The sequence below is a fragment of the Castanea sativa genome, chromosome 12 (assembly GCF_040712315.1).
Source record: "Castanea sativa cultivar Marrone di Chiusa Pesio chromosome 12, ASM4071231v1".
NCBI lineage: Eukaryota > Viridiplantae > Streptophyta > Magnoliopsida > Fagales > Fagaceae > Castanea > Castanea sativa.
Genome location: NC_134024.1, coordinates 7,425,487 through 7,529,350, shown reverse-complemented (window position 1 = coordinate 7,529,350; position 103,864 = coordinate 7,425,487). Strand labels below are relative to the sequence as shown.

At 35.0% G+C, this 103,864-nt stretch overlaps 8 protein-coding genes, 1 long non-coding RNA gene and 1 other non-coding gene across 16 annotated transcripts; 2 read left to right on the top strand and 8 right to left on the bottom strand.

The window, feature by feature from the left end:
• Positions 1-6,833: 6,833 nt before the first annotated feature.
• On the bottom strand, positions 6,834-8,257 carry LOC142621303 (GDSL esterase/lipase At4g10955-like). Its single transcript, XM_075794621.1, has 2 exons — positions 8,131-8,257; positions 6,834-8,027 (listed from the first exon to the last, which is right to left on the bottom strand). Exons 1-2 carry the CDS (start codon positions 8,190-8,192, stop codon positions 7,052-7,054), a joined length of 1,038 nt encoding a protein of 345 aa, XP_075650736.1. The 5' UTR covers positions 8,193-8,257; the 3' UTR covers positions 6,834-7,051.
• Positions 8,258-18,474: 10,217 nt separating this feature from the next.
• LOC142618689 (GDSL esterase/lipase At4g10955-like) lies at positions 18,475-24,622 on the bottom strand. 6 transcript variants are annotated; one of them, XM_075791681.1, is made up of 5 exons: positions 24,470-24,605; positions 23,687-23,741; positions 20,734-20,837; positions 18,891-19,711; positions 18,475-18,711 (listed from the first exon to the last, which is right to left on the bottom strand). In XM_075791681.1, exons 3-5 carry the CDS (start codon positions 20,817-20,819, stop codon positions 18,662-18,664), a joined length of 957 nt encoding a protein of 318 aa, XP_075647796.1. In that variant the 5' UTR covers positions 20,820-20,837; positions 23,687-23,741; positions 24,470-24,605; the 3' UTR covers positions 18,475-18,661. The 6 variants fall into 6 exon arrangements, with proteins under 6 accessions (XP_075647796.1, XP_075647791.1, XP_075647790.1 ...); XM_075791676.1 differs by having other exon boundaries at positions 18,475-19,711; positions 24,479-24,622; XM_075791675.1 differs by having other exon boundaries at positions 18,475-19,711.
• A 5,189-nt stretch (positions 24,623-29,811) lies between these two features.
• On the top strand, positions 29,812-32,547 carry LOC142619943 (pentatricopeptide repeat-containing protein At3g49240, mitochondrial). The gene is made up of 2 exons (XM_075793336.1): positions 29,812-31,850; positions 32,252-32,547. The coding sequence occupies exon 1, from the start codon at positions 29,880-29,882 to the stop codon at positions 31,845-31,847; it is 1,968 nt and encodes a 655-aa protein (XP_075649451.1). The 5' UTR covers positions 29,812-29,879; the 3' UTR covers positions 31,848-31,850; positions 32,252-32,547.
• Positions 32,548-33,890: 1,343 nt separating this feature from the next.
• Positions 33,891-40,266, bottom strand: LOC142619709 (E3 ubiquitin-protein ligase SINAT5-like). Its single transcript, XM_075792945.1, has 3 exons — positions 39,628-40,266; positions 34,703-35,089; positions 33,891-34,414 (listed from the first exon to the last, which is right to left on the bottom strand). Exons 1-3 carry the CDS (start codon positions 39,934-39,936, stop codon positions 34,052-34,054), a joined length of 1,059 nt encoding a protein of 352 aa, XP_075649060.1. The 5' UTR covers positions 39,937-40,266; the 3' UTR covers positions 33,891-34,051.
• A 3,317-nt stretch (positions 40,267-43,583) lies between these two features.
• LOC142619735 (CLP protease regulatory subunit CLPX1, mitochondrial) lies at positions 43,584-52,110 on the bottom strand. The gene is made up of 15 exons (XM_075792988.1): positions 51,277-52,110; positions 50,693-50,754; positions 49,598-49,698; positions 49,339-49,418; positions 47,676-47,726; positions 46,665-46,739; positions 46,483-46,560; positions 46,029-46,085; positions 45,829-45,899; positions 45,605-45,704; positions 45,192-45,296; positions 44,737-44,799; positions 44,408-44,530; positions 43,934-44,089; positions 43,584-43,842 (listed from the first exon to the last, which is right to left on the bottom strand). Exons 1-15 carry the CDS (start codon positions 51,868-51,870, stop codon positions 43,771-43,773), a joined length of 1,788 nt encoding a protein of 595 aa, XP_075649103.1. The 5' UTR covers positions 51,871-52,110; the 3' UTR covers positions 43,584-43,770.
• Positions 52,111-55,392: 3,282 nt separating this feature from the next.
• LOC142618554 (uncharacterized) lies at positions 55,393-68,411 on the bottom strand. The gene is made up of 13 exons (XM_075791501.1): positions 65,115-68,411; positions 64,280-64,407; positions 63,958-64,057; positions 63,732-63,870; positions 63,578-63,641; positions 61,610-62,375; positions 60,274-60,600; positions 57,765-59,291; positions 57,606-57,678; positions 57,437-57,522; positions 56,644-56,763; positions 56,127-56,197; positions 55,393-55,701 (listed from the first exon to the last, which is right to left on the bottom strand). The coding sequence occupies exons 1-13, from the start codon at positions 67,953-67,955 to the stop codon at positions 55,674-55,676; spliced, it is 6,270 nt and encodes a 2,089-aa protein (XP_075647616.1). The 5' UTR covers positions 67,956-68,411; the 3' UTR covers positions 55,393-55,673.
• A 2,807-nt stretch (positions 68,412-71,218) lies between these two features.
• Positions 71,219-71,290, top strand: TRNAQ-CUG (transfer RNA glutamine (anticodon CUG)). The gene has a single exon. It is a non-coding gene; the product is annotated as a tRNA-Gln (tRNA).
• Positions 71,291-72,680: 1,390 nt separating this feature from the next.
• Positions 72,681-76,606, bottom strand: LOC142619248 (uncharacterized). The gene is made up of 4 exons (XR_012841469.1): positions 76,485-76,606; positions 75,830-75,881; positions 75,046-75,248; positions 72,681-73,369 (listed from the first exon to the last, which is right to left on the bottom strand). It is a non-coding gene; the product is annotated as an uncharacterized LOC142619248 (long non-coding RNA).
• Positions 76,607-81,559: 4,953 nt separating this feature from the next.
• Positions 81,560-85,379, bottom strand: LOC142621263 (uncharacterized). Of its 2 annotated transcripts, none has more exons than XM_075794579.1 (2): positions 85,211-85,379; positions 81,560-82,241 (listed from the first exon to the last, which is right to left on the bottom strand). In XM_075794579.1, the coding sequence occupies exon 2, from the start codon at positions 82,221-82,223 to the stop codon at positions 81,840-81,842; it is 384 nt and encodes a 127-aa protein (XP_075650694.1). In that variant the 5' UTR covers positions 82,224-82,241; positions 85,211-85,379; the 3' UTR covers positions 81,560-81,839. The 2 variants fall into 2 exon arrangements, with proteins under 2 accessions (XP_075650694.1, XP_075650696.1); XM_075794581.1 differs by having other exon boundaries at positions 81,560-82,244; positions 85,211-85,338.
• Positions 85,380-87,158: 1,779 nt separating this feature from the next.
• On the bottom strand, positions 87,159-92,315 carry LOC142619751 (protein DEFECTIVE IN MERISTEM SILENCING 3). Its single transcript, XM_075793009.1, has 8 exons — positions 92,184-92,315; positions 91,387-91,518; positions 90,826-90,940; positions 90,119-90,356; positions 89,552-89,743; positions 89,144-89,464; positions 88,167-88,392; positions 87,159-87,591 (listed from the first exon to the last, which is right to left on the bottom strand). The coding sequence occupies exons 1-8, from the start codon at positions 92,202-92,204 to the stop codon at positions 87,568-87,570; spliced, it is 1,269 nt and encodes a 422-aa protein (XP_075649124.1). The 5' UTR covers positions 92,205-92,315; the 3' UTR covers positions 87,159-87,567.
• Between the last annotated feature and the right edge of the window lie 11,549 nt (positions 92,316-103,864).

Below are 103,864 nucleotides of genomic sequence, written 5' to 3'. Positions count from 1 at the left end.
GCATATGAATACAATTGACAATAATATAATTGTGTAAGGATGTAAATTTGACCATATTAAAACATTGAAAATGATAGTGAAAATAAAAAAAATGAATTGAAAATGATATTAAATCTAGAATGTAGTTATAACTAAAATTCTATTGTTCATATATCCTGTCTTGGCAACCAATAAGTATCAGCATTCAAGGGAATGTCAAATATATTTTGGAGAATGGTTTGTTATAACCAGAATTTGTGAACTTTGATTGCTAAACTTTTAAGCTGTTTGAATAGTTCACAAGTCCATTACAAATAGTCAAATACTATTTGAAAAACTGCTACAATCAAATTAGACACGAAGGAAAAGAAAGTGGCAAGTAAAATCAAATTACACATGAAGGAAAAGAAAGTGGCAAGTAAAACCATAAAGGCTGTAGTGAAAGAAATATGCATTCTCACATATATGATAAGTGTATAGTGAGCAACTATAAGTTGGAATAGTTTCATAGTCAACTACAAATATTATCCAAAAAGTTATTACAAATTGTGCATAATGCTATCTAAATAAAGCGGCTAGAAGCTGTGCATAAAGCTATCCAAAAAGAGGCTACAAGTTGTGCATAAAGCTATCCAAAAAGTGGTCACAAGCTGTGCATAAAGCCATTCAAAAGGCGGCTACAAGCTGTGCATAAAGTCATCCAAAAAGTTGTGTCTTGAAAAAAAACTATCCAACATGCTTCACAAAAAACAGTCCAAAAAGTTGTCATAAAAGCTATCCAAGATTCTTCAAAGTCTTGTGTCATCCTTTAATGTGTTAGAGCTCTACATAAAAAATATCATAATTAAAAATAAGAAAAATAAAAGAATATGATGAACTTTAGTTAAAGAAAGTACCTGATTCAATTGTGGCAAAAAGAAACATTCTTGTAGAGCTAACCATAGGGTAATCACAACAATGACATTCTCATTTTTTTCTCCATCATTGTTCTCTGCCACATCAATAACATTTCTTTGAAACTCCATTGCATTAGTCTAATGCAAACAAAAAAAATAAAAATAAAAATCATTGCATAGAAACAATTAGAAAAGACAAAGGGGAGCTTTTAAAAAAATTAAAAGAAAAAAAAAACATACAAGACCACAAAATCCAAATAAGGGAAGGGGGCAATGCTCCCTGTATCTCAGCCATAAACACACAACACACTCAACTAGGCATCATACCCATAATCAAAATATTATAATTTCCACCTAACTCAAATACTAACAAAGTATTTATTGTATTTCCTCAAATACTTTTTTTATATATAATATTTCATCAAAACTTATATTACAAATGAGAATGAATTGTTAAGAATTAGTCTTCATACCAGTTGATCAACAATCAAATCCTCCAATTAAAAACAAAGGTCCTGCATAGCAACAATATAGACATTAAAAACAACCAATGCAATTATTCAAAATGATTAAAATATGGAATAGCAACTTAACAAACTTACTATTGGTTCAATAAGGCCCTAATTAGCAGGGGTGTGCAGAAAACCCACCAACCCGCCAAACCCGACACGACCCGACCCAACCCAACCCAACCGCCAGGTTGGGTCAGTTTTTAGGGCTTGGTGGGTTGGGTTAGGTTATAAATTTTTTTTTTGTAGCGGGTTGGGTTGAGTTTGGGTCATAAAATTACAAACCCGTCAAACCCGACCCGACTCACCCATATTTTAATATATTTTTAAAATATATTGTATATTTAATAAATATTTTTTTAAGTTAAAACCCAACTGTAGAGCACTTCATCAATTCCTACAAACATATATAATATAAAATCCGATTACTTTCTTTAATATATATTTAAATATATTATATAATTAATAAAAAAAATAAGGATTCAATTTAATAATAATAATAAAAATGTCCAACCTATGGGTTCAACCTGACCCAACCCGATCCATGTGGATTGGGTTGGGTTGGGTTGGGTTGGATCAAATTTTTTTTGACCCACTGTGGTGGGTTGGGTAAAAAAATTCCCTAAACTCGACCCAACCCGACCCATGCACACCTCTACTAATTAGAAATGAAGGAACTGGGTTCCTTTTAGAAGATCATTTGACGAACTGAAATATATATATATATATATATATATATATATATATATATATTAGTGCTACAAATAAATAAAAGAAATGGATGAACTTTGGCAAAGAAATGATACAATACAATAACAAAAAAACAAAAAATGTGACTTCAAAATATCTGCACCATATCTAATCACATATTTTTTGGGTGGATTTTGAAACAGAGGTGAGGTGGGTGGTGGAAACAGTCAATCCACCACCGTTCAATCGCAAAATCCTCTGCTCCGGTGTTTCGCGATGTTGCCGTCAAGCTGGAGCAGTTGTCGGAACTTTTTTGGGCAGAGTGAGATTGCCGGCAATGGCAAAGGTGATTTTCCGTCGGCGGCTAGAAGTGATAGGGAGTGTATTTCTTTTTTTTTGAGTGTGTTGTGTTTCTGAATATTGGAAATAACAAAAACGTTTGGTGTAATGGTGTTTCAGTGGCAAAAACAATGGGAAAAATGGGCGGGCTATTGAAAACTTTAAGGGTATTATGGATTTTTTTTTTTTGCTACACATGTCCAATTTTTAGTGAGTAGTCTCACCAAACAAGTTGATGACATGGAGAGAGTGTCCCATAGTATACTTTCTCTAAAAATGGAAGCCAAAGGAGCAACAATATCAATGAAAATTATTGTCTTTGTTTTATCTTAAACTTATAAATGTCACTCAAATGACTAATCACTATCTATTGAATTGCAAAGATTTATAATGAAAATTTCTTGAGCTGTTGATTACTTTTTTTTTTTTTTTTTTAATCTTTATGTTAGCAAAGAATTCACGAGAAATTCCTTAGACAATGCTGTTGAATTCCTTAACTTCTTTTCTTTTACTTAGTCCAGAGAGAGAGAGAGAGAGAGAGAGAGAGAGAGAGAGAGAGAGAGAGAGAGAGAGAGAGAGAGAGAGAGAGAGAGAGAGAGACATCTCACAATGATGTTTCTTGATCAGGTGGCACGACAAGAGAACTGCAATTGTCAATTAACAAACACAAGTTGCCAAATTAAAGTTAAAAAAATTTAATAAAAAAAAGAGAGAAAAGGTCAGAGTTTAATAAGTTTAAACTCAAGTTGTTAATCAGACTTATTATGAATAAACCTTGTTAAAACAAATAAACATCAATATCATGTCAACGTCATGCACAATGGTATAGTAAAAAAGACAAATATGATGAACCAAGAAAACTAATAAAACAAACTAGTTTCACAATAAAAAATTGGGGGGAAACCTTCTCGAAAAGCAATTCACTATAGTAAAGAGAAGTTTCAGATCTAGTACAAAACCTTTGCCCTAGACTCTACAATTCCCGCAGATGAATTTATAACGAAAACCTTCTACCGTTTTAAAACCTCTGAACTCTTTAATATATGAACGCCACCATTTTGCATGAATCCCAGTACTTGACTAATTCCTTTGCACGAATCCCAGTACGTGACTAACACCAGTAACTTGAAGAAAGTGTTGGCTGTAAAGTTCTTCACTTCATCAATAATGAAGATCAAGAAACACTTGGTTACAAAACCCTAAAGCGCAAAGACGCAGTAACTTCTTTAAGATAGAATAAGACTCTAGGTCACTTTTCTGCATGTGTTCTCTATCTATTCACTTCTGACAACCTTTAAAATAAGTCTTCTATATGTCTAGAGTTGTGAAAAAAGAAACCCTATACAAATACACAAGCATGGGCCTAAAATTAGATCTGAAAATTCTGATTTCGTAAGTCTCTATATATTCAGCTTCTGTCGAGTTTCGTTCTTAAATCTCGATAGATACTGTTTTTGTCGAACTTTGATGAATAGTTTTTTTCACTTGTTTCTTGGTCAGATTTTCATGGTTTTAATACTTAACTTAAACTCTTATTTCTTGAAGTACTAAACCCATCATAGAGTTACTCAATTACAAGTAAAGTCCATTTTATCAAAGGATTAGCCAATTATAAAAAATATATTCCTAACAGTTTAGACCCCTTAAAAATAGATTAGTTTAACCTAATGAAGTAGCCAAGTATTTACTTAGGTTAATTATGAGATCTAGGTTAAACACATGCAAACATATTATTTGGTGCGGAAAAGTAAGGAATATAGTAATATGATGACTCAAAAAAACTAATAAAACCAACTGTTTCAAGGAAAAAACTTTGGGAGGATTTAACCTACCTATCCTCAAAGTAAACAAATTCACTATTATTGAATGGAAGATTACAATAAAATTAAACCTTAAATCTAAAGCTATCTCATGTAGAACTTACTAACACAACCACGTGCAACTTTGACTCCACAAACTCTTCTATCTTGAATTTGTTGAACACAAACTCCTCATTTGTGACTTTGAGATCCCACTCAAAGGTTTTAGATCACCATTAGTAGTAGATCTTTATGCAGCAACTTGTTTCCACTAGTTCTTGATTGTAGATCTCTTTCCGATAGATGCTTGTACAATTAGAAGGTTACGAAAACCTCACAAATCTCACACAAGTAACTCACAAGACTTCCAAGAGCTTCTAAAATGTAATTAGGTTTTTCCTTTTATACCTTGTAGTCTTGAACTGAAATCGTAAACATTATCGCAAGCTTGGGCTTTATTTAAAATTTGCAAAACATGATTTTCGATCAGTCGAACCTATCTCTCGATCGGTCGAGCTTTACAGAAACTAAACTCTTTTTTCTGCAGCTTACATGCTCTTGAATCTTGACTTGAACTATCATGAGTAATGTCTAACACCTAATCTAGATATGTTTTGATCTCTGTTTGGCAACATACATAAATTTAAAACTCTAAATGTTTAATCCTAAATATTTAAAACCTAACATTATGTATTTTATTCCCAAGTATATGTTATGTATCTCGTGTGCATGAAAGAATAGAAAACACTACGTACCTACCTTTAAAATTATATTAATAGAGGGCTTGACTATATTAGGGAATCACTCACGTTAAGAATGATAGGGCTTCACCCATTTTCGTATGCATTTATATATGAGATTATTAGTGAATCAAACCCTTTTTTTTTACATAAGTGAATTAAACCCATTTAAATAATTCTATAATTAGTAAAAATAGACACATTAATTCTAAATATCTATATATTTTTTATATATAAGCAAGAGTTGTTAAAATTGTCTAAATTTGTGCCATATATTATGTAATATCTTTTGAAAGGAAAATGAACAAAAAAACTTCATTTAATTTTCCACATTAGAAAAATTGTGCATTCTTGTCAAAGTATTACTTAATTATCATATGCTAAATGCATTTTATTTCTATATATTAATTATTTATAAGTGGTGCACTAATTATTTATTTAAAATGAACTTATATTGTTATTTTTATAAAATTTAAATGAAAGACAATTAATTTTTAATAATTATTATCGAAGAAAACAAAATTATTTGAAAATGTAGTATTCTTGCTCATGTTTAATTGATTTTGTCTGCAATAGAAAAAAATTAACAAAAATTTAAAAGAAAAGTTAATAATACATACTATTAAGAAGATTAAACGAAATTGTGCACTTAAGTTAGTTGAAATAATTAAATATTTGTGACTTTAATTATTTGAACAATACAATAATATTCTTAATATTATTATATTGATGTTAACAATTTACATTTTCTAACTACTTTTAGTGACACACATTTCTATTTTTAAACTACATATGTTCTAGTTTTACAGTACTTAATAAATTTCTAGTGAATAAGATTCTTATTAACAAACTCACTGTTAATACATAGTCTCATTATACTCTCAAACTTACAAAATGTTAAGTTGATAAGGGGTCCATAATTATCTATCTATAAAACGTTTCAAGTGTTTTAACACTTTTTTTTTATGAATGTGTTTTAACACTTTAAAATTATATACAAATATGGGATAATGGTCGGATAGTAAATTATAAATATGCATTATATCTTATGAACTCAAAAATTTGTGTAAGAGAAAAAAAAATGTACTTCAATGGTAGATTTGTCAAAATTTACATCCAATAAAAAAAAAATTGTGTGAACTTGTAACTTTAGTCCACAATATATATAATGAAAATTCAGAGCTCAGAATTTCATTAATAAATTTTTTTAAGAGGTTTCTTTTTTTATGGATTCCAAGTAATTATGCCTATTAAATGGGATTTCATCATAGATCTGTTCATGACTATTGGGTGCCTTACAAAATCTGTTGCTTGAAGAAAAACTTGCATTGCTACCCCCTAAGTACACTATTGCTCTTAATGGTGGCTTATTGGACAATTTTGAGGGCAAAAAAGGTTTAAGAGATGGGATCCACATTGACTCAAATCTTGTGGATAGTAAAGAACTTTATCTTAATTGCTTCAACTTTTAGCTTTTGTTAAAGGGTTAAATAGTTTGTGTGTAACAAACACACTACTCTTTAGTGTACCAAGCAAGTACTACATATGTATCCATACTCCATATTCTAGAGTCACATGTCCATAGATTCTCTCAATTATTTTATTTGTTGGTAATTATATTACTTTATAAACTCACACAAAGCTTTATAAATTCTCAATGAGGGATAAACCTTAAAACAAAAACCCACTTCATTTTCTTACGTATCACCATTTGATCAATTTTCCTACCCATTCCCACCTCTAAACAAAACCCTTTCCAGAACTCTATCCCCATTTCCTGTCATCAAGTTTGCATTGCGTTTGTTATCAATAGAAATGGTTCTTATTTTCGTCTTTAATATACATTGGTAACTCATTAAAACACACACTTTTGCTCTCCATTTTTGACATCTAGAGAAAATAAGAAATGAGAAAACAGAGTCTATTTTCCTTTCTCTTACTACATACACAATAAAACTCTAGATCATCTAAGTGAAAGAAAGACTCATCATCAGGTGTGACATTTTTTTAGTTTAATGTAATTATTTAGATGGTCTGCTTAAGAGAACTAAAAATTATTTGCAAATAATTTTGCATGACCGCTGCCTAGCTCATTCAATTCAAGTTGTAGTGTTGTACTTATAAAACATAGCTTCACATGGAAAATAAGGATTCCACCACTGTTGAAGTCCATGAGCTCCATAAAAATCTGATAACCGACCCCTATTAACAGTCAGATATGCTGAAGGAAGGAGATGCAGTGCTTCTGCACGTGAATTTATTCCCAACACACTTGAGAATAGGTTCCTCATGGAATTCTTTGTTGCAAGCCTCTCAATTTTTCCGACTCCAATCTCCTCCATCTTCTTCCTGTGTTCAAAGTACCCAATATATTCTGAACAAATTGGATCATCCGGGTTCACAAAAAGGTATGGTACCCATGGAGATAATACTACAAAAGGATCATATGCTTGAGCCTTATGATGTTTGCAACCTTTTACAGCAACCATGAGGCCTGCCTTGACAACACTGTTTGCAAAGCGGATCCCAAGCTTCAATGTTTCATTCTTGAACCCCCCTTCTATGGGGAGAGATAAGAATGGCGGATTAAACAGATAAGTTTCAAGGAAATAGCCTATCTTGGCCATGTTCTTTCCTACAAGCAATGCCATAGCTGACCCCAGAGAATGTCCAGTTAACCACACACTTGCACCTCGAGACAAAGCAACTGTGTTGTGAACACAATGCATTGCAAGTTGAAACCGGGAACTCCGGTGAAGCTTGTTAAGGATGCTCTGGAGGTTTAACTTGAAGTCTCGTGACACTGTGTCTGATTCCATGATTGTTCCTCGAAAGGCAATAACATATTGTGGGATGTTTAGAGCAGGAGATGGGTATTTGTACTCATAAATGGCACCGCATATGGATAAGTCAACATCATCTATGAGCATATGATCCAATTTGAAATGGAAGAAGTCCCACCATGGTAGAGCAAGAGCTTGAGGTCCATGGCGGTTCTGCCTGCGATCATTTTCAAGCATGTACACTCCTTTAACCAAGCTGGCAGCAACAGATCTTCGGTGATATATGTTGTTCCTGCGAGCAGATTGTAAAATACATTACTAGGATTTCAAGAAGCCACAAACACAGATTATAACACCCTGTTGATGAAATATTGGTTAATGGTCTTACCACTTACCAGTCAATAGCAGTGAGATGTATTGGTCCTGAAAGGTGGAAAATTTCCTCCGCAGAGGCCATTTCACCTTATGTTCCTCTCTTCTTGATATCCTTTGAAATCAACTGTCATTGGAGAAGCAAAAGACCATGATTGAAATGTTTATGGAGCCAAAATTGACGTTCAACATAATTTAATATGTATGAGTCAGATACTAAATGAATATGACATCTTTAGTAAGCAACAAGTTAAACATTACCAATGTCCTATTTTTGTTTTCCTCCTATATTTTGGATTCTGATTCTCAATGTAGGGAAGAGTTTATTCGAATACTAACACATTATATATGGTGTATAAGCAAAAAAGAACCACCTTTTTTCACTTTATATATTTTAGATTTTTTTTTTTTACTTTAATTGAAATATGTGATGAATTGAAATCTAGTGCAGTAGCTATTAATTGTTGAGATTGAGGATAAAAAAAACAACTTTCAATCTCAACTATTGAATAAAATAAAATAAATTAAAGTTAAAAAGTAAAAGAGTAAAGAATTATGTGAGAGAATTAAGTAATATATTGCACCTGTGACCTGACGGTCCTGACGTTAATCGGTATGTGATACGCATTGTTAAAAAAACAGGGCTTCATTACTGCATCAAACTTGACAAGCTCAGGTTAAAACATGAATTCGCATAGGGTATTGCCATATTGGTCAATTCTCAAGTCATTTATTAAGCACAAATCCCATACACGGTGAATGGAAATTTCCATCTTCCTGCGTTTGTCATTGTCAATACCAGCAAACAAGCAAAGGCATGAACTTTATGTCAGACTCAACTATGTTCTGTACTTTTATATAGCAGATATCAGAAAATACATGTTTCTCTGATTTAACGCATTGAAAGCTACAAGATTAGACCCCCCCCAACGGCTTAACTACCAAAATTTTACTTAATTGAAGGAAAACTTTCTGTATGAACATCGTTTTAGCTCCATTGATCTTTGGATTTCACTTGAGTGAAGTTTTTATTCTTGCACAAAACAGAAGCTCTAGTCCTCATTCCGAATCATACCCTTAGAAATTACAATGTACACAATCCAAAATTACAACATATGTATTTTTATCATGGAATTAGCCTAACACTGAAAATCCTATGAGGCTGTAATGAAATCTTTGCATTCCACTTGAAGAATCTTACTTTATAATCAAACAAACCTACTAGTCTACGTTAAGCCTGCAATTGCCAATTGCCATTATACATTCAATTATGTACATAGCAAATATTTAATATCAGCCGACTCAGATGGTATTTTCCCAGATCATGTTGCCACTATCAATCCTATGTCTACAGTGTAGGGAGACTTCAATTAAATAGTCATATTAATTACTTAATCTTTTTATTATTATTATGATTCAATGTGAATCTTCACTCATATGCGTATGTCCAATGAATAGTAATTCTCACATCATCACTTGAAAATGAGAGATTAAATAACTAATGACTTGTAATGATGATATAGACCAGGCCAGACCTCTCTATACTGTAATACTGCAGCCTCAATGAAATCTCAGGAGACACAGCCTCTGTGAGGTCAAAACGCAAAGTTTTTAAGAATTTAAACTAAAAAATTTCTAATCCCCTACCATATCTTATGTGCCAAAAGGATATCGACTTTACAAGCACAAAATGAGCTAATGAGCAGTGGACTATTCTCTCAAAACTTAACTGAGCTATGCATAATGTTAAAAATGATACGCATAGAAGCAAAAACCAAAACAAGTATAAGTTAAAACTATGATGTAAATCAATTCGTGATTAGTAGTCCAGATCAGAAGCATAGCAATAGTACTTCAAATGCAGCAAGGAAACTCTCATTTTAATCTGAAATCGAAACTTTTTGCACTTTAATTAAGTGTAAAATTAATAAGATAAAAAGAAACCAACCTCACATCAAAAAAAGAAAAAGAAAAAGAAAAAGAAACCAACCAGTACAAAATGTCTATCAATGTCATTGAAGCCCTTCACCCCCATATGAGGCTCATCCTGTACTTTGAGAGAGACAGAGACAGAGACAGAGCGATTTTCAAATATAAGGTTTCATCAACCAAAATTATATTGTAAATATTGTCCACTAGCACTTCAGTAATTTGACCTACTTCACAATTTTCAAAAAAATAAATCTGTCCTATAGTTGATTCTTAAAATATATTAATATATATAGTACTGGGTTTAACCTCCCTCAGTCCCATCCATTTCCACCCAAGTCTTGCTTACCAATAAGTATCTTTTTAAGGCTTGCACAGCTAAATTAAGATGAAGCTATACAGTGTTTTCTTGTTTTTATGAAACTGGTATTCACATAATATTCTCTTCATATATATACTTCACAATTTTGACACATTAATACGTGCGCGCGCACACAGATATATATATGTATCAATATCAGAGGAGAAAAAGAGAAAGCAAAGAATAAAAAATGGATGCTAAAGGAGCAACAATATCAATGAAAAGTATTGCCTTTGTTACATGGGTGTGTTTATCTGAAACTTATAAATATCACTCAAATGACTTATCATTATCAATTGAATCGCAAAGATTTATCATTATCTTGCAGTGTATTTCAGTAATGAAAATTTCTTGAGCTGTTGAATTCCTCAACTTCTTTTCTTTCACGTAGTCCACACGGAGAGAGACATCTAACAATAAGGTATCTTGATCAGGTGGGCACTACAAGAGAACTGTAATTGTCAGCTAACAAACACAAGTTGCCATTTCTTTTTTCTGTTTATTTATATACCAAAAAAAAAAAAAAAAACACCGAGAAAAGGTCAGAGTTTAACACCAACAAATTATGTATTCTATTCCCAAGTGCTTGTATACCTAGCGTGCATGAAAGAAGAGAAGGCACTACTTACCTACCTTTAAAATCAATCAATCAACATATATATATATATATATATATATATATATATATATATATATATATAAAAGTAGAGATCTCATTCAAAAGTGCATGAGATTTTGCCATGTGTCGCTTTGTATAAGTAATTTTTCGTTTAGCCTTTCACCTCCCATCTTCTTATCAATGGTTAGTTTAAGCCATAAATGTAGAAAATTAAAATATTTGGTTCTACTCCTTTTTCCATCTTCTTGAACTCTTCCACTTTTAATTTTATAAATGAAAGGTTTTTTCCATTCAATGTTAGTTTTCATGTTCTTTTATATATTCCAATTTCACAAAAACATCAAGAGGCCAAAAGAAAAATAGGACTGGAGGGATAGAGAGACAAAGAGTGAGAAATTAGTGTAAAAAAGAGTATGAAATTGCCTTTGGTTTCAGGTGCATATGTTCTAAACCCCTTAACAACACTGTCAAAGCTTAATACAATGTTTTCACAACATATATATGGGGTTTCTAAAAGATATGTGTTTTTTGTTTTTATTTATATTTTTGGAAAGTGTTTAATCTTTGTAAGTAATTAAGGTACTCAAATGTAAGTAAACTCACTAATCTCTTGGCACATATATTTAGTTTTAAGAATTACAAATTCTAAACCCTAAATCTTAGATGATTAGCCTTCAAAAGTTCACGTGTTTTCTTTTTAAAAAAATAAATACTTCTAAAAAAAGAAAAGGGAAATAATAAAAAAATTTATATTGGAAATAGTCAAATGTAAAAACTAAATATACATGTACACGTGATCAAACAAAAAAGGGCATATAGTGACATTTTTATAGTCTTACTAATTATTGTTACTTATGGATATATTGTATTACAATTTTTTTTCATTCATTATTTTAGTGATGTCTAATACATAATTGAAATTAATTTTTTAAACATTATAACACATATGAGTATCATAAAATAACTAATAACAAACATGCGCATCGCGCGGGACATCTACTAGTTATATTAATAGAGGGCTTAGCTATATTAGGGAAGCACTCACGTTAAGAATATATGATAAGGCTTCACTTGTAACACTCCATAATTTTAATACTTATTTCTTTCTTATATGTAAATTAAAAAGGAGGCTCACAATTAAATAGATTTAATTGATTTTGGCCTAAGATATTTAAATCTGGTAATTATTATGGTATAAGAGGCCCAAATGAGATGACATAAGTGTGTGTGTGTGTGTGTGTGTGTGTGGGGGCCTTGATAAGTTAAAAAATAAATGAAAAAACCCTAACCTTTTACCTCTTAAGTTACACTTGCATATACAGAAGGTTCCTTTTGTTTCAGCCGCAACACACGATTAAGGTTTTCTTTTCTTCCATGCGGCTATGCTTGGAAACTGCATGTATGATTTTCTCATGCTCTAAATTTAGGAAGTTTGAATATTCAATAGTTAGCAATTGTCATGAACCTAATCTATCATTATATTAATAGAAAAATGGCTCTTCTAATTGTTGTTATATTAGATTAGGAATGGTGCGTATGGCTGTATGTCAGGAAAGGGATACTCCACAGGCTTTGAGAATTGTACCTAATAGAGTAATAGGCTTGGACCTTATCAATTCAAGTTTGTCACCACGTGAAAGGGAAAATGTTGCTTTATGGTTGATATTTATCTTCTTTATCATCCTTCTAGTGACATGTATTCATCTCTAATTTATTGTAAAAGGAAGCAATGCTTTTCAAGCCTAAAATATCTTGTTAGCCATATAACGTAGGAATAAGAAATTATATATTATATAAGTTAACCAATTTGCCATCCACACACTGCCATTGTTGAAATTTGACTAGCAATATCTTTAAGTTTTGCGGCATCAAGGGAATAATGGGTTAGCTATGGGATTGATAAATTAAGAGATAATATTAGATTCGATTGTATACTGGATTGATCAAATATCTATCATTCAGCTATATTGAAGTTTCATGAATATTTATGATTACATTAATGGAAAATCTGATTAAGTAAAGCCAAAAATCTTATCAAAGCTGAAAGTGAATTGGATAGTTAAGTGAATAAATGAAGAATTTTGGATATATCAGTATTGTCTAGGATAAACTTGTTTAAGTGTAAAAATTGATTTTAAGTGGGAAATTGTGCATTGATGGACCTATCTTTGGTGTTGCTAGGTTCTAATTCTACCGATTTGTTGTGATTCAAGGGAGGTTGGTTTCATATTTTTGCATATAAGAGGTAAGTGGTGTTTACTAATTTTGGAGGTTTTCCCAAAACAGTGTTAATTATTAAACTATTTTATATCAAAGAAATATTTTGATATTCTATATATAAATTGATATTTTATTTATGTTTGATGTGCACATTGACTATTCGTTTTATGAAAAACTTGTGGGAGAACCTAAATTTATTTAAATTTGTATGTGTGAATATATCTTTATATTTTTGAGAAGTATGAATGGATTATTTTTGTGAGCATATTGAATATGTTTTGAAAACCTATGGTAAATCATGATTAAAATCTCAATATTGTGTTTAGTCCTTAGTAAGAGACAATCATATTACAGCTAGTCCTTAGCAAGAGACGGTCCCAAAAAAGGGAACAGTGCACATTCGATAGCTCCTTAGCAGGAGAGTATACTATTTAGGATCCAAAAAGGAAGCTCCTTAGCAAGGAAGTGCACCTTTAAGTTCCAAAGGAAATACCCTTAAGAAAGGAGATGAAAATGAGGTTTCAGTCCCAAAAAGGAGACAACATAACCCTGTCAACAGGGCGTAAACGTTGACCACGAAAAAAGCCTAGAAAACTGTTTATATGATGGTATTGATATGTATATTATGATGGCTCACAATACAAAGATATTTTTTTTATATAAAATATTTAATGATAAAATATTGATGAGTTACAAGTTATGAATTTGTGATAAGAATTATTTATTTAAAAGGTTTGTTCCCACACCCCAATGTTAGTGAATTCCACTTATTGAGTTATCTCACCCCTCCCCCCCTATATTTCCCTTATAGATACATTAGAGGGATCATTGGAGTAGAGATTCTTAGAAGACAACAGTTTTGAATTATTATGTAGAACTGAGGATTTTATTATTATTTTTATGGTATAAAACCTTGTACTAGAGAATTTTTTTTGAGGTTGTTTTTATCTTTGATGGATTAAAGCTTAGACATTCGTGATGAGATTTTAGGTTGCTGATTGCTTTTATTTAATATTTTTATGGATTGTTTAGATTGGGTAGACTTTTATTGCTTATGATTTTGAGGGGTTACATAACCCATTTTCGTATACATTTATATATGAGAATATTAGTGAATCAAACCCTTTTTTATTTTATTTTTTTGCATATATATGCATTAATTATATCATGCTGTGAACTTGAAAATTGGCACAACTTTTGTGAATATTACACCATATAGCAACTTTCGAAATAAATGATAATAGATTTAAACCTTTCAAAAAATGGCATAACATGATATATGTAGGGACTCGAGGATTGAAGATGAGAAGCACCATCGTAGCTTTTAGCTGTTTCTCTGGAAGGAGCATCCACGGCCCGAGGAGTGAGATGGTTCGAGGATAGAATGGAAAGTGACAGAGTGCTCGTGGGGATATAATGGGTGCAGAGGGGTGCCTCAAGGGTTGAATGGGATCTTTGTAGTACGTTTCTTGTAAAGTACCACCTATTCCTCCGCATTGAATGGTTGGCAATAGCTTTATCAACTGCATTAATAAGGAAATGACATGAACAATGAACCCACAGTTCAGCAGTTCCTTCCACCACCTTCACCAGGAGCTTAGTGGGACAAGTGTCCTAAGGAGATTTGGGAAAATTAAAGATGGAGGGTTAGGATACAGGATGCCATAGAGTATATAAAGGAATAAGATTCTCAGATAAAGGAGATCTAGCAAGAATTGAGAGAAGGGGAGGTAACAAAAAGAATAGTAGCTAAGAGAGAGTGAACAGTATTTGTTACCACCAAAAACTTTGTCCTCGGGCAAACTTGTAAAGCTCCATTCATATACTAAAACCTTAAGCTTTTGGTCTTTCTTTCCTATCTCTGTGTCCTCAGGCGAAGCCCACACTTGTTCATCCCACTCTCTATACAAATATCTATTGTTTTGGGCTCAGTTTAGGCAATCCAACATCACTGTTTTTGGTGGGCTTGGGCTACTTAATTTCGTGTTCTTACAACATATATACTAATACTATCATGAATTGCCATCCCTAAATTATCTTTAGGTAATGCATTGATTATTTATGAAAAAAAAATATTTATGTTGTTATTTTTCTAAAAATTATATCATAATAATTGATTTGAAATATGATTTTATTTACCTTGGTAACAATTAAAAAAAAAATAGCAAAATACAAAAGAAAATTTAAATAAACACGCAATCAATAACATAAAATGTAATTGTGAACTTAAATTAGTTGGAATAATTGAATATTTGTGAGAGTTCACTCATAAAATATGTTCATATTCTTAATTATATTAGTCTTAACTATTTATATTTATTTTCTCTCTTTTAATCGCATGTTATACAATTTAAGCTTCTTTTTTTTTTCAAGAAAATTATACAATTTAAACTACCTTCCTAAACATTTCTTATTAAATATTTAAAATAAATCTATAGCATATATGCATGGATTAGCTTAGTTTGAATTAGTATAATCAAATGGTTTAATTTTTTTCCCAGTTGAATTTGAATGGTTAATAACAATATATACATGATTATTGATGATTTATTTAACAGTACATACGTTTCTTTTTTTTCTTTTTTCTTTTGGATACAAGATAAAATTTCTACTTTAGCTTAATCTAAGTGTATATTTGTGTGAAACTCCCTCCTGGAGACTTGAACCTCAGCCCTTACCCCCCACACCCTACAAGCATTTATACTTGTGGAGTAACCACCGCACCAAAGGTGCGCGGTGGTCATACATTTCTTATATATATAGAAACATTACATACATGATTACTAGGCAGAAACAGCTTGGAAGGAAGCATTCCGAAGAGCTTGGAATTTTTCCACTCACCATTTTTTTCCACACGGTTAGATTATTTCTCCTCTAATTTCCTTTTAAACACTTTGTGTTGTTTTCACAACTTTGGCTAATCTTGTGACATTTCAAACTTATTGATGACAAAACTATTATTCAAATTAAAAAATAAATAAATAAATTGCAAATCACACCCTTAAAGTTTGGAGGTGTTTAGATTTTACTCCTTAAAGTTTAATTTGGAAGTGTTTGGATTTTACACTCTAGTGTTTCAGAATTTAGTTTTTATTCCCTAAAAATTTTAGAAGTGTTTTGATTTTACCCCTTAAAGTTTGGGAGTATTTAGATTTTATACCCTAAAGTTTCTGAATTTAGGGGTATAAAATCCAAACACTCCCAAATTTTAAGAGGTAAAATTTAAATTCTGAAATGTTATAGTGTAAAATTCAAACACCCTCAAATTTCAAGAGATAAATTTTAAATTCTAAAATTTCAGGATGTAAAATTCAAACACCCCCAAACTTTCTGGTAATTTGCGGTTTACCCCAAAAAAATTCCCTTGGATGACAAAATTTGCCATCTTTAGCAAACTAGCAAAATAAAATATCGGCTTTTTAGTTGGCCCTCACTGAGATAATAACAAATTAATCATTGGACAGAAATGAACTTAAATGTGAAAGCTCCAACGGGACTTACGGCCCACTTTCCAAATATATAATAAGTAACTTGAAGAAGGGAAACATTCGTATCTTTTCCAAATATATAATACCAATACGAAAAGGACTATGCTATTTTTTAATGGCGATTGACACAGTGAACCAGAAAATTTCCCCCCCGGATCGAAGTATCAATAACTATTTATATAATTTCTTTTAGTCTTTTTTTTATTCATTTCTATTGTAAAAATTTTTGAAGACACATTTTGAAAAGTCTTTTTTTTTTTTTTTACAAGATATGTTATGTAACAAAGTCAATAGACTCAATACTATAATTTGATAAATCTAAATAGTAATTGAAGAAGTACACAAAAATTTTTCCTCACAGCGTTTATTTTATTTTATTAATTCCTCTTGTTTCTGAATTTTTTTTTTGTTGATAAACCTCTTGTTTCTGAAAAAATATGCAAATGTTAGCACATACGAATTATGGAAAGACAATTTAAGAAAGATATGATGCATTATGCATACGTGCGCAATTCAATCTTACAAAAGTAATAAAAACCACATGCTCTAAGATCTCCATCAACTTTCTGATTAGGGAGGACTTGAGAAAGTGATGCACAAGGAATTTGACAACAAATTTACAAATTTTACACTTGTTGAGGCATGAGATCAGAGCAGTTATATTGTATAGGCAAATGAGATGGTTGTTTAAGTCCCAAAGTAATAAAAAGGCCTCAAAATTTTAACCTAGTTTTTTGTTCATTGTAATAGTATTAATTAAGCCCGTATATTAGCCAATTAATAATTTTTTTTTTCAAAAAAAAGAAAATAAAAATGATATGTTCATAATATTTTTCACAACAAATTCTAAATGTCAGATTGTTACTAGCTGATATTGGTAAGGCAAAAAATAATTTCAATAGTGAATTCAAATTAGAACCAGTGACAACTTAACACTTAAGCTTTGTTGTGAAAATATTATGAATGTAATACATCTCAAAAAAAAAATGGACAAAATTCCACAACATTTTTCAACAATAGTTGAGTTAATAAACTTTTACTAGTCCTCATCTATGTTCATCACTGACATCAATTTTTTAATTACCACTATCAATCTGCCATATTAGCATGTGTGAAAGTTTTGTCAATTTTTTGTTTATAAACTTTCTCCAAAAAATATATATATATATATGTGGTTCATGTTAATTATTAATTTTGCATCTAAAACAAGATAATAGAGTTTAAGTAATTTTTTTTAAAGTCATATTTAAATATATAGGACTCAAATTCAGTTTTCGCCGTAGCCTTTCAAATGGTGACCGTCTATATGGTGTGTGGGTGACCGTCTATAATTGGGGTGCCATAAAGTGATGATACTGGTGGTCGATGAAAATGATATTATCAACAATTTCAAAGGAATCTTCGTAGCAGAAAGAGTGGATGTTGTCAGGGAGGTTGCAAGCTCACTTTGATGGCTTCTTGACAGCTCTACACTTATGCCAACAAAAAGGAATTATGGATGTGTAACTTGTGAACCATATGAGTGTGGCAATCACAGCTTTCAATTCAAATTCTGTCCAACTTGAATCCTGCAATATTCTATTTCAGGATGTGAAGATGGGCTACTGCTAATTTGGAAGCTGTGAATTTTCTCTTGTAGACAAAGGTTGTAACCTGGCTGCTTTAGCCTTAGCAGATTATGTCTGTAATTCTTGTGCTATTGAGGCCTGGTGGGGGAGCCTCTCCATCTTTTGTTCACAAAGTGTACAGATACTTATAAAGTTTAAGCATCACATAAATACTCAGCCGCTTTTATTCACAGACACACAACAAAAAAAAAACTGTGACAATCTTATTTTGGAAAGCTCCACACATGTTAAAAAGCAAATAAACAACATATCAAGCATAAGAAGCATCCCTAAAGCCACTTCTGGGTCAGACTGAAGCGTTGCCAAGACTCATTCTGCCTCTACAGATTTGGGGGGCTGTATTGGGTAGTCTTTTGGGCCTGTTCACAAAAAACACTGCTTCATTCAATTCAAGCTGTGTTGTACTTATAAAGCATAGATTGACAGGGAAAATAAGGATTCCACCACTGGTGAATTCCATGAGCACATTTAAAATCTGGGAATTGACCCCTATTAATGGTCAGATATGCTGAAGGAAGGAGATGCAGTGCTTCTAAACCTGAATCCATTCTCAATGCACTGGAGAGTAGATTCCTCATGGAATTTCTTGTTGCAACCTTCTCAAGTTTTCCTGCTCCAATCTCCTCCATCTTCTTCCTGTGTTCAAAGTATCCAATATATTCTGAACAAATAGGATCAGCTGGGTTCACAAAAAGGTAAGGGACCCAGGCAGATAACATTACAAAAGGATCGTGTGATTGAGCTTTATGATGTTGGCGATCATTTACAGTAAGGCTGAGGCCTGCTTTCACAACACTGCTTGCAAAGCGGATTCCAAGCTTCACTCTTTCATCCTTGAACCCCCCCTCTATGGGGATGGATAAGAATGGTGGATTTAAAAGATATGTTTCAAGGAAATAACCTATCTTGGCCATGTTCTTTCCTGCAAGCAATGCCATAGCTGACCCCAGAGAATGTCCAGCCAACCACACACTTGCACCTTTAGATGAAGCAACTATGTTGTGAATATAATGCATTGCAAGTTGAAACCGGGAACTCTGGTGAAGATTGTTACGGACGCACTGGAGGTCTAACTTGAGGTCCTGTAACCTTGTGTCTGATTTGGTGATTGTGCCACGGAAGGCAATGACATATTGTGGAATGTTTGGAGCAGATGGGTATTTGTATTCATAAATGGCACCAAATATGGATAAGTCGTCATCATCTATGAGCATATGATTTAATTGGAAATGGAAGTAGTCCCACCAAGGTAGAGCAAGAGCTTGAGATCCATGGCGATTCTGTTGGCGATCACGTTCAAGAATGTACACTCCTTGAACCAAGCTAGCTGCAATAGATCTTCGCTGATGTATGTTGTTCCTGCAAGGAGATTGTAAGAACAGAAAAATATCTACTGAAGTTTACTTGTTAATAAGTACAATTTCAAGGACAGAAGCCACAAATCAACTAGTTTGGAAAGAATAAATTACATTAGACAATAACAACTGCCTATGAGATGCATCTGGTATAACCAGTCTATTTAATGGGAGTTGTACTCCCATCATTTTTCATTGGCCAAAATGTGAAAATCCCAGTGAGTTAAAACAATGCACCAGAATTTAACATCAACCCAGCAAAACATGTCCAACTTTTTACTCAGAAATGAATTTCAGGGGACAACTAAAGGGGGGAAGGAATCAAAAGAAGAAGAGAAAGATTAGACTCTTGTGCTGCTTAAGCCAAAGAATAAGTCTAGTTACACAACTTGCTGAGGCAGCAAACCGTTAGTGGTTGGCAGTGAAAGTGGCCTATGGTGGACTTAACAAGAGTAATCTGTTTTTATCACACCAAACACAAACAATCAACATTAAAATGATCAAGAAACTCTATGTTATAAGTTTAAAAAAATAAAAATATTTCTGCATGCTGGTTCTATCCTAATTATTAATTGTGAGTCACTAAGAGTCTAAGAGCAAAACCAATAATCTATTCTCTTTGGGGAGTTGCCAATAATATCGAACCACTAGGTTGTGTGTGTGGCAATACAGATTTTTAGTCCGTTTAGTGCTTTAAAATAAAACACTGGCCTTGCACTGCATGTTCAAATTCTTCTAAAAATTGAAACCATGAACAATGTATGCCATTTTGGCCACGTTAATGAACTATTGTGAACAAGACAGCAACAGAAAAGTATGTAATCCAATTTTGATAATTCTTGACCTAACATTGTAGACTCAAAAGCACTGCGTTCATTTAAGAGAGTTTTTACCAGTGGTCAAAGTGAACATGTTATACTTTGGATGCATTGGAATTCCCTTGCAATTTTTTCTTTCTTTTTGCTGAATGGAATTCCATAGCAATTGATTACACCCTGTTAGTGAAGTATTAGTTAATGGTCTTACCAGTCAACAGCTGTGAGATGTACTGGCCCTGAAAGGCTGAAAACTTCCCTCTCTGAGGGCATTACTCCTTCTGTTCCTTTCTTCATGACTTCCTTTAAAATAAGCTGCCATGGAAGAAGCAAAAGCCCATGATTAAATTGTTCATGGAGCCAATTGATGTGCAACATAATTGAATATGTATGAGTCAGATATTAAATGAATATAACACGTTTAATAAGCACCAAGTCAAACATTACCAATGTCCCTTTTATGTTTTTTCCTTATATTTTGAATTTAGAATGAAGGGCAGAATTTATTTGAATATTAAAGCATTATGTTGTACAAGCAAGAAAGCACAACCTTTTTTTCACTTCATTTGAAGTATGTGATACGCATTGTAAAACAACAGTACTTCCGTACTGTGTCACACTTGACAGGATCATGTTAAAACATGACTACACATTGAAGATTTGGTCATTTCTCAAGTCATTTATGCACAAATCTCATGCATAGTGAATCAAAATTTCCATCTTCCTGTCTATGGCATTGCATACACCAATCAATATATATATAAAAGCAGAGACCTCATGCAGAAATGCATGAGGTTCTGCCATGTGGCGCTTTGTATGAGTACTTTTTCCTTTAATTTTTCACCTCCCACCTTCTTATCAATGATTAGTTTAAGCCATAAATGCAGAAAATTAAAAGATTTGGTTCTACTCCCTTTTCCAACTTCTTGAATTCTTCCACTTTTAATTTCATTAATTTAAAAAATAAAAAGTTTTCTCCATTCAATGTTAGTTTTCATGTTCTTTTATATATACCAGTTTCACAAAATATCAAAAGGCCAAAAGAAAAATAAGACTAGAGAGATAGAGAGACAAAAGCTATGTTTGGATACGCTGCGTTTGCGTTTTGCTGAGAATTTTCTGCGTTTTTTTTTTTTTTAACGTGCATGAACAGTAACCGGTACTGTTCATGCACGGTATTTTACTGTGCGGGAGACCAATTTTACTGTTCACGCACTGTTTACGCACTGTTCATGGGACCCACAAGCACTTTATTTAGAAAAAAATATTAAAAATGGGTCCCACAATACTATTCACACATTTAAAAATTATTTTCTTTACGGTGTTTTCGGTTTTAAAGAATAAGCTCTATCCAAACGGACCCAAAGAGTAAGAAATTAGTGTCAACAAGAGCATGAAATTGGCTTTGGCTTCAAGTGCATATGATCTAAACTTCTTAACAACACTATCAAAGCTTGATACAATGCTTTAACAACATATGGGGTTTCTAAAAGGTATGTGTTTTTTGTCTTTATTTATATTTTGGAAAGTGTTTAATCTTTGTAATTGATTAAGGTACTTAGATGTAAGTAAAATTAAACTCTTGGCATAGTATAAGTTTATGAAATAGTATAAGTTTATATTTTCATGTTCAATTATTATTTTATTTTTAATCTCTTGGCATGTATATTTAGTTTTGCGAATTAGAAATTATAAACCTTAAAAATACTTCTAAGAAAAAGAAAAGGAAATAATAGAAAATTTTATATTGGAAACGGTCAAATGTAAGAACTAAATATACAAGTACACCTGATCAAACAAAAAAGGGCATATAGTGTCATTTTTAGAGTCTAATCAATTATGGTTACTTATGGATTTATTGTGTTACAATTTTTTTCATTCATTATTTTAGTGACGTATAATACATAATCGAAATTAATTTCACAAACATTAAACACATATTAGTGTTATAAAATAACTAATAACGAACACGCGCATCGCGCGGGACATCCACTAGTAATACACAAAGGCATGGACTTCATGTCAGCTGAATCTCAACTATGTTCTGTACTTTATTAAGCAGATATCAGGAAAACATGTGTTTCTCTGATTCAATTTGGTTGTAAGGAAACCGTGGCATTCCACTGAAAAATCTTGCTTTGCCATTAAACTGTTGAAGAGCTTACTGTCTTTTCTTACTATCAACTCCATTTTAGCTTCTACCCAATCCATGTCATAATAAAAGAAACCTACTAGTCTGGTTTATGTGTTAAGCTTCTAGGTGGGAATTAATGGTGGAATAGGGAATTATGAGTGGTTGCTTCAAGGGAACCAGTCCTCCTTAAGATAGAGAAGAGATATAGAGAAGAATTAGAGAATCAAGAACAATGAAACTTCTGTTATTTCTGTTATGAATCTGATGTACAAGATACAAGTCCTTTAATAGCTAATTCTATAGCTTCTGGCAGTTACTTTCAGTTAGTTGTTATAACTAACCAACCTAACTAACTTCCCTCAACCGAATCCTAACTGTACCAGCTTATCTATACAACAGATCCTAATCAGTTGCAATCAATCCAATAGCTTGTTATTAATCCAATTACAACATCTATACAGAGTCTTAACATTATGGCTGTGCATGCCATTTACATTCAACCCTGTCCATTCAAGCAGATTCCAAAATATCAAACATACAAAAACAGGCATGGTATATCACCCAACTCAGAACCTCAAACTTGAAAATGAGAAATTAAATAGCTAACAACTTATAGAGCAGATCCAGGCCAGGCTAGAGTTCTCTGTACTGCAGCCTTAATGAAATCATTTACTCATATAGGGTGAGGTGACATAGCCTCCGTGAGGTCCAAAAGGTTTGAAGAATTTAAACCATAAATTCTTCTCTCCTCCCACCCTATCTTGTCTATCAAATGGATGTTGACTTTACAAGCATAAATGAGAAATTCAATATTCTCTCAAAAACAACTGAGCGATGCATATTGTTAAAAATAAGACACAAAAGCATCAATTGTTAGCAAAGCAAATATAACTATCATGTAAATCAATTTTTTATTAGTCCATATCAAAAGCATGACAATAGTACCTTAAAACAGTTAGCAAGGAAACTCTCATTTCATCTGAAATTGAAACATTTTTGCACTTCAATAATAAGAAAAAAAGGAACCAACCTGTAAAATATGTCAAACATTGTCATTGAAGCCCTTCACCCATCTGTGGCTCATCCTGTACTTGCAGAGAGAGAGAGATTTCAACGATAAGGTTTCATTAAAAAAATTTATATTGTAACAATCGTTCAGCACTTCAGTAACTTTGCTCAATTGATACTTAAAATATAGTAGTTTGACTTTACCTCCCTCAGTCCCACTCCATTTCCACCCAAGTTACTGCCTACCCCCAGTATCTTTTTAAGGCATGCACGGCCAAATTAATATAAGGCTACTCTTAGCGTTCTCTCAATTTTATTGGAAATGGTTTTCACAATATTCCCTCTCTATATACTTAACTTCATAAATACAACTTGAAGAACCTCAAAACGTATTTAAAAGATAAGGATAAAATGGAAAAAAGAAAGCAAAAACAAGATTTGAGTTCATGCCTCCCTCAGTGCCAAATACTTCTATTAAATTTAAAACTAGTTAGAGATAAAAGCAATAAAATCTTGACCATTTAAAAGGTTAACTCCTGCATTACCTCATGACCAAAAGAACACAAGAACATATAAGGCAATCAAAATTTTAGTAGAGCTGATACAAAGAACCAAAACCCAAATCACAGCAATCAAATAACTCTCATGAGAGCCAAGAGCCTTGTAACTTAGTGACAGTTGCTCGATTCACCTTATGGGGAGGACTTGGGATTCGAATACCCATCTCCCATTTATTGTTAAAAAAAATAATACACCCAAAAAATAAAAATAAAAATCAATAACACCAATAATAAAAGAACTGTACCATACGTACAGAAGAAACGGCCTCAAACAATACTGTTAAACTTCTTCAACTTTTTGAGCAGCCTTCTTAAGCCTTAAACAATAAGGATTCGTGAGTGGCACTACCAGAGGAAGTTGCAAACTTGCAATTGTCAATTGATAAACACAGGTTGTCATTTATTTTATTTTTCCCAGTATTTCTTTGTAAACGTAAAGTTCAAAAGTCAACAACCAGTTTAGAAAAGTCAGAGTGTCACCGCGTATTCTGTGCCATGATCAACACGACAAGAAGTCAACAACACATGCTGCATAACCTCGGCCTAAACCTCATCAGGTCAGCACGAGTGGCCTGCAAATCATTACAAAGAACTCAAATTAATGTAGAATGATTTGTATTATTATATCACCAATATTCAAAATTTTCAAAAATTAAGACCTCATTTGGCTGTATCGAACTCGAAAATTAAGAGAGTTCATTAGGAATTTTCGACAAAGCTTATTTTGTTGATTTCTCGTACAATTTTGTAAAGCCTCTTTTTTTTTTTTTTTTACCCCAAAGATGACATTACTTTTACACAATACAAACAACAACAACAACAAACAAAGCCTTATTCAGTCCACTTCGGTTCTATTCAGTCCACCTTGGTTCCAAACTATCCACTTCGGTTCTATTTGGTCCACTTTGGTCTTATTCGGTCCTATTCAATCCACTTTAGTCTAATTCGGTCTACTTCGATCTTATTCGGTCCATTATTCGTACTTTGGTCTTATTCGGTCCTATTGAATCCACTTCGGTCCTATTCAGTCCACTTTGATCTTATTCAATATACTTCGGTCTTGTTCTTCTTTGGTCTTATTCAGTGCTATTCAATCTACTTCGATTCCATTCGGTCTACTTTGGTCCACTTCGCTCTTATACTTTGGTCTTACTCAGTCCATTATGTCTTATTCAGTCCAATTTGATCCTATATGGCCCAATTCAATCCATTTTGGTTCTATTCGGTCTACGTTGGTCTTATTTGGTCCACTTCAATCTTATTTGTTCCACTTCAATCATTCGGTTCAATTTGGTCTTATTCAATTCTATTCGGTCAACTTCAATCCTATATAGGGCCAGCCCTAGGCCTAAGCCACTTAGACCATCATCTAAGACCCCCTACTAGAGAAAAGTCCCCAAATTTTGGGGCAAAATTAATATATTTTTTTGGAGATCTAGGAAAAAAAAGTTTTACATTTTTTTCTACTTTTAAGAAGTCCTAAAGAATTGAGTAATGTTAGAAATAATACAATTTTAAATACATGGGTCTTACAAATATATATATGTCAATAATTACAAGAGATGATTCAATGGGAAAATGCTATAAGTACTGTGGGGGGTAAAAGTGTTTGAATATACGTTTGGGCTTTGGGTTTGATTAGTTGACACAAATCTGTTCAATCAAGGTCTCTAAGCCCATAGGTTAGTCCACACTATAAATGGTCTGAGGAGTTGTCCGAGGAGGAGTATCTCCTCGGACAGGCCTAGCAAAGGTCCTGGGACTTACTAAACGGTAAAGAGGTAGAATTCTAGAGGATCTGTGGGGGTAAAGGTGTGATCCAAGCACCTTTTAGAAGTAAGAACGTGTGAGAAATATCTGATGAAAAAGCTGCTACCACTGCATTGAAGGCCCTGCATCTACCTTCCTAGCTGCATTAATGGAGATATGACCTCTGAACAGTAGAATTCAGCCTTCCAACTATTGTTTGAAGACTTTAAGAAGGTGGTGGATGGGACAAGTATCTTGGAGGAAGATTTGTGTTACACGTGAATGAAACAGGGAAGAAGAAGAAAGATATAAGAAGACGAGAGAGGAAAGAAAGAGGAGAAGCTTCTTTTTTGGAAACTAAAAATTGTAATATTTTGCTTAGAGAAAGAAAGACTATACAAATTGTCCTCGGCTTATGTCCAAGGAGGGTTTTCTTGTCATATTCATCTATCACTTGCATAGATTGCGGCATTCTAGCCTGTTTATCAACTTCCAACATCCCAAACCTAGGTTTCAAACCCATACTCTACAAATTTCATTGTTTAAGGCTCTTTGGGCCTGCACCCATCACTTGTTTTTGGGTCCAGGTACAAATTGTGCACTTACAAATGCTATAAGGTTTACTTCAAATCATTTACAAATTGATGTGACAATTAATATGATTTGTGTATGTCAACAACCTATTAAATACATTTTTGAATTACTTTTTGTGATTGATGATACATATTTGTAAGTATCATGTTATAAAATTTATCATATCATTAACATCATTCACTCAAATACTTGTTTATTATCTTCTTGAAGTGTCACTAATCACATCATTGCTATATCATTTGTAAGTATTTTTGTAGTAAAATTTGTTATAGTTTTAGCATTTTTCCACACAAAAAAAAGCATATTACAAAATAAAAGGAATATATTTTTGTTATAAACAAATTATGATATTAAACACTAGTTATTTTTTTTTTTTTAGAAAGAAAAAAAGGGCGGCTCACGTGTGTTATCATAACCGACCACATCGAATTTGTTGGGCCGCCCTTGGTCCCATTCTGTCCACTTTGGTCATTCGATCCATTTTAGTTCACTTCTATCCATTCGGTGCATTTAGTCCGTTTTTGTGCACTTACATAATGGGAGAAGACAGGTTTGGGTTGAGAGCACCTATTCTAAATCTAAATTCATTAAAGAAAATATAGATCTCAAACTCAGAATATCTATAAATTCTTAAGCATAGTATTTATTGTACACTAGTTATTATTATTTTTTAGAAAAAAAAAAAAGGGTGGCTCGCGTGTGTCATCGCAACCAACCACATCAAATTTGTTGGGCCGCCCTTGGTCCCATTCTTTCCACTTTGGTCATGTGATCCATTTTAGTTCACTTCTATCCATTCGGTGCATTTAGTCCATTTTTGCGCACTTACATAATGGGAGAAGATAGGTTTGAGTTGAAAGCATCTATTCTAAATCTAAATTCATTAAAGAAAATATAGATCTCAAACTCGGAATATCTATAAATTCTTAAGCATAGTATTTATTGTTGTTACGCTTATATTGAGCCATGTTAACATTGCATTTCGATTCACTTCAGTTCAGCAAATTTAAATAAATTTTTCCTAAACATGAAGACTATGCATATACAAATGTAATCTTTAGGGCAATTACTCATTAATTTTAAATGAATTGTATGAGATTGATTATACCTATATATAATTTTTATATAACTATTCATAACGCGAAGGATAGTGACTAGTAAATAAAATAAATTGATGATTTTTAGCTCATCCAATAATATCAAACACATGAGTTCTAGATAGCTCAACTAGTGAAATCTCTTATCATCGAATGAGATATCTTAATTTGAAACCTATTTACACCAAAAAATACTAATTAGTTTCTTGGTCCTCGATGACAAAGAGCAATCCTTATGAAGCAAATAGTGGATACAAAGGACAAAGTTTAGCTACAAAATTGATTTTAGTCTAAGACTACAAACTTACTTAATAAAATAAATATTACTATATATTTTGAAAATCTAATCGTTCAATTGCATGTTCTTTACACTTTTAATACACATGTCAAAATTTGTATCAATCGGATATTATTTACTATATGATCTATAAGTTTATATTTTATGTATAATTTTAAACTATAAAAACTTGTAATTTAATTAATTTATTAATAATATAGCTATTAATCTTTAATTTTTTATAAATTTTGAAAGTATGGAGGATGTAAGAAGATTTAATGGTGGATTTATCAAAATTTACTTCCAATAAAATGATACTGAGTATCATTTGTAGCTTTAGACTATAACTAATTTTGTAACTAAATTTTGTCTGAATATAAATCTATAATAAATTAGTAATCCCACATTCCGCGACAACAACCAAAAAATAATAAATAAAATCAATTGCTATCCTGGCCTTTAATAAATTTTTAAAAAATAAAATAAAAAAGCAATCATTGTCTATGGAAAAATGGATTAGAATACATAGTTTTAAAGCTTAGAGCCTGTTGGAATACGCACACAAATCTATAGTTTTATAGCTTAGGATCTGTTTGGAATAGCACATTTTTGTTCATATATTTTGTTTAAAAAAATAACATATACATTTTTTTAATAAAAATCTTATGTCCTACCTTTTATTTTCCTTTAGGATTCATATGTGTTTGATTTTTTTTTTAAACTTTAATTATTTTATAAAGAAAGTCAGATAAAATAAAAAATTGTGATTAATAAAACATGTAAGTGCACAATTGCACTTGGACCCAAAGACAATCACGGGCTCAGGCCCAATGAGCCTTAAACAATAAATTTTGTAGAGCGTGGGCTTAAAACCTAGATTAGAAGTACTGGGAGTTTAATAACAAACTTTTATGTGCAAACACTTGTAAACAATGAATGATAGTTGCAAATGGGTCTCCTCGGACGTGAGCCGAGGACTACTTCTTTATTATTTCTCTTTCTTCCTTAAAGATTACAATTTCTTAATTCCTTTCTTTGTTCCCGATCCCCCCTTTTTCTTTGGCCTTTATCCCCCTTTTATACTTCCTTCCTTGATACTTTTCGAACAGTGACTAGAAGTTTTCCTCTCACTGTTCAGGGGTCACCTCCCTATTAATGCGGCCAGGGAGGTAGGTGCAGAGCCTTTAATGCGGAGGTGGCAACATTTACTCTTGATATTTTCCTTAATACTGATGCATCTAGAAGATTCTGGATGTCCCCTTTTATCCCTTTTATCCAGAGTTGTGCCTTGACCTTTATAATAACATCTTGAGTTCTCTTGAATCTGTCTGAGGTGAAACTCACCCTCGGCTGCATCCTCAAACCCTCGGCGTATGGGTTAACTCATAGAATTTGACCCTGGAGCAGGTCGGCCCTCCATGTTACAGCCCAAAGGCCCATAAGCCCACTTGGGTCCTTTTACTCCCCACAAAACATAAATTGAAAATTTGAAACCCACAAAAAAAAAAAATTTGAAATCTAGACAAAGTCATTTGTATTTCACATTTTCATTCTTTTTTTTTTTTTTTTGCGAAAGAGTTTCAATCTATAGCGTCTGCTCTTAATAATAACTTTTTATTATCAGACCAAGACATTAATTAATTTTTGGTGTAGGTGAAAATTGAACTCTATATCTTTATAACTTTTTATTATCAGACCAAGACATTAATTAATTTTTGGTGTAGGTGAAAATTGAACTCTATATCTTTAATTAACCATCAGAGACTTTACCAATTGAGTTAATCAGAAGCCACGCATTTTCATTCCTGTTAGCTCACCAAAAATCTCAAACACACGCCAAAACACTACACACCTACACTACATACAAAGGCCTTTTCAGAAACCCTATCAAAACCCTTATCTCATTTTCACTCCCAAAAAACAAAAACAAAAAAACCAATGGCACTGTCCAAACTCACCCAAATCAGAATCCTAGCCAGACCACCATACCACCACCACCACCCACCACCGCAATCCACTTTCATCTCCCTCCGCTCCCTCTCCTTCTCCTCCCCAGAAGAAGCCGCCGCCGAACGCCGCCGCCGCAAACGCCGCCTCCGCATAGAACCCCCACTCTCCTCCCTCAACCGCTCCCAACAACAACAAACCCAACAGCCCCAAAAACCCCAACAATCCCAAATCCCCCAAAACCCCAACTCCCCAAAACTACCCGAACACGTCTCCGCTTTATCGGGTAACCGCCTCAACCTCCATAACCGTATCCTCACCTTAATCCGCCAAAACGACTTGGAAGAAGCCTCGCTCTTCACTCGCCACTCCGTCTACTCCAACTGTCGCCCCACCATTTTTACAGTTAATTCGGTTTTGTTCGGTTTGCTCCGGCAATCCAAGTACTCCGATCTCCTCTCTCTTCACCGGTTCATCACTCAGGCCGGCATTGCCCCCAATGTCATCACCTACAATCTCCTCTTCCAGACTTATCTGGATTGTCGAAAACCCGACACGGCTTTGGAACACTTTCGACAGTTCGCTAATGATGCGCCCATCAATCCTTCTCCAACTACTTACAGGATTTTGATCAAAGGGTTGGTCGATAATGGCCGGGTTAGTAAGGCGGTGGAGCTGAAAGAGGATATGGGTGTTAGGGGTTTTGCCCCTGACCCTGTTGTGTATAGCTATTTGATGAATGGGTGTGTGAGGAGTGGGGATTTGGATGGTGTTTTCGGGCTTTTCGAGGAGTTGAAGGAGAAGCTTGGTGGGTTTGTGGAGAATGGGGTTGTGTATGGGGCTCTGGTTAAAGGGTATTTCATGAAAGGGATGGAGAAGGAGGCTATGCAGTTTTATGAGGAGGCTGTTGGGGAGGGTTCGAAGGTGAAGATGAGTGCTGTCGCGTTTAATTCTTTGTTGGATGCTTTGAATAAGAATGGGAAGTTCGAGTTGGGGTTGAGGTTGTTTGATAAGATGATTGAGGATAATAGGCCCCCGTGGTGTTTGACGGTGAATTTGGGGAGTTTTAATGTGATGGTTGATGGGTATTGCGCGCAAGGGAGGTTTAAGGATGCTATTGAGGTTTTTAGGAAGATGGGAGATTATAGGTGTAGGCCGGATACTTTGTCTTTCAATAATTTGATTGAGCAGTTGTGTGATAATGGGTTGTTGGGTGAAGCCGAGGAGGTATATGGGGAGATGAGTGAGAAGGGGGTGAACCCGGATGAGTTCACGTTTGTGTTGTTGATGGATGCTTGTTTTAAGGCAGATAGGGCGGATGATGCAGCCGGGTATTATAGAAAAATGGTTGAGTCAGGGCTGAGGCCGAACTTGGGGGTTTATAATAAGTTGGTTGATGGGTTGGTTAAAGTAGGGAAGGTGGATGATGCCAAGTCGTTTTTCGATCTGATGGTGAAGAAACTCAAGATGGATGTTGCGAATTATGAGTTTATAATGAAGGCGTTGAGCGAGGTTGGGAAGTTGGAGGAGGTTCTTAATGTGGTTGATACAATGTTGGATGATGATGGGGTTGAATTAACTGAGGAATTGCAGGAGTTTGTAAAAGGGGAGTTGAGGAAAGAAGGAAGGGAAGAGGATTTGGGGAAGCTTATAGAGGAAAAGGAAAGGCAGAAGGCTGAAGCTAAGGCTAAGGAGGCTGAAGCAGCAGAAGCAGCTAAGAGAAGTGCAAGAGCTGCTGTTGCTTCTTTGCTTCCGTCTAAGTTGTTTGGAAATAAGGATGGAGAGACGGAGTCTGCAGGGGCCAACACAAATCTTATTGAAGCTACTTCCGTGAATGAAGAGGTGCTGAGTCCAGGTGAAAATGCTTCTGTGAATGCCGATGGGGAATCGGCAGAGGAAGCCGTTACTAATGGTGTGGATTCAGGTGGTATAGAAGCAAAAGGTGATGGTTCAAATTAGCAGGTAATAGTTTGAATGTGCATGATTTAGTGTGGAAATGGTCGCCATCTGTGTTCCTTTTTCTGCGTGTAATACTTTGGAAATTTAAACCTTTTGTCATGTGCTACTCTGATCAATTTATATGTAACTAGGAAAGGATGGTTTATTTACTTCACTAGTTTATTTCGTCTTAGTACTGGTGGATTTATGGTTTTGAAGATTTTTTGACATTGACAGCAACACCTCCTTTGATTCTGTATCAGTATCTGTTAAACTTCAAATGTTGAAGCATTTTTTCCCCGTCTTAAACTGATACTGATACTCGAGCTCAAAGAAATCTCGAAATTGTTTTGTTGAAGATTCAACATAGGGTAACTTTTACTCTTCTTTAAATTTTCATCCTCATGAATTGCAATTGGATGTAGGGCTCCCATTTGAATCCGCAACAGAAGCTCAGGCCAACAGAAGAAAACATAGCCATTAGATGGTTCTCTTGCCAGCTCAAACGACATGATTGTGTATTCCCTATAAAACAGAGGATTGTTAGGTCTATAGATGAATAAAACCATCATTATTAATTCCTTAAGCACAATTTATGAGGGGATTATTTTTAGAAACCTAGCTGGTATGCAGTACATACTAGCATCAGATTATCACTCTGATCTGCAATGTCAATCATAAAACAAGGAAGGTTGCCATGTTGTAAATTGAACTTTTTTTTTTATCTCTTCTACATTTGACATAGATGTAGAGCCCTTTCGGCCCTGCGATTTCGTGGGGAAAACCAATTTTAACATAGGATTTGGATCACACCTCAGTAAGTTGAAGTCAAAAAATGGAGTCAGCATTTCGCAAGCAGATGTAGTCGTTACATTTGACATTAATAGTGCTTGCACTTACACAGTTGTTAAACTGGTTGGCAAGGTTTTCTAAGTATCTACCATTCACTTTTTCTGTTCTAATGAGACAGTTTGACACAGGCTAGCCGTCAGTCTCAACATTCTTTACGTTTTGTAGTGTCCATGGTACTTGGTAGCTTGCTGGTCTTGTTCCTTTACAGAAATTTGTGGTGACTTCTGTGGTTAGTAACCACAATTTCATGAGGTTACTGTCTTCTACGTTAATAAAGTGACGATGGAAAATTATAACTTACTTTATAACATCCTTAATATCCACAACTCCCCAGAAGATATTGGCAAAATAGCTGTGAGAAAAATGAAAATGGCTCCTTTTTTCCGTGTCTTTTTATTCTCAAAATCTTCTAATGCCCAAATATATGTTGAAATATAAGCAGTCAGACTGAATAACACGATCACATGGCATCAATCATCAGCAATCTTGGTAGTTATTACATACACTAGTCAGTTGAAAATTTTGATGATTTGTTTTTTTGTTAAGTGAAAAATCAAAATAGTATATGAGAGTTCTAAATGTCAGTCAAACATTTTTCTTAAAATGATGTGATTATTTTCTAACAAGACTTTCAAAACATTTTTTTAAATATAATTTTATCAAAAACCTACAAATAAAAAAGTAACATAATTGTTAATAAAGCGACTCATCTTTCTACAAAACCTTTTCTCTTTCTACAAAACCTTTTCTCTTAAAGCATCGCCAAAGTAGAATGAAATGACCAAATTGGATCAAAAGTGAATTGAAATAGACTGAAATATTATTCTGTTGCGACTCAACAACAATAAAAACGTAATAATAATAAATACTACGTTTTGGCTTTTAAACTATATAATTCTTTTAAACTATATATTTAGATAGATTATAGACTACCAACACTCAGCAGTTGCTCCTCATCTTAAGTTTGCTTTAGTGCCGTCAGATTATTAGGTCCATAAGCCTTCCGCTTGAATCATGCAGCTATCATTGTAAAAAGTTTAGTGAAGTACGTCACATAGTACCACACACACACACTCCAAAGGTGAAAGCACAGGACACAACTCCAACACCTGAAGTATCTACCGTCTAGTATCCAATCCCAACACTGCCATAGCTTGTAGTCTTAGTCTAGATTTAAAAAGCCAATTAATTAATGATTTATCAGTCAAACGGTGAAGGAGAACGAGCTTGCTTATTATACAATTGGAAGAATCTGAAAACTAGTAAGTCCTTAATACTTTCATACATTATAACATACCAGAAAAATTGAATAATACAACACACAATTTGTGTCCCAAACATAACCCTTAAATATGTATTCAAAAACATCTTTCTCAGCTACAGAGGTTTGGTATGCACACCCCAGCATCTGGATTCTGTTGCTCCTTCCATATCCTCCCAGTAACTCTCAGCTTAAGCTCTTTTCTATCCCCACCTGAGAAGAAGAGAGCCATATTTCGTTGGATAATGAGACCATCATGGCTGTCCCTGACCTTCTTGTGGCTATCTCGAATACTTCGTGGGGTACCCTCCCATATGAGTTTCCTCCCATTTGCCCCAACCTCAAGGCTATAACTATAGTTCCGAGCTTCATTCTCGTCACCCATGAAACGGAGGAACGCCATGTAAACGGGGGCCATGCCAAGCTGGAAAGCTTCAAAGTGAAGGCAGAAGTATTGACCAAAACAATGAAATACCTGATGAAAATAGCACCCAAGCCAATAAGATTCAGGCAATTAGGAGTACATTGAAAGGGGTACACATGCTGCTGGTGAAATGTAAACCAGAATTTCCAGGTCAGGGTTGATCAGCTTTTCCTTTTGATTTAATTTAGAACAAAATAGTTCTCTATCAAAATAAATTGAACTGCTTAGTCATACCCTTTTGGTTCAAACACCATCATTGAAAACAGCTATGGAGGCACATCACATATTGCTTACTACAGAAATCCAACCAAAGAACCTAAATGCAATTTTAACACTTACTGTCAGCATCCAAGTGGCATTTTCAACTTCCCGGGGATTAGACTTCACGTAGCGATGGTTGAATGTGCATCCTGTGTGCATGTCTACCTTGTGATCATCCCGCAGATGGGCAACCAGGAAAGGGATGTCCCCGACAACAGAGCACTCTGATCCGGCATATGGACAATTATATGGTCTGAAGTTGCACATTGCCTCATGTTTAAGCTTACTGTAGTATGGAAATATTTCTGGGCATCCCAAGGAGTAATACTTGCAGGGCAGTTCAAGTGACTCAGCCACCTTCTCCAAGGCCAAACACCTAATATCTCCAAGCTCTTGTCTACAAGTGGGGCATCGATTTTGTACCCTCGTTTTACAGGTAGAACACAGTGTATGTCCATTGTGGCACTGCATGAAAGTAATTTGTTATTAAATAAAAAACAGAATAGGCAGATAGATAGTGACAACATGAGAGAGAGAGTAGATAGACAGACAGTTAGATAAAGTGATAAACAGACAGATGAAGATATTGACCATTGCCCTATGCACATAGAAACACTCTAATTTATCAAAATTACTGCTTAATGAGATTATTATTGGGGAAAAATAAGCCATACTTCACAGTTTAAAAGAGGCCCACTGGTTATATCACAACCTTGACCTTTATTGAATGATTATCCATAGAAGTCCTCTATGCTGCAGGGAAAGGACCTCGGCAACCCAATGAGTAACAGAATTCCCATATATAACCCCGCTGGCCAACTTCCTTCTGGCAAGTAAAATAGTTGATAACTGCAAAAGCCCTCCAAACCCTTAGATGACATTTTCTCTCTCACAAACCAAATAGATCTCAACTCTCCTCTATTTCAGCATATTCAGAGGACAGGCTCCAGTAGCTCCCAACAAATTACCTTTTCTCCAAAAAGTCATCTTCAACTATCAACTTATCATTTTATCGAACTTCCATGAAAAGTGCAAGAAACGAAACTGCTGATGTACTCTTTAAAGTGTCAAACATAACCATTAACTTGAGCTTCTCCCTTCAGGTAACTCCAAGCCCAAAAATACTTTGATAATTAAGGCACATGATTACAAGCAGCAGATGTTGAATTGCACTTTGTCAAAAGGCACTGTGATCAGCTATTCAAGGGATCCAAGAAATATAGGAAATGGTAATGGGAAATAAATGAGAGCACTGTCAATGAGAGAGAGAGAGAGAGAGAGAGAGAGAGAGAGAGAGAATTCTAAAGGAATTCTCTATGTCCAAAAGATAGAGAAACATGGCAACTACTCCAAGCTCCAACTTATGAGTTATGACGTGGGATAACTTAAGTAGCTGCACTATAAATGGTTGTGCAGTTCTGCAAATCAACTTAACATATAATTACCATATCACATTTCATAGCAATATCAGTGATGCTCCTGAGATGCTGGCGAAGTAAAACTTCTCCAACCATTCAGGTACGTTTCAAACCCTCATCAATCTGTAAGTAAGAAATTTTCGTTTGGAGTTCGGAAAGGAAAACATATGAGCCTATCTTGCTTTAACAAATCGTAAGTAAGATTAGTCAAAGAAACTTTTCAAAATGTGCTCAATGTATGACCCTAGGCTACTCTACAGGAAAAATATTTTCAAGTATCTTTTCTTTAAATGTTATATTACACCCTTAATCAATCGTTAGCATACATCAAATTTCCCCCACTTCAGTGTTCCTTTCTAATGCAAACCCATGCTAATAAAATTTCTATGCTAAACGTTTCACAAACCACTCATTGATTTTACATACACATACTATATATGCCACCCCTCAAGTTCTAAGTTTAATAGAAGCTACTTGACAAAATCATATGATCAAGCTATCAACAGCCAACCAGTACTGCTTCTAAATTTTTGAACCTCCATTCACTGGAAGACAGGGTGGCCTAAAAGTTCTTTGAAAATTTTATACATGATTTGCAATGAAACTTTCTTAACTTGTACAAAGATCCGTGTGAAAAGAAAAAGGACACGTAAACCCAATAAGAATTAAGAAAATTTTGGTTTCTTAAATTGTCGAAAATTTCTGGGTAAGCATAATATCCCATAACTATAAATTCTACGATAAGCCATTGTTTAAATCATCGATTGAGCTCACCACGGAACAATCTTATGGCTAAATCAACCAGACAAATTAAACCCAAAAAATCCAAACTATCAATGAGCCTATGTCTATCCTTCATAACCCACGTACACAAACCGTCCAACCCAAGATCCCTATCAAATCCCACAAAAAATTGAAAGAAACAAATTGCCAACAACCAAAACATAAACCCATATGCACAAAATATAATTCCACACGCCAAAAAAAAAAAGAGCCTTGTAAGTTATAGCTCAGTGGTACCGTTTGGTCTCGTTTATAAGGAGATATAAGTTTCAAATCCCCCTCCCCATTAGTGTAGCAATTGAAATATTAAGAGAGAGAGAGAGACTTAGTGGATTGGTATTTGGGTGTGTAATTTTTTTACTTGGCAAGATGCCAGCATTAATTAGATTTTTAGAAGAATATAGTTAAACAAGATTTTTATTTGATATGTAGATTCTGGAAAAATCAACTATGATATTTAATTTAAAACATTCAAAATAAAGAATGCAAATAATTCAGAAGTCAAAACTAGGCTTCACAATGAAAGGTAAGATGGTTTTCTAGCAGATTCTTTATTTTTTGCATTAGAAGGGAAATAACTGCTAAATTTAATTCATAGTCAATCATATAGATGATTTTCAGTATTTAAAAGAAACTTAAGTTCTGTTTTGAAAGATGATTAAGTTGAAATGCATTAAAAAACAGTTCTTTTGTGAATTTATTTTGTTTATATCTTATTAACATTGAATGGATACTAGTTTTATTTTTCAGTATTAATTTTGTTTGGAATTTCAGTATAATTCTTATTCTTGAATAGTTGAAAAAAATTGTTCATACTTTGGCCCTGCCAGAAATAAAATCTGAGTTCTGTCTCTGCACTCTAAGACCTACAAGCAGAAAATCTATAAGAAGTATATATTTTATAGCAAATACTTTTTTGTGTGTCTGTTTCAGGCCTAGATTAGCCAGTAAATACCCTAAAAAATCAAGAACAGTTTATAATAACAACTTTGAAGAAAAAACTGATCTGCTTTTGATCATGGAATTGACAAAGTTGGAACAATAGAGCACACGAAGAAGAAGAAAAAGCCTAAGAGGAGATGAAATATCCTATAGTTCCGTCCGACCAGCATAACAATAAGCCATACTTCACAATTTCAGTGATGCCTGCTGGTTGTATCAAAACCTTGACTTTTATTGAATGATTATCCAGAGAAGTTCTATATGCTGCAGGGAAAGGACCTCAGCAACACATTGAGTTGTAGAATTCCGATATATAACCTCACTAGCCAACTTCCTTCTGACAAGCGATGACGAGTAAAATCTTTGATACCTGCAAACGTCCTCCCAAACCTTAGATTCCATTTTCTCTCTCACAAACCAAGACTCACTTCAACTACAGCATGTTCAGAGGACAGGCTCCAGTAGCTCCCAACAAATAACCTTTTCTCCAAAAAGTTATGCAAAAGTTTCTTCATCTGTCAACTTATCAAACTTCCGTGAAAAGTGCAAGCCAAAAACACTGCTGATACACACTTTAGAGCATCAAACCCAAACATTAACTTGAATTCCTCTCTTCAAGTGACTCCCAGTGCAAAATATTTTGATAATTAAGACACATTTTTCTATTTGTAAGTAATATTTAAAATACAAAGTTACAAGCAGCAGATGTTGGATTGCACTTTGTCAACATGAATTATAACAAGGCACTGTAATCAGCTATTTAAGGGACCTAAGATATATAGGGAATCATAAAGGGAAATATATGAGACTACTCTCAATTAGAGAGAGAGAGAGAATCCTAAAGAATTCTGTATATGCAAAAGATAGAGAAACATGGCAACTAATACGAGCTCCAACCTTACTATCCCTAGGTTAAATAGCTGTGCTATACAGGGTTGCACATTTCAGCAAATCAACTTCACATATATTTGCTTGTCAAAAAAACTTCACACATAATTGCTTATCAAAAAAACTTCACATATAATTACCATATCAGGTCTTGTAGCAACAAGTTGGAGAAGCAAGCCTTCTCCAACCATTCAGATAGACATTTCAAACCTTCCAATTTGTAACTTGTAAGTAAAGAAATTTTCATTTATATTCCACTCTACAGAGTTTAAATAGAAACACATATGAGCCTATCTTGCTTTAACTAATAGTAAGTAAGATAAGTCAAAAAAAGAAACTTTTCAATTTGTTAAATTACACCCTTAGTCTACTGGAAAAAATATTTTCAAGTATATTTTCAGTTAAATGTTAAATTACACCCTTAGTCAATCATTAACAGTAACAAATCAAATCTCCTTTCATTTCTAATGCAAAGTCAGATGATCAAGTCACCAACTGACCCAACAGCCTGGTTCTAGATTTCTGACCCTCCCATTTGTTGGGAAATTGGGGTGTCCTAAAAGTTCTTTGAAGTAGGAAGTATACACATATATCAAGGCAGAAAATTGATTGATTTGCAATGAAAATTTCGGACCCTGAACAAAGATCCATTTGAATAGTAAAAGTACACATAAACACAGTAAATATTGAGAAAAGTCTGATTTGTTAATTTGATCAAAATTCTCTTATAAGCATAATATCATTTCCGAACAAATTAAAACAAAAACAATCCAAGCAATCAACGATCCCCTCTCTATCCAACAAATCCTTCAAAACCCAGTTCCAAATAATCCTCCACACCCCAGATCCCCAATCAAATCCCACAAACAAATCCAAAAGTAACAATTATTTCAACAACAAAAACAAAAACCCATTTGCACAAAATACTAATTCCACAACTCTAACTATAGAGAGATAGGGAAAGATTGAGACCTGGTGGATTGGAGGGTACATGGAATTGGTACAGACAGGGCATTCTAGGAGCTCGTGGACGCTGGTGGCGGGAGTAATAGCTGTTGGGCCCACGATGTTGTTGGCGTTGTTGTTGTTGTTGTTGCCGTTAACAACGTTGTTACTGGCATTGCGGGACTTGTTGTTCGAGGAAGAGAATTCAGAGTGGAGATGAGGATGAAGAACATGGTGATGTGGGTGTTGAAGTTGTTGGTGTGGATGTTGATGATGGTGGATCTCGTCCTCGTCCAAATCCGATGATGAAACGCACTCGATGCTGTCCAAGTCCATCTTCCTCTCACAAACTCACCCACCAAAACCAATACCCACTTTTCAAAATCTTAAATTTATGCTAAAAATGTGAACTTTGTGTGTGTGTGTGTGTGTGTGTGTTTGCAAGCTCCTTCTTCTTCTCTTTGTTTTGGTTTTAAAAGGAAATTTTGAGAGATGGGAAAGATTGAGAGGGAGATGAAATGGAAGGAATCGAATGGTAGGAGGAGCTGGATGGATGGATGGATTCTCAGGAACCAAACTACCCTCTCTCGCTCTTTCTCCCTCTCTCTCTCTCTTTCTCTCTCTCTCTCTCTTTTGTGGAAGAAGATGTTCTTTTCTTTCTTTGTTGGTTTTTTTTTTTTTCTAATTTTATTTTATAGGTTTTTTGTTTTTTTATTTTTGGGTTTTTCTTACAATATGGATATATGTACTTTTTACGTATGTACGTATTTTCTATACCCACTCTCTCCATTTGAAAGAGACAGAGAGAGAGCAGGAAGGATTATTTTATGATTGAAGTTGGGGTGTATCTAAACCTACTAACTTGGGTTTGGTTTGGTTTTTAGGATGGCGAATAAGGAATTTTTTTTTTTTTTTTTTGTGATAAAAAATTAGAAAGAGGAGAAAGGTATTAGAAATCAGGATTAAGATGGCTAAAATATCTTTGTCAACTATCCACTATGCTTTGTGTGAGATTTTTTTTTTTTTTTTTTTTTTTTCATCTAGAAGAAATGACTAGCGGGAACAAGTTTTGCTCATCTATTATAGACTATTTTCACCCCATCTCATCTCATCCCACCCCATATTAGGATAGTGAGTAAACTAAACTGTCTATGATATATTTTATCTCATTCAGACAAACATTTTTTTGTATTTGTTTGTTTAGTAAATAATTTAAGCTCAAACCCGAGTTTAAACTCGACTATTAAACGAGTAAAGTTTAAACTAATAATGTGTTTGTGATCAAGTCCATGATATGAGGCACGGTTTAACTATATAAATACTATATTTTTATATTTAAAAGTTAGTAAATAGATTCATATAAGTTTGAGTTGTAGTTTATTGATAATTTAAACAATTCATTCATAGTAAAGATTAACAAATTTGTGAATGAGGAAAAAAATTTAATCATGGTTTTACTGTATGTGGAAAAAAATAAAACAAATTGATCAAATAGTTCGTGAACAAGCTCTAACTTATTCGACAAGAAAACAAACCAAACTTAAACACGTAATCTTGTTTAATATTGAGCTCAAGCTTAACTTATGCTTGAAATAAAATTAAATGAACTCTAAACTTTTAATATGTGTTTTTATTTAATATATATTTAAATTATATATACCATCTTAAAATATTTTTTTTTTCCCACTTTCTTAGCACTTTCATAATTGTATCTTTGTTTCTTTCATCTCTATCTCTGTAATGTCTAATCCATTTCATTAAGAATCTGCTAAATAGCAAAACATCACCAACCTGCCTTGCCCTTGACTTACTCCGCTCTGGTCTTGTGCAGGATTTTTCTACCCTAAAGAGGGGGTAGAAAACCCTTAATTCAATCTCATCTTGCCCTATTGCCATTCCTAGGTAGGACAACAAGAAAATAAATTAAGTTAGTATTAACAGATATCTTAAGGATACAAGTTAAGATTTCATACTATTGTATTTAAAAAAATTTTAAAATGAAAAATAAAATTGTACACAAGTATTAAGAAAAATTGTATGGAACCACAATAATTGCATATTTATTTGTTCCTTGAGCTGTGACCTTAAGACACACAAGAGTATATTATATCTTCCCTAAAACTCTTTTTAATTCTCCATTTATCTTTTGAAAAAAAAGGGGGGGGGGGGGGGGTCTCTCTACTCTCTTTGTTTTGTAAAAAAAGAGAATTAGATTCATTTTGAGAAAAGGATGTCGTGTTTAAGCAAACTAGATTCTCAACTGTTAAGACACACAAAAGCATCTTTTGTTTGGGCTAAATATTGTGGTTTATTCCAATTAAGTGTTTCAATGCATCGATCATATCATAATCATATATCGTATAATGTAATACAGTTATAATTAAAATATGCCATTGTCCTATATATGTCACCAGTATAAAGTTTTAAGAAATTTATTAAAAAGTTTATCTTAATTTAAAATTATTTTGATAGTGTAGCCTTTTTTTGTTTTAATAAAAAACAGATCTACTTCTACTACAGAAGGCTTTGTTTATTTATTATTGTATATTTTATTGTTCAAATGAGATGATTTTGGTGAAATCTTTTTCTATCATGTAATTTACATTTTATTTTCAATCACTAAGCTGTAATGCTAGTTCATCATGTATTCAGTTTGTGATTATTGGATCTCATCACAATTGTAACAAATTTATGGCATATATTTGTTATAGAATTAGTTTTCCTAACCGATCTGGTTAATGAAATTCCAAAGAAGTCATAATGGATTGTAATTTTTTGATTCCATCTTTTAAATTTCACATTGACTTGGACTTTTTGTTTGAAAAACCTGGCAATCTATGTCTTGCGGTGGTTTTTTTTTTTTTTTTCTTCTCCCTAAATTACTGCTAGGCAGTTCTAACTTCTTATTGTTGGGTCTATAAGAAATAACTAAATTTATCTGGATTCAATATATATATATATATATATATGTATGTATGTATTCTCATATATTCTCATATATAGCTAGTGTAAGAGACATGAATGATGCCAGATCGTTTTGTTTGCTCTACATGATTACATGGATTGAATAAGGATTCTCCCTCTACCTTTTTTCTTTTTTGCAATATGATTTTTGAAGTAGAGTAGAGACTTCACATTATCATGTCAAATTTATCATAATTCTATTCCCTTGTGTGACACCAAATTCATATACTAAAACATAATTCACTTTAGGATTTATTTGTTTCTTTTATAAAGATCAGAATTGTTCATGAGACATTGTTTTTATATTGTTGCTTTTGTTGGCCAAGTAACATGTAAATGTAAGTACTATTTGCAAATGGCACAAATGATACGAAGTTCTTGGGGTTCCTATAATCTATCTACAACTTTTTTCTGTAGTACACGTGGCCTGGCATGCATTCCTCCCAATAGGCAATGATTTTAAGGCCCCACTTAAAAGGTTGTGATAATGCAATCTAAAGGTTGAATAAGTCATAAAATATGGACATTGTTCTCATGATTCAGTAGGTAGAAATCAAAACTAGTCCTCAATTGCGCATTGATTTTTGATTGAACATTAAGTTTAAGAGGTAGAGAGTTAAAATCCATTACAAATCTTGAAGTTACACTGATACAAAACGTCCACCTCACCCAATAGATGGGATTTAAATATTCCTTGCTCTCATTGGTTTCAATATATTAAAAACTTGTTTTAGAAACCTGCTACCTAAACAAAATAGGAGGAAAAATTAAGCCAAGCCATCCTAATACAAAGGACAAAGAACGCAATTTTTAAATGTAGTTGGTTTGCAAACCACACGACAGTGAAAGAATAATCAGTCTAAAGAACATTTAACTTTTAATCGACGACTTAGGTGTTAAATACCTTTACAATGAGCTAAGCCAACATTTAGTTTTTTTTTTTTTTTTGGTTAAAGTATGCAAACATATAATATGTACACACACGCACATACATTTATATACATGCACAAGCCAACATCTTCATCCATCAAATATACCAGGCTCTGTTCATTTTGATGGTGATTGCTGCAAGACTGAATCAAGCACTGCAGACCATTGGATGATTATGGTATAAAATACAATCGCATATTATATCATTATTAAAAATAAATGTATAACTTATTATTATGTACAAAGGATGAGAATACAAGTGAATTTCACCAAAGGTTACATGCTGGCAACAATAGACGGAGATTCTATATCCACTTCAGGTTCTACATCAGACCCCTCTGCAGTGGTCTGTAACACCAAATCAAATCATTAGACACTAAAAAATTGCGGATAATGCCAAATAATGGCTAGGGTTATATCCTGCCATGTAATTACTAACCTCTAAATCCTTTACTTTTTGTTGTGAAAGATAACGATCCAATGCACCCTTTCCGTACAGGATCTTAGCTCCAGATCCACGTCCCTCAGATCCAACAGCCTCTTCATCAACTACAACTGCATCTATTATATCATCACCTGTTCTAATATCGGGAATCTGGAAAAGATTCAAAAGTTATAAGTTGCATTGTCTAAAAATGATAATTCCTAATGTTTATGGAGCAAAAAATTAGGAGAAAAAAATTCACAGCCATACAAAGAACAAAAACACATGGACTGGGGACCTTTTTCCACTTGTAGCACTCTATTAACTTCACACCAAAATCAAAAATTGCACATGCATCGCAGATATACATCCTCCCTCTCACAGTGTGGGGGCCTCAAAGCCTTGTGGTATGCAAACGCTGTGATAGGGAGGATGCATATATCCAAATACATGAAATATCTTCAGAGAAGGCATAAATTCCATACATACCTCAAACATAGACTCCATCAATATATTCTCCAATATTGCCCGCAAGCCCCGAGCCCCAGTGTTTTTAGATATTGCTTTTTTAGCAATTAATCTCAAGGCATTTTCCGTTAAATGCAGCTTGACCTGAGATGAGTAAAATTCAAGTCAATGTGGCTTTTAGATGATCACATTTGCAGATCATGAAAAGCCTGCAACATTTGTGAAAACAGAATGAGCAATGGATTCTGCAAGTCTAACGTGAACAAGCAAGAATTCAACAAGCTGAATGGATGGCTAGAGTTTGAGACAATATTATATGAAGAATGATGGGCCTCAGAAAAAAAACTTACACCATTCATCTGGAACATCTTTTTGTATTGTTTCCCAAGGGCATTTTTTGGCTCTGTAAGAACCTACAAAAAGATTATTGCCTTTAAGAGTCACAGAGGAAATTGACTTGTGTTGAATAAAAGGCTAGAAAAAGATTACAATGATGGCATTTTCATAAATACATTTAAAAGGACCAATCACATGAGACAAACAATTTCCCACCACAGACACACAATAAAAACCAATGGAAAAGTATCTAAAAATTCTGGCCAGATGTGTTGAATCTTATTCATGAGTTTTTTACTGGAGTCAGCCCAGTTATCTCTCTTCGATATCTCTTCTTGATCCATACATATTTGATCCTCTTTTTCATACAGTAGAAAGCATAACAGCATAAAAATAAGTATAGTTACATAAATGCCAGTCAGACAGAAAATAGTTTTTAGAACAAGACAAACAAATCACAACATATCACCTGCACAAGTTGGTTTTCAGTTAGAGCTGACAAACTGACAAGGATTGGAAATCGTCCAACAAATTCCGGTATTAAACCATATGAAATGAGGTCACTACTTTCAACCTGCCACAACAAAAGTTGCTTTAGAACATGAATATCTAAATCAGTTGCAAAATATTAGTTAAATAAACTATGGTTTCTTCTTTTATTGGTTAACACATGCACCTTGTGGGTCTTGAATACATGACCTCACCCTCCGCCGTACTCTTACAAGGGAATGAGGTGCCATTTGAGCTATAGCTCATTAGCTAAACTACGGCTTTTTTTTAAGAAATCTTTTAATGAAAAAAAAAAAAGGAAAGAAAAAAGAAAAATAAAAGAAAAAAGGCTATAAGCTGTTACATGTTAATTGAAGACTGGTGTGCACTTACAGTCTCCAATAAAGATGATGTAACAGAAGCATCTGTAACACCACCAGCCCTCATGTTGGCACGTACTGGAGCACCAAATCCAATAGAAGAATCTTGGCGCCTGTAACGAATGCCAGACACTTCCAAGTTATTTATTCATCACCATTATTATTATTATTATTTCTAACAAAATAGGAAACTCCAAATAACAAATACCACAAGATTCATCTCTATATTGGGCTAACCTTTCAGAGATTGTTTTCTCCAAGTCAATGAAGGCACCTCCACAGATGAAGAGAATATCCTTCGTGTCAATCTGTGAAGAATAATTAACAGCAAGTATAGTTACAAATCATCTTAATCTGATCTGTGAAAATAATACAACAGTGCATAAGTGGAAGATGTAAATAGTATAAAAAATGGTGCTTTCAAGTCCCTTCTGTACCTGTATGTTTTCGCCTCTAGGATGCTTTCGAGCTCCCTTCTCAGGAACATTGACAACCTAGAACAAATGGAGGTTCATAGATCAGACTATAAAGAAGTAAAATATTCACTCTACCCAATAAAAGTTTACATAACTCATATCAGTTAATTCATTCATCTATGCTAAGGTTATAATAATCTACAGAAGGGCTCGGAGGCTGCCTCAATAGTACCACACCATCTCCATCATGTTTGAAGGGCAACATACCTGGTGGTTGTTACTTGTTACCCAAGGTGGTATCTTATGTAATAGGTATATGCAACATCACTTTCACATGTATGTGGATCTATGTGTGCGGGTACCACATACATGTGAGGAGCATTGCATACACCTATTGCGTAAAATACTTTCTAGTAACTTAAAAAGGGACCATCAATTAACTAATATCTTCAATTTACATAACAAGTGCACTTACTGTTCCTTCCAGCATCTTCAGTAAGGCCTGTTGAACACCCTCTCCAGACACATCTCTACTAATATTAAGGCTCTCAGCCTGCAAAGTAGATAAGTGGAAGATGTCAATAGTATAAAAAGGAGCGTGGAAGTGGTCTTCAAAACAGAAAGAGATAGAGAGATTGACCAGAAAAAAAGGAAAACCTTTTTGGTAATCTTGTCAACTTCATCAATGTAAACAATGCCTTGCTGGGCAGCTGCCACATTATAGTCAGCAACCTGAGATACAAATAACCATGTAAATAACTTGTAATCATTAATTCACCAAATATGCATAGAAGTGCATATTTACACCATTTTATATCATAAAATAGAGTCCGTGTCTATATTGATTGAAAAACATCACGCTCTATGAGAATTAATTAAATTAACACCCCAACAAAGGTTATTGACTCACTTTCTCTTTTAGACTTTCTTAACATCATTGATTCATGCTCTATAAGAATTTATTAAATTAACACCACCAAAAAAAAAAAATTGTTCATCAAAAAAAAATTAACACCACAACAAACTTTATTGATTTAGTATATTCCTTTAGTGTAAGTTGTATAAAGCTTAATGAAAAATTGTTGTACAATAGTGAATACATTAGAGAGTTAATTATTACTAGAAAAGAAATTGAATGTAAATTGGACATTTGAATTTTCTTTGTAATATACTTACATATTATTCTAATTATATAAGATCATTTTTGCTTCTTTGAAAGTAAAAATCTCATGAATTGATTCTTTTGTTTTTTTTTTTGGCAGGCAAGCTCATAATTTTTATAGTATGCACATATGCCAATAGAGAGAAGTTCTAAATTTTCAGAATAAATTAGCAACAACAACTAGACCTTAGTTTAGAGGTTGGCTATGGATCCTCAACAAACCACATGTATTCTTTCCTCACATTCTCTGCCATCTCCTTAATTGACATATCATTTTTTACTGCTTCTACTAATGTTATATTAGGTCGTCCTCTATCTTTTTCCAACTCCTCCACTTAAATTAACCCACCCTTCCTCATTAGTGCATTAATCGCTCTCCTCTACTCATGACCAAACCATCTAAAGCAATTTCCCTTATCTCGTCTTTTTATTTTTATTTTCAGAATATATTAGATTTTCAAAAAAAAATTATGATGCAAATAAGTGAATAGGCTTGTCAGAATTACCGTAAGGAGTTTGTATAATATGGACTCCACATCTTCCCCTACATATCCGGCCTGCACATAACAAGACCTATTAATATTTTTGCTCAACCACATTGTAACTCTTAACAGATAGCAACTAAACTTCAAACCAAAAAAAGCAAATCTGTAATTATTAATCACAATAGAACATGTCTGTACATAGATTTGCTCAAACTAAAAAATTGTTTCCCTTGAATCCTTCAAAAGAGTGTGTGTGTGTGAGAGAGAGAGAGAGAGAGAGAGAGAGAGAGTTCTGGTGTAACACATTATAGGAGTATGTCATAATCTTTAATGTTGCATTGCAAAAGAGATTAAAACCTCAATGGTTTTCCAGTTCTAGATGATGCTGAACTAAAACCAATATTGGAAAGGGGAATGGGAAGGAGATGTCTAAGATTTGAGTAGCTCAAGGTTTCAAATAGTAATATCTACACTTTATCATCCCAAACTATCAATTAATTTGCAATGCTCCCATCAATGTTTTAAATTGAAGGATTGATCCTATAATTTAAGAGAATTATTGCAAACTACCCCCATAGTCTAAATTAAACAAAATCTATGCATGCGATGATTTGCACCACTTTACAGTTGGAAGGTATCCCAGGTCTTTAGGGTTGTAAGTGCCAAGTTCCAGCCCTTTTCTCCTTTAACCTAAGTTCTTATTAATGCTACACCAATAGTAGCGATCGAAGCAGTGTAGAGGGATGCACCAATCACAGTGAAACAAGCCCTATATCAATCTCAATAGTCCACAAGAAAGCAAAACTTAGAAACATAACAATCTCAAAAATAAGAATTGAACATTGGAAACAAAGGGGAAGTACTACCACCGCAATTGAACTCAGATGGTTAGGAGTGGTTTCACCTAGTGAACCCATGCTCACTCTACAGCTCAAGGGACCCAAGCCAAACTATTTTTAACAACCCCCCCCCCCCCCACCCTTTTTTTTTCTTTGAGAAAGTATTTGTTTTACTCGGTAAAATTTACTTTTATGATGGTATTGTAAAAAGTCATAGAAAGGAGAAAGCACATGCGAAATGTGTTTATGACAGGGGAATGAGTTGAACTAATGAAAAAGCATGGAAGAAAGATTAGGAAGGAGGAAGTTTGGGTTTGGAAATCAGGCTTTTGTGGTAGAGCAAAAGTGAAACAACCAGGCTTAAATCAAAGAGAAAGCAACGAAAAGCATGCAAAAACTCAAAATTACTAAAATACCCCCTCAATCTCTTCTTCTTCTTCTTTTTTAATTTAAAAAAACACAACAACAACTTTCTCCACCTTTCTTAGTTACCAAACCCTTTCCTTCGCTGAAACTCCTCTATATTTCTGTTCCACATCAACCCCTTCTTTCTCACCCTCAAAATCCAAACATTCTGCCACCTTTTCCTTTCTCTAGCCCTCTCAACTTTTTTTCCCCTTTTGTGTGTGTGTGTCTGTAGAAAACCCTTCAGCAACTTCCTCAAGTCCCAAATTTGCAATCATAACTCTCCCCTTCTTCCTACCGCTTCCACCATGCTTTATCCCAAATTTCATTCACCATAAATAACATTCTTCCCAAAAGCATTTTAGCATTTGCAAAATTCACAAAAATATATACACACACACACACACACACACACACACAACAAAGACACATCAACTTGCCTGAGTTAGTGTAGTTGCATCTGCAATAACAAAGGGAACATTCACAAACCGGGCCAAAGTTTTGGCAAGTAATGTCTTCCCTGTCCTTGAAATAGCATTTAAGACCAAGTTAGACAAGTAACAAAATCAACTAAAGTTTTTGCATTTTATATAAATAAAATCATAAAATATGAAACCAAGATCAACATTCTTTAGCATAGTGAAAACATAAAAATCACAAACTTGAAACCACTTTGATAAAAGGATTACACTAAATTACCTGAGCCTGTTGGCCCCATTAAAAGAATGTTACTCTTCTCAAGTTCCACTCTATCATCATCCATTTCCTCTACATTCTTGTTACTTGAATCTCCTGCCGACCTAACTTCCCAAATGGTAGCAACATGTTAGATATCATTACCTAAGCCAAATAACCATGGTTAAATGTAGTGATGAGGAAAAAGAGTTCACACACCAACTATTGGCCTTGTAATCCAAGGTATGTATGAATCGTTCCCATAAAGGGAGGCCAAGCAATCAATTCCTACAAGCCCAACAAGGCGGTGACAGTGATGCCAAATCTATAGCATGTGAAGAATTTAAATATGACCAATGAGAAATATTGTATATTTTATATTGATGAGGATAAGTTTAATCACATAATGACTATGATAGCATCAACTTATCTTTAAGGACAGCTTTTCATTGGTTAGGAGATGATACATTTATTTGTTAATGGGGTATGAACATCAGCTAGGTTATTTAGCTTTCTTGAAATATATATTTTTAAAATTTTTTATTTTTGATAGTGCAGGGAACCTCTCTAAAGAAGAGCCCTTTAGACTTGCCTTTAGCTAGTGAAATCTACGGGCAACTGACCCCACCCACCAGAACCAATTGTTAGGTGGTCCATGGTCCAGGGGCATTCACCCTGATGGGCTAGCCAGAGCTTTAAAAGAATTAAGGCATACCTAAAGACAAAAGTAGCTATACAAAACTATACAAAATTAGAAGATCATTGATATTGACATTACAATTCTCTGTATATGCTTGATAAAACTGAGCATTGGAGTTAATATTAATTCTCTTCTTAACTAAGATTAAAGATGAAACAATAATTAATCATGTACTTTCTCTAGCACCATACAAATGTGAAAGCATGCCTGAAAACACAACACTAGTAAAGTTTAGAGGAAATTAAGAGTAATCTCAGCCAAACGCACAGACTTGACAGTGGCCTCATATACAACAAAGCAATGTAGGAATAGCTCCTTATGGCAACCACATTATGCTAGATCCTTCCTAGTAGATACATGTAGAAAAGAAATGAAGGACATATATTACAACTTATGTATATTAAAGGTACAGAACCAACCACTTTTGTAGGGACTCATAATATATCCTCTTATAGTGATTGTAAACAGCCACAGCAAGCACCTGTATTCAAGCAATACAGTTAGTAAAACTGTGAAAACAGAAAATTGCTCCACATTAACACAATACTACCACTGAATATGCAATCAAGACCACATGACATCGATCATCAAAATATAAATATAAGTGACTTATCACACACACATCTAAAAATACAGAAATAATCCTTTGGATCTATCCACTTGAAAGTTGCTGGCAACTATACCAACACTATCTTTTTCTTAAAATACATACAAGAAATCAAAGCCACTCCCCAAAGAAAATCACCAAATAAATCTCACTACACCCAACAGAACCACGAGACTCAAAAAGAAAAGAATGCCATCACTTGTATTAAAAGCACACAGAACTGCATTTCATTTCAAACTCTCAAAACTTTTCATATTGACTATATACATACAAGAGATAGAGAACAATCATCATAAAAGACACTATTTTTTAAGCATAAACAAAAAGAGCTAAGAGTACTCAAAATGCACTTCCTCCATTGAAAAACCATAAAAATCCACACAAAATTCAATTCACCTTCTTGGCCCTCTCCTGCCCAATTACAAACTTGTCAAGCCCCTTACAAATCTCCTTTGGCGTGGGAAAACTATTCCCCAAATTAGACCCTCCCCAAGCCTCATCCTTCGAATTCGACCCGAACCCGCCACCGCCTGAGCCGCCACTAGCACCGCCGCCGCCACCTCCACCGCCACCACGAACCACGTGCATGCTCGAATTGCCCGACCGTATCACAATCCCATCACCAGACCACACCTCCCGTGGGTCCCCACCACCACCACCATCAGAGCTCAACACAGTAGCATTATTATTAGCAGCACCACACCTATTGCTCCAATTCTTGTCAAACTGAGCGAATCTCCGACTGAAAAAATCGGAGAATTGGGTGCCCTTTTCGATGAACTCGCCGCGCAAAGACACGGGCTTGAAGGAAGTGAAGTGATAAGGGGTGTTCATGTAAGGGTCGTCCCACTTCGTACGATGCGCACAGTGAGAACTAGCTGCCATGCCGATACGACCGTCGTGCATGTAGTTCAGTAGGAAGTACCGGAACTGAGAGACCGTCAACGACGTCGTTTCCTTGCAGGGTTTGGATCTGAGAGCTGCAGCCATAACTAGGATGTTTTGGAAAAAAAATAAAATATTTTAAGCTGACAGAAATAGAATTTTGGGGGTCATAGAATTGGTCAAAATGAAATCTTGGGAGATGGGTTTGATAGAATCGGAGCCGAATTGAAATGGGTTTGTCTTAGATTTTGGGATTATCGTGTATGGTTGGCTAATTTTGTACTAGGTACAGAGGGATTAGAGAGAGAAAGACACAAAATAAAAAATAAAAAACATCATGAAAATATCCAAATACAGTTTTTTTTTTCTTTAATATAAAAATGCCCAAATAAATTTTTTTTTTTTTGAATATAAAATATCCAAATATGAGTTTTCATTTAGATTTTTTTTTTTTTTGAAGAATCATTTTGAGAATTATCAATTTTGGTAAATCAGTGGGCTGGTCTATAAAGCAACGTCGTTGGAGTTTAGCATATGGGAATTGGAGGCCCCTGTAGCTTTGACGTGGCAAATCGGAGTCCCAATTTTTGCACAGTACAGTTCAGATCGAATAAGCAAAGATGTTAGGATTATAGATTTTTATCTTTGTCTTGTTAGGCAACTTGTCTTAGAAGGCAATCTAGGTTCACATTTCACATGTTCTTAGGCTTTGAATAAAGAGTTTTTTTATTTTTATTTTTTTATAAAAGACATAAACTTTCATTAAACACATATAGAGAACGATAATACATTATAAATAAAAATTTGTTCAAGAAAATAAAGACTCTTCAATTCAAACAACGTAATCATCAATGCCAAAAACATTTTTAGGTTTAAGATGGGTAGGCCATTTGCTTTGCTGTCAAACATGGGAAAAATTTACGCATTGTGATTCATAGGTTGCAGCTATTATTCTAGAGGAGCAACTGACAAAGATGCATACCACAACGTTCTAAATGCCTACTTCACTAGCAAAGACAATACCATCTTCAAAAGCTTTGGCTTTGGCTTCAATGGCTCCCAAATGTGCATTCAGCTTCTTGCTCAAACTAGCAATGAAATTCTCTTGGCTATCTCTTATAATCACATCTATCCCAACTTGTTTTTGACTTGAGAAAACCACCTCATATGCATTAACCTTGTAGACTAGATCAACTGGAGGCACCCATTTCGACTCCACAGGCTGATTACATATCTGTTTGGTTTCAGCGTCTGTGTCTACACGTTTTCTCATTTTTTTTCTTTTTTTTTTCAAGTCATAACTTTTGACTATTCTTCCGTGAACAGTGTACCCGTGTATTGTTCACCTATCCCACAAACTTCACTTTTTAGCAACTTTTTCATTAAAAATGGGTCTCATAGCACTATTCACACATTTAAAAATTATTTTGTTACAATGTTTTCAGTTTTCAGCAATAAATTCTATCCAAACGGATAGTACTCATCAAGATACTGTGTACACTAATGAAAATTTTGTTTTCCATTCTTTTTCAAACCACCATGGCGAACATCATTCCTATTAGTCCAAAGAGCCCAAACCAAAGTAATAGCCAAAGCTGAATCTTCATCTTGCCACCTCTCCTCCATCAACACAAACCGCAATAAATTCATGAAGCTACGAAACTGTACTGAAGACACAGAATGAAAGAGTTCTAAAGCCATCCCAGTCTCACGAGCTTTTGGGCATTCCCAAGACAAATGAAACAAAGACTCAAAATTTATGTCACACTCCTCACACGTACCATCCTCCAATACATGCCTATGAACCAATCTTGGTAGCATTGGCTTAAGGTCTCCAATGCATGATCTTACTAGAGAAAACCCTTTTTAAGTGTGTAGATTGCTCATACCTTACTCTAGTTGAAAATTTATTGAAGTTATAAACTTTTTGGTGACGTATATTACTCCTTAATTATAGTCATCATCTTAGTGGCTTAGTTATGGCTTAAATGAGTGGAATTACAACATTGCCACCACCACTCTATTTTCATCACTAAGAAATACATAAATCTTGTTTTCATTTTCACTCACTCATCACTCATTTTGTTGGAGTGATGAGAACTGAAAATGAAAACATGGCCAAACACACATCTTAGGCCTGAGACTCATCAAAAATAAGTAATAGGTAATGGAAACTAGTGAAACCAAACAATGCAAGATATTCAAGTTTATGGTCATCGACTCTTGTGAATAAAGACTATGGGTTTCAATTTTGACGTTATCTTTAGTATTGGTCAATACTCTTCCCTGGAGCTCCACATTATGGAGTTTTGTGTTTGTGCTTGAGCTTCGTGAGAAAGTTCATTAGACCATCGAATCATCATTTCATTTGAAGGGCTCAAGTAGGTCACGTTCAAGTGAGAAAGTAATTCATGCCAAGTAGGCTTGTCCATGCCACATTGTCTTAATGAATGATCTCTTTTACATCATATGTGAACTTGAAAATATTGTTAGGATTATACGTAATTTGAAACCTAATATGAAACATGCTTTAAAATGTATAGTTTTTCTTTTCATGTGTATGTTGCAACGTGCTTTTATATATATATATATATATATATATATATATATATATATATATATATATATATATATATATATATTTTATTTTTTTATTTTTTTATTTTTTTTTTTTTGCTTACTTATATAATGGTTTTTTTTTTTATTACTAAAGGACACTTTTGACCATTTACTCATCAAATTTTTATTTTAATCCTTCATGTTTTATTTTATTTTTATATTTGCCATGTCATCCACTTTCATTAGTAATCTAGTGATATACACCAATTATCTAGCATTTTACTATTAGATTACTAACAAAATGAACGATAAGGCCATTATGAAAATGGAAGCAAACACGAAGGGCCAAAATAAAACTTTTTAAAATGTAAAACACCAAAATAAAAATAGGCCTAAACATTAAGTCCAAAACTGTACTTCAAATTTTTTTTTTTTGGTATAGATACAATAGGATTTGAATGTATAATACTTGCTACACAATAATTGTTCTCTATTATCAAGCTAAAACACCAATTAGATTTTGTTGATGACATGTTTCGAACCTAAGTCCCCTTGTCTCTTATTCAACAAGAAGTTATTCAACAACAAGAAAGTTGAATAAACGGGATCCGTGGTCCTCACACAGTTAAATCTCTTACTATAATAATAAGATCATTTAATTTTAAAAGAACCTTTTTTTTTTTTTTGATAAATAACAAAATTATAACTACCTATCTATTACTTTTGTTTTTCACTTTGACAATTTTAACTCCACAATATTCTTTATTTTAAATTGTTGTTTTTATTTTTAATCATTTAAAAATGTATAAAAGTACAGATGTACTTTAAAGAAACCCTCTAAAACTATAATATTTGAGAGTCATGAATACCAGCCGAAACTATAGTCTTGCTTCAAGCATAAACATCCAAATGGCTTTCATACTATTCCCATTAAACATCATTGGCCAAAAGTAGTTCTTTCCTGAAGGGCAGCAAGGTTATAGCTAACATGCAGGCTTAGTGTCAACAAAAACAACCAAGCCATAATCCCTAAATTTTGGGGTCGGCTAGAGATTCTCAATAGACTAGTTGGGGTTGCAACATTCTCAATAGACTAGTTAGGGTCGCAACATGCAAGCCAAGTAACATTCAAAAATTTATTCTGTACACTCCTGGCAAACTAACATGTAGGCCTAGAGTAATCTTCAGGACTAAAGATGCTACAAATCAATAGTTGAGTAAGTAAGACATCATTGATGACCCCTAACTATTTCCGGAAGAATTCAGGATTCAACATTCTATACAGCAACTACTTTCTTTACAGTTAAGGCTTTTTCCTTGATGAGAGCCATCAATTAAAATAGATGCTCCTAGGCTTTCTTGTCTCCATTTGATGAACTGCAAGGTCATTAAGAACCATCAAAAGCCAAGAAAAGGGTATATGAAGATTACAACAATCTTTACAATATGGCAACAATATACATATATGACAAAATCGTTGGCATCACAACAAACCTAATCCATGTTTCACTTAACTAAACACTTTCTGAATCTATTTTTTGATTCTCTATTCAAGTCACCCTTATGAACTTTTGTCCTTAGCATTTCTTCTTCCAATATGATTGTCGCCATATATTGGCCGAAAGCTAAGAATAAGAAATATGGTTTCACTCTTACTTTAGATCTGACCAAATTATGATAATTTCATGATCTTTTCTTTTATAATTTCTTGGTCCTCTACCAATTTTATTTACACCCACTAATACATGGTCCTCTAAAAGTAAAAGTTGTTTGAAGAAAGTGTTGAATTCAAGAGTACTTACTCAATTTTGGACAATAGATTTTTGGCTTCATTTACAGCATTAGAAACTGCATATAGTGCCATCTTCTTAACCTATAAGCAAAGAAATCTCTAAAAACGTTAGAAAAGTACAAGGATATAAGCAGCAGTTGGTCCTACAAAGTACTTTTAAAAAAAATTTAAAAAGGGATAGAAGGCAACAAAACTCTCTCTTAGAGATCCTGAAACGAAGATGTTAGGTAAGTAAAGGAAAATGTTACATAAGCTTGAAAAATATGAATACGTGCTAACCAGAAAAAGTCATATATGGGGGTAAGCATGTCAGTAAACATTTTCATACATGACATTGCATGCTAGATGAAAAATTAGAAGCCATTTTTTATTTGATAAAGTTCCGTAAGATTTATTAAAAACAAATTACAATTGCATGGCCATGACATCTACCTTATGCTTTAAATGTACTGCTAAGAGAATCAAATTGCTAGGAATGCAAAAGCCAAGTAATGAGTTGCCAAAGGAATGACTGAAGTAAGATGTACCTCCAATTTATCTTCTTTAGATCTATGCGTTTTTGGTAGCAGACGAAACTCTTCTGTCAGCCGGATGCATTCTTGAACGTTCTCAGGGGAAACAAAGTCAAGGGCCACTTTTATGCATGACTAGAACAGATCATGAGATAGTGTTAAACTTGATATGGCACATAAATGAAGATAAAACAAAAAGCTTAAAATACTATCTGAAATGGTTTGTGAGATTTTATGTATTTCATGTCATTGATTACAATTTTGAATTAATCTGCAAGAAATCTATCCATGAAGATTTCTTTTGAACAAAAAAAACTAAGTAATTTCTACACAAAACAAGAGGGAACTATAGCATAGAAAACTATGAACTTCAATCTCAATGAGGAATAGATTTCATTATGGATGCCTCTTCTACTTGTTTCTGGATAAGTGAGGGGCTTCCTCACTTTCTAGTCAAAAAAGGATAGGTCTCTTGCAGCCCCACTAAAACTTGTTTCAAACCTTCTTAATCTTAACCACCCCCACCCCCTCTTTTTTCTTTCAAAATATTTATGTGTACATTGTTACTACTATAAAAGATCATGGATTTAGAGTACTGTTTATGCAAGAGCATCATCTTCAGTGGAATTACTCCCTTAACAGGACCAAAAAGACATTCAAAATTAGTTCAGCAAAACTGGGTAACCAAGACCGTAATATCCTGAGCTATGCTTCAAAATCATGTAAGAAAAGGAAAAACAGAAATTCTAGTGATGCTAAAAGGCTAGCTCATGATTAAATCAAATATTTGGTTTGAAGAGAATTGCACCTGTCTATTCCTCACTTGATGTGGGCATCCTGCAGGAATGAACACGGCCTCACCAAGGTGTTGCTCAAATGTCCATGGTTCAACACCTGAATACAATTCATGGTTACATAAAAATGTGTGCCTTGTCCATATTATAATTTTAACTAGTTGACAAAACATAATTTCTTACCAAACTCTTCCTTCAGCTGCTTTTTATGCTTCTCATTTAGATAAAGGGTTTGGTCGTGAATAGGATGAATAACCTGAAGCAAGTGCAAATCAAGCACATCAACTTAAACTACTACCACTCTAAATAATATAGCCAACGTGGTTAGGAAGTAACACTCACAGAATTTACGGGAAGATTACTGATGTGGCAAAATTCTTTGTGATGCTTCTGTAAGTACTCAATTAACTTGGGTACATCCTGCCTACGGAAAATGTCCCATACAGCACATCCATATGCAACCTCTGAAATATCTTTGTTTTGAAGGGGATCTCCAGTGGAACTTACTTCTGGTTTGGTTGGCTCTAAGTTGTTATTTATATTGCCTGAAACTGTTGCACCAGAAGAGTATTCCCCATTGACAGACTTTAGTTCTGCTGTTGTACTTGAAGGCTGAAAATGTTTTAGATTACATGAATCTCTTTCAACTTTTACATCTTTAGCATCACCTTCATAAATAGACCAAAATTCTTCAGTAGCAGGACAATTGAGGCCTGTAGCAACCCCATCTGACAAGGTGAAGGTACACCCAGCAGCAGTTCCACTTACAGGACAGTGAGGGCCTGAGAGCTGCTCTTTAGATAAAGGGACATCAGAAACTTCACAACTTTTTGCACAGGAGTTGGGATCTACATCTATCTGAACTGGGTCTGACTTTGTACCATCTGTATGGCTGCCTGCAAATGTCACCTCCACAGAACCATTCCAATTTGTCATCCTAGTTGTCACTGTCAAACTTGAAGGCACGTGTTTATCAGTTTCAACCATTTCACTCTGGGCATCAAGTAGATCAGCACTAACATCTTCAATTGCAGGAATTTTGCATCTGGCACAACTAATTTCAGTCATGGCAGTATGGTTGGTACCAGCAATTATCACATCAGGTGAAAAGTTCTCCTTGACATTCTTGCATTGGCAAATGCAGGATCCTTTAAATTTAGGTTGTTCAGTCACATTTGTTTTAAAGTCCCCAGTTATGCAAGTAGGCACAATGGATGAATTCAAGTCAACTACGCTGGTGCATGTGTCAGGCTGATTTTTTAGAGAGCAAAAATCATCAAATTTTACCTTCAAACCAAAAGCTTTTTCATTTTCATTGTTGTTTTGAGTGCTTGGTTCGAGCTCCATTCTTTCAGGTAACAAGGTATCTTTAGCAAGACCATTGCATGGTGACAAGCGCTTCATCAACTCAACCTCGTCCTCAACCATATCACATGCCCTATCACAATTCCCTCCCAGCAAAGAAGAGCTAGAATCACACATATGAAGATCAAACTTCTGAACCCTTTTATGAAAATATCCAACTGAATTGCTCTGAGACTTAGCAATCAGTAAACTTTCTGGAGGAGGACTTCCAAAATCCAAGGATTTATTTTGTTGTTCATCCAGTGTTCCTTCCTCTATATTTAGCCTTTCCAGTAAGCAAGAGTCACTTTCAATAATGTCAGCCTTTTCAGAATACTCATGAACCTTTCTTTTACCTTTGCGAGATCTTTTTCGTCGCTTTCTTCCAGATGTACTAGGGAACTTCTGTGCACCATCACAAGGCTTATGCAAATTTTCAGCTTCATATTTCTTCTTTAATTTGGTTATGAATTTGCGTTGTCTTGGAGGAATCTTTACTTCCGTTGTGTGGGTCAGTACATTAACCTAAACAGAAATGATAATGTTATGAGGACATTCATGAAATCAGAAAGGCTTTTGATAGACATGACACAAGAAGCATATTTTAAGAACCTATAGACATCCTACAAAAAATATGATTGCAATCTCTGACAGACTAAGAAACTAAAAGTGATATAAGTATAATATATAAGAGAGAGTACTATAAAAAAGAGTAAAGAATAAGCATAAGATGCCAGTGACATTGTTTAAAAATAGGCAATATCTGGAATTCTAAATAAGAATAATATAAATTTAATTATGCATATCTAACCAGGGTCAAATGAAGGTAGTAAAACACCAGGTGATAACATTTAGACCATAATAGTTCATTCCTTCACCTGATGCAGAAAAAAGGGGGATGGCTGGAAAAAGAGGAGGGTTTGGGTTAATCACAAAACAAAAAAGCAGACAAGGTGTCAAGGCCCTTCAGAGTTATACGCAGCAGAAACCAACCTACTACTTCACTAAAGACCTAATCAATGACAATGAAATCAACATTGGATTAAGTGCAAACACATTGAACAATCAAAAAAACTATCGCTACACAATGAATGCACAACTGGCTTCTCAAATGAAATTTGCCACAACATGCTTATTCCTGACTGGATGAAGGAGTGGAACCCACAAATGATTACAACAACCAAGCCTTAAGTCCCAAATTTTTGGGGTTGGCTATGGATCCTCAACAAAAAACCAAAAAGAAAAATCCTTGTTATCAGTACCATAAGTTGTTCAAAGTCCAAGTTTTCTGCTATATTCTGTATTGTTCGTGTGCGTGCTGCAGGAAACCAACTTCATCGAGGAAATGCTTGCATTTAAGGACATGATAATTCAATTGATTAACTACATTGAAGGAGAAGGAGGCAAAGAGCATAATAATAAAGTGATGTGGAATTCGAAAAAGTTAAAAAGAAACAATCTGTGAACATAAAAATTGAGCACAAAATCTCCAAAGTTTATTGCATACCGCATCAGAAATGTCGCAATGTAGTTTTGTCACTGAATCACCTCTACCAAGCTCTTCCAAAGATCCATAAGCAATATATGTTTTGGGTCCCAGGTCTGGCTTCAAAACAGCAGGAAGTTTTGTAGCTAGATTCAGAAGACCAGATCTAGGATTTGTATAGTCACAGAAGGGAAGCATCGCAACGAATTCAGCGCCATGTCTGGGCAGACACTCCTCAAACGAATTTGATGCAGGCCAATCCTTCAGCTTCAACATCTCTGGCCACCCATTCCTGTAACTACGACCATGTAGGTAACCCTTGAAAAACTGGAAGATATTAATCTCAACCTGCAGAACCAATACAGAACATAAATTTCAGTCCTCAATATAAGCCAACTGCATGCCAGAATAGCTGGTAACATTGGCTGATATATGCAAGTGCAACATGCAAGAAAAATTTCCTTACATGTTACGAGCTGAACACTCCTAATCATCATCTCATCAAGTAGAAATTTATTAATTTTCTCTTTTTCCATAAGATAGGAAGAGAATCTTCACTTAGTTGACTACCTTACATACTAGTGAGCTCTAATTAAGGCACCTCAAGCCAGTATAGGAAATCCTTAATCTAAAGTAAGGTTGACAGACCAAGATATTGTAAGATATAGCACATTCTGGTAATATTGAGAAAACCTTATCAAAATACAAAACTGTTAACCTTTTCAATTCACATGAACATGGAAACAGGAATAGTTCTGGCTGAACTCCTATATTTTATTTTATTTTTTGGTAAGTTACACATGCACCTGATGGGTCTTGGACCCACGACCTTGCCCTCCACCTAGCACTTATAAGGAGAGGAGGAGTTAGTTGACCTTGAGCTTATCGGCAATTGATTTCAGTCAAATTTCAAGTGTATCACAACAAAAAAATATTAATTTTTCAAGTTTATAACAGGCCCCTTTAGCTGTAACTTAAACAATTAACCCTTTTAGTATGCTAACATATGGTCAAGTGAGTAATTATGTTGGTCAGAATAGGTACATACCACAATCATATTATATTTGATGTTATTTGACAATTTTACTTGGGTTCTGAAACAAAAAATATCAGATCTAGTTTTGACATTTTACAATTTACGCCAAAACAAACTAAGTCCAAAATCTAGATTAGAAGCTATCATCCATGTAAAGGTGCATTCACTAGAGAAATAAAACACAATTTGAGATGATCACATTACAAAGAAAAATTGAAGAAATCTAAATATCATACAAGAGAAGAGGTGGGGAAGGGGAGAAAATCAAGTAATTAGAAAAGTAGTTAAATGGAATTTCAACACTAATGAGTGAACACATACCTCACACCAATCTAAGCAATCAATAGCTTTAAACTTTGCTACCTCCTCTTTTAATATCTTTTTTGCCCCAATAAATGCCCTCCACATGACCATGGGTTCCCAACTAAGACCAGAACCCTTTTCAAGTACATTTCTAACTATGACAGGTTCACCTTGCATCCAATGCATTTGAAAATGTTCAAAGTCATTATCCTCCAAATGAACTGCATTTGGGCAATAGAGAAAGTTATCGTGACTACTCTCCCTATAAGCCGCCCACCTTACTTCAGAATCTCTTGCTCCATTTTGAGCAATATTCATAGGATCACACAAAGAACATCCCTGAGAAAAATCACTATCTGGTGGCTGATACTTGACAATTAGGTCCTCTGCACTCTTAATCAAATTGTCAACCCAATCCGCTTTAAATATGCGTTTCAGTACAAGCATCTCCCTACCACAACCTCCTCGCTCTTTTGGGGGGCAAGGAATCCTACCGTCAACCTCTGCATTCCAATCAGGAATATTACAAGACATGTCAGCCATGCTCTCATTTATGGGAAGGTCCATATGGCTGTCCCAACCAAATATCTTCCCATTTGCAGTCTGACCATTCAATTCTGTATTTTGATCACATAGTCCTTGTTGGTGGGAAGATTCTGTTTCATCACCTCCATGCTGAAATCCTTTTCTTAGTTCTTGGCAACAAGTGAGACAGAGATCATAAGAACAATCGGGATTGGAGCAGCTTCGGTGGATATTGACAATAGATGTATTGCAGTTGTCACTGTTAAACAAGTGTACATGCACAATTACAAATTTGTATCACTATGAACAGAGAAATCATAGATGCAGAAATTTCAATGCATTTTGAATGCAGATCCAAAACTAAAATTGATAGACATTGGCCTTGAGATTCCAAATACAGAAGGCACAGTTGCCAATGTCAGTATAGAGAGAATAATCAATGATGATGGATAAAATAACTTGTAAATTCCAAATCTTGACCACAAAGAGAGGATTTATAACAAGTGATGTGATTTCTTGACAGTGAAACACTACTTGTTTAATATGTTTCTTAGCAAATTCATGCTTGACATTTGACTTATTAGAATTCCAATAAACAACACTAATTTGGATACATTGGAAAGAATAAGTAAGAAGGTGCCAAACAAGGGGGTGCAACTAATGCACAGACAGCACAAGCAAACAGCTTGGCAAAACTCATGCATAGACAAGTTAAACAAAGCACAGGGAAGGACGAAAATAATTTACAAATATTTAAAATTTATCCTCCAATTAATATGAAATAAGAAAAATCCTAAATAAAATGGCTCTTGAAGATGGCCTCTATCTTGATACCACCATTTTATGTATCATTTAATTCATATAGGGCACAGAAGGATTGATTGGAGAAACACATCTTGATCGAACCTATATTTGCCCAGTAGATACAATCTGCTCATGGTAGAACTTTTATAAGGGTTTGATTTACTTTTCTATAAGATATAATCTATCTATATCCAATATATTAATTCCAAGAATTGAAAATTTATATATATACTTATCCAAAAAAGTGTGTGTGTACATATATGTATATGTATGTATATATATGTGTGTGTGTGTGTGTGTGTGTGTGTGTGTGTGTACATATATGTATATGTATGTGTATATATATATATATATATATATATATATATAGGGAAACACTCTTTTCAGTTTGTTCCTTTAGTACTGAGCTTGAAAGCTAAAGTATTCCAATAGAACTTGTCACCAGTCAGGCTCAGGCAATATCTGCCCCTGTAGAGTAAGTGGAAGTGTGGAACTTCAAATTACTAAATATAAAACTATTATTTTCCCAGGTATTCCAACTCTTTCAATACATAAACATACCAAAGTCAAAATAAATATGCAACTGGAAATACCAGAAGTTGAACTCATGAATAACAAAATATTTAGTTTCAGTCATCAAGGAGCATGAGATGGTACCAATACACTCGATCATCATCATCAAGTACAGATCTTGAAATATCCTCTTCCATAATTTTGACACCTATGAACAAGGAGAAACAAAATTTTGGGCTTCCTGAGTCATCTATCTATTGAAGAAAAACAGACCGATTATTATATCAAAGTGCAATACCATGTATGCTGGCTTCAACATCTAATTCAGAGCTCTGCTCCCGTTGAATATGCCTGAGAAGAGGCAGAGTTTTGTATAGCAGATATAGAAATTTTTGCAATTTGGCATTGGTATCCATATCTTCTTGTTCATGTCCAACCTGCCAAAACCAAATACTTACTTGCATATAAAATGTGACCTGCAGAACCACAGCAAAGGAAACAGAAAAGTCCAGAAAGGCACAAACCATCACATTTAATTCCTCCTTGAGGCATACTCTACAATTGCAATTACCACAACAAAAAGGGCATGCAATCTCCACATCTTCTCTTGATTTATCTGGATACCTGTTTCATTCATTTTACAGTACCATCAGAAATGAAATACAAACGAGGTTCATTAAAAAATAGTAAGCATATAAATATCCTTTTTTTTTTTTTTTTTTGTGGTTGCATAACTAAATGAACCATATACTCCTTTGCTAAACATAAGAAGCTGAATCAGTTTCAATATGGCTACTGGAATCTAAAAGCTAGGGGTGTTAAAAGAGTTTTGAAAGTTCTTATTACCACTTTGCAAGGCACTTGTGGCAATAGCGTCTCCTCTTGCAATTGGAACAAACAACAATATCACTTGTATTATTTCTCCAGCACTGGTGGCATGGTAAACTCCTTCGATTTTTCTTACTAGAATCATCCTAAAACAAAAACCTAGTTAGAACAGCATGTAATTGAGAATTTGGTTAAACATTTAACACTAGTTTCTTAACAATAATCAATTGATGCAACAATTAGAAAAGTACACAATACATTTGGCACTCTGTTGTGACATTTTGCAGATACAATATGGCACCGCAAGCAAAGAAGGGGGTGTGGGTGGGGAAGGGGGAAGACTTATATGCCAGAGCATTGTATAGACTGTTTAATGATGTACAACTCTTGGATCTCTACCTTCTAAACTCATTGATACTTTTCACAATTGGCAGTTCACGTGTGCTTATAATAGTGGAACCAGCATAATCAGAGTGCGGAATAAGTAACATCAGTGCACTTCTACCAGTGCTGAACACCAGTGAACTTCTACTACCATATAAATTAGTTGCTTCCAGAGCCAATCAGCTTATAGATTGCAGAGCTACTGGAGCCCATAAAAGCAACCAAAACAGCTCACATGTTAACCATCACCATCACAAAAAAACAAAAAACAAAAAAAAATCTATGAATGCCAATTTATCATAAAAACGTAGCATGAAAGTCACAGTAGTTTGGCAGTAACATTCTAGAACAACAGTTCAATATTATTGTAACAGCGCTAACTTTCTTGCTTCCTCTATTTTTTTTACCATCAACCAGCTAAATAGAAATATTTAGAATAAAGAGAAGAGATGGATGCAGAATAACTCACTGGTAATCCTGAATTTTCCAATCCATCCTCAGTTGATCTTCCCTCCTTAGTGCCAATAGAGTTTCTTTTTTTGTTCTTGAATTTTCTGGGCCTCCCTCTAGGCCTTTTCAGAACACTGCTGGATTCTGATATTATCTCATTAGACTTTATCTCCACGTCACCAGAATCCCTCAATGCTTGACGCGTCTTTGCTATTTTCAAAGCTTCACCAATGATAATAGTTCTCTTCTTCTTTGAACCCTTTGGTCGGCCTCGCTTCTTCATGTTCTCTAAACCTTTAAGCTTATCGTTTGGCTGGATCATCTCATTTGCAATTCCATTACCAACAGTGGATTCAAACAGCATCCCTTGATCTTCTTCACCTACAAAAGTAGGCCTCTCATACTGAGAATCCATTGACAAAATAGTCTCAGCTCTGCCACCATCTTTACTGTGCATGGTTTCACCAGTCACTCCCTCATTTTCTTGATCTGCAACAATTTTCTTCTTATTTTTTGAACCCTTTGGTCGGCCTAGCCTTTTCTTTGGCTGGACAGTCCCTATACCTCCATTACCACCAGTGGCTTCAACTGGCATCCCCCTATCTTCTTCACTTACAAGAATAGGCCTCTCATTCTCATAACTCACAGTAATTGGCCCAAGAGTTTCAACCCAACTACCATCATTACTGCCTTTGCAGAGCATTCCCTGATTTTCTTTATCAGCAAGAATGTTCTGCATATTCTTTAAACCCTTTGGTTGACCAGGCTTATCATTTGGCCTCACAATCTCATCTCCTCCTTCATCATCATAAGTGGCCTCCAAATGCAATCCCCTATCCTCCTTGCCTATAAAAGTTTGCCTCTCATACTCCAATTCTAATGGCCAAACAGTTTCATCAAAGCCATTATTTGCAACCCCCATTTTGCTAGCTATTTCTTCATTTTCTTGACCTGCTGTACTTTTCTTCTTATTCTTTGAACCCTTTGGACGACCAAGCTTCTTCTTATGCTGAACAATCTCAGTTCCACCTTCATTACCAACAGGTAGCCTATCATTCCCCCCACCAACTGGGCAAAGAGTTTTATCACCACCATCATTAACAACCACACTATCGCCAGGGGTTCCTTGATTTTCTTGAGCTTCTGATTTTTTCTTCTTGTTCTTTGAACCCTTTGGTCGACCAAGCTTATACTTTGGCCGGGTATTCTCATCCCCATCTTCACCATCACGAGTGGCTTCAATGGGCAATTTCCACTCTTTTTCACCTACAGGAGTCAGCATCTCATTCTCCAAACCAGTAGGCCAAACAACACTATCACTGAAATTATTATTCACAATTTCACCTGGCACTCCCTGATTTTGTTGACCTGAAAGATTCTTTTTCTTGTTTGTTGAACCCTTTGGTCGACCGCGCTTTGGCTTTGGTTCAACAATCTCGATCCTAACTTCATTAACAGAAATTGCTCCTTCTTCAGCCAATCTTTTATCCTCCTCAACCTCTTGAAACAGCCTCTCATTATCCAAAGCTGTCATACAAGCAGTTTCTTGACCAGAAATTCTCTCATTTCTGTCCATCTCAAGACTTTTCGCCTTATTCTTTGGACCCTTTGGCCTACCCTGCTTCGCCTCCGACTTAACCTCATCTCTAACTCCATTTTCCCCAGTAACTCCACTCAACCCTTCAATACATTCTTCTGTACCCAAACTTTTCTTCCTATTCTTTGATCCCTTCGGACGGCCACGCTTTCCTTTTGACTCTACCACCTCTTGTTTGTCACCATTTCCAACTCCAACTTCACCTCCATTTACACATACATTATCACCAAAGAGACCTTGGACTCCTTTACCATCAAGATTTGCACATGCAGCTTCCTCACACCAAAACTGGATGCCTTCACCGTTAAAACTCAGACCATCATTTCCACAGCTAGTTTCACCAAAAAGGGCTTGAATTCTTCCATCAACAAGAGTTTCACCAGTAACCTTGCTAAACAGGTCTTGAAATCTTCCAGTACCAAAACCCAGACCATCATTTTCACCAGCATTCCCCATAGACCCACCCCCATGAATTCCTTGACCACCAAAAAGCCCACTACTATTTTCACAAGCATTTGCACTGCTCCAAAGCTGAACCTTTTTACCATTAAAATCCTCAAGACCACCAATTCCACTCATATTCCCACCATAACTCTCTTGAATTCCTCCACCACCACCAAGAATCAGGCCTTCAATGTCACATGCAGTCCCACCGAACCCCTCCACCTGAATTCCCTGCCCACCAGGGACCCCACCACCATTTTTACAAGCATCATCACTACCCCATAACTGAATTGCTTCACCATCAAGACCCAGACCACCATACCCGCCTTGAATTCCTTCACTAACACCACCGCCACCAAGAACTTGACCGCCATTTCCACATACACCTTGACCAAATGCTTGACCATCTCCACCAGGCCAAAGCTGTAAACTTTCACCCTCAAGACCACCCAGACCACCATTTCCATCACTGACCTCACCAAACAGCCTTGCAATTTCTTCCCCAACACTCACAGCAGTACCATTCCCACTACCAAACCACTCTTGCACACTATCATCTCCAAGACCCACTTCTTGGTTCCCCAAAATATCTTCAAGTTTTTGTCTTTTCCTCTTCTTTCTCTCAGAACCCATTTCCCCTCCACCACCAATTTCACGAGCAACCTTCTCCATCTTCTTCTTCTTGTTCCTCAGCACCACATAAAGATGATGCTTCTCACAGAAAGCCTTACCATCCAAGGCTCTCTCACTACACCTCCAATTCGGTGTCCCTCTCCTCCTACACCTATGGTCCTCACCTCCAGATGGGCCCTCCTCCATTTCTCAATATCTCATTTCATATATCCCAAAAACAAACAACTAAAGAAAAAAAAACACAAAATTCAACAATCCCTTTGATTGACAACTAAAACACCCTCTCAGTCACTCCTAATACTAACATTAACTATGACAGAAAGAAAAAACCCAGTGATGGTTCATTTGATTCTGATGTTAAATCAGTACACAATACACACAAAGTTCAGTAATTTGGAAAGGTAATAATAAGCAAGCAACATAAATGTATGTCTGGTCTAGTCTGTTGGGGTTTTAATTCAAAAGCGAAGGGACAGGACAAGTCTCTGTTCGTGCACTTTTTTTCAACATAATAGAGAGAGGGACCACTTTGTTGGGGTTGATGATTGTGACACAAACACAGTGCCTCCTAGTCACTAATCTGAGACATCACTGGCTTACAGTTCCAGACCTTGTTAGAGCCGAGTCTACATGACTAGAACCTGCCTTAGATCAAAGGTGTGAAAGATGCCAATTCAATCAAATAACAATAAAAATCTGGTACCTAGTATTTCTAGGACTGATTGCTAGTTGACACTGTGGGCTGTTGCCGTTTTATGTGGTCCAAATCCTCGTTTGAAGCGTTACATACATTAGACTAGAAAAGGAATCATATTTATAGCACGGGTATGTATATTATTCCATCAGTTTATGTTGAGAGTTTTTTATTAAGATTTTAAAAAAAATTCTTCTGACCAAAAACTTAAAAAAAAAAAAAGTCTGAATTTTTTATTGCAATGATTAATGGATTAAGTTACGGCTGCCTTAAGATTTGGTAATAGATTACTTTTTTTAATTTTTTTTTTTAGAATCACTTTTTAAAAAAGTTTGATGCTATTTTTACGGAAAATATGAAAAATTATTAAATTAATTAATTACTTCTTCTCATTTTTTATACAAATTTTTTAAAAAAATCATATAATTAGTATATTTCTAATTAGTATAAAAATATTTATTCATTTATTTATTTTTGTTACTTTCTAATGAAGTGTATTAAATTTCTCTGTAACGGGTACGCGAATATAACTATTACAAAAATCATTTTTATTATAATCAATTAACATTTATTAAGGAAATCAAGCAATCAATCTGTGTGTATGTGTGTGCGAGGTAAAGATCAGAAAATGTTCAATTAGAATTTAATTTTGCGCCATGTGTCTAAATTAGAATCTAATTTTGCGCCATATATCTAAATTTACATGGGGTCATACCATAATTATCCACTTAAGTTTGTGCTATGTGTTTACTTAAGTCTTTTAATTTTTGTGCCAAGTGAGTTAATAAATGTAAAATACTAAGAACCTAATATTAATGAACTATAAAATAAATAAATAAATAACCACTCACATATATTCAATAAAAATCACCATACAATAGATCAAAAAAAAACACCACACAACAAATATCACCACATGTTTTATCTTATTAAAAATTAGAAGAAGAAAAAAATCATAAGTAGTATTGAATTTAGGTAAGAATTTTAATATGTAACTAATTACATTTACTTTTAAAAAATAATAATTTGATGAATTATTTATAATTTTATGATAAAAATTGTGCTTAATATTAAATGTATCCATATATATGCATGTGTTACATGCTTTTTAAAAACAATAATTTGACTAATTATTTATATTTTTATAATAAAAATTGTGTTTAAATTTAAATGTATGCATACATTTGCATGAGTTATGCATGCTAGTTTTCTATTAAAGGGTGAAGCATGAAAAGTAGCAAAGTTAGTAACGGATTGGATTTTTTTTTTTTTATTGAAAAGTTATTTGACTACTTAGAAAAAATTGAATCAATGCTTTGGAAATTTCCAACGCAACGCACTAAATTTCTCTATAATGGATACGCGAATGCATCTATTACCAAAAACCATTCTATTATAGTGAATTAACATTTTCTTTTTGGATTTTTCTACCCTTAGGGTATCAATTAATAAATTATTTTAGAAAATTTTTTATTGAAAAATATAAAAATAATTGATTTTTATGAAAAAAATTTCAATTTCTTTTTTTAAGGAAATCAAGTAAGAAAGCTGTGTTAAAGAGTGAGGCATGAAAAGTATGTAAAGTTAGTAAAATATTTGGATTTTTTTTTTAATGGAAATGGTTTGACTACCTAGAAAAAAATTATTTGATGCATTAAAACTTTCACCTTAATGATTGCCCTTCGGATGCTCAAAGTGCTTTTGGTTAAAAGGTAAAAGGTTTTTTCTTTTTTGTCCTTTTTTTCTAACTTTTTTATAAAGTGAAATGTTAACCTATACTTTTAGACTATTTATTAATAAATTATTTTTATAAAATTTTTATGATAAAAAAAATACAATTAAATTTTTAACAATTTTTTTTATTTTCTATGAACATGATATAAAGATTATTCTAAAATAATTTATTAATAAATGCACATTCGTTAACAGAACTATTTTATAAATAATCTCTTTTTTTATTTATTTTTAAACAAACTAGTTTTAAATTTTTTGTTACACATTTAATATAAAAGTTACAAAAATTATATTTTTAATAAACATTATACAAATAAGCAATCGCCAAACATACTCAATAACGTGACCTTTTACCACTTCTCAAATCATATTATCTAAGAGAGTACATTATATATGAAAAAATCTTTTATGCGTGGTGTGCACTTATAAATAAAAGAATAGTTTCATATGCCTGAGACATAAAATGCCTGTTTATTATATACAATATAATTTGCCATATGCTCCTTTAAAAGTCGTAATAACTTTTGGGTATGGTAACTTTTGTGTTAGATATGAACTCTCCCATGTTTGTTTCTAATAAAAACAAAAACAAAAAGTTGTTGTTGTAGAATTTCCTTAAATTGATGCCACAACAACACGTGGAGTTGTCTCCACGTGTGCTCAATCACATCAATGTATAAAAGTATAAAGTATAAACATCTTTTTTTTATTTTTTAATGTAGGTGTTATTTTTGGTATATTGTATGATAACGTCTCATCTGTCACGTCATCACGTATACATAGTAATTATTAATATAATACTCCAAAACGGGCACAAATTCAAATGTGGAAAGTTTGATTTTTTTTTTTTTTTTTTTTGTAAAAATTTGATAAACAATAATCGAGGTCTCAATGATTTCTGTGACCCACCAAGAAAAAACCGAACGTGACTCTGATTTCATTTGTCAGAGGAGAAGATTCTTAAGTTATCTCCATGTGAGATGCTTTATATAAAATTTAAATGAAGGACAAGCAACAAGAGGGTTCCATGGTCTAGTGGTCAGGACATTGGACTCTGAATCCAGTAACCCGAGTTCAAATCTCGGTGGAACCTAATATTTACCATTTCTTTTTTGTTTTGTCACAATACAATTTGTTTTTTCATAAAAGTCATTTTATTCCATGTAATTTATATATAAAAGCAATTTTATTCTATTCCTATATAAGTCATGAATTTTTTTTTTTCTTTTAGGATGAAAGTTATGAAAGATGAATGTCCATCCAAGGATTTTTTTTTTTTTTTTTTAATAAATAGACCGAGGATATTAATGCCATTAGAGATAATAAATGTTCCCTTTAAAGGAAAACAATCATAAAATTCATTTTATTCTGTTACTTTATAAGTCATGATTATTATTTTTTTTTTGTTTTCAATAATAGATCCAAGGATATTAATGCCATTAGAGATGATACATGTTCCCTTAATTTTATTTTGTACTATATAAATCATGAAAGATGAAAGTAGATCCAAGGAAATTTTTTGTTTGGATAAGAGATCTGAGGATATTAAGGCCATTAGAAGCTAAAATGTAAACCTTGACCTCTAAGTTTCACCCTAATTCATTTCAATCTTCTAATTTTGTTTTCGTTCATATTAGTCCACTAAGTTTCAAGCTTATTTAATTAAGGTCTCTTGGTCAATTTTATGGAAAATATTTTTCAATCATCATTTGGAATTTTTTAATGTAAAAAATTTGAAGAAAAATAATTTTTTAAAGATGATATTAACCATTTCTTTTTTCACAATACAATTTGCCAATGCTTTAAAGGAAAGCAATCATAAGTCATAATATTAGAAAAATACACTATCCAAATCAATTTCACAAAAAATTCTAAGTGATAGATTTTTATTGGCTGTTATGGGTAGATAGAAAAGTAATTTGAGTTGTGAATTTAAATTAAAACCAATAAAAATGTTTCACTTATAATTTGTTGTGAAGGAAGAAATTTTTTAGAATGAAAAAATGGAAGTTTCTTAGAAGAAAGCAATCAAAGGAAAAACTTCTCTATCTGTTATCTAAATTTTATTTTGTTACAATGTTACGTTGAGTAATGCTACAGGTAGGGGTGTAACCAGAATTTTTAACTTAGGGGGCCAAAATATGTATTTATAGGTTAATTATACATCATAAGTAATATATATAAATTTAACATATTATAAACTCAAATAAGTATATAAAATTGTCTTTTTTTTAGAAGAGTATATAAAATTGTCTAATTTGCTATAAATATGTAACAAAATATAAAAGAAAGAATTTAGCATCTCTCATCAAACTTATGCTCGACAGTGATTCTTCATATAATAAAATTTATCTATTATCATTTCCATGTTGAATTTCTATCATTTTTGTAAGGTCACAATTTGCACCAAAACCCAAAAGTAAGAATGAGATAAGCTCAAAAAACCTAATACAATGAAATTTGTAGAGAGTGGGCTTGAAATCTAGGTTTGAGTGATATTAAATAACAAAAATGATGGGCTAGATTGCAACATCATACACATTGGATTGTTTATGTAACATAGATTGTCCTCGGACTCAAGCCGAGGATGCTGGATCTTATCTTTCACTCTTTCAAAGACAGATTACAATTATGGACACTAATGTGTACAATGTTTGCTCTCTTTTTCTATGATCCCCCCTGAATGTCTTTCTTTACCTTTTATATCATCCTCCTTCTTCTCCCCATCTTCCACGCATGGATCAGATTACTGATTTAAATACTTGTCCCATCAACCTATCCCTGAAGTCTTTGGAGGCAGCTGTAAGGTTGAATCCTGATGCTCAGGCATCACTTCTCCATTAATGCAACCAGAGAGGTAGTTGTAGATCATTCAATGCAGTGGTAACAGCTTTATCACAAATATTTCATATCTCTTCTTCTTACCTTCCATATCCACCCTGCATACCCTTACTTATAGAATCTTCTAGAACATTGTTTTGGATGTCGGTCAACCCTTTCTTATCTCAACCTTATTTAGCCGATGACATATTCTTCCTCGGACAATCTTGATCAGACCTCGCCTCTCTGTCCATCAGCACTACCTCTTGGGCTACTATTCTCATATCTTCGGACCATTCAATATCATCGGATTGGGCCTCCAACCCAACACATATTCCTGGGCCCATCCACCCTATAATTTCCATATTAAATTTCTTAGCAATTTCATTTTTCAAATATTTGAAGAAAAATGTACCATAAATCCATTGCAACCCAATCTCTCTTTCTTGAAACAAATCAAATTCTCTTCCAAAAAGAAAATGACAATAATAAAGTTTAGAAAAATATATAACTTTAAGGGGAAAATGGGGATGTTGAGAAAAATATCAATTTTGTCAAAAAAAAATGATGATAATAGAAGAGGGAAATAAAGAAATGAAGTTCGAATATTAAGATTGCGAAAACACAAAAAGGAACTCTAACAGTTTTTGGATAACTATACAATGGACTTTCAAAATTTAACACACAGACATAAAAAATATATAAAAAAGGCAGGGAGCTTGACAGTTTTGGATTTATTAGCCTTTACTAAGTGTCTGGTTTTTTATTTGGGTGAAGCACACTTGAGAAACTATGTATTGGAATTGTAAAACCAATGTGAGATTTCAAAGGGAAAAGACATAAAAAAACTAATAGGAACTGGGCATGTAAAATCATTTTTGTGGGGCTAATCATTATATGTACATGACCTTAACTTATTTTTATATAATATTACAATGAGATTTTAAAGTTGGAGGGGGTTCTACACACAAGCAATTTTACAGTATTTTTACAAAATATTAATGTGACAAACTTCTTATTCATTCTTACTAACATTATTTTTCATTTACCAATAATCACTCACCACATCAGTAGTTTGTAAATTTTTTGTAAAATAGTTGATATCTCTATCATTATTCATGTTACTAATCATAAATAATACCTTTTTTTTTTTTGAGAGACTTTAAACTAATCATGAAAGATGATTGTAAATAAAAGAATACCATATGCGATAATAAATGTTAGCGAAGGTGGGTTATTGACTTATTGTAATAAATTAATTATCTTAATTTGGCCCAGTTACTTTCCAAAGGTTGACTAGATTTGGAGTTGTGTGATGTGAGTGAGGACAGTCTTGCTAGGTACCAAGTACTAACTTTTGTTTCTTTTATATTTTATTAATAGTACATTGCTATTTAGTAAGAGATGAGTTCAAGTTACACATAGTGTAACTCTAAAAAGTTACACATTTTTTAAACTATTAGATTTAAAAAGATCCAACGGTTAAAAAAATACCCTCATTATAACAAATATTTTTATTAAAATCTCATTAATTACCCTCGTTTATTATATTCTAAACCTATCTCTAAAACCAATAAAATTCATTAATACTATGTTATTTCATTAATGTCACAACCACTATATACAAAAGAATGAGTCAAGCTTATTCTAAGATGTACATCATCTAATATCTCCATTTCAAAAGTTCAGCTTCCATCAATAGTTAGTTTAACTACTATTAGCCACCAAAAAGCTATCTCAAAAATTGTTGTCTACTTTGAAAAGTTTATAAAATAATAGAATGAGACAAAGTCCAGTAAGTAGTATAATTAATGGGGTGGAGGAAATGCAAGTTTCATCTTCAATAATAATAATATGACAAGAATGATTAAGTAATGAAACACAAAGTTTCTCAAAAGTAAATACCTTGAAACTATATACTATAATCTGTGAGCACTGACAATATAATTTCCAAAGCCATAATATCTAACATAAGGAAAATTATCATAAATATACCACACTACCACATAGATCGGTCAGGGGATTCACCCATTCATAACTGGCATGATATTGTTCTTTTTGGTATGCAAACTCTTGGCCTCATGGATAGCAGTCTCACCCATACCCTCAAGGTTTCTCTCTCCCCATATGAGTAGCAGAGAGTGCGCGTCAAATAGGACCTCTCTTGTATGTGGTTTCTTGGCCCCATGGGCAGTAGTCTCACCCACACACAATTAAGGAACCTCTTCTCCCTATGGGCAGCAGGGAAGAACGCATCATTCAAAGTGAAAGGGCACTAACCTGGATTTGATTCTGCTATCACAAAGACTACAGAAATCAAATCGGGTGATCACCGGGAAATCACACATGACATAGGGTTAAAACAACATAAAGCTCACATGTTACATATACTTTGCAACACATAATTTATATCCAGGTAGTTTCAGAAAAATCTTAAATAGTCTAACTTTCACAAAGTTTGTAAGGTTTTCAATTTCATTCTTGTCAAAAAGGTTTTTATCAATTTCTCACATAATAAGACAAGATAAGCATCTTTAAATTTTCTAATATACCATAAAACCCATGATTTCCTTGTCAAAGATTAGATAAAAGATGCTCATTTTTTCATATTAACAATTCATGCATCTTCCTAAATGCAATACCAAATATGATGCATTTTAATATATATATATATATATATATTAAAGTTATGACACAATAGTTTTTAGGAAAATATAGTTTCTATTGATAGTTTCCAAAAACGTGTCTAACTCAAAAACAACATTTATACAATATGGTTATTTTTCAAAGATCCCATTAAAAAGCTACTTACCTCGCAACCACAAAAGCGTAATTCTCCAAGCTCTAAGGAGATTAGCTAGAACCTAAACAATATTAAGTAAACCTATCACAATAAGCATAGAGCTTGAAATTGTATCTAGCCACAATTTAGGAATTGCCAAATAAACACTTAATTACGCAAGTCTAATACTTAACCTCATCAATAATAATATATTCCACTTCCAAAGTTTTTCAACAAATTGATTCACAAAGCATAAACTCCAATTTATAAAGTTAACCCATTTAATATCATCCCCAACATTATGACTAGCTTCCATAAAATTTACACTACATCATTAAGAGACCTATGAAAGCAAAATCAAAATATTCTCAAAGACAAAAAATTTAGAACTTCAACTAACTTCAAATAAACCCAATGGCAATGAAAAATTTAAATTTACCAACCATCACATGTTATAACTTAAAACCCCTAAATTTTCCACCATACATAGACCTTAAGTAGTCATCATTAGCACAAATTATATACCCACTCATCAAATAATTCCATCAATACAAAACCCATACATAAAAACACATAAATATCACTTTCAATGCTCATAAATCACATGGGTATCATTATTAAAGCTTAGATAAAAATAACTTCAAGCAAAAGTGTAAAACCCACCAAAAAGATTAGAAATTTTAACCTCAAAAAAAGGATGTGAAGGTGCTTATAGGTTCTTAACAATTTTCTGGTAATCTTGCCGGAAAAATGATGGTGGAAATTGTCATGGTGGTGTGGAAGTGCCAGTGGAGAGGATGAGAGTGATGGAGAGGAGTGTGTTTAAGTTAAAAGAAAAGAAAAAGAAACAAATGAGAGATGAGGGAAGGCCAGCCAAAGAGAGCAGAGATATTTGTGAGATGAGTGGTGGGGGTTAAATGGGATAGGTGGGCACATGTGGTCCAAATAAAGTCTAACCATTACTTTTTTTTTTTGTGACTGGGACGTTACATTCTTCCCCTCTTATAAAATTTCATTCTCAAAATTTTACATACCTTGATCTTGAAAAAGGTTTGAGTATCTTGATAACATATCATCTTCACGCTCCCAAGATGCCTCTTTCACTAAGTGATTCTTCCAAAGGACCTTTACCTAAGATATTGTTCTATTGCGTAGCACTTGCTCCTTACGATCCAAAATCTCTACTGGAACTTCTTCGTATGATAAATCATCTCTAATCTGAAGAGGCTTATAGCTCAAAACATGTGAAGGGTCAGGAATGTATTTCCTTAACATAGACTCATGGATAACATTATGAATTCCTAAAAAGGCCGGTGGTAGGGAATTCTATATACAACTTCGCCCACTCTCTCCAAGACCTCAAAAGGCCTTACAAACCTAGGGCTTAACTTACCTTTTTTGCCAAATCTCATTACTCCTTTCATAGCTGCAACCCATAAGAAAACTTTATCTCCAATTTCAAGTTCTAAAGCTTTCCTTTTTATGTCATAATAGCTCTTTTGTCTACTTTAGGCTGCCCATAGACGATCGCGAATCATATTTACCTTTTCACAAGTCCTCTGAATAATCTCTAGCCCTAAGATTTTTCGTTCTCCCACCTCATCCCAACAAATTGGGGATCTACACTTTCTCCCATACAAAGCCTCATAAGGTGCTGCTTTAATACTTGAATGGTAACTATTATTCTAAGCAAACTCCACCAAAGGTAAGTGACTAGCCCAACTCCCTTTAAAATCCAAAACACATGCTCTCAACATATCTTTAGAGTTTGAATAATCCTTTCAGACTGTCCATCTGTCTAAGGGTGGAAAACTGTGCTAAAATCCAATCTAGTACCCAAGGCCTTTTGCACATCACCCCAAAAATAAGAAGTAAACCTTGGATCTCTATTTGAAACAATAGAAGCAGGAACTCCATGAAGTCTTACAATCTCATCAACATAGAGCTGAGTTAACTGATCAAGGGAGTAGTTCAACTGAATAGGGAGAAAATGAGCTGATTTTGTCATTCTATTAACAATCACCCAAATAGCATCATGACCCTTAGGAGATCTCGGCAATCCTGAAACAAAATCCATAGTAATTTTCTCCCACTTCCATTTGGGAATAGGGAGTGGTTGCAACAAACCTGAGGGTCATTGGTGCAACACATTAACCTGTTGACAAGTCAAGCATTGCTCTACAAAGTGAGCAATCTCTCTCTTCATATTATTCCACCAAAAGTTTTCATGAAGATCATTATCATCTTTGTACTACCTGGATGTATTGTATATGGGGAATAGTGAGCCTCCCCTAGAATCTCATTTTTAATCAATGGATCATTTGGCACACAAAGTCTACTTCCAAATATCAAAACACCATCCTCAAAGATAGAAAATTCAAGTTTCTTTCCACTACGCACCTCATCCATGATTTTCTTTAAATGTGGGTCATCGGCCAGTGATAGTTTGATTTTTTCCACCAAAGTTGGTTGAACACTCAAACTAGCTAGGTAGGCCTCAGAATAGCCCATAACAACCTTAATCTCCAGCCTTTCAAGATCCTGAATGATTTCCTTTCAAGTGGTTTGCAAAGCAGCTGAAAAACTTGAAGGCTTTCTACTAAGAGCATCAGCTACAAAAATTTGATATACATGTTAAAAATCTAAAAAACATGTAATTTGATGATTTTTGGCTTCTTCTTTAAATCCAACAATGAGGGAATGGTCGTTGAAAGCTCGGATATGTGTTAAAAAACACAAGCGTTGTTCAGATCCCAAATTAAAAGATTACGGCTCGGTTGATTTTATTCTAACTTAAACTAAGTACGAAATAGAGTAAATGCGAGCAAACAAACAATAAAACTACTCTAAACCATATTCAACATATACCAGCAGTAATGAAAGTTAAAAGAGTAGGAAAGAGAAATGTAAATACAAGATAACACGTTGATGTGTTATTGAAGAGGAAACCGAAGAACTCGGCGAAAAACCTCTCCGTTGCACTCCAAGCGGTAAATCGATCCACTAGACAATAAGTTGGGATACACGAATAGCAAGAGACCCTCCAAGCCTAATTTACCTAGTGCACCTAAGCCCTCCAAGCTCCTACTCTAATAAGGCCTATCGAAACCGTGTCTTGTCTAACTTTCCGGATCCCACAATGTGCCTAATTGCATCCGCCAAAGCTTGGCTTTTTCCAATGCTTCCCAGCAACATCAAAACCTCACTTGATACTCAGATTGGGTGTGGTAAGTGTTTGGGCTATCAACTTCTCAAGGATATGGATGTGGATATGGAGAGGTAGGAGTATGAAGAAAACCATAAAGAATTGTGTAGATGATTGTGGGTATAACAATCTCTAACTCTCAAATGTGTTTGCTAGGGTTTTCTCTTTGAAAAACACTCCTTAAAATATGTGGGTAATGTGGATATATATAATGTGGGTGAAGACATGGTGGAGCAGATAAGTCAAAATAGCAAAACAGAATGTTTCGCGGGTATTTCGCAAGAAGGCCTTACCCGCGAGATACTCTCGAAAACCAGCTGTCATCAGATCGTCACGACTTTTTGCATTCCAGTCATGTATTCTTCACGTGACTTACTTTGCGAGAAGTTTACTCGCGAGATACCCACGAAAACCACTCATTCTTCAATGCAAGCTTGAGTTTTCACACTCTCTCTCACACACAACCCATACAATGAAATCCCACATAAAATACAGGGTAAACATGATTGAACAAAATTACAATCAAATTTGGTAAGAAATTAAAGCCAATACAAAATAGTTGTAAATAACAATTTTATAGTCGTCACACCCCAACCCTATACATCTGCCACCAAATATAAATACCATCTATATTCAATGTTAGACCAATAACTAAATTGCATTATTTGAAATTCTTTTGATCAATGATCAACCCAGCTATCAATCGACCTTCTTTTTAAATTCTCATGTAGATATGATGATTGGATATGCTTATACATCTTTCAGCTATAACAACAATCTATACTGTCTAGTATATTATTGACTACGATTAAATCGAATTCTTGTTGAATATAATTTAATTGATAGTTGTACCATGCTTTGTTTTATTTTTTAGTTTTAATGCTTCTTGATAAATATCTTGTGAATCTTATGACTTTGAAATTCTCAATGTGGGTATACTTTGGCCGGTTTAACACATTTTATTTCCTAAGGTAACAACTTAAAGTAAGACCTTTTATGAAGAGTTATTGGTTTCTTCCAATATCCCAATGATGTTACTTGTTGAACGCATTTTGCAAACAGTCATCAATTTGATTTTTTTTTTAACAACTTCATAATTGATTGATTTGGTTTCTACGTACTAATACAACTATGATCATGCGAAAATCATGATATATTAATTATGTTATTAGCATGTTAAACATCTTTCATGCAAAATATGGCCATATTTCTATGAAGATTTTTTGTGTAAAAAATTTTAAAAATTGCAAATTTTAAATGGCATTGTTTATATTGAATACCTCGATTAAACTTTAAATAGATTCTTTTCATCCGTCAAATTTATGGTCTAGAAAAATGGGTCTAGTTTAGGGCCGACTCAATACATTTTATACTACCTTCATATATAAATGAATTAATCAATACATCTAAAAGAAAATTCTTAGATGCTCTCTCCTCTCATATTTATGGTGGATTCCATCATGAATTTAATAAGTTGATTCACCATTAATGTAAGAAGAGAGAGCATTATTCATTGTAATTCAGTGTACTTCAGAATTACTCACATCTATGATCATCATTATTTATAAAATATTTATAAAATTCCTTAGTAAATTTCAAAGTTCTAAAATATGTTATTAATTTTTTTTTTTACACAAGATAGAATTTATACTCTAGCCTAATCTAAGTGTATATATGTGTAAAGCTCCCTTCTGGAGACTTGAACTCTGTCTCTTACTCCCCACACCCCAAAAGTATTTATACTTGTAAAGTGACCACCACACCAAGGGTGCGCGGTGGTAAAATATATTATTAATTGAAATTGAACACCGTGGAAGAAAAACTTTAGATTATTAAATCAAGGTTTGGGGAAATATCAGAAACCTTCTCTCTCTTATTAGAAAAATACTTAGGACTTGGCAAAGCAGAACATATCGAGAGGTGAAGTATTTGGGATAAACAAGGCACGCTACTAGGAGTAGGAGTAAGCCCAAATATAGACGAGATAGTTTTGAATAGTACAACCTCCTTTTAAGTAATGGGTACATATAATTTCACCCTTTTAAGGTCTTAAAGCAATCTCAAGTAGAGCTTGATTTTATGATTTCATGCCTCTAAAAGTGCGACCCCTAAAGTTGTGATGGTTGAGAGTAATACCTTATCATGAGGCCACTGTGACTGATCAACAAAACATTTTGGGTGGCGGAAAAAGCGCTGGGCTTTCAAGTGGGGGAGCTTTTGGTAAGGCAAGGCAGTCGTTGATACTCTGGATGAAGGCAGATGTGGCAACTGCTTCCCAGAGTTTTGGGTTTGGATGAACTTTTTGTTGATTTGCTAATTTGCTGATTTTTTTGAAAAATGAGTAAAAGTACAATTGTACTTTTAAAAAAAATAGCAAGGCTTAAAATGTTATACATAAAAAAACTAAAAGAAAAAGGAAAAAAAGAGTGAGCCACTGATCCATTTGCATGACTCAGTCAGGTGTACAGTGTACCGACGCCAGCTCTGATTTAGCAAGGTCCTTTAGCTTATCTCTTTGATATTTTGCAAGATTCAATATTAAAAAAACACAGAAATAGAGTATCCCATGACATTTTGAATTCAAGCGGCTAATCAATTTTCTGGAGGAAACATAATGTGCATTTGTGCACTCCAGTGCATAAGATATTTCTCCAGGAAATTCTTTCAAGAACATGCACAAAAATGATGTAGAGTGTATGCATATTAAGCCAAGTCCATTAAGCTTTAATAAGAAGACCTTTCTACCGTTTATTCATGAAAAAGAAAAGGAAAAAAGAAGAAAGACCTTATCAAAAAGAAATGTCATAAGAAAAGGAAAGATCAAAAGGGAACCATTCACTTGCTCTTGTCTTCTTCCTTCATCTTCTTCTCCCACCTGCGCTTCTTGTAATCCAGCAACATTTTTGGCATCTCTTGCATCAACCTTGCAGTGTTTGCCCGTTTTTCTGCAGCAATCCTATCACATTTGTGCCCTTTCCTCTTGGTTCTCATCTCTTTCCTCTCTGGATCATATGACCAGTCTTCCCCAGCAAGTAGGACTTCTTTGCGAAGTCTAGCTCTATGACGAGCACTAATGCCAAGGGGTTTCCAGGCCCCTAGCTCCCAGTAACCCCATACACCCTTGGATAGCTCATTCTTGTACTTAACCAACTTCTCCCGCCATGGGTACTGGTAGTCCCCAACTGCCTTCACCACAGATTTTGCCGCTTTGCCTGCCATCAACCTCCCAAAGGTTCTCTGCTAGACAACAGACCGACAAGGTGCACAACATGTTAATAAATCTAAGTAAGAAAAATGGGGAAGGGGAAGAGAAGAACAAGTGGTCTGAAAAGAAAACTTGAATGAGAAACAATTAAGACAACATCCATAACAGAATAGAAGTCACTCTTTTTCCATAAATCAATAATAATAAAACTTAATATTACTTCTTCAGCATTCCAGGAGCCTTTAATGGGTTGCATTAAGCTTTCCATAAGCATTCAACAAATTAGATTGAGGCAACAATAATTTTTTTTTTTTTAAATCACTTGGGCTCAGATGAGAAATTTAGCATTGTTTATAGGATCACTGTCATCACACACTGCAGATTAGAGAAGCATAAAATTAAGACGGACTGCATAAGCTAGTTTAAAGCAGGTATTTGACTCGACTTAAAAAGGAACAACTTAAAAACAAATACCATGTTCAATATGTGTAAGCTATAAGCGAATAAATGATACCCATTTAATAAAAATATTCACCGAAACTTAAAAACACTTTTCCATATGTGTCTTTTAAAAAGTATGCTATGGTTTCCATCAAACCTTGTTCTATTTTATTTTCAAACAGAGCAAATAGGGAACAGTGTCACAATACACCACATATTTTGATATGTTTAATGCCATTGAATAAGAAAGCCCCAGATATGTTAAGTTCCAAATGTTGACATGGTAGATCAAGAAAAATGAGGGCACAACTATAATTATATTTATTTTATAATACCTTTATATGTAAATGAATTACACATATAGCCCAAATTCCAAAAAAGTATGTAAAGCAAACAGAGAAAAAATCATACTTTATATTTAAATCTTAAATCAATATAAAAGATTAACTAAATGACTCACACAAGATTTCTAAGTAACAAAGTTACAAAAGCTCTAAATTGCACATGAATTGGGGTCCATAACTTGAAATCTGATCAAACAAGTACAAAGTTTAGCCTAATTCAGCAGATATTATTCTTTTAAAAAGAAGTTTTTTGGAGGAGGGCAACTGCTCTGTGTCTGTGTCTGTGTCTGTGTCTGTGGGGTGTTTCTGTCTCTCTGATTCTAAGATGAGCATGGGTCCTCTCACTCTTGTCTTAAAATTTAGGAAATCCATTTTTTATCAACACAGAAAACATTTTTTTGGTCACCACACAGCACTTTTAAGGTTAGGAAATGTACACGTTCAGAATATCAAAAAGTACACTTAAACCAACACATTTGGAGCATTTCCTACCAACTTGGACAGGAAAAATAACATTGATTCTTGACATAAATGAAATGTGTCTGCTGCACATCAGATGCATCTTGCAGGGATGTCAGTTCCTCAAGCTGTCTGACACTGTTAGGTGCCAGTGCATAAAACTTGTTGAGTTATTGGCATTTATTGGTTTCGAAATGTGGATTGGAAGTGGATATTTTGAATTGGAATATTAATAAGAAATTTCGATGAATATAAGCAAGGTAGGTGAGCACAATAATTTGATAATAAAAGAAACAAAAATCATTGAAGTGCTTCACTTTTCTTGGGCTTATGCATACAGAAGAACTAACTTTAGATGATGGCAATATTAGATAGCAAAAGCAACAACTACAATTTTAAAATTGCTCCACCTATGTAGTACACATTATACTATTATAGTGAAGTACTGACTACTATCCAATAGAAACTTTCCACTGAGGGAATCATGGACATATTATGGGAAATTAAGTCATGAATTGGTTTTTATATTGTAAGCTAAACCCTAGAGAAGACTAGAAGAGAAATTTTAGCTAGGAGATGATGTTTTTACTAAGTAAAAGAGCTTCACATTTTCCCATCTAGGGTTCTGAATTATAGTACTGAATATCAAATAATAATGATAATAATGATAATAAAAAAGACACTGTTCCAATGCAATTGCTGAGATAAGTATCATTGCAGAGATACACAATTGAATGCCCAATGGTAGGAGTAAACGAAGCACACCCTTTTCAAATGCAAGCAAACAAAGCCAACTGAAGTTTTGTAAGATACAAACTAACACCCAATAATCTTCATTTGGATTATATCTGAATAGAGAAAGGCAGCTTTGTAAGGTTGGAAAAGATGCAATTTCTAAGCAGAACTTTTTTTAACATCAACAATGTCATGCACAAGAAATTTGAAAGGGCAAACAGTCATCCTACATACCATATTCAGTTTAAAAGTCAGAACTATAACATTGTCAAAAAAGGGTAGAAAGTCAAAAAATACTAAAGTATAAGCAGAAATGAGTATTTTGAATCCAAATCATCCAACAAACATCATCAATACCATTTCCAATTCATGCAAGTAATACCCGTATGATATCTTTTGTATCATGTATGTAAAACTAGACAACCTTGCCAATGAGCTATAGCTCAACTTGGCACTTTCTCCTCCCATAATAACGGAATAAAGGGCGAGATTGTGTGTTCAAGACCCATTGGGTGCGGGTGTAAGTGTTCCCGTTCATACCCCAGTTAAGTAATCAAACTGAATGTAAGCTTATTGGGTTCAAGATCAACAAAATGTAGTTAATAATACAGCATGCAACTCTGAATCTCAGCAATACCAAATTTAAATATAAATTTTTTTGGACTATAAGTAATTTTATTCATTACCAATTCAAGTAACAGTTTAGAAATCAATTGGGTATTAGTCATTTCAGGTACTAAACTAAATAAACCCTAACTGATACACAAAGCAAAGCAATCACACTGAATCTGTAACCTAATCAAAAACCCAATTTTCCTAAGGGTATACCTTATCCTCAAAGATTTAAGATTTTATCGGGCAGAGAGTTTTCATGGGAAAAGTAGCAAGAGTATGGAAAACTTATAAAATTACGAACTTTGAACCATAAACCCTAAACCCTAAACCTCCCTTTAGGTTTATGAGAAAGTAAAAGCTTTTCACATTTTCTCGGCAACCAAACAATTACGAGAGAGATATTATACCTAAATCAGCTTCACCGTCGGGACTCGCCGCCGGCGGTCTTCACCTTCAGGCGTCACTGCCGTTCCTTACTCACTCACCCAACTCTGTCCACTGAAATTGTGATTCAAAGTTAAGGGGTTATGATCCTAATTCAGCTCAGTACTCACTTATGAGGTATTTTTTTGAAAAATGTTAACATTTTACTGTAGATTAGTCACTGTTTGCACCAGGTTAGCTTATAGCGGGGTAAATTATTGGGTAGCGGGTTTTTTTTTTTCCGAAGTATTGGTGCTCGGACTTAAACTGGAGAGTACATCATCAAACCCGAGAGAACCGTATTTTAGATCGAGTGCTTAACGACTCGGCCAATGATGTGGACCATTTTGATATAATATTAAAATGTTTAAATGCCAATTTGACACATTTAAAATATCAAGGATTTAAAAAAAAAAAAAATTTATCAAGAATCAAATTGATATACAAGATTACAGACTAAATATGTAATTTACCCTCATGTTAATTATCATTTTTTTAAAGAGAATCTATTAATTTTTAATTATCAATTATCAACTTGTTCCTTGGAGAGTATTATTAATTTTCAAACATGAAACAAATAAATAATTAAATAGTTTTACGTATTAGATTATAACTTTGTAGGGTTTTTTTTTTTTTTTTTTTAAAGTAAAATTGTTAATAGTCTTTACGTTTTCCTTAATCAATATTCTGTAATAAAATCTTCTCAAAAGAAAAAATGTTGTGTAATAAAACTAATAGATTTTTTTTTTCTTGAGTAAAATAAAACTAATAGTTAGACTTTAGAAGTTGTGTATATTGATTTAATTGGTTACCCTTAATTAAAAAATTGGGTGTCATCTGTCATGAGCCTTATAATCCACTAATATTGATAGATTTCCTTTATGAGAAGGATCAAAATTCAAACTTATAATCTAGTAACATTGCTAGCTTTCCTTTATGAGAAGAATCAAAATTCAAGCCACTTCATGGGCGTATCATAACTACATTAAAATAAGTAATTCAGCACCCAAAAAAAAAAAAAAAACTACATTAAAATAAGTAACATAATTGATTGTTGCCAAAGTTTCAAAATTAAAAAAAAAAAAAAAAATACAAATCCAATAATAATTTTACTACTAAGAATTTTTAGAAATTTTAAAAGTTGTTTTTTTCTTAATAATAGAAGTTTGATTGTAAATCGTACTTGCACTATGTGACTTAGTATAACTATTACAAATTGTACCACATAATTTCACTACTCCAATTAAAACTCAATTATCAAACAGCTCAACCCCCCAAACCAATGAAGAATGAGATCTCAACAGCTTTAAACCTATTTAGATGTTTAACGTTTGGAAAGTAAGGAATTTGGTTCAGTTTGAAACTGGTCAATTCAACTTTGAACTGTTAGATTTATATGCAATTAGGCTAAACAATAATCTTGTTTAGGTGGTTGACAAACAAACAAAAATTGGATATCAAATTAGCAACTACTCAGCTTTTGTGGTTCATCAGTTATCAAATTATACTTATGTTTCTTTCTTAATGGGGACATGCATGCTATATAGAAGCAACATTCATCCTAGAAAATAAAAAATATAAAGCAAAATTTATGAATTAACAAAATTATTCATGTTACATCAGTTATAAAACCCGAGTCATTTCTTGAACCCATCCAAGATGGTAGTTTTTTTGCTTTTGATGCTATATAGATTATAGAACCAGCATCACTCCTTGTCTACTCGCGTAAGCTGACTTGACTCGACTCAATCCATTGGCATCACAAGGAGTAGTTCATATAATTATCAATTTTGAGATGACAAAATTTTAAGCATCCAACATAATACTCAATGGGAGTTTAAAAAATTACAAAGTATTAAATATTATTAAAAATAAATTATTAGAGAACCAGCAATATTAAGAAAACCTTGGATCATTATGAAAACAATCAAATGCATGAAGATACTACTATGCAATATTAACAGCCTTTAATTATGCAAATTGACCAGATTATGCACAATGGTCCACGTAATGCACGAATATATCCAGAGACAGATGAGAAGGAAATGAAGTTGCATCTTCAATAATCTAATCTTGCATTACAACCTAATCATGAGCATACTGAGTACCAAGGGATTCCTAATTTAATGCCGCTTCTGCGGCTTCAGAATTTGAAGGGAAAAATCCTGTCACCGGACCCAAAACCTATGTCTTTCCCTCACCACCAACTTTTCCTTGCATCCACAGCTGGAAACGAAGCATGGATCTCAGCCATAGCTCATGCTGACAAACACCGACTGTAATGGTTCCTCCATTCCCTCCAACTGTACTAATTGTAGGCTTGGTTTGTTCAACATAAACATCATCTTGGGGTCACTGGTGCTGCCTGCAAAGTTGCATTTATAAAATTTATAAGTCATCCACAAACGTAGAATATATGAGACAACTAGAGAGAGGATTGAAATAAGGGATAACACCAAAATGCTTTGCATTTCTGGCTTTTCCAAACGTGGGGTCATCACAAGAATAAGATTTGATCCTATAGAGTAAATCCACCATATACAATATCAACATTGTTGAAATATTGCTGCTTTCATAGATGGGTTCACATACTTTGGCAGCCATAACAGCATCATTATCATTGATCAAAACTATTGCTGATCAGTAAGTCTCCAACACAGCACTTAATTGACATCATAATTTAAAAGAGGACATAAGAATTTATCTTTTTCAATAAAATATTTTCTGGTCATGCTCAAAACAGAGGGGATTTCAATACATTGTTCACAAAGATCAAGTTAATTGCCAACCCCCTCACCCAAAAAACAAGTAAATAGCATACAACATCTGTCAATTTAAAAGTTTAATTTCTACTTCATGTCCACTAATTAAATTTACAAAAGTTGCTTCCATAAGCAAACCACAAATTGCTGTTAGTTAGGGATCAGTTCAAGGCATTACCTGAGTTGCGTATGATGAGCTTTCAGCAAGGAACTTCAGAAACTCTTGCTTCTTTCTATCAAAATTGAACTTTGCATGATTCAATAATGCTTGTTCTCTTTGAATATCATCATGCATTTTTTCTTTTTTCCATCTCACCTCCTTGACCTGCCTCTCAGCCTCGATGTGTTTTTCAGGTACGGTTGATGTCACCAAGGGTTTTGGGAATTTCACATCTACATCTTCCCTAACATCATCAAGAGGTTCCAAAACTAAGATGAAGCAACAATTAAAATTCCAATTCTATTAAACAATGAAATTGAAATCCACAAGGTTCAATTTTCTTTTTGGATAGGTACAGGGTTCAAATTTTTATCATCTAATGTTTGACTTTGAGCAACAGCATGCCTATAAAACGAATTAGAGTAGAAATTCAGGATCCATAATTTATAGTGATTTAAAACCCTAATAAGCTAATAAGTTTAGACATATCAAATATAACTAATGCCTAGGAATCATAAAGTATAATGAGAATACTTCTAATTTTGACAAAGTACCCTACATAGTTGGAAAAGAGTTTTCAGAAAGAGGGGATTAATGCTTTCCAACCTAAAAAGCCACTGTACTTCAGGATTTTACAATTTGTAGACTGGTGGCTGAACAAGAAGCAGGAACACTACAGTGCTTTTAATAATCATGATTTTACTTTTGCAAGGGCAGAGGAGTGGCAGAAAGTCCATGGGTTGAGCATCTCATATAGCAATTTAATTAGTTTAACAGAAATTCAACCACAAATGGGAGAACCTTATTTAGGCATTTGTGCTACAAAAATACTGTAGGCATCAGTTTTTTTTTTTTTTTTTTAAAATAAGTAAGAATACTGCAGGCATCTTACTAGGTGCAAACACAAGATTAAGTTTTGAAGAAGAGAAAAGAAGTTAACAAAATATATACATGGAAATAATGTGAAATTCATTTGTGATAGCAGAGCTTCTTACCGATCCCCGAGGGAAAACACACTGGTACTCCTAATCATCCCTCCATCCAAAGAAATGGCTCCATCACTGATACAAGGAAGAGCAGTTACCATGTCCTGCCTTGTTCTATATACTTGAAGACGAGAGAAAAGATTATAAAATAGAGTCTCCCTGAGGCCATGTCCACTAGCTGTGACACAAAATAAGTTTGCGTTGTCCACATTGATCATATTCACAGCAAACCCAAGAAAGCCAGGAGGACACTCCCCATTAGGTAATTTTGGCTTTACAAGATCAAGCCTCCTTTGAGGGTCATCTGCTACAAACTCACCTGCATATGGTCTGTGAAAGGGGGAAAGGAATTCTTTTAGAAGGTTTACAAACTAAAAGTCCAAATTGTCAAACAAAGACAGCATATGAGACTCATGCATTATATTTTCAAGACAAATGACGAGAAATCTGCCGTCCATATTCCTTCCAATAGTAGCACCAAGTGCGTGAAGACCAGAACTTTTATTTATGCAGCCTTGCTTGTCATATGTTTCTAGGGCTTTAACACCTTCGTAAGTCTTACAGACAATGGCCAGCATAGTCTCCAACCCTAAGTACTCTGAAAAAAGCCTGCATTCCAAATAAATAAAAGGACGATTATATTAAGCATAGCATAGGATTGTTAATAGTCATTAGTCACAATGTCCCTCACCAAAACATCCCATCCCCAGCCTAGTGAGCAAACAGGCCCACTCATTCATTTGAACCTCCTAATCAATGAGCCATTTTGGCAATATTTTATAGCATCTAAATTCATTCTAACCCATTCTAAAGTATGCAAACTAAACCCCAACAAAGAAGCTTTGATGATGAAGCTAATAAAATGTCATAGTCTATTTTTATCCAAAAGAGAACCATAAATGATCAAATGCAGTTGATGACAAGACCATAACTTATGCAGAATACCATAAATTAAGAGAAAATGAAGTGCAAAGTCAATCAAACCTGCTAAGATTTTCGTCCTCCACTTTACCAAGTGTAGCAACAATACCCAGCACATCCTTGGTCAATTGAAGATGGGAAGCCTGAGGACCATGTCGAGCTTTCAATTGACACAAAATACCAGCAGCAGATTTTTCATGCTGTAGAATCAGTTCAGTTGTTTGGTCCTCAGTCTGAAGTTGGGAATGATTCTCAATTTCAATCTTCGGAGTGCTCGAACCATGATGCTTGCCCAAGGTAACTGAGATGGAACTTGTAGTTAATACAAATACGGAATCAAAAAGTAAGTCTTAGACATTTGAAAATTTTGAACTCAAGTCCTTTCCTACCCGAACAACATGGACCTAATGTCAAACACTTTTATACACTTCATCTTTTAGTTTATAATTTCCATAAAATTCTCAGGTAACCATAAATGATGATGTTGAGAATGAGGAGAGATTGTTGCTTGAGTATCTTCTTTGATAACCAAAACTTACACAATTGAGATATTCTTTATGTAATGATTTAGGGCGCAAGTTTTAACCAAGAGCAAGATATCTTATAACATGATAGTTATAACTGTATCCTTAAGAAGTTGGACCTTGTATATGGCTTTAGAAATTAGTCATGTGCTCAATTTATCTGCATTTCATTCGCTTGCTAAGATGGGCTTGCTTAACATTAGTGACATTATTAAAAATATATAAAAATAAAGAAAAATATTATACCTTGCAAATCAAGAATGACATCATCTAATTTGTTATTTTGAGCATTCAGAAATTTTATATTGTCCTCATGCCCTTTGATTTTCATCCCTAACATTTGTAGATCATCTTGAAGTCTCTGCACAGATGAAGTTATTGCGAAGTTAGTTTAGTTAGTTATACACATTGCCACTCGATATGCAGTAAATGTATTAAGAAACAACATATCCATGAACATCTTACATAGGTAAATTAGTTTGACACATTGCTACTCGATATACAGTAAACCCTATTAAGAAATGACATATCCGTGAACATTTTAAATGGGTAAATACACAACTCTCACACCTGCACAAATTGTACCCATGACCTCACCCTCCTTACTTATAGGAGAAGGAGATGCCATTTGGTCCAGTTGTCACTGGCAAGATATAGACCATGAAATAAGAAACAAACATAAAATTTTGCATATTTGTTATACAACACCTCAACAAGAGCCATAGAACAAAAGATTTATTAACTCCATTAACAGATGCAATCAACCAATATGTCAAAGCAGCTCTGAAATTTAATAATCTTCACAACCTTAGAATAGTATATGATAGTCTCAGCATGTGCAAATCCTCCATTTTGCTTTTCATCCCTTACAACTATACTTTTCTCAGTCTGATCAACTTGCATCAATGCTGATGAATCTTTGATAGTTTGAACTGGAAGCTGCATAGAGAGAAAGATCATCAAGTAGTTAAAAAATAGTATTTTAAAGCATAAACACTAAAGACAAAAACTACCCAAATTTTCCTTCAAGGACAAAATGCTCATGTCAGTACCATTACAAACCAAACCTTCAATTTTCACTTAATATTTCAACAGAGCTTACTTTATGAGCATTTCACAAATGCCCAGAACAAAATTTTCAATCTAACAGTTTAGAACACTAAAGCACAACCTATAATTGAAGTCAATGCTTACGTCAGTACCATTACAAACCAAACCTTCAATTTTCACTTTCAAAAGAGCTTTACTTTATGAGCATTTCACAAATACCCATAACAAAAATTTTCAATCTAACAGTTTAAAACACTAAACAAAAACTATAATTGAAGTCCCTTTTGCTTTTGTCTTGGGAAAAATTAAAGCTTTAAACAACTGTAAAGAAGAAAACAAGGGCATGCATGAGAAACCCTAATGCTCTGTTTGGTTGCTGGGAAAAAAATGTGGGCACAGAAACAAGTAGATAAAAGAAAAAGAAAGCAAATTCCAAATTCAAACCCTGGTGTTCACAGTTACAAAGATTCCAAATTTTCATTTCAATTATTTTTTCTCATATTTTCTTAGCAAAAAAGAGTGAGAAAACTTGGAAACTTAGAAAAGGGACTCACCTGGCTATTGGGTTGAAACATTTTGTAGCTGAGGTTGACTCGTTCTCTCTCTCAGTGTCTGTCTCGCAATTTTCGCTTGCTCTCTCTCTCTCTCTGAATTTTGGCTTTTTATACTATATATAGGCATATAGTATATATGAGTGTGTGTGTGTATATATATATATATCACTAAAGTTTGTCTCGTTGGAAAATACTTACACTTTATAAAAAAAAAATTATAAATAAATAAATAATCTCAAGTTGGGAGTTAATTTTTTTTGTCATTCTCAAATAATAAAAAAAAGTTTGGGATTTTTTTGGGCACAAATGATTTGTTAGTTAAAAATATTGTTTTTCTTTTTTCAATGCGTTAGGATTTGTGTGTGAATTTCTGAAAAATAATTTAAAAAGAAGACTTTTTTATTATTAATTATATATATATATATATATTTTTTTTTTTTTTGAGAACCACACACACACCCTTGGAGATTGGGTCCGTTGCAAAATCACCCTCTAGAGTTGTAATTCTTTCTTATAACTTTATGAGATTTTCATATAAGCTAAATTGACAAATAAATAATATACATTAGCTTTTATGGATGTAAGAAAAAATTGAAACCCCATAAAGTGTTTTTGCAATTTACCCAAAGCCTTGTTGTGTTTTTGTATTTTGGAAATTTTGCTTCCAAAATACTTAGGGTATGTTTGATAGACTGTAATAGATGTTGTAATATAATAGTTATTACTATGGTTTAGCTACTCAGTAGTTTGGTTATGTATTTATTAAAGGGAATAGTTATTTTTTATGAATTGCTATTATTTAAAATGAGAAATAATTATTTATCTCTAAAAGGGCTGTAATAGCTATTCCTTAATAGGTATATTAATTTCTAAAATTAAATATATTTCCAAATAAATAAATTTTTCATATGCAGATTGTAAGTGCACAATTTGTACCCGGACCCAAACGAGTGATGGGCTCAAGCCCAAAGAGCCTTATACAATGAAATTTGTAGAGTATAGGTTAGAAACCTAGGTTAGGGATATTGGAAAGTTGATAAACAGACTAGAATGCCGCAATCTATGCAAGTAATAGATGAATATGACAAAAAACTCTTCTCGGACGTAAGCCGAGGACAATTTGTATAACCTTTCTTTCTCTAAGCAAAAGATTACAATTTTTTAGTTTTCAAAAAAGATCCCCCTTTCTTTCTTCTCTCGTCCTCTTATATCCTTCTTCTTCTTCCCTGTTTCATCCACGTGTAACACAGATTTTCCTCCTAGATACTCGTCCCATCCACCACCATCTTAAAGTCTTCAAATAATAGCTGGAAGGCTGAATACTACTTTTCAGAGGTCATTTCTCCATTAATGCGGTCAGGGAGGTAGATGTAGGGCCTTTAATGCGGTGGTATCAGCTTTTTCCTCAAATATTTCTCACGCGTTCCTGCTTCTGACAGGTGCTTGGATCACGCCTTTACCCAACAGATCTTCCAGCATTCTGTCTTTAAACCCTTTAGCAAGTCCCATGGCCTTTACTGGACCTGTCCGAGGAGATACTCCTCCTCGAACAACTCCTCGGACCATTATAGCGCGGACTTACCTGTGGGCCTAGAAGACTTCGATTGAACAGACTTATACCAACTAACCAGGCCCAAACATGCATTTAAGCATTTTTACCCCTCACAATAGCCCCTCAAAACTTCATTTTTTCCTCCCATTCGAGGAGAGAAATGGAGTTTTGAACAAACAGCGCACCCTCCACACACTTTGCAAACTGCCACACGTGTAGGGGTCCTTTCGTTCCTTTAAAACCGCCTCTGGTGCTTCGAAACCCAAAACACTCGCATTAATGACTGCAAGTTACGTCTTGTCCCCCATGTTCAATGGTGAGATACGCATCCAACGGTCCAGGTTCGTTCTAAAAAATTGGGCGGGATAATTCTGATTCGAGGCCGCCTCCCACACGCCAAAATGCCTAGGAATCCGTATCTCTATCCATTCTTTTAGAAATCAATCAAATCTAAGAGTTAATCACTATCTTTCCTCTCAAGAAGCTCGTGAAGAATCGCCTAATTATTTCCCGTAAGTTTTCAACTTCCTTTACTCATTTCTTCTCGGCCTCTGTCCTTAGCCACCACCTAGACCCCTCCCCTTCTCTAAACTTTCATTCTCACTCCCACCAAATGGGTAGATTTAAGTGTTTAGTAGATACCGACGCCGGTATGGAGGGTTTTCGGGCCAAATATCAGATTTTTCAAGACGTAGGCTTAAGATATTGCCCAGTAGAAGCCATAGGTAACGCTAGGAGAGAGGGAGAAGTTATCATCCCCATCATCGCCTTCCTAGAAGGTGGGATGACCCTTCCTATGAAAAACGTAACCAACGAATACCTACGTAACCATAGGTTATGCCTAGATTAGTGCACCCCTAATGTATTCAGGGTCTTAGGCTATGTCGACGCTTTAAATGAACAAATGGGTCTGAACCTCACATGGCACGACGTCGTTTACATGTACGAGTGCCATAAACTTAAAAGTGTAGGATACTACCTTAAATCCAGGTCTAGCATTTTAGGCTCATATCCTGTGTTCCCAAGTCCAACAAAGGCATGAAAGACGACTATCTCATCGCCTCGAAAAACTGGTTTGACGGTCCTCACTGCCCAGTCGAATAGGGAGACCCAAGTGTGACTCCATAGGAGTTAGATTCCCTAACCCGTGACTTAATCCCATTATCTTTACCGTTTTTGATTACATTGCGTATTATTGCACTTTCCTTTGATATTTATCGCTAATCTAACCGTGCTTGTCTCCTCGGATGTTTTTCATAGATTAACAACACGTAAGGCTGGGCCTAAGTCTTTGCAGCGTCGCAGACCTCAATCGCGTTCTCCGATCCGAAGTCTTTGTTAGCGAAGACCTACAAGTGAGAGCAGCCCACCTGATATTAGGATACGATCCTTTATCAGACGACTTCCAAGAGATTGACAACACGATTACCGCAGGAGACAAACGACACAGAAGGATAGACGTTTCACAACAAGGCTTCCTTTCTGACCACGAACTCCCAGATGACCCCTCTATCATCCTATACTCTTGTCCCATCGCAGCAATTCCTCTCTCGGCACATTCCCAAACAACTGTCGTCCGAGAAGAACCTGCGTCCTCGCAACAATCGTTGGATGAGGAGGTTGACCTGTTTCGCCTCGAAGAAGCTAAGAGACCTCGAGAGGATCAACTCGTCATCCTCTCGGACGAAGAGCACATGCCCGCAGAAATTTCGGGCATAAAAGATTTAATAATTGCATAGCCCGACTCTAGCTTCGAAGAAGACGACATGTCCACTCTAAGGAAGCTGATGTCGAAGAGGGGCTCGAAAGCCTCTAAGAAGGACGCGGGTGAGTCACGGATCCCTCCCTCTCTGCCACCGCCTCCTCCTCCCTCCGACCCTAAGGTTCCTATTCCGGAGCCTAAGAAGAAGAGGAAAAACGAGGCCGAGGAGGCCGAAATGGAAAGGCAGAAGAAACTAAAACAGTAACAACAACAACAGAAAGCTGGCAAAGGTAAGGGACGTGCCTCTTCAGTGGAAAGTAAAGAGAACCGTGACCTAGCCGAGGTACGCCGTACACTGGCCAACTGGTCTCCCGAAGTGAAGCTAGATGGGGCACCAATCTCTTGCTAATCCAGTATCAGGGCGTTCCAGCAAGGACACGCTCATCACTTGGCTAAGGCTTTGGAACGGCCTCTTCTACCAAAGGACATGGATGCCTTGGACAAGATAAATCAACCACATCTTTTTCTCTCGCTCAAAAGGGACTTGGCTTTGGTGAGTGTCTCGTGTTTACCCCCACCTTACTGCTTTCATTACACTTTAACGAAAAAATCGTTCTCATGTACTTTGAATCTGCTTTAACAGTAATGCATTTATTTTAATATTTTAACGTAGGCCATTCAAGAGGTCTTTACTGCCGAAAAGTGGGTGGAAGACTCTCGGAAGAAAGCTGCAGCTGAACTCGAGGTCAGGCAGGAGACCGAGAAGTCCCTAGGCCAAGCTCTTGCGGAGAACAAGAACCTAACCAAGCAGCTGGCAGAGCAGAAGAGGGAGAGGGACGGTGTCGAGGCCATCCTAAAAACGATGAAAACCCAGGTGGAGGGGCAATGCAAGCTTCCGCGTCAGAAGGACGAGGACTTGTCCAAAGCCCAGCAAGAAAACTCCGACCTGAAGAAGGAGCTTGCTAGAATGAGGGAAGAGGCTCGTACCTTCAAAGAAAGTATGGAGGCTGCGAAGAAGGCTGCCTACAAAGAAGGGGTGGAGGCGACAAAAAATCAACTGATAGAGGAGTTTGCTGAGATATGCTGGGAGTACTGCCAACAAGTGTGGGTGGAAGCTCTAAATGTGGCAAGGATTCCCATAACTTCCGAGTTGAGGAAGCCTGAGAACATTTGGCTTCCTCAAGACATCCAAGTGCTTGAAGAGCTTCCTCCTGTCGCACCTACCCTTGAGACAGCGCCTTCAATGCATCCATCCATGACTCCAGAGCCCATTCCAACTCCTAAAGAACTTGTGGGTTCTGACAAAGAGAAGGAATAAGGTGACGGAGCTGAGAAGCCTATGAGCCAGGATGCAGAGCCCAATGTTCCTCCACCAGTGGCAAGAGACAAAGGGAAACAAGTCCAGACCTCGTTCGAAGCCGAGCTAAAACAAACAGAGGAGGACAGCAAAGCAAAAGGGGCTGCCAGCACTTCCAAGCAAGACCCCCTACCAAGGCTTAAGGCTCAGGCCACTTAGGACCCCTTTTTCCTTTTTGTGATGAGTTTTTTTTTTGTATTAGGACTTTCATTTTAACTTTTTTATTTCAAAATTTTATTTCCAATGTATCCGTTGACAAAAATTAATGAGAAATTTGAAAGATTTGATTTTCGACTGGCTTTCAACCTTCAGTACAACAATACTAAAATCTTAACAACATTTCGATTAGCAGTAGCCTCAAATAAAAGTACATACACTTGGTGTATATATGTAAATCATGCCTCAAAACCATAATACATGTAATACAGCAATACACAATCTAAAACTGAACTTAGCATTTAGTTTGGGGCATAAAGCAATCCATCAAACTTACCGTGGCTCATCAACACATCAACACTGATGTCGTATGGTTTCTGCTAATTTTACCAAAGTAGAGGGTCCGAGAACCCGATATAACTAAGGTTCTGTTTAACATTCAATAGGATATCAATTTCCACAAGATATGTGGTCCGAGGACCATGCATGACCAAGTTTCTGTTTGATATTTAGCAATAAGTAAATCGAACTGTATAATGATAATTTGAACAATGAACGACAAAAATGCTTTTTATTAATAATAATACATTCGTAGGTTGTTTACATTCCAAGGGCGTTGTACAATTTTTTCATCTAGATCAGCTAAGCGATATGACCCTATGCCCGCTACAGAAATGATCTAATATGGTCCTTCCCAATTTGGTGTTAACTTTCCCCATGCTGGATTTTTGGCTGTACCCATGACTTTCCTCAACACCAAATCCCCAGGCGCTAGTGGCCTTAGCTTCACATGAGCATCATATTCTCATTTGAGTTTTTGCTGATAATAAGCCATTTAGACCATGGCGGCCTCTCACCGTTCCTCAACCAGATCCAGGCTTCTTTCCAAGAGGCCATCGTTATTTCCCGAGCTGAAAGAACTCGTCCTTAATGTGGGAAACCCAGATTCTAAAGGTATCACCGCCTCGGCCACGTAAGTCATGGCGAAGGGTGTTTCTCCAGTGGATCTTCGCGGCATAGTCCAATATGTCCACAAAACGTGTGGCAATTCCTCTACCCATCTACCCTTTGCGTAATCCAGCCTTTTCTTAAGTCCACTGACTATAACTTTATTAACAGTCTCGGCCTGCCCATTTCCCTGAGGATAAGCAGGAGTGGAGTATCTATTTGTGATGCCCAAGTCATTACAATATTTCCTGAAAGCTTTACTATTAAATTGCACACCATTATCTGAAATAAGTGTGTTAGGTACCCCAAATCTAGTGATAATGTTCTTCCAGATAAATTTCTTGGAGTCCACATCCCTAATATTTGATAAAGGCTCAGCTTCGACCCACTTGGTGAAGTAATCAGTTCCCACAAGTAGCCACCTTTTGTTTCCCACAAGTAGCCACCTTTTGTTTCCCACAGCCCTCGGAAAAGGCCTAACTATATCCAGTCCCCATTAAGCGAATGACCAAGGACTAGACAAAGGATTAAGGACACCACCAGGCTGATGAATATTGTGAGCAAACCTCTGGCATTGGTCACATTTTTTTGCGTAGTCCTGAGCCTTTCTCTGCATATTAGGCCACTAATATCCCTGAGTCAGAGCTCTATGGGCTAAGGATCTTCCCCCAGTATGGCTTCCAGAAATTCCCTCGTGCAATTCTTCCAAAAGTGCCTCCGTCGTTTCAGGATGTACACACAGCAGGTATGGTCTGGAAAATGAGTGTTTATACAACTTCTGATCCTCGGACAACCAGAATCGAGGCGCCTTTCGACGAATTTTATCTGCTTCAGACTTCTCCTTGGGCAGAACATCGCTTTTTAGAAAAGAAACCACGGGGTCCATCCAGCTAAGTCTGGGCCTTATCAGATGGATATGGACGAAACTTGTGGTGGTTAAAGTTGGTTTCAACAAGTCTTCGACGAGGATAATCCTAGGCAAACACTGAGCCAAGGACGTCGCCAAAGTGACCAACGAGTCCGCATGCGTGTTTCCACTTCTGGAAACATGCGAAAGGATGAAAGAATCAAACTTGGATTGTAAACATTTGACCTGGGTCAGGTACTCTTGCATTCTTGGATCCTTAGCCTCCATGGTCCCCGTCACTTGGCCCACAACTAATTGAGAATCCGAGGACATATGAACTACCTTTCCCTCCATTCTCCGTACCATATCCATACCGACTAAGACAGCTTCGTACTCAGCCTCGTTATTAGTGGCCGAGAACGCTAATCTCAATGATTACTCAAAGGTAATTCCTTCAGGGGATATCAAAACAAGTCCAACGCCAGATCCCCTCTGGTTTGTTGCCCCATCAACACACGCTTTCCAAATCGGAGGTCTTTTGCCTGTGATCAGCCCAACTGATTTTTCATCCATGTGCGATTCCTTCGCAGTTTCTTCTAACGATGGTTCGGCGAATTCTGCCACCAAATCAGCGAGAACCTGGCCCTTCATCGAGGTGCGCAGCATATATTTGATATCGAAAACTCCCAGAATAGTTCCCCACTTGGCTACCCTCCCCGAGTAGTCAGCACTTTGCAATACTGACTTAAGAGGCAGTTGAATCAAAACCACGATGGTGTGGGATTGAAAGTAGTGAGGAAGCTTTCGTGTAGCATGGACTACGACAAGAATTGCCTTTTCCAAAGGTAAATAACGCACCTCAACTTCAATCAAAGATTTGTTGACATAATAAACCGGTCTTTGTACTCCACCGTTGTCCCTTCTCTAAACCAGACTGACTGCATGGATAGCTACAGCTAGGTATGCAAACAGGATTTCATCGACCTCCGGTCGAGACATGATGGGTGGCCGGGAAAGGTATTCCTTAAGTTGCTGAAAAGCTAAAGTGCACTCCTCGGACCATTGGAATCCTTTCCATTTATTTAACAATTAGAAAAAAGGTCTACACCTATCAGCAGACCGAGAGATAAATCTGCTGAGAGCAGCAATCATCCTGGTCAATTTCTGAACTTCCTTCGGATTCCGAGGTGGTTGCAAGCCCTGAATGGCTCTGATCTGTGCCGGATTTACCTATTTTCCTCTATGAGTCACCATGTAGCCTAGGAACTTTCCGGAGCCTACCCCAAAAGAACACTTTGAGACGTTAAGGCGCAGCTTGTACTTCCTAAGTGTTTGAAAGGTGTCGTCTAAATCTTTCACATGCATAGGTACTGTCTTACTCTTCACTACCATATCATCCACATATACCTCAATGGTCTTTCCAAGCTGAGATTCGAACATCCTGGTCATCATCCTTTGGTAAGTAGCCCCTGCATTTTTCAAACCGAATGGCATCACTTTATAGTGATAATTCCCCGTAGGAGTAATGAAGGCAGTCTTCTCCTGATCACCCAACACCAATGGTATTTGGTGATAACCTTGGAAGGCATCTAAAAAACTCATCCGAGGATGCCCAACCCTAGCATCCACTAGCTAATCGATGCGAGGCATCGGGAACGAGTCTTTTGGGCAGGCTTTATTCAGGTCTGTGAAGTCCACACATACTCTCCACTTTCCACTCTCCTTTTTTACTACGACAGTGTGTGCCAACCATTTTGGGTAGAAAACTTCTTTAATAACCCCAGCCTTTTTGAGCTTAAGCACCTCTTCCTTGACGGCCTCGGCATGCTCTTTCGAAGAACGCCGAGGTGGTTGCCTCCTGGGAACAACGGCAGGGTTGACGTTCAAATGATGGCAAATGAAACTTGGGTCAACCCCCAGAGCCTCATAGGGATCCCAGATAAAAACATCGATATTGTTTTTCAAAAACATCACAAATTCTATCTTCTCTTGGTGTGGTAACCGTATTTCAACTTGAAAGAACCTTTCGGGGTCATCATTTATGAGAAACCTTTCCAAATCTTCACACATGGCCTCCTCTGCTGTCACTGCACCGGGCGCATCCAGTGTTGTTAATTGCTATAAGTCTGCCATAGTCGAGGCCGAGGATTCTGATTCGGCTTGATGCAGTACTGCGGCCGATATGCATTTCCTTGCTACTGATTGGCTATCAAGAATTTCTTCAATCAATCCACCCGAGGGAAATTTCACTTTAACATGTAAAGTCGAGGAGACAGCACCCAAAGCATGCAGCCAAGGCCTGGCGACGATGGTCGTGTATGGAAAATATGCATCAACCACAATGAAATCTACATCGACCGTCTCCGAGCTCAACTGTATGGGCAATCGAATTTGTCCCTTTGGCATAACAGCCTTCCCTTCAAAGCTTATCAACGGTGAATCATAGGGAGTGAGATCCTCCAGCCCTAACTTAAGCCCCTTGAATAAGTCAGGGTATATAATATCCGCACCGCTACCCTGGTCGACCATCACCCTCTTGACGTCATAATTCCCTATCCTCAATGTGACCACTAGGGCATCGTCGTATGGTTGAATAGTCCCAACCTTATCTTCATCAGAGAATCCCAAAATAGGCGTACTCCCTTTGATCCTTTTCGGCCTCGAGCCAGACTCCTTGGCCTGGGAATGTGACACCGCTATCACCCTTGTGGGACAGGAACCGGTCCTGCCAGGTGTAGTGAAGATGACATTAATCGTTCTCAAGGGTGGCCGAGATAAGTTCTTTTGATTATTTGAACCCGAATGATTTCCTTATCCGTTGGGTTGATACAGGTGCTGCTTCAATTTTCCCTCACTAACAAGCTGCTCTAAATGGTTCCAAAGGGTCTGACAATTCTCGGTAGTATGACCCATATCCTGATGATACTGGCAAAAGAGGTTCTGATTCCGTTTCATAGGGTCCCCCGCCATCTTACTGGGCCACTTGAAGTAGGGTTCCTTATGGACTTTCTCTAGCAATTAGTGCACTGGTTCTCGGAATATAGTATTAACTACTTGAGGAGTGGCTGAACCAGATTGCCCAGAGAAATCTCTCATCGGCTTATTGTTATGGTACCTGTTCGACCTAAAATCCCTTCTCTCCTGGGGGATAACCTTCGCCTTACCCTTACCTTGTTGTTGATCTTCCTCAATCTTTTTGTACTCGTCGATGCGATCCATGAGGCGACATACACTCCGCACGGGCTTTTTGGTCAGAGATTTCCTTAAATTGTGATTAGTTGGGAGGCCCACTTTGAAAGTGTTAATCACCACTTCGTCAAAATCTTCATCAATTTCATTAAACATTTCCCAATATCTATCAGAATACACTTTCAAAGTCTCACCCTCCCTCATGGCCATGGATAACAATGAGTCCAAAGGCCGAGGGACTCTGCTGCATGTAATGAATCAAGACGCGAATGCCCTAGTGAGTTCCATGAAAGAATCGATAGACCTCGACTTTAGTCCGTTAAACCATCTCATAGCAACATGTCCCAGGCTAGAAGGAAAGACTTTGCACATCAAGGTTTCGTTCTGAGAATATACCGCCATCCTCTGATTAAAATGGCTCACGTGTTCGACTGGGTCTGTCCTGCCATTATAGATGGTGAAGGTGGGCTGAGTGAACCGTCTTGGGAGCCTTCCGTTCTCGATCCTGCGTGAGAAAGGTGACTTGGGGAGTTGGTGCAACGCTCAGCTCATAGCATCGTTCCCCAAGCCCCTGGAGAGAAACTTCTTATGCTTACGACTTAGAAGGTCATCCTTCTCGTAAGAGAAGGTTTCGCTAGGGGGAGTTCTGGACCTTGGACTGTAACTGCTTCCCCGGGACCCCCCAAAGGAAGGATTGGATGGAGGTGAAGCCCGCCTTCGTCTGACACGACATAGCTTTTTCTTAAGGTGGTCAATCTCCCTTTGCATGGCCTTGGCATCATCCTCATGGGTGGCCCTGCTTCCACCACGCGAATGGCTTGCATCAGGGTATACTGTATGCACGCTTCCCTCTCGATCCCTCCGACGCTCAAGACGCTCAAAATGATCTTCGCGCTGGGACCCCTGAGACTCTACATGATGTGAACCTAAGCCTGCCATGATGTTCCAATTCCTTCAACACTAGATTTCTCACAGACGACGTCAATTGTAAGTGCACAATTTGTACCCGGACCCAAACGAGTGATGGGCTCAGGCCCAAAGAGCCTTATACAATGAAATTTGTAGAGTATGGGCTAGAAACCTAGGTTAGGGATATTAGAAAGTTGATAAACAAGCTAGAATGCTGCAATCTATGCAAGTAATAGATGAATATAACAAAAAACTCTTCTCAGATGTAAGCCGAGGACAATTTGTATAGCCTTTCTTTCTCTAAGCAAAAGATTACAATTTTTTAGTTTCCAAAAAAGATCCCCCCCCCTTCTTTCCTCTCTCGTCCTCTTATATCATTCTTCTTCTTTCCTGTTTCATCCACGTGTAACATAGATTTTCCTCCTAGATACTTGTCCCATCCACCACTTTCTTAAAGTCTTCAAATGATAGTTGGAAGGCTGAATACTATTGTTCAGATGTCATTTCTCCATTAATGCAGCCAGGGAGGTAGATGCAGGGCCTTTAATGCAGTAGTAGCAGCTTTTTCCTCAAATATTTCTCACACTTTCCTGCTTCTAATGGGTGCTTGAATCATGCCTTTACCCAACAGATCTTCCAGCATTCTGTCTCTAAACCCTTTAGCAAGTCGCATGGCCTTTATTGAACCTGTCCGAGGAGATACTCCTCCTCGAACAACTCCTCGGACCATTATAGCGCGGACTGACCTGTGGGCCTAGAAGACTCTGTTTCATTAAAAAAATTAAAACTTAAAAAATAACAGTTATGAAAATTAAAAATCATTAAAAAATAACTAATCTCTATTTCAAACTTAAAAATTATTACCTTTTAGTAAATATAATTATATGAGTAAGATATTTCCTAAAATATATCTTAAGTTTGATTTAAAATACTTTTATTCCATTGGATTATGTGTTTATAAATGTTTAAACTAACTTAGAGGTTTGATACTTTCATTAAAAGAAACCAATAGGATATATTA

What these genes read in the sequence shown, in the direction of transcription:
- LOC142621303 (XM_075794621.1), bottom strand. Translation starts at nt 8,192, where the DNA reads ATGGCCTCTGCGGAGGAAATTTTCCACCTTTCAGGACCAATACATCTC. An exon ending in CATCTCACTGCTATTGACTG is followed by an intron (nt 8,028 to 8,130) that starts GTAAGTGGTAAG and finishes ATCTGCTCGCAG; the next exon opens with GAACAACATATATCACCGAA.
- LOC142618689 (XM_075791676.1), bottom strand. Translation starts at nt 20,819, where the DNA reads ATGAAGAAAGGAACAGAAGGAGTAATGCCCTCAGAGAGGGAAGTTTTC. An exon ending in CATCTCACAGCTGTTGACTG is followed by an intron (nt 19,712 to 20,733) that starts GTAAGACCATTA and finishes ATCTCCTTGCAG; the next exon opens with GAACAACATACATCAGCGAA.
- LOC142619943 (XM_075793336.1), top strand. Translation starts at nt 29,880, where the DNA reads ATGGCACTGTCCAAACTCACCCAAATCAGAATCCTAGCCAGACCACCA.
- LOC142619709 (XM_075792945.1), bottom strand. Translation starts at nt 39,936, where the DNA reads ATGGACTTGGACAGCATCGAGTGCGTTTCATCATCGGATTTGGACGAG. An exon ending in TGTACCCTCCAATCCACCAG is followed by an intron (nt 35,090 to 39,627) that starts GTCTCAATCTTT and finishes ACTTTCATGCAG; the next exon opens with TGCCACAATGGACATACACT. An exon ending in ATGCCACTTGGATGCTGACA is followed by an intron (nt 34,415 to 34,702) that starts GTAAGTGTTAAA and finishes TATTTTCATCAG; the next exon opens with GTATTTCATTGTTTTGGTCA.
- LOC142619735 (XM_075792988.1), bottom strand. Translation starts at nt 51,870, where the DNA reads ATGGCTGCAGCTCTCAGATCCAAACCCTGCAAGGAAACGACGTCGTTG. An exon ending in CATCATCTTTATTGGAGACT is followed by an intron (nt 45,297 to 45,604) that starts GTAAGTGCACAC and finishes TTGTTGTGGCAG; the next exon opens with GTTGAAAGTAGTGACCTCAT. An exon ending in AGATGTTCCAGATGAATGGT is followed by an intron (nt 44,531 to 44,736) that starts GTAAGTTTTTTT and finishes TACTCATCTCAG; the next exon opens with GTCAAGCTGCATTTAACGGA.
- LOC142618554 (XM_075791501.1), bottom strand. Translation starts at nt 67,955, where the DNA reads ATGGAGGAGGGCCCATCTGGAGGTGAGGACCATAGGTGTAGGAGGAGA. An exon ending in ATTGCGACATTTCTGATGCG is followed by an intron (nt 59,292 to 60,273) that starts GTATGCAATAAA and finishes ATTTCTGTTTAG; the next exon opens with GTTAATGTACTGACCCACAC. An exon ending in AATCTATTGTCCAAAATTGA is followed by an intron (nt 55,702 to 56,126) that starts GTAAGTACTCTT and finishes ATGACCTTGCAG; the next exon opens with TTCATCAAATGGAGACAAGA.
- LOC142621263 (XM_075794579.1), bottom strand. Translation starts at nt 82,223, where the DNA reads ATGGCAGGCAAAGCGGCAAAATCTGTGGTGAAGGCAGTTGGGGACTAC.
- LOC142619751 (XM_075793009.1), bottom strand. Translation starts at nt 92,204, where the DNA reads ATGTTTCAACCCAATAGCCAG. An exon ending in ATTTGTCTTGAAAATATAAT is followed by an intron (nt 89,465 to 89,551) that starts GCATGAGTCTCA and finishes CCCCTTTCACAG; the next exon opens with ACCATATGCAGGTGAGTTTG. An exon ending in GTGTTTTCCCTCGGGGATCG is followed by an intron (nt 88,393 to 89,143) that starts GTAAGAAGCTCT and finishes TGATGATGTTAG; the next exon opens with GGAAGATGTAGATGTGAAAT.